Source organism: Pinus tabuliformis, chromosome 4_2 (assembly GCF_031772625.1).
Source record: "Pinus tabuliformis cultivar Carrire ecotype Pingquan chromosome 4_2, CPIR1, whole genome shotgun sequence".
Taxonomy (NCBI): Eukaryota; Viridiplantae; Streptophyta; class Pinopsida; order Pinales; family Pinaceae; genus Pinus; species Pinus tabuliformis.
In genome coordinates, this window is record NC_142304.1 from 1,115,420,425 (window position 1) to 1,115,564,603 (window position 144,179).

Below are 144,179 nucleotides of genomic sequence, written 5' to 3' on the forward strand. Positions count from 1 at the left end.
GGCTGAAGTGCCTATCATTGAAGATAAACCATCTGGATCCATACCAGACGAAAGTCAAAAGGTCGAGGCGGCAATTGACCCGATCTTGCCTCCAGAGGTTTCATCTTCATATGATACAATCACCGAGGAGAACAAGGATGACACCGTCCAAATTCTCTTCATAAGCACAGACTCCAACGAACATGGGGGCAATTTACCCGTTCCTTTACCGCAGGAAGGAAGTTCGTCAGAGTCGTACCTAGCCATCTATTTGGTCCCACCTCCAAACAACCTAGTTGTCTCCTTCGACTGGAATCAACTAGGCAGACCCCGTTTACCAGCAAGCATACCATTCCAAATTATCGTTCAAATATATAGAATGGTTATCGCTGGTACCATCATGGATGAGGGGGCTTCTGTGAGTATCCTTTCCTCGACTGCTTGGAAAGTGCTTGGTTCGCCATCGCTTTTGCCTGAGATGAGAAATCTGACATGCTTTGATAAAGGAACCAGTCGACCTTTAGGAATCCTTCCCGATGTGCCCATAACATTGAGAGGGAAAACCGTTCACCTAAACGTAATGGTAGTTCAAGGACCCCTAGATTACAATCTACTCCTTGGACGAGACTATATTTATTGCATGGGAGCGATTGTCTCCTCACTCTTTAGAGTAATGTGTTTTCCGCACGAAGGAAGAGTGGTCAAGCTCGTGGACCAGCTTTCATTTCCCGGATCACACATAGCAAATAGTCATATACCATCCCTAAATGGTCTTTTCACGCAAGAAATGTCTCAATCTCCAGTCCGTCCTCCCGATGAGCGCGAGTAATTCAGAGGGATATGATTGAAACCCAGGGGGCATGCATCCTGGTCTGCTTCGGCAGGAAAACTTCGGGTATAGGGTAGGTTTCCGCGGGAGAATATGACTAGTCTATACCCCGTCCGTGATTGGAAGAGGGTTATTCTAGAACAAGATTCTCTTGTCAAAGTTATGTGAGTTGGCGGGCATCGTCGCTCACCTTTGTTTGTTTCGATAGACATCACCGAAGAAGTGTTTTGTTTGCGCCGCGAATAGAACAATCTTTGGATAACCTGTAAGAGGTAGGCCTCTCTCGTCAAAACAAGTGTTTTGACGGAGAGAAGTAGAGGTAACCTTGAAACTCTGTTTTATACCTGGGGGCATGCAAACCTTTTGGAGTGCAAGCAAAGAGCGACTATTTATTTTTTTAAATTTTTAGGACCTCTAACCCTTTAAACTCGTAGGATTGGTCATCTCCTAACTTGCATAAAGAAAGGATGTGGGGCAAAACTCTAAAAATTGCCGTTTTTATATGAGAAATTCTTATCATATGACTGGATTAATCGAGCAGTGTTACCACGAGGTTCAAGCTCGTTAAAAAATAAACCCGGATCGAGCAAATGTTTCCACCCGCGTTTAAGCTCGTTAAAAAATGAACTATTCCCTGGTAAATAACCACCGTGAATGTAGTACTTCAGCCATTAAAGCCTTGGTCGTGTTTGCACCGTGATTTCACTAGCCATCCTTGTGACACTGCCGTGATTGGAAAATTCACTAGCCATCCTTGTGACACTGCCGTGATTGGAAAATTCCAAACCTTACCTGGAATCAACTGCTACCCATTTTATCACTCGTTCCTCAAAAGACGAGTCTCTTTTAAGCTCTTTTCAACTGACTCGTCAAATATGAAAAGATTGTCGAAACATTGGCCTCTCCAGCTCGTTAAAGTGACAGGAAGTGCTATCCCTCCGCTAGATTTTAATCTTTTTGGACCTGAGGGATTATTACACAAAAAGATCGAGTGCTTGTTTTGTTCCGCTCGTTAAAACTATCGAAAATTCATCCCTTCTGTATTGTTTTATACTTTTTCGGACTTAAGGGATTAGATGACGAAAAAGGAATTTTGGAGTTATCTTTTCAGACTCTCTAAAAATGAAAAGTACCGAGTTATCTTTGTCGTTAAACTCGTTAAAAAGATTAATAGCGACAAACTTGTCTTTAGACGAGAACGAGTTTCACTATCGCTAGGCTCGTTAAAACATAGCGATGGATTTGCCCAAAGGGAAAATTATAGAACAAGCATATGTTATCCTCCTCAAGCTTGACAAAAATAAAGAGGTACTGGTCAGCAATGACTGGGGAAAAATTGGGAAGAAAACTCAAAGAATCTTTATTGGTAGCAAGTCGCTCTTGAACATGACACTTCCACTCCGTGTCCTAGTCGGGTTGGGTTGTTTCATTCACCAGTCACATCACCATGGTCACGCCATAACATCCACATTTGGGGTTAATGTTACCAATCCATCACATAAGTGTCGCCGACATGTTCAAGAGAAGTCATTTAGAGAAGTCACCTGTGTCCCACCCACTACCATACATTATACTTCATTCTTTCATGACTGCCATCCTGAACCGTATATCATCAGATTGTTTTCACCTCCATCAAAATCATTTGCTCCGTTCCGTGTCATTGATGTGGGATTCATTAAGGCCCTCCTTTGACGGATCACTTCTTGTCGACATCAGCTCATTATCCAAGAAGTTGGTCTAGGAACACCCTGTTCAGTACTTTGAAGCTTGCATGCCTTAATGGCAAGTTTCTCACTTCTAGCGAAAGGTTTACATCAATGGCCTTCGACCGAAAGATTTTGCGTGGTGTTCGATGCCAAGTCCTTTATTCACACCACGTGAATTGTACTATAGTACCTTGAGGGTCATTATCATTATCGGTGATTCCTCTCGCGCTTGTTAACAGTTTACATCATTGACTGGTAATCAAGCGATGTCTTTCCATGTTCGACTTCAGAACATTTCTCACATGGATCGACTTGTACTTCGAGTGAAGATCGGACGATATTGAAGACCCTGGATCTAGTTTCATCCATCCGGGCTGTGATATATATTCAGGAAAATAAAGACATTAAAATGTACAACATTGCAGCACAGATAATCATCCTACCAAAAGGATGATGGCTCTATCAGAATCATTAGTCTACACTCAGACGATTGTATGTCCTATGTACATGAAAATGAATTTATAAAGTTGAGCATGGTAATGCCCGCCTCATCTAGATCATGAAAAACAGTATGAAGATAATGTATTGTATTGTATCTTATTACAGGTCTCCTCCCAGCATTGAAAGAACTTCGGATCCTCATAATAAAGCATTTCACCCGATTAACGGCTTCATACTTTAGGGGGCAACTATTATAAACATTTTTGTTCCTTGCAGCTCCAAGCATGAAATGTCCATAAACCAAGGGCTCCTAAGTCCCTAAAAGTGTTGTTCCAACCCCTAAAGGAACAAGGTCAACAAATTACAGCTTCTCCCAAAAGTTCTCCACCAGAAATTGCTCAGAATAAGTCAAAACAGGATCATTTCAGCTGCTCCACTGGCTAGCTACGTTGCATAGCACCTAAATACACTAGCTGGGTGCATTGCAACGCACCTAAATGCACTATCAGGGTGCGTTGAGTGGGAAATGACAAATGGCAGTGCCATTCCGCGAGGTGGAAAGACAATGGAAGCTTCCAGAATCTTCTCCTATGACACTTGCCTCACTAAATTCAACCAAGGATGAGTAAGAGGCTCTCAGTCTCCAAGTGGAAGCAAGAACTGACAGAGAGAAGACACTAATCAAATCATAAGCTGACTCATCCTCCTTGCATACATCTATATATGGATCCCTCATCCCAGAGATCTAGAGGCTAGAATTTTGTACATTGCAAGGAATTGTTGTTGGTTTTGAGATAGATATCAGAGTATTGGGTGATTTATGCTTTGTTGGAGGTGAAGAAGGGGCTTCTTTGCTGGTAGGTTGATGCTGGGTTAGGAATCATCAGTTGTAACTCCTCCTGGATCTTCTTGTATATCAATAAAAACTATTTGAGTTTCTCCTACATGCTTGTGTATCATTGATGCTTGTTACATTTTTATGTTTAGCTTAAATCTGATCCTAAGCTGTTTATGAATATAGATCCATGTCTTTGTATAGTTTTCTTCTTCTGTGATCTTACAGGAACTTGGTGAAGCTAGGCAAGTAAGGGAGCAGGTAGCTGGAAGCTGTCAAAGAAGAGAGGGATTGGATCAAAGGATTAGCGCAAGACACAGGTCGGTTCTTTCTATCCCCCTCTATCGTTAATTCATAAAGGAAATACAAAAGTAGTTTTCTTTGTTTGTTTCTAAGGTAGGTGTCACACCTTAGTGGGATAGAGCAGTTCTAAATAGACACTTTTCCCGGTAACAAAATGGCGACTCCACTGGGGACGATTGTCTAATTAGTTTGTTTGTGTATCTTTTTGTTGTTTCTTTCATAAACTTATAAGTAGCATTCGAACTGCATTTGCCATAGCGAATGCAAAGTATACATCTGCTGCTTCAATCCATTCACTGGATCTATTTATGATTTGAGCAGCTGATTCACAAATGATCTGATTTCCCTTTGTGATAGCTCTTAGACCCTCCATAGATCTACCCCCTGATTGTGCATTACTGATTGCTTTTACTCGGCCAAAAAACCAAAGACTTAACTGCAACCGTGACCCAGAACTCAGACAGATTCTTGTTTCTGGCCCAGCGTAGGTACTGTTAAGAGTTCCTGCATTTCAGCGCAGTTCCCGAAAGGGCAACCTGTGCTGCAATCCAGTTTCTCTGTGCTACAGGTGCGCTGATTAGACTAGCCCTGTGCAGCTGAGGTTCTTGTGCTTCATTCTTTCCAGTTTTGTCTCTAATTTTTGCAGCCTGTGATCAGTATATGTGTCTGTTTAAAAACCCCTTTTCCTTGCTGTTATTCCGCCTCCTTTGTACAAAAGAACTATAGATGTTTTTGTGTGTTTGTTGAGTTGTTTACAGTTTTCCATTGCAAAAGTAGAATAGTCGTACTGTCGTCCTTTGTTTTAGATCTGTCGCAAGTGTCGATTTCGATCATAGGATAAAGTTTGATTGCTATCGAAGGTCGATTATACTTGTACTTTTGCCTTTGGTCTGAATTTGTGACCTTCTAGTGTCAAAAATGAGTATTTATTTCAAAATCTTAAAGTGTAGTAATTGTCCCTATCTTTTGATTTCGAAAAGAAGCTTGTTTGTGTTTGTCGCTTGAAAGCAAATTCAGATTTGTACATCAACTTTGTTTTTAGCATCAATACTAAGAAAGTCAAAAACAAATACATGCACATGTGCATTTGCATATTGACAGTTTGTTTGGCTTGATTTAGGAAAGTGCATTTACAATGTGCTCTTTGTTCTTTGTGAAAAGATTGTGTCTTTCTTTTCCCCTAGTAGCTAGGATTTTCATTGCTGAAAAGAGATAAAAGTTTGCTTATCATCTTTAGATTGCATTTTAGGAATTACATCTACATCTCGTGGTGAACCCAAAAGGCAAACTTCATAAGAAAGATCAACTTAAAATAAATTCAATGAATCTAACAATGCTTTGGAACTTAACGCACAACATTTAGAGGTCTAGGCTAGAGACGTATTCCGGCGTCGTAAAGACTGGTAACTGTTTTCCTCACTGATGGTTGGGTGATTCCTCCACTTTGAGACGATAAGTGCCAGTACGGACTTGTGCTCCCACGTACCGTCGAGTATATTTTGGGAGACCCCTATAGGCTTAAATCCTTTATCCATAGGAAGCCGTGTCTGCCACCCTATCGATGGCAAGGCACTGAACACAGCATTCGGGAAGATTGACTGTCGTACCGTAAAAAGTATTCTGCAGTTTTGTGATTTGTTTGGTACTCCCTCTGCCTAGATCTTCAGAGCAGTCCATTTCGTTCCTTTTCAAACTCTTTAACGGAAAAGGTCCATCTGAGCACTTGTCACTTCAGGCTCATTAAAAGTCGAAGGAGACTACAGTCATCTTTTGTTTTTTCTCGACTCTTTAAAACTGAAAAAACAAGTTGTGTCAAAGCGTTTAAAAATTTATTTTAAATGGAATATTCATTACCCCTGTTATCACAAAATCAGTACTAAGGGCTGCTACCTAGCAAGATTTCATGTAACTATTTCAACCAGACTTTAGACTAAGGATTAGCCTCCTTAGTCAGAGAGGGCTCTCTCACAGACTTCTGATAAGAATCAATTACAAAAACAGATGGCTAACTCTTTACACATTTTATGAAAATAAAGCTGGTTGGAAAAACAAAACAACACTTCTTCCATTGGGCTCATGGAGTCATACACTTCAGCAGTAGACTTTTAATCACTCAATCATAGAAGCCAAGGCATATAATGTTTAACACTCAAAACATTTCTCAAAAAGAACCACAACTCATAAATATACACAGGAAGTCTGAGCACTAGGTGAATTCAGAGTGATTGCACATTTAGTGAGCTGTAAAATATATAAAGGATAATGACAAAACTTCACACATTCTGAGCATTTAAACACTTGATGAATCTTGGGAAGAAAAAGTAATTCTTATATTACTGTCAAAAGTCTTCTTACACAAGCTGATAAAAACTCCGTTTTTTCATAAATCTCCAACCCCTCTTACATCAGAGTTTCTCCTATATATAGGAAAACAAAACTCAAACTACTTGAGTCTCCTCCTCCAGCATGAGGGGAGCTCGATGGCCTATCATTAACTAACCCTATCTATTTTTAAACAAACTTATTAAATACATAAAGCATTGTGCTGTAAATACATAGAGTCCTAATTACATTGAAACTTTAACTCCATCTCCTCGTGTGCATGTTGCCTTTCTTGAGCTTTGACACCTGTACATTTTCTGTAGTGGCCGAAATATATTGGAGAGGGATTCACTGAACGAGCTGCCTTGGATTCTAGCTGTGCAGATGACTCATTAGTTGGTGAAGATGTGTGCCCTGTTTTCACGGTCCCTGTCTTCCAACATTCTCCGAAAATGTAGCAGCATGTTCCCAATTCTTTAATAACTCAAAGTATGGAACGCTGCTACCAAACACCATGTCTCCAGATGAGCTGTAGGCTGTATTGATGTACAAGTGTCTCTCTTCTAACATTCCCGGTCAAACTGTTTATTCTGCATTGAAAAACATCACTTACAGCAGTTTCGTAGCGCGCTACGAAACTGCTGTGTGATTCAAAAAAAACACAGTCTTCCTCTAAATTCCTCACAAGATTGAATAGCTGCTGTTTTCTAGGCTTCACGGTTCACCATTTGAAGGATACTGCCATCGTAGACAAACCCACTGGTTGCAGCTGTTGCTATTGGTCATTATGGAAAAATTACCCTGTTGGTGGCTTCCTTTAGATTCTTGTCAAAATATGGGTATGGATTTGGATCACAGTATGCTGGAAGCTTTTCAAACTTCAAGAGAAGATGACGGAAACGTGATTCAAACCACCCTCTCCAACTCTGAAAATCATCTTCATCTGAGGCTGTAACATGGATTTGAATGAAAAAATCATAACTAGAGCAGAAAGGAAACCGTTCAAAGAGTACATTCCAGTCACCACTATTTGGCAAGGTGCTCCAATTTAACTTCATTTTCATTATTGCATCCCAGTCACATGAAAATTCTGACTTGAGTCTTTATAGGGCGCTTTTTGTAACATTGTAACTGCAGCAACTAAGAATCATCAGTGCTCTCACTAAAGAGCCTGATACAATCATCGGATGCTCCACTAGAAATAAGGCCGCTCCTTGACCAGTGAACTGAGAATCTTGTTCGATCATGATATCCAGAAATGGTACAAAGATGTTTCCAGGGCCCACCATTTCCACTTCTCTCCGCTGGGTTTATGCTTGTATCCCAAACCATCAACGTTAAGTCATCGCTGCAGGAGACCATTCTGTCTCCGGAAGAATTAAAAGATACCACCCACACTGTTGATGTATGGCCACTGACAGAATTTCCCAATGTTTGCATGCATGCCCAGTCATCACCATCTCCATCCTCTGCCCAAACCTTGATAGAATTATCATAACTAGCAGAGACCAAAATGTCACGATTAGGGTGCCACTGGACCATCTTGACATCCTGTGTATGACCTTGCAGTACTGAAACACACTCAAACTCATTCCCTGGTTGAACATCCCAAATCCAGACAGACTTATCACGACCACATGTGGCAAGTAGCATACCAGACGCGCTCCAAGAAACACTTTTGACTTCATTCTCATGGCCCTCCAAGGAGGCAATGCATTCAAATTCACCACCAACATTTTCCAGATTGCAGTAGTTGCATCAAAACTTGCTGGTGCAGTTTTCTGGGCACGGTCCAAACGAATGTGGCCCCTGCCTTGTTTTTTTTATTTTTGCAAGGTATATTGCACATTTCTGCCAATCCCGTTTTCCCCATGCATACTTTCTGTCAACAATATCAATCTCCTCTGATTCTGAAATGAATTTAGCATTTCTCATATTGCCATGCACTGTGTTATGCGAACCAGGGTGATCGATCAGAAGTCGGCAAAATTAGCCACAAGAATGACATCTTGTCTCACAATAATGTACAGCAACTTCATTAGTTGTATGAACATGGGGTCCTTCATGGCTCCTCTTGAATGCTGGTACCGGGACATAACAATCCTTTCGTAGACTGTCCTGCTCTGATACATGCTCATACTTGAAAAATCCTCTGCGCCCTTGGAATTTCCTTGTTTGGCGAACTAACTCCGTAAAAATCTCACATATTCCAGGCAACCCGCATTTTTCAGGGTAAACGTGCTCATTCCACCAAGCATCAATTTCGCCCTCTGTCCCCAATATAACAGGCATTCAATCATGAAGCCACGCCAACGCCTTAGAGGAACGTGTAGTCAAAATAGTAAATGTAAAGAATATTCCTCCTTCAGAAACTTGCCATGTGTCATAAAGAGCTGCAGGTAGGCAAAGAAAAGCTACGAGGGATGAAACTTCATGAGGCTCAGCAAGACGCTTTAAAGGAGTACGATCAAGTAACACAAACTCTTTGTCTTCCAAGAGCTTCTCCACGGGTGATGTCTTGGTATGCCATGGTGCCACACAGTTAACACGTATGTTGTCACTTGTCCACTCACATGCAAGATTTTTTGTGAGTTGGCTCATTGCTCCTTTGCTAGCTGCATATATGGTACCAGAGAATAGCTACAACACCAACAATCGATGAAATGAAAACAATGCTTCCCCTTTTTTGATGCTTTTAGTAGAGGATGTGATAGCTGAGATATATGATAAGCTGATTCAAAGTTGGTAGACATAAGAAATGAGAAATCCTCATATTTGTACCGACATTATTAATCAACATATTGAGTTTCCCATTGCAAAACAAAAAACATCTTTCAATCAGCTCCTCTTGTGCTGAACGAGATGATAAAACACAGACTGTACCATCAAACTGCAGCCCAGATTCCTTCCACTGAGTCAAAAATTCATTAAAATCCTTCTCTGTACGCGAACATGTCATTAACAGTGGAAATCCTTTGTTCATTTATCTTGAAAATGTATATAGAATGGTTGCTTCTTCGCTCCATCCTTTTTCCACTCGTAAAACCCTTCAACTGACACAAGGCAATGATAGCTTGAAATAACAGAAGCCTTCTCATAACCGATTCTGATCGAGCATTGATTTCAAAAAGGACCACGGTTTTGAGACTTGAGTATGAAACAGAGTTTTGATGGACCTTCGTTGGTGATCATGAGAACCTGCCACAACAGCTGTGAGCGCAAAGCAAAATTACCACTGGAATGTTCCCCTTTAATGGAGTACAAGCCCACATATAACTGCTTGACAAACCTCGTTTCCTACAGTGTTTCCATCAATTCACTTTAAATATCTGTCATTTCCCAATTTCGCAGCGCAGCCAGTGCAAGGTCAGTGTTTTCGCTACGAAATCACTAAAACAGATGGTGCTACGAAACTGCTAACGGATTTATGCGCTGCGAAAACACCCTGACTTTAAGCTAGGCTAAAAATTTTTTGGCAACAGACTTTTCAGTGATAACAGTGGCTCCACTTGGGATAGTGTGCCCTTGTGGTGCACTAAGAACATGCAGCTCCAGTGCCTTATCCATTTGTGACAAATAGAAACTTGCTTGACAAGCATGACTGTAGGAGAAAGAAAACTACATCTACTAAAAAAAAAACATGCTCAGTTAACCTTGAGCTTATTTGCATTTACCTCTACCTACCTACCCTAACCATTTCAACTTCCTTCTGCTCAATCAATATGAAATTTCCAATGTAGCCAATCCTTTGTTTTATCTGATACTTGGTTCCTTTGACTGCATCGGAAATCAGAGCCAATATGATAGTATGATGACCACTGCCACTGAATTTGTCTCTGATCTTTATAGGAAAACTGAAAAACTTGAGAGTAAAACTCTTCCATGTAATCAGCTACAGGATCCCAGAATACATGATCAGCTTGATTTTTCTTGTAACTTTCTGGCTGTGCAAACTGACCTTCAACAACAGTGTGCATTTCCTCAAGTGTAAAAGAGAAAGGAAACAAGACTCTCTCCTTATGTTCTTCCATAGAGAGCTGCTGAAAATAATGATCATGGTTATGAAAACTATATGCCTGAATTTGTCCTTCTAAACCTTCAATTTCTTTTTCAAGGTCCTCAGCAAATTCATCAAAAAATCTCATCCTATCTTCTGTCTTGCAGTCAAGGGATTTTAGATATGAGGACAAAGACAAAGAAAAATTTTCAATTGTTTCTCCATTACTACGATCATTATTCCATTGTTTAAAACTTTCAACTGAGGGAGAGTCTACCACCACCTCTGACCTATCTATCCATTCCTCCAGAAACATAAGCCATAAGTCTTGAAATGACTTAACGGATTTGATAGGAAAACTTTCAATCCATTGTTTGCATTTCCCTTGAAGTGAATCATAGAATAACATAATGCAAACATCCTCATGTTTAACTCTAAGAAGCTCAGTAAAATGACAAAATTCTGTTATATGCTTCAAGGTTAAACTCAAATCTTCTCCGTTGAATTTTGGACCATTCCTTAGAAAATATGCATCCTTGGGAAAATGATTTGGGAAACCATGAATTCCTGAAAAATCTATGCATGCATACCTTGAAGTAAGAATGGTAGCATCTGGGTCCTTCATACCTCCAGTGGAATCACCATGAATGTATGCCTTTCGAATTCTTCAACAATGGAGTCACCAAGGTAGTTTTGCAGCCTCGAAAACCTTCTGAGCTCCTGCTACCTTCAGAAGTTCAGCTTCAAACTTTCGGGAATGAGTAATCATCAGACTCCCGGCAGACGCACCAAAATGTTATCACAAAATCAGTACTAAGGGCTGCTACCTAGCAAGATTTCATGTAACTATTTCAACCAGACTTTAGACTAAGGATTAGCCTCCTTAGTCAGAGAGGGCTCTCTCACAGACTTCTGATAAGAATCAATTACAAAAACAGATGGCTAACTCTTTACACATTTTATGAAAATAAAGCTGGTTGGAAAAACAAAACAACACTTCTTCCATTGGGCTCATGGAGTCATACACTTCAGCAGTAGACTTTTAATCACTCAATCATAGAAGCCAAGGCATATAATGTTTAACACTCAAAACATTTCTCAAAAAAAACCACAACTCATAAATATACATAGGAAGTCTGAGCACTAGGTGAATTCAGAGTGATTGCACATTTAGTGAGCTGTAAAATATATAAAGGATAATGACAAAACTTCACACATTCTGAGCATTTAAACACTTGATGAATCTTGGGAAGAAAAAGTAATTCTTATATTACTGTCAAAAGTCTTCTTACACAAGCTGATAAAAACTCCGTTTTTTCATAAATCTCCAACCCCTCTTACATCAGAGTTTCTCCTATATATAGGAAAACAAAACTCAAACTACTTGAGTCTCCTCCTCCAGCATGAGGGGAGCTCGATGCCTATCATTAACTAACCCTATCTATTTTTAAACAAACTTATTAAATACATAAAGCATTGTGCTGTAAATACATAGAGTCCTAATTACATTGAAACTTTAACTCCATCTCCTCGTGTGCATGTTGCCTTTCTTGAGCTTTGACACCTGTACATTTTCTGTAGTGGCCGAAATATATTGGAGAGGGATTCACTGAACGAGCTGCCTTGGATTCTAGCTATGCAGATGACTCATTAGTTGGTGAAGATGTGTGCCCTGTTTTCACGGTCCCTGTCTTCCAACATTCTCCGAAAATGTAGCAGCATGTTCCCAATTCTTTAATAACTCAAAGTATGGAACGCTACTACCAAACACCATGTCTCCAGATGAGCTGTAGGCTGTATTGATGTACAAGTGTCTCTCTTCTAACATACCCGGTCAAACTGTTTATTCTGCATTGAAAAACATCACTTACAGCAGTTTCGTAGCGCGCTACGAAACTGCTGTGTGATTTAAAAAAAACACAGTCTTCCTCTAAATTCCTCACAAGATTGAATAGCTTTTGTTTGCTAGGCTTCACGGTTCACCATTTGAAGGATACTGCCATCGTAGACAAACCCACTGGTTGCAGCTGTTGCTATTGGTCATTATGGAAAAATTACCCTGTTGGTGGCTTCCTTTAGATTCTTGTCAAAATATGGGTATGGATTTGGATCACAGTATGCTGGAAGCTTTTCAAACTTCAAGAGAAGATGACGGAAACGTGATTCAAACCACCCTCTCCAACTCTGAAAATCATCTTCATCTGAAGCTGTAACATGGATTTGAATGAAAAAATCATAACTAGAGCAGAAAGGAAACCGTTCAAAGAGTACATTCCAGTCACCACTATTTGGCAAGGTGCTCCAATTTAACTTCATTTTCATTATTGCATCCCAGTCACATGAAAATTCTGACTTGAGTCTTTATAGGGTGCTTTTTGTAACATTGTAACTGCAGCAACTAAGAATCATCAGTGCTCTCACTAAAGAGCCTGATACAATCATCGGATGCTCCACTAGCAATAAGACCGCTCCTTGACCAGTGAACTGAGAATATTGTTCGATCATGATATCCAGAAATGGTACAAAGATGTTTCCAGGGCCCACCATTTCCACTTCTCTCCGCTGGGTTTATGCTTGTATCCCAAACCATCAACGTTAAGTCATCGCTGCAGGAGACCATTCTGTCTCCGGAAGAATTAAAAGATACCGCCCACACTGTTGATGTATGGCCACTGACAGAATTTCCCAATGTTTGCATGCATGCCCAGTCATCACCATCTCCATCCTCTGCCCAAACCTTGATAGAATTATCATAACTAGCAGAGACCAAAATGTCACGATTAGGGTGCCACTGGACCATCTTGACATCCTGTGTATGACCTTGCAGTACTGAAACACACTCAAACTCATTCCCTGGTTGAACATCCCAAATCCAGACAGACTTATCACGACCACATGTGGCAAGTAGCATACCAGACGCGCTCCAAGAAACACTTTTGACTTCATTCTCATGGCCCTCTAAGGAGGCAATGCATTCAAATTCACCACCAACATTTTCCAGATTGCAGTAGTTGCATCAAAACTTGCTGGTGCAGTTTTCTGGGCACGGTCCAAACGAATGTGGCCCCTGCCTTGTTTTTTTTTATTTTTGCAATGTATATTGCACATTTCTGCCAATCCCGTTTTCCCCATGCATACTTTCTGTCAACAATATCAATCTCCTCTGATTCTGAAATGAATTTAGCATTTCTCATATTGCCATGCACTGTGTTATGCGAACCAGGGTGATCGATCAGAAGTCGGCAAAATTAGCCACAAGAATGACATCTTGTCTCACAATAATGTACAGCAACTTCATAGTTGTATGAACATGGGGTCCTTCATGGCTCCTCTTGAATGCTGGTACCGGGACACAACAATCCTTTCGTAGACTGTCCTGCTCTGATACATGCTCATACTCGAAAAATCCTCTGCGCCCTTGGAATTTCCTTGTTTGGCGAACTAACTCCGTAAAAATCTCACATATTCCAGGCAACCCGCATTTTTCAGGGTAAACGTGCTCATTCCACCAAGCATCAATTTCGCCCTCTGTCCCCAATATAACAGGCATTCAATCATGAAGCCACGCCAACGCCTTAGAGGAACGTGTAGTCAAAATAGTAAATGTAAAGAATATTCCTCCTTCAGAAACTTGCCATGTGTCATAAAGAGCTGCAGGTAGGCAAAGAAAAGCTACGAGGGATGAAACTTCATGAGGCTCAGCAAGACGCTTTAAAGGAGTACGATCAAGTAACACAAACTCTTTGTCTTCCAAGAGCTTCTCCACGAGTGATGTCTTGGTATGCCATGGTGCCACACAGTTAACACGTATGTTGTCACTTGTCCACTCACATGCAAGATTTTTTGTGAGTTGGCTCATTGCTCCTTTGCTGGCTGCATATATGGTACCAGAGAATAGCTACAACACCAACAACCGATGAAATGAAAACAATGCTTCCCCTTTTTTGATGCTTTTAGTAGAGGATGTGACAGCTGAGATATATGATAAGCTGATTCAAAGTTGGTAGACATAAGAAATGAGAAATCCTCATATTTGTACCGACATTATTAATCAACATATTGAGTTTCCCATTGCAAAACGAAAAACATCTTTCAATCAGCTCCTCTTGTGCTGAACGAGATGATAAAACACAGACTGTACCATCAAACTGCAGCCCAGATTCCTTCCACTGAGTCAAACATTCATTAAAATCCTTCTCTGTACGCGAACATGTCATTAACAGTGGAAATCCTTTGTTCATTTATCTTGAAAATGTATATAGAATGGTTGCTTCTTCGCTCCATCCTTTTTCCACTCGTAAAACCCTTCAACTGACACAAGGCAATGATAGCTTGAAATAACAGAAGCCTTCTCATAACCGATTCTGATCGAGCATTGATTTCAAAAAGGACCATGGTTTTGAGACTTGAGTATGAAACAGAGTTTTGATGGACCTTCGTTGGTGATCATGAGAACCTGCCACAACAGCTGTGAGCGCAAAGCAAAATTACCACTGGAATGTTCCCCTTTAATGGAGTACAAGCCCACATATAACAACTTGACAAACCTCGTTTCCTGCAGTGTTTCCATCAATTCACTTTAAATATCTGTCATTTCCCAATTTCGCAGCGCAGCCAGTGCAAGGTCAGTGTTTTCGCTACGAAATCACTAAAACAGATGGCGCTGCGAAACTGCTAACGGATTTATGCGCTGCGAAAACACCCTGACTTTAAGCTAGGCTAAAATTTTTTTGGCAACAGACTTTTCAGTGATAACAGCGGCTCCACTTGGGATAGTGTGCCCTTGTGGTGCACTAAGAACATGCAGCTCCAGTGCCTTATCCATTTGTGACAAACAGAAATTTGCTTGACAAGCATGACTGTAGGAGAAAGAAAACTACATCTACTAAAAAAAAAACATGCTCAGTTAACCTTGAGCTTATTTGCATTTACCTCTACCTACCTACCCTAACCATTTCAACTTCCTTCTGCTCAATCAATATGAAATTTCCAATGTAGCCAATCCTCTGTTTTATCTGATACTTGGTTCCTTTGACTGCATCGGAAATCAGAGCCAATATGATAGTATGATGACCGCTGCCACTGAATTTGTCTCTGATCTTTATAGGAAAACTGAAAAACTTGAGAGTAAAACTCTTCCATGTAATCAGCTACAGGATCCCAGAATACATGATCAGCTTGATTTTTCTTGTAACTTTCTGGCTGTGCAAACTGACCTTCAACAGCAGTGTGCATTTCCTCAAGTGTAAAAGAGAAAGGAAACAAGACTCTCTCCTTATGTTCTTCCATAGAGAGCTGCTGAAAATAATGATCATGGTTATGAAAACTATATGCCTGAATTTGTCCTTCTAAACCTTCAATTTCTTTTTCAAGGTCCTCAGCAAATTCATCAAAAAATCTCATCCTATCTTCTGTCTTGCAGTCAAGGGATTTTAGATATGAGGACAAAGACAAAGAAAAATTTTCAACTGTTTCTCCATTACTACGATCATTATTCCATTGTTTAAAACTTTCAACTGAGGGAGAGTCTACCACCACCTCTGACCTATCTATCCATTCCTCCAAAAACATAAGCCATAAGTCTTGAAATGACTTAACGGATTTGATAGGAAAACTTTCAATCCATTGTTTGCATTTCCCTTGAAGTGAATCATAGAATAACATAATGCAAACATCCTCATGTTTAACTCTAAGAAGCTCAGTAAAATGACAAAATTCTGTTATATGCTTCAAGGTTAAACTCAAATCTTCTCCGTTGAATTTTGGACCATTCCTTAGAAAATATGCATCCTTGGGAAAATGATTTGGGAAACCATGAATTCCTGAAAAATCTATGCATGCATACCTTGAAGTAAGAATGGTAGCATCTGGGTCCTTCATACCTCCAGTGGAATCACCATGAATGTATGACTTTCGAATTCTTCAACAATGGAGTCGCCAAGGTAGTTTTGCAGCCTCGAAAACCTTCTGAGCTCCTGCTACCTTCAGAAGTTCAGCTTCAAACTTTCGGGAATGAGTAATCATCAGACTCCGGCAGACGCACCAAAATGTTATCACAAAATCGGTACTAAGGGCTGCTACTTAGCAAGATTTCATGTAACTATTTCAACCAGGCTTTAGACTAAGGATTAGCCTCCTTAGTCTGAGAGGGCTCTCTCACAGATTTTTGATAAGAATCAATTACAAAAAAGATGGCTAACTCTTTACACATTTTATGAAAATAAAGCTGGTTGGAAAAACAAAACAACACTTCTTCCATTGGGCTCATGGAGTCATACACTTCAGCAGTAGACTTTTAATCACTCAATCATAGAAGCCAAGGCATATAATGTTTAACACTCAAAACATTTCTCAAAAAGAACCACAACTCAAAAATATACACAGGAAGTCTGAGCACTAGGTGAATTCAGAGTGATTGCACATTTAGTGAACTGTAAAATATATAAAGGATAATGACAAAACTTCACACATTCTGAGCATTTAAACACAAGATGAATCTTGGGAAGAAAAAGTAATTCTTATATTACTGTCAAAGTCTTTTACATGAGCTGATAAAAACTCTGTTTTTTCATAAATCTCCAACACCTCTTACATCAGAGTTTTTCCTATATATAGGAAAACAAAACTAAAACTACTTGAGTCTCCTCCTCCAGCATGAGGGGAGCTCGATGGCCTATCATTAACTAACCCTATCTATTTTTAAACAAACTTATTAAATACATAAAGCATTGTGCTGTAAATACATAGAGTCCTAATTACATTGAAACTTTAACTCCATCTCCTCGTGTGCATGTTGCCTTTCTTGAGCTTTGACACCTGTACACTTTCTGTAGTGGCCGAAATATATTGGAGAGGGATTCACTGAACGAGCTGCCTTGGATTCTAGCTGTGCAGATGACTCATTAGTTGGTGAAGATGTGTGCCCTGCTTTCACGGTCCCTGTCTTCCAACATTCTCCGAAAATGTAGCAGCATGTTCCCAATTCTTTAATAACTCAAAGTATGGAACGCTGCTACCAAACACCATGTCTCCAGATGAGCTGTAGGCTGTATTGATGTACAGGTGTCTCTCTTCTAACATTCCCGGTCAAACTGTTTATTCTGCATTGAAAACATCACCTACAGCAGTTTCGTAGCGCGCTACGAAACTGCTGTGTGATTTAAAAAAAAACACAGTCTTCCTCTAAATTCCTCACAAGATTGAATAGCTGCTGTTTGCTAGGCTTCACGGTTCACCATTTGAAGGATACTGCCATCGTAGACAAACCCACTGGTTGCAGCTGTTGCTATTGGTCATTATGGAAAAATTACCCTGTTGGTGGCTTCCTTTAGATTCTTGTCAAAATATGGGTATGGATTTGGATCACAGTATGCTGGAAGCTTTTCAAACTTCAAGAGAAGATGACGGAAACGTGATTCAAACCACCCTCTCCAACTCTGAAAATCATCTTCATCTGAAGCTGTAACATGGATTTGAATGAAAAAATCATAACTAGAGCAGAAAGGAAACCGTTCAAAGAGTACATTCCAGTCACCACTATTTGGCAAGGTGCTCCAATTTAACTTCATTTTCATTATTGCATCCCAGTCACATGAAAATTCTGACTTGAGTCTTTATAGGGTGCTTTTTGTAACATTGTAACTGCAGCAACTAAGAATCATCAGTGCTCTCACTAAAGAGCCTGATACAATCATCTGATGCTCCACTAGCAATAAGGCCGCTCCTTGACCAGTGAACTGAGAATATTGTTCGATCATGATATCCAGAAATGGTACAAAGATGTTTCCAGGGCCCACCATTTCCACTTCTCTCCGCTGGGTTTATGCTTGTATCCCAAACCATCAACGTTAAGTCATCGCTGCAGGAGACCATTCTGTCTCCGGAAGAATTAAAAGATACCGCCCACACTGTTGATGTATGGCCACTGACAGAATTTCCCAATGTTTGCATGCATGCCCAGTCATCACCATCTCCATCCTCTGCCCAAACCTTGATAGAATTATCATAACTAGCAGAGACCAAAATGTCACGATTAGGGTGCCACTGGACCATCTTGACATCCTGTGTATGACCTTGCAGTACTGAAACACACTCAAACTCATTCCCTGGTTGAACATCCCAAATCCAGACAGACTTATCACGACCACATGTGGCAAGTAGCATACCAGACGCGCTCCAAGAAACACTTTTGACTTCATTCTCATGGCCCTCTAAGGAGGCAATGCATTCAAATTCACCACCAACATTTTCCAGATTGCAGTAGTTGCATCAAAACTTGCTGGTGCAGTTTTCTGGGCACGGTCCAAACGAATGTGGCCCCTGCCTTGTTTTTTTTATTTTTGCAATGTATATTGCACATTTCTGCCAATCCCGTTTTCCCCATGCATACTTTCTGTCAACAATATCAATCTCCTCTGATTCTGAAATGAATTTAGCATTTCTCATATTGCCATGCACTGTGTTATGCGAACCAGGGTGATCGATCAGAAGTCGGCAAAATTAGCCACAAGAATGACATCTTGTCTCACAATAATGTACAGCAACTTCATTAGTTGTATGAACATGGGGTCCTTCATGGCTCCTCTTGAATGCTGGTACCGGGACATAACAATCCTTTCGTAGACTGTCCTGCTCTGATACATGCTCATACTCGAAAAATCCTCTGCGCCCTTGGAATTTCCTTGTTTGGCGAACTAACTCCGTAAAAATCTCACATATTCCAGGCAACCCGCATTTTTCAGGGTAAACGTGCTCATTCCACCAAGCATCAATTTCGCCCTCTGTCCCCAATATAACAGGCATTCAATCATGAAGCCACGCCAACGCCTTAGAGGAACGTGTAGTCAAAATAGTAAATGTAAAGAATATTCCTCCTTCAGAAACTTGCCATGTGTCATAAAGAGCTGCAGGTAGGCAAAGAAAAGCTACGAGGGATGAAACTTCATGAGGCTCAGCAAGACGCTTTAAAGGAGTACGATCAAGTAACACAAACTCTTTGTCTTCCAAGAGCTTCTCCACGAGTGATGTCTTGGTATGCCATGGTGCCACACAGTTAACACGTATGTTGTCACTTGTCCACTCACATGCAAGATTTTTTGTGAGTTGGCTCATTGCTCCTTTGCTGGCTGCATATATGGTACCAGAGAATAGCTACAACACCAACAACCGATGAAATGAAAACAATGCTTCCCCTTTTTTGATGCTTTTAGTAGAGGATGTGACAGCTGAGATATATGATAAGCTGATTCAAAGTTGGTAGACATAAGAAATGAGAAATCCTCATATTTGTACCGACATTATTAATCAACATATTGAGTTTCCCATTGCAAAACGAAAAACATCTTTCAATCAGCTCCTCTTGTGCTGAACGAGATGATAAAACACAGACTGTACCATCAAACTGCAGCCCAGATTCCTTCCACTGAGTCAAACATTCATTAAAATCCTTCTCTGTACGCGAACATGTCATTAACAGTGGAAATCCTTTGTTCATTTATCTTGAAAATGTATATAGAATGGTTGCTTCTTCGCTCCATCCTTTTTCCACTCGTAAAACCCTTCAACTGACACAAGGCAATGATAACTTGGAATAACAGAAGCCTTCTCATAACCGATTCTGATCGAGCATTGATTTCAAAAAGGACCACGGTTTTGAGACTTGAGTATGAAACAGAGTTTTGATGGACCTTCGTTGGTGATCATGAGAACCTGCCACAACAGCTGTGAGCGCAAAGCAAAATTACCACTGGAATGTTCCCCTTCAATGGAGTACAAGCCCACATATAACAGCTTGACAAACCTCGTTTCCTGCAGTGTTTCCATCAATTCACTTTAAATATCTGTCATTTCCCAATTTCGCAGCGCAGCCAGTGCAAGGTCAGTGTTTTCGCTACGAAATCACTAAAACAGATGGCGCTGCGAAACTGCTAACGGATTTATGCGCTGCGAAAACACCCTGACTTTAAGCTAGGCTAAAATTTTTTTGGCAACAGACTTTTCAGTGATAACAGCGGCTCCACTTGGGATAGTGTGCCCTTGTGGTGCACTAAGAACATGCAGCTCCAGTGCCTTATCCATTTGTGACAAACAGAAATTTGCTTGACAAGCATGACTGTAGGAGAAAGAAAACTACATCTACTAAAAAAAAAAACATGCTCAGTTAACCTTGAGCTTATTTGCATTTACCTCTACCTACCTACCCTAACCATTTCAACTTCCTTCTGCTCAATCAATATGAAATTTCCAATGTAGCCAATCCTCTGTTTTATCTGATACTTGGTTCCTTTGACTGCATCGGAAATCAGAGCCAATATGATAGTATGATGACCGTTGCCACTGAATTTGTCTCTGATCTTTATAGGAAAACTGAAAAACTTGAGAGTAAAACTCTTCCATGTAATCAGCTACACGATCCCAGAATACATGATCAGCTTGATTTTTCTTGTAACTTTCTGGCTGTGCAAACTGACCTTCAACAGCAGTGTGCATTTCCTCAAGTGTAAAAGAGAAAGGAAACAAGACTCTCTCCTTATGTTCTTCCATAGAGAGCTGCTGAAAATAATGATCATGGTTATGAAAACTATATGCCTGAATTTGTCCTTCTAAACCTTCAATTTCTTTTTCAAGGTCCTCAGCAAATTCATCAAAAAATCTCATCCTATCTTCTGTCTTGCAGTCAAGGGATTTTAGATATGAGGACAAAGACAAAGAAAAATTTTCAATTGTTTCTCCATTACTACGATCATTATTCCATTGTTTAAAACTTTCAACTGAGGGAGAGTCTACCACCACCTCTGACCTATCTATCCATTCCTCCAAAAACATAAGCCATAAGTCTTGAAATGACTTAACGGATTTGATAGGAAAACTTTCAATCCATTGTTTGCATTTCCCTTGAAGTGAATCATAGAATAACATAATGCAAACATCCTCATGTTTAACTCTAAGAAGCTCAGTAAAATGACAAAATTCTGTTATATGCTTCAAGGTTAAACTCAAATCTTCTCCGTTGAATTTTGGACCATTCCTTAGAAAATATGCATCCTTGGGAAAATGATTTGGGAAACCATGAATTCCTGAAAAATCTATGCATGCATACCTTGAAGTAAGAATGGTAGCATCTGGGTCCTTCATACCTCCAGTGGAATCACCATGAATGTATGACTTTCGAATTCTTCAACAATGGAGTCACCAAGGTAGTTTTGCAGCCTCGAAAACCTTCTGAGCTCCTGCTACCTTCAGAAGTTCAGCTTCAAACTTTCGGGAATGAGTAATCATCAGACTCCCGGCAGACGCACCAAAATGTTATCACAAAATCAGTACTAAGGGCTGCTACCTAGCAAGATTTCATGTAACTATTTCAAACCAGACTTTAGACTAAGGATTAGCCTCCTTAGTCAGAGAGGGCTCTCTCACAGACTTCTGATAAGAATCAATTACAAAAACAGATGGCTAACTCTTTACACATTTTATGAAAATAAAGCTGGTTGGAAAAACAAAACAACACTTCTTCCATTGGGCTCATGGAGTCATACACTTCAGCAGTAGACTTTTAATCACTCAATCATAGAAGCCAAGGCATATAATGTTTAACACTCAAAACATTTCTCAAAAAGAACCACAACTCATAAATATACATAGGAAGTCTGAGCACTAGGTGAATTCAGAGTGATTGCACATTTAGTGAGCTGTAAAATATATAAAGGATAATGACAAAACTTCACACATTCTGAGCATTTAAACACTTGATGAATCTTGGGAAGAAAAAGTAATTCTTATATTACTGTCAAAAGTCTTCTTACACAAGCTGATAAAAACTCCGTTTTTTCATAAATCTCCAACCCCTCTTACATCAGAGTTTCTCCTATATATAGGAAAACAAAACTCAAACTACTTGAGTCTCCTCCTCCAGCATGAGGGGAGCTCGATGGCCTATCATTAACTAACCCTATCTATTTTTAAACAAACTTATTAAATACATAAAGCATTGTGTTGTAAATACATAGAGTCCTAATTACATTGAAACTTTAACTCCATCTCCTCGTGTGCATGTTGCCTTTCTTGAGCTTTGACACCTGTACATTTTCTGTAGTGGCCGAAATATATTGGAGAGGGATTCACTGAACGAGCTGCCTTGGATTCTAGCTATGCAGATGACTCATTAGTTGGTGAAGATGTGTGCCCTGTTTTCACGGTCCCTGTCTTCCAACATTCTCCGAAAATGTAGCAGCATGTTCCCAATTCTTTAATAACTCAAAGTATGGAACGCTGCTACCAAACACCATGTCTCCAGATGAGCTGTAGGCTGTATTGATGTACAAGTGTCTCTCTTCTAACATACCCGGTCAAACTGTTTATTCTGCATTGAAAAACATCACTTACAGCAGTTTCGTAGCGCGCTACGAAACTGCTGTGTGATTTAAAAAAAACACAGTCTTCCTCTAAATTCCTCACAAGATTGAATAACTGCTGTTTGCTAGGCTTCACGGTTCACCATTTGAAGGATACTGCCATCGTAGACAAACCCACTGGTTGCAGCTGTTGCTATTGGTCATTATGGAAAAACTACCCTGTTGGTGGCTTCCTTTAGATTCTTGTCAAAATATGGGTATGGATTTGGATCACAGTATGCTGGAAGCTTTTCAAACTTCAAGAGAAGATGACAGAAACGTGATTCAAACCACCCTCTCCAACTCTGAAAATCATCTTCATCTGAAGCTGTAACATGGATTTGAATGAAAAAATCATAACTAGAGCAGAAAGGAAACCGTTCAAAGAGTACATTCCAGTCACCACTATTTGGCAAGGTGCTCCAATTTAACTTCATTTTCATTATTGCATCCCAGTCACATGAAAATTCTGACTTGAGTCTTTATAGGGTGCTTTTTGTAACATTGTAACTGCAGCAACTAAGAATCATCAGTGCTCTCACTAAAGAGCCTGATACAATCATCGGATGCTCCACTAGCAATAAGGCCGCTCCTTGACCAGTGAACTGAGAATATTGTTCGATCATGATATCCAGAAATGGTACAAAGATGTTTCCAGGGCCCACCATTTCCACTTCTCTCCGCGGGTTTATGCTTGTATCCCAAACCATCAACGTTAAGTCATCGCTGCAGGAGACCATTCTGTCTCCGGAAGAATTAAAAGATACCGCCCACACTGTTGATGTATGGCCACTGACAGAATTTCCCAATGTTTGCATGCATGCCCAGTCATCACCATCTCCATCCTCTGCCCAAACCTTGATAGAATTATCATAACTAGCAGAGACCAAAATGTCACGATTAGGGTGCCACTGGACCATCTTGACATCCTGTGTATGACCTTGCAGTACTGAAACACACTCAAACTCATTCCCTGGTTGAACATCCCAAATCCAGACAGACTTATCACGACCACATGTGGCAAGTAGCATACCAGACGCGCTCCAAGAAACACTTTTTACTTCATTCTCATGGCCCTCTAAGGAGGCAATGCATTCAAATTCACCACCAACATTTTCCAGATTGCAGTAGTTGCATCAAAACTTGCTGGTGCAGTTTTCTGGGCACGGTCCAAACGAATGTGGCCCCTGCCTTGTTTTTTTTATTTTTGCAATGTATATTGCACATTTCTGCCAATCCCGTTTTCCCCATGCATACTTTCTGTCAACAATATCAATCTCCTCTGATTCTGAAATGAATTTAGCATTTCTCATATTGCCATGCACTGTGTTATGCGAACCAGGGTGATCGATCAGAAGTCGGCAAAATTAGCCACAAGAATGACATCTTGTCTCACAATAATGTACAGCAACTTCATTAGTTGTATGAACATGGGGTCCTTCATGGCTCCTCTTGAATGCTGGTACCGGGACATAACAATCCTTTCGTAGACTGTCCTGCTCTGATACATGCTCATACTCGAAAAATCCTCTGCGCCCTTGGAATTTCCTTGTTTGGCGAACTAACTCCGTAAAAATCTCACATATTCCAGGCAACCTGAATTTTTCAGGGTAAACGTGCTCATTCCACCAAGCATCAATTTCGCCCTCTGTCCCCAATATAACAGGCATTCAATCATGAAGCCACACCAACGCCTTAGAGGAACGTGTAGTCAAAATAGTAAATGTAAAGAATATTCCTCCTTCAGAAACTTGCCATGTGTCATAAAGAGCTGCAGGTAGGCAAAGAAAAGCTACGAGGGATGAAACTTCATGAGGCTCAGCAAGACGCTTTAAAGGAGTACGATCAAGTAACACAAACTCTTTGTCTTCCAAGAGCTTCTCCACGGGTGATGTCTTGGTATGCCATGGTGCCACACAGATAACATGTATGTTGTCACTTGTCCACTCACATGCAAGATTTTTTGTGAGTTGGCTCATTGCTCCTTTGCTGGCTGCATATATGGTACCAGAGAATAGCTACAACACCAACAATCGATGAAATGAAAACAATGCTTCCCCTTTTTTGATGCTTTTAGTAGAGGATGTGACAGCTGAGATATATGATAAGCTGATTCAAAGTTGGTAGACATAAGAAATGAGAAATCCTCATATTTGTACCGACATTATTAATCAACATATTGAGTTTCCCATTGCAAAACGAAAAACATCTTTCAATCAGCTCCTCTTGTGCTGAACGAGATGATAAAACATAGACTGTACCATCAAACTGCAGCCCAGATTCCTTCCACTGAGTCAAACATTCATTAAAATCCTTCTCTGTACGCGAACATGTCATTAACAGTGGAAATCCTTTGTTCATTTATCTTGAAAATGTATATAGAATGGTTGCTTCTTCGCTCCATCCTTTTTCCACTCGTAAAACCCTTCAACTGACACAAGGCAATGATAGCTTGAAATAACAGAAGCCTTCTCATAACCGATTCTGATCGAGCATTGATTTCAAAAAGGACCATGGTTTTGAGACTTGAGTATGAAACAGAGTTTTGATGGACCTTCGTTGGTGATCATGAGAACCTGTCACAATAGCTGTGAGCGCAAAGCAAAATTACCACTGGAATGTTCCCCTTTAATGGAGTACAAGCCCACATATAACAACTTGACAAACCTCGTTTCCTGCAGTGTTTCCATCAATTCACTTTAAATATCTGTCATTTCCCAATTTCGCAGCGCAGCCAGTGCAAGGTCAGTGTTTTCGCTACGAAATCACTAAAACAGATGGCGCTGCGAAACTGCTAACGGATTTATGCGCCGCGAAAACACCCTGACTTTAAGCTAGGCTAAAATTTTTTTGGCAACAGACTTTTCAGTGATAACAGCGGCTCCACTTGGGATAGTGTGCCCTTGTGGTGCACTAAGAACATGCAGCTCCAGTGCCTTATCCATTTGTGACAAACAGAAATTTGCTTGACAAGCATGACTGTAGGAGAAAGAAAACTACATCTACTAAAAAAAAAACATGCTCAGTTAACCTTGAGCTTATTTGCATTTACCTCTACCTACCTACCCTAACCATTTCAACTTCCTTCTGCTCAATCAATATGAAATTTCCAATGTAGCCAATCCTCTGTTTTATCTGATACTTGGTTCCTTTGACTGCATCGGAAATCAGAGCCAATATGATAGTATGATGACCGCTGCCACTGAATTTGTCTCTGATCTTTATAGGAAAACTGAAAAACTTGAGAGTAAAACTCTTCCATGTAATCAGCTACAGGATCCCAGAATACATGATCAGCTTGATTTTTCTTGTAACTTTCTGGCTGTGCAAACTGACCTTCAACAATAGTGTGCATTTCCTCAAGTGTAAAAGAGAAAGGAAACAAGACTCTCTCCTTATGTTCTTCCATAGAGAGCTACTGAAAATAATGATCATGGTTATGAAAACTATATGCCTGAATTTGTCCTTCTAAACCTTCAATTTCTTTTTCAAGGTCCTCAGCAAATTCATCAAAAAATCTCATCCTATCTTCTGTCTTGCAGTCAAGGGATTTTAGATATGAGGACAAAGACAAAGAAAAATTTTCAACTGTTTCTCCATTACTACGATCATTATTCCATTGTTTAAAACTTTCAACTGAGGGAGAGTCTACCACCACCTCTGACCTATCTATCCATTCCTCCAAAAACATAAGCCATAAGACTTGAAATGACTTAACGGATTTGATAGGAAAACTTTCAATCCATTGTTTGCATTTCCCTTGAAGTGAATCATAGAATAACATAATGCAAACATCCTCATGTTTAACTCTAAGAAGCTCAGTAAAATGACAAAATTCTGTTATATGCTTCAAGGTTAAACTCAAATCTTCTCCATTGAATTTTGGACCATTCCTTAGAAAATATGCATCCTTGGGAAAATGATTTGGGAAACCATGAATTCATGAAAAATCTATGCATGCATACCTTGAAGTAAGAATGGTAGCATCTGGGTCCTTCATACCTCCAGTGGAATCACCATGAATGTATGACTTTCGAATTCTTCAACAATGGAGTTACCAAGGTAGTTTTGCAGCCTCGAAAACCTTCTGAGCTCCTGCTACCTTCAGAAGTTCAGCTTCAAACTTTCGGGAATGAGTAATCATCAGACTCTCGGCAGACGCACCAAAATGTTATCACAAAATCGGTACTAAGGGCTGCTACCTAGCAAGATTTCATGTAACTATTTCAACCAGACTTTAGACTAAGGATTAGCCTCCTTAGTCAGAGAGGGCTCTCTCACAGACTTCTGATAAGAATCAATTACAAAAACAGATGGCTAACTCTTTACACATTTTATGAAAATAAAGTTGGTTGGAAAAACAAAACAACACTTCTTCCATTGGGCTCATGGAGTCATACACTTCAGCAGTAGACTTTTAATCACTCAATCATAGAAGCCAAGGCATATAATGTTTAACACTCAAAACATTTCTCAAAAAGAACCACAACTCATAAATATACACAGGAAGTCTGAGCACTAGGTGAATTCAGAGTGATTGCACATTTAGTGAGCTGTAAAATATATAAAGGATAATGACAAAACTTCACACATTCTGAGCATTTAAACACTTGATGAATCTTGGGAAGAAAAAGTAATTCTTATATTACTGTCAAAAGTCTTCTTACACAAGCTGATAAAAACTCTGTTTTTTCATAAATCTCCAACCCCTCTTACATCAGAGTTTCTCCTATATATAGGAAAACAAAACTCAAACTACTTGAGTCTCCTCCTCCAGCATGAGGGGAGCTCGATGGCCTATCATTAACTAACCCTATCTATTTTTAAACAAACTTATTAAATACATAAAGCATTGTGCTGTAAATACATAGAGTCCTAATTACATTGAAACTTTAACTCCATCTCCTCGTGTGCATGTTGCCTTTCTTGAGCTTTGACACCTGTACATTTTCTGTAGTGGCCGAAATATATTGGAGAGGGATTCACTGAACGAGCTGCCTTGGATTCTAGCTGTGCAGATGACTCATTAGTTGGTGAAGATGTGTGCCCTGCTTTCACGGTCCCTGTCTTCCAACATTCTCCGAAAATTTAGCAGCATGTTCCCAATTCTTTAATAACTCAAAGTATGGAACGCTGCTACCAAACACCATGTCTCCAGATGAGTTGTAGGCTGTATTGATGTACAAGTGTCTCTCTTCTAACATTCCCGGTCAAACTGTTTATTCTGCATTGAAAAACATCACTTACAGCAGTTTCGTAGCGCGCTACGAAACTGCTGTGTGATTTAAAAAAAACACAGTCTTCCTCTAAATTCCTCACAAGATTGAATAGCTGCTGTTGGCTAGGCTTCACGGTTCACCATTTGAAGGATACTGCCATCGTAGACAAACCCACTAGTTGCAGCTGTTGCTATTGGTCATTATGGAAAAATTACCCTGTTGGTGGCTTCCTTTAGATTCTTGTCAAAATATGGGTATGGATTTGGATCACAGTATGCTGGAAGCTTTTCAAACTTCAAGAGAAGATGACGGAAACGTGATTCAAACCACCCTCTCCAACTCTGAAAATCATCTTCATCTGAAGCTGTAACATGGATTTGAATGAAAAAATCATAACTAGAGCAGAAAGGAAACCGTTCAAAGAGTACATTCCAGTCACCACTATTTGGCAAGGTGCTCCAATTTAACTTCATTTTCATTATTGCATCCCAGTCACATGAAAATTCTGACTTGAGTCTTTATAGGGTGCTTTTTGTAACATTGTAACTGCAGCAACTAAGAATCATCAGTGCTCTCACTAAAGAGCCTGATACAATCATCTGATGCTCCACTAGCAATAAGGCCGCTCCTTGACCAACGAACTGAGAATATTGTTCGATCATGATATCCAGAAATGGTACAAAGATGTTTCCAGGGCCCACCATTTCCACTTCTCTCCGCTGGGTTTATGCTTGTATCCCAAACCATCAACGTTAAGTCATCGCTGCAGGAGACCATTCTGTCTCCAGAAGAATTAAAAGATACCGCCCACACTGTTGATGTATGGCCACTGACAGAATTTCCCAATGTTTGCATGCATGCCCAGTCATCACCATCTCCATCCTCTGCCCAAACCTTGATAGAATTATCATAACTAGCAGAGACCAAAACGTCACGATTAGGGTGCCACTGGACCATCTTGACATCCTGTGTATGACCTTGCAGTACTGAAACACACTCAAACTCATTCCCTGGTTGAACATCCCAAATCCAGACAGACTTATCACGACCACATGTGGCAAGTAGCATACCAGACGCGCTCCAAGAAACACTTTTGACTTCATTCTCATGGCCCTCTAAGGAGGCAATGCATTCAAATTCACCACCAACATTTTCCAGATTGCAGTAGTTGCATCAAAACTTGCTGGTGTAGTTTTCTGGGCACGGTCCAAACGAATGTGGCCCCTGGCTTGTTTTTTTTATTTTTGCAATGTATATTGCACATTTCTGCCAATCCCGTTTTCCTCATGCATACTTTATGTCAAAAATATCAATCTCCTCTGATTCTGAAATGAATTTAGCATTTCTCATATTGCCATGCACTGTGTTATGCGAACCAGGTTGATCGATCAGAAGTCGGCAAAATTAGCCACAAGAATGACATCTTGTCTCACAATAATGTACAACAACTTCATTAGTTGTATGAACATGGGGTCCTTCATGGCTCCTCTTGAATGCTGGTACCGGGACATAACAATCCTTTCGTAGACTGTCCTGCTCTGATACATGCTCATACTCGAAAAATCCTCTGCGCCCTTGGAATTTCCTTGTTTGGCGAACTAACTCCGTAAAAATCTCACATATTCTAGGCAACCCGCATTTTTCAGGGTAAACGTGCTCATTCCACCAAGCATCAATTTCGCCCTCTGTCCCCAATATAACAGGCATTCAATCATGAAGCCACGCCAACGCCTTAGAGGAACGTGTAGTCAAAATAGTAAATGTAAAGAATATTCCTCCTTCAGAAACTTGCCATGTGTCATAAAGAGCTGCAGGTAGGCAAAGAAAAGCTACGAGGGATGAAACTTCATGAGGCTCAGCAAGACGCTTTAAAGGAGTACGATCAAGTAACACAAACTCTTTGTCTTCCAAGAGCTTCTCCACGAGTGATGTCTTGGTATGCCATGGTGCCACACAGTTAACACGTATGTTGTCACTTGTCCACTCACATGCAAGATTTTTTGTGAGTTGGCTCATTGCTCCTTTGCTGGCTGCATATATGGTACTAGAGAATAGATACAACACCAACAACCGATGAAATGAAAACAATGCTTCCCCTTTTTTGATGCTTTTAGTAGAGGATGTGACAGCTGAGATATATGATAAGCTGATTCAAAGTTGGTAGACATAAGAAATGAGAAATCCTCATATTTGTACCGACATTATTAATCAACATATTGAGTTTCCCATTGCAAAACGAAAAACATCTTTCAATCAGCTCCTCTTGTGCTGAATGAGATGATAAAACACAGACTGTACCATCAAACTGCAGCCCAGATTCCTTCCACTGAGTCAAACATTCATTAAAATCCTTCTCTGTACGCGAACATGTCATTAACAGTGGAAATCCTTTGTTCATTTATCTTGAAAATGTATATAGAATGGTTGCTTCTTCGCTCCATCCTTTTTCCACTCGTAAAACCCTTCAACTGACACAAGGCAATGATAGCTTGAAATAACAGAAGCCTTCTCATAACCGATTCTGATCGAGCATTGATTTCAAAAAGGACCACAGTTTTGAGACTTGAGTATGAAACAGAGTTTTGATGGACCTTCGTTGGTGATCATGAGAACCTGCCACAACAGCTGTGAGCGCAAAGCAAAATTACCACTGGAATGTTCCCCTTCAATGGAGTACAAGCCCACATATAACAGCTTGACAAACCTCGTTTCCTGCAGTGTTTCCATCAATTCACTTTAAATATCTATCATTTCCCAATTTCGCAGCGCAGCCAGTGCAAGGTCAGTGTTTTCGCTACGAAATCACTAAAACAGATGGCGCTGCAAAACTGCTAACGGATTTATGCGCTGCGAAAACACCTTGACTTTAAGCTAGGCTAAAAATTTTTTGGCAACAGACTTTTCAGTGATAACAACCCCTTTCCTACGTTGATCTTGGGTTGAGAAAATGGAGTCTACCAACCAAGGAATTCCCCTTGGAGGAAATCCTAGTCCCTTCTCCTCTTGTGGAGATGTTGGTGCACCCCATATGGCCACATTGTCACTTCCAGGACTGACAATTGGTTTGCCTGTATGGCTCTTCTCAACCTCTATCGTTCAAAACACCACCATTCCTGAACAATCGAATCAGTAATTAGATGAGTCCAGAGTTGCCCACCAACCTTCTCCTTCATCTAATTATTCCTCTCTTCCTTCCTCTTCACTTGATGGGGCTGGTAAAGCCAAAAGTCAGGTTCCTAAGGAGAAGAAGGAAAAGAAGAAGAAAGAGAAGAAGGAGAAGGAGCCAAAGGTGAATGGGGGAAAACGAGTGTCGTCTAACGAAAATCCACACACTGCACTGACCAGGCCTAAATCGCCATGTGTCATTTGCAAAGGAGACCACTTTCACAGAGATTGTCCTTGCATCCCTCAGATATTAAGGGACTGGTCTCCTAGATTGCACAACCCGGTGTTGTCAACCTCTGATGATCATGTTGAAAGCACACCGTCAACTAGTGAAAGTGAAGTCCCAGGACAAAAAGGAAAATATAGATTTCCTTGTAGGCTGTGCGAAGGCGATCATGTCGTACACCGTTGTCCCTTCTTAGACGAAGCCAAAAGAGTTTTGGATGATCGTCCGGTTTCACCGTTACGACTTCCTCCTGGATATAAAAAAACTCTTTCTGAGTCCGTCACTAGTTGAAAATCCGGCTGGCCCGCTGTTATAGACATTTTTGTTCCTTACAGCATTGAGCATGAAATGTCCATAATCTAAGGGATCTAAAGTCCCTAAACATGTTGTTCCTACCCCTAGAGGAACAAGGCTAACAAAGCACAGCAATTCACAAAAGTTCTCCACCAGAAACTGCTCAAAAACAAGTCAATTCAGGATCAATTCAGTGGCTCCACTAGCTGTCTGCGCTAAATGTCAAAGCCAACACTGGCTACCTGCACTGAATGTCAAAGCCAACACTGGCTACCTGCGCTGAGCAAGAGTTGACATGTGGCAAGTTCATTCCACGAGGTGTCAAAACCCAGGAAGCTTCCAAAATCTTCCTCAATGACACTTGCCTCAGGGAATTCGACTGGTGATGAGTAAGAGGTTCCAAATCTCCAAGTGGAAGCAAGAACCTCCAAGTGGAATCAAGAACTAACAGAGGGAGAGGACACTAGTCAGATCTCAAGCTGACTCATCCTCTCTCCAAACATCTATATATGGATCTCGCCTCCATGAGATCTAGAGGCTGGAATTTTGTTATTGCAAAGAATTGTTGTTGGTTTGAGATTGGAATCATTGGGTGCTTAATGCTTTGAAGGGGGTGAAGATAGGAATTCCATTTGCTGGGAAGGAGATGCTGGATTGGAGCCCTCTGGGTTGTATCTCTTCCTGAACCTTGTTATTCATCAATAAAGCTATCTTGGTTTCTCCTATATACTGATGTATCTTTGATGTATGATTGCATTAGTATGTTTGGTTTATTTCTAATCCTGAACTAGTTATGAATATGAATCCATGTCTTGTGTAGTGTTCTCTTCTTGTGATCTTGCAGAAACCTCTTGAAGCTGGGCGAGCGAGAAAGCAAGTAGCTGGGAACTCTCCAAGAGAAGAGAAACCGGATCGAGGGACAAACGGAAGACACCGGTTAGTCCATCCATCTCTCTTCATTCTTAATTCATAAAGGAAGAATACTAGAATAGCTGTCTCTGTTTGTTGCTAAGGCACTGTCACACCTTAGGTGGATAGGATCGTCCTGCATAGGCATTTTTCCCCACAACAAATTGGCGACTCCGCTGAGGAGATCTGTTTAGTCATTTTATTTGTGTTTCTATCATTGTTTGTTTCATAGACTCGATAGCAACAATCGAACTACATCTGCTATTCTCAGATGCAAAGTAGACAGTTGCTGCTTTGATCCAATCACTGGACTTGTCTATGATCTGAACAAATGGACTCACAAATGATTTGATGATCCTTTGTGATAGATCTTAGTACTCCCTCAAAGCATCCCTTTGATTGCACCTTGCTTGTTGCCTTGATTTGGCCTTAAACAGTAGATTAAATAGCAATCTGTGACCCAGAACCAGTGAGAAACAAGAGTTTCTCCTTCAGCGCAGACCCTGTGAAGGGATTCTACATTTCAACGCAGGTCCCGTGAAGGCTACCTGCGCTGAATGTCAAAACCCCTGTGTTGAGGTTGAGCTGAACCAGTTAGGCCTTGTGCAGCTGGGGTTCTCTGCTCTGTTTTGCCTTGTTTTGATCTCTGATTTTTGCAGCCTGTAACCAGCATAGGTACCAGTCTGATAACTCTTTTTCTCTGCTTAAATTCTGCCTCTTTTTGTACAAAAAGACTGTGAGTGTTTTTATGTGTTTGTGGCATCATTTGCAGTTTTCCTTTGCATGAGTGAAATAATCATCCTGTAGCCCTTGATTCAGATCTGTTGATTGTGGTCTTAGGAGAGAGTTTATTGGCTGTTTGCAGTTAATTATACATTTACTCTTGCTTATTGGTTTGAGTTTGTCCTTTTTAAGTGTCAAAACAAGTATTCATTTCGAAAATCGTTAAGTGTTGTAATCTCTTCTACCCTCTCTGATTTCGAAAAAGTAAACTTGTTTGTATTTGTCATTTAAAAGCGAATTCAAAGTTGTACGAAAAGCTTTCTTTGTAGGCATCAATACTAAGAAAGCGGAAAACAAACACCTGCATTGTGCATTTGCATCTTGATAGTTTGCATGTTTGATTTAGGAAAAGTGCATTAGAGTGTGCTGATTGCTCTTTGAGAAAAGATGGTGTCTTTCTTTTCCCTTAGTAGCTAGGATTTTCAAAGTTGAAAAGATATAAAGCTTGCTTATCATCTTTAGACTGCATTTAGGAATTCTATCATACATCTCGTGGTGAACCTCAAAAGGCAAACTTCTAAAAAGATCAACCTAAAATAAATTGAATGAACTTAACAACGCTTTGCAACATAACGCACAACATAGAGGTCTAGGCTAGAGACGTGTTCCGGCGTCGTAAAGCCTGGTGACTGTCGATCTCGTGGATGGTGGGTGATTCCTCCTGAGGGATGATAGCGCCAGTACGGATTGTGCTCCCACGTACCATCGCGTATATATTGGGAGACCCATATAGGCATAAAACCTTTATCCTTAGGAAGCCGTGTCGGTCGCCCTACTAATCGCAATGCACTGAACACAGCATTCAGGAAGATCGACCGCCCATACCCTAAAAAGTATTCTGCGGTTTTGCGAAAAGTTTGGCACACCCTCTGCCTATAACTCCAGATCAGTTCCTTTTGGTCTTTTTCAGACTCTATAACGGAAAAAGTCCATCCGAGCATTTGTCACTTCGGGCTCGTTAAAACATCGAAGGAGACTAGAGTCATCTTTAGCTTTTTCTCGACTCTTTAAAATTGAAAAAGCAAGTTGTGTCTAAAGCATCGTTAAAATTTATTATAAACGGAACAATCACCCCTATTCCCGCGTTGATCTTTAGGTTGAAAAAAAAAATGGAGCACACCAACCAAGGAATTCCCCTTGGTGGAAATCCTAGTCCCTTCTCCTCTTGGGGAGATGTTGGTGTGCCCCATATGGCCACATTGTCGCTTCCAGGACTGACAATTGGCCTGCCGGTCTCACTCCTTTCAACCAATGTCATTAAGAACACCACCATTCCTGAATAGTCGAGTCAACAGTTAGACCAGACCAGAGTTGCCCATCAGCCTTCTACTTCATCTAATTCTTCCTCTCCTCCTTCCTCTTCGCTTGACGGAACTGGTAAAACAAAAAACCAAGTTCCTAAGGAGAAGAAGGAAAAGAAGAAGAAAGAGAAAAAGAAGAAGGAGCCAAAAGCGACTGGGGGCAAACAAGTGTCGTCTGAGAAAAATCCACACACAGCACTGACTAGGCCTAAATCGCCATGTGTCATATGCAAGGGAGACCACTTCCACAGAGATTGTCCCTGCATCCCTCGGATACTAAGGGACTGGTCTCCCCGTTTGCACAATTCGGTAGCGTCAACCTCTGATAGCCATGTTGACTGCTCACCGTCAACTAGTGAAAGTGAAGCCACAGGACAGAGAGGGAAAGCTAGATTTCCCTGCAAACTGTGTGAAGGCGACCATGCCATCCACCATTGTCCCTTATTAGACGAAGCTAAAAGAGTTTTGGAAGATCGCCCGATTTTACGAGCGCAACTTCCTCCTGGATATCAAAAACTCCTGCCAAGTCCTTCACTAGTTGAGAACCCAGCTGGCCCGCCCAAGTGGTCAGCCGAAGCACCTATCATTGAAGATGAACTGTCTGAATCCATACCTGACGAAAGTCAAAAGGTTAAGGCGGCAGTTGACCCAGTTTTGCCTTCAGAGGCTCTATCTTCGAATGATACCATCACAGAAGAGAATAAAGATGACACCATCCAAATTCTCTTCATCAACACAGACTCCGACGAACAAGGGGGCAAGTCGCCCATTCCTTTATCGCAGGAAGGAACTTCGTCAGAGTCATACCCGGCCGTCTATTCGGTCCCACCACCAAGCAACCTAGTTGTCTCGTTCGACTGGAACCAACTAGGCAGACCCCGTTTGCCAGCAAGCATACCATTCAGAATTATCGTTCAAATATACAGAATGGTAATGGCTGGAACTATCATTGATAAGGGGGCATATGTGAGTATCCTTTCCTCTATTGCTTGGAAAGCGCTTGGTTCGCCAACGCTTTTGCCTAAAATGAGAAATCTGACAGGATTTGATAAAGGAACCAGTTGACCTTTAGGGATCCTCCCCAATGTGCCCATAACATTGAAAGGGAAGACCGTTCAAATGAACGTGATGGTCGTTCAAGGACCCTTGGATTATAACCTACTCCTTGGACGAGACTATATATATTGCATGGGAGCCATCGTCTCCTCACTCTTTAGAGTAATGTGTTTTCCGCATGAAGGAAGAGTGGTCAAGCTCGTGGACCAACTTTCATTCCCCGGATCACGCATCGCAAATAGTCATGTACCATCCCTAAATGGTCTCTTCATGGAAGAAATGTCTCAACCCACGGTCCGTCCTCCTGATGAGCGTGAGTAATCCGGGAGGATATGACTGGACCCCAGGGGGCATGCGTCCTGGTCTGCTTCGGCAAGAAAACTTTGGGTATAGGGTAGGTTTCCGCAGGAGAATATGACTAGTCCGTACCCCTTCTGTGGTTGTAAGAGGGGTTGTTCTAGAATAAGATTCTTTTGTCAAAGTTATGTGAGAGGGCGGGCATCGTCACTCACCTTTGTTTATCTTGGTAGACACCGCCGAAGAAGTGTTTTGTTGAAATAATAACAGAACAATCTTTGGGTAGCCTGAAAGAGGTAGGCCTCTCCCGGTAAAACAAATGTTTTATTGGACATAAGAAGGGGTAACCTTGAAATCATACTTTATTCCTGGGGGCATGCAAACCTTTTGGAGTGCAAGCAAGGGGCAACTATTTATTTTTTAAATTTTTAGGTCCTCCCTTTAAACCTGTAGGTCTAACCCTTTAAACTCGTAGGATTAGTCGTTTCCGAACTTGCATGAAGAAAGGATCCGGAGCAAAGCTTTGTGAGATGAAGCTCCATAAAAAATAGAATCTTAATGAGACATTCTTATCATATGACTGGATTAATCGAGAAGTTTTAGCACACAGTTCATGCTCGTTAAAAAATAAACGCAAGATCCGAGCAGTTTTAGCGCATAGTTCATGCTTGTTAAAAAATAAACATAAGACCGAGCAAATGTTTCCACCTGTGTTTAACCTCGTTAAAAAATGAACTATCCCGGTAAATAACCACTGTGAATGTAATATCATCATCCATTAAATCCTTGGTCGTGTTTGCACCGTCACCTACACTTTTCCATTGGCCGATCGTTCACCTCCATATGTTTGTTTACCCATTTTGAGGAACAACTGCGAAGAGTGATTTCACCTAGCCATCCTTGTGACACTGCCGTGATTGGAAAATTCCAACCCGTACCTGGAATCAGCTGCTAACCCGTTTTATCACTCGTTCCTCAAAAGATGAGTCTTCTTTAAGCTCTTTTCATCTGACTCGTAAAATATGAAAAGATTGCCGAGTTTTGGCCTTCCAGCTCGTTAAAGCGATCGGAAGTGCTATCCCTCCTCTAGATTTTAATCTTTTTGGACCTGAGGGATTATTGCACAAAAAGATCGAGCGCTTGTTTTGTTCGGCTCGTTAAAACTATCGAAAACTCATCCCTTCTGTATTGTTTTATAATTTTTTGGACTTAAGGGATTAATGACGAAAAAGGACTTTTGGAGTTAACTTTATGTACCTTTTTAGACTCTCTAAAAATGAAAAGGACCGAGTTATCTTTGTCGTTAGACTCGTTAAAATCATTAAATAGCGACAAACTTGTCTTTAGACGAGAACGAGTTTCACTATCGCTAGGCTCGTTAAAACATAGCGATGGGCTTGCCCGAAGGGCAGGTTATAGAACAAGCATATGTTATCCTCCTCAAGCTTGACAAAAATAAAGAGGTACTGGTCAGCAATGACTGGGGAAAAATGGGAGAAACTCAAGAAAACTTTGATGGTAGCAAGTCGCTCTTGAACATGACACTTTTCCTCCGTACCACAATCGGGTTGGGTTGTTTCATTCACCGGTCACATCACCATGGTCTCGCCATACCATCCATATTTGGGGTAATGCTACCAATCCATCACATCAGTGTCGCCATATGTTAAAGAGAAGTCGTTCGGAAAAGTCAACCGTGTCCCATCCACTGCCATACATTATCCTTCATCCTTTCATGACCGCCACCCTGAATCATATGTCACAGATCGTTTTCACCTCCATCAAAATCATTAGCTCCATTCCGTGTCATTGATGTGGGATTCATTAAGGCCCTCCTTTGATGGATCACTTCTTGTCGACATCAGCTCATTATCCAAGAAGTTGATCTAGGAACAACCCCTTCAGTACTTTGAAGCTTGCATGCCTCAATGGCAAGTTTCTCACTTCCGGCGACAGGTATACATCAATGACCTTTGACCGAAATATTTTGCGTGGTGTTCGACGTCAAGTCCTTTATTCACACCACGTGAATTGTACTGCAGTACCTTGAGGGTCATTATCATTATCGGTGATTCCTCTCGCGCTTGTTAACGGTTTACCTCATTGACTGGTAATCAAGCGATGTCTTTCCATGTTCGACTTCAGAACATTTCTCACATGTATCAACTTGTACTTAGAGTGAAGATCGAATGAGTTTGAAGACCCCGGATCTAGTTTCATCCATCCGGGCTGCGATATATATTCAGGAAAGATAAAGACATTGACATGTACATCATTGCAGTAGATAATCATCCTACTCAAAGGATGATAATTTCATCAAAATTATTAGTCTACCATCAGACGATTGTCTGTTCTATGTACAGAAAAATGAATTTATAAAGCTGAGCATGGGAATGCCGACCACAACTAGATCATGAAAGCAGTATGAAAAATAATGTATTGTATTGTATCTCGTTACAGGTCTCCTCCCAGCATTGGATGAACTTCGGATCCTCCTGATAAAGCATTTCACCCGAAAAACGGCCTCATACTTTAGGGGGCAACTGTTATAGACATTTTTGTGCCTTACAGCATTGAGGATGAAATGTCCATAATCTAAGGGATCCAAAGTCCCTAAACATGTTTGTTATAGACATTTTTGTGCCTTACAGCATGAAGCATGAAATGTCAATAATCTAAGGGATCTAAAGTCCCTAAACATGTTGTTCCTCCCCCTACAGGAACAAGGTCAGAAAACCACAGCACTAAATATCAGTTCTCCACCTGAAAACACTCAAAAACAAGCAAATTCTGGATCATGTCGACTGCTACACTGGCTACCTGCACTGAATGTCAACTGCTACACTGGCTACCTGCACTGAATGTCAACTGCTACACTAGCTACCTGCGCTGAATGTCAACTCCAACACTAGCTACCTGCGCTGAACGTGTTTGGACATGTGGCAGACTCATTCCTCAAGGTGTCAGAGCCTAGGAAGCTTCCAAAGTGACACTTGCATCAAGAAATTCGACTGGTGATGAGTAAGAGGGTCTATATCTCCAAGTGGAAGCAAGAACCTCCAAGTGGACTCAAGAACTGAAGATTAACTGAAGTGGGAGAGGACACTAGTCAGCTTCATGCCAGCTACAAGCTGACTCATCCTTTCTCCAAATCTCCTATATATAGAGCTCTCTCATGAGGTCTAAAGAGGCGGGAATTTTGTGAATGTAAGGAAGTGTTATTGGTTTGTGCATAGAACTATTGGGTGATTGCTTTGAAGGAGGTGAAGAGGAGATTTCTTTCTGTTGGGAGGTGTTGCTGGATTGGGCCTCTTATGGTTGTAACACTCTCAGAATTTTACTTCTTCCATTAATAAAGTATTTGAGGTTCTTCTATATTCATGTATCTTTGTGGCGTATTGACGCTTGTATATTTGATTTATTCTAATCCTTGAATCAATTATGGATGTATGCTTCTTGTAGTTTCCATTTCTTGTGCTTTTGCAGGATCTTTGTGTAGCTGGGCCAGTGAAAGAGCAAGGAGCTGGGAGCAAGCAGCAAAGAGGGAAGATTGGATCAACCATTAGCGGAAGACAACAGTTAGTGGATCCCTTTCTCCTCTCTCTTACATCTCATAAAGAAGTAATCTTGAATAGCTTTGTATTCAGTTGTTGCTGAGGTACTATCACCCTTAGAGTGGGATAGGGTCATTCCATATTGGATACTTTTCCCAACAACAAATTGGCGACTCCACTGGGGATCGTATCTTGTTGGTTGTTTTTGTTTTTGCTATTCATTTCATAAACAAAGGGAGTACCGAATCGAACTGCATTTGGATCTTTCAAATGCAAAGTAGAGGGCAGCTACTCTAGCTCAGTTTCTGGGTAAGTTTATGATTTGAAAGAGCTGATCCACAAGGACTCTAATAAGCTCTTAGTGATAGCTTTTCATCGTCCTGGTCATCCCTTAGTGTGTCCTTGACTGATAGCTTCTGATTTGGCCAAAAACTGTGAATTTTTTAGCAATCTGTGACCCGGAAACTGAGAAAAACGAAAGTTTGAATCTTCAGTGCAGGTGCTGTGAAGGCAGTCTGCATTTCAACGCAGTTCCCGAAGGGGCTACCTGCGCTGAATGTCAAACTGACAGTGTACCACCTGCGCTGAACCAGTTTTGCCTAGTGCTACTGGGGTTCCCTGCTGTTCATTGCCCTATTTTCACCCTTGTTTTTGCAGCCTGTTACCAGTCAATGTACCTATCTGAAACCAACTTTCCTTGCCACTATTCCGCCTCGGTTGTATAAAGAAACTGTGTTTGTTCTTTGTGTATTCCTTGTATCATTTGCAGTTTCCCATAACGAAAGTGAACTAGTCTTGCTGTGGCCTCTTAGGTCTAGACCTGTGATTAAGTGTCGTTTTGATCTTAAGAGTTAGTTTATTTGCTGTTCATAGTTGATTGAGCTTTTGCTTTCGTCATATGGTTTGAATTTATATATTTCTAGTGTCGAAACAAGTAAATATTAAGGTGTCTTTTGATTTTGGACAAGCTTGTTTGCTTTCACTTGAAATTGAATTCCAAATTATACAACATCTTTCTTTTTGTATCGCACCAACATTAAGAAAGAGAAAAGAAATACCTGCATTTTTCATTTTGCATATAAGTTTGTATGTTGATTTAGGGAAAAAGTGCATTAGTGTATGCTCTTTGATCTGTGTGAAAAGATGTTGTCTTTATTTTCCCTCAGTAGTTAAGATTTTCATAAGTCGAAAAGATTGAAAAAGCTTGCTTCTCATCTTAGACTGCATTTAGGAATTTGTATCAAACATCTCGTGGTGAACCTTGAAAGGCAAACTTTAAAAAGATCAACTTAAAATATATTGAATGAACCTAACAACGCTTTGAAACATAACGCAAACACATAGAGGTCTAAGTTAGAGACGTGTTCTGGCGTCGTTAAACGTAGTGACTGTCGATCTCGACAAAGGTGGGTGATTCCTCCTGAGAGTCGATGGCACTAATACGGACTTGTGCTCCCACGTACCGTCGCGTATATATTGGGAGACCCCTATAGGCATATATCTTTTATCCATAGGAAGCCGTATCGGCCGCCCTACTGATCGCAATGCAGTGAACACAGCATTCACGAAGATCGACCACCCGTACCGTAAAACGTATTATGTGGTTTTGCGAAAGGTTTGGCACACCCTCTGCCTAGATCTCCAGAGCAGTTTCTTTTGGCCTTTTTCAAACTCTATAACTGAAAAATTCCATCCGAGCATTTCTCACTTCGGGCTCGTTAAAACATCGAAGGAGACTAGAGTCATCTTTAGCTTTTTCTCGACTCTTTAAAACTGAAAAAGCAAGTTGTGTCTAAAGCGTCGTTATAAAATTTATTTTAAGCGGAATAATCATCACCTTTCCCTCGTTGATCTTCGAAGTTAGTCCACCACAAGTGGAAGTTCCTGTAGAATCGCTAAGAAATCTTTTGGATAGACTAGATATGTCTGAACAACCGTCGACATCTAGGACTGTGTCGTCCGACACAACAGCAGCAGAGCCTCCTGCTGCTACTCCAACGATGTTCGCTGGTATACCATCTGTTCCGGCAAATTGTCAACAACAAGCCGGAGTCCAATCAGGGAAAACGACATGGTTAGCTCCTATTTCTTCATCTGGATTATCATCTGGTATTTCTTATGTTGAAACTCAACAAATTGATCCAATGTGTCTTCAAAGGCCAATTTACCCTTTAAGTACTGGATTTCCACCATATGGAGGGCAGTATGCTCTTTCATTGTTCCCTCCCAGAGAACAACCATATGGGAGTTTACAACAAAGTTCAGGTCAAACTGGAATTACACCCAGCAGTTGGGTACCAATACTGCCTCAACAACCAGGGGTTGTATATTCAATGCAACCAGTACACCCTGTGTCAAATATTCCCACCATACCTGCTATAGTGAATGTGTCGCAAGTACAAGCTCCACCTGTTGTATTTCAACCCCAAGTTTCTCAAGTTGCAATACAACAACCTCTTGTCTCAACGACTCAATCACAATCTCAGGGTAGTGCCTTCTTATCTGGAGTGACTCAGGCTCAAACACATACTGTGACTCTTCATCCCGGTCAATCATCTAGTATTGGTCAACAGCAAATGGTCCAACAACCAGAGCTGGTTCAATCTCAACAACCGCCATTCCAGCAATCATATCAAAGACCTGAGCAACAAGTCTTTGTAAGTAATGGGCAACCATACTATAATGGTTATGCCCATCAACCTTGTCAAAGTTGCCAGCATTATGCTGGTCTGCAAAGACCCATTGCTCAGGCGATACCATCTTATCCTGGATATGCTTCGCCTAACCTGAACCAACAGTTGCCCTTTGTAGCAACTCTAAAATTACCAGATCTAAACCGGCTGACGAATGATCCAATTGCTTATGCCCCTTGGTGGCCAGCGATTCCGCATAAACTTCCGTCAGATATTCCTAGATTTAATGGAAATCCGGGTGAAGATCCGTCGAATCATGTGATGACATTCCATCTATGGTGTTCATCGAACACTCTGAATGATGATTCGATAAGACTTCGCCTCTTTCAGAGGACGTTAACGGGTCCAGCGGAAAAATGGTACATTGAATTGCCTAGAGCTTCGTTCGACAACTTCAGTACCTTAGCCACAACCTTTTTAACCCATTTTCAATTACCGATAAGGTATGAAACGGGAACAGAACTCCTTACCAACTTCAAACAGATGACTGCCACCCACATATCTGATCATATACATGAGTGGCGACGTCGTCGTAGGATGGTAAAAACGTACATTCCCGATAAGCTATTAGCTGAATGGTTTATCAAGTCATTACTTCCTGCCATCACGGAAGATGTGGCAAAGGGGGGGTCATAACGGAAGAGCAGGTTATCGCTCGTGCGCAATATCTGGACTTGGTCTATACTCAGTCCGGCACGCTCTACGACAAAATACCTGACGCCCCTAGACCGGAATTCTCAATTCCTCCTCCTCCTAAATCAAACAATGACTCTCACGCCGGCGATGGCGTGATTGGCAAGCACAAAATTTATAGTCAAAATGCAAATGAAGAACTTCTTGCCTCAGAAGTAAATGCCATGTCGACCGACAAGGACAAACAACTGAAGCAACCAGGGGGTAAGAAGAAAAAGAAAGGGAGAAAAAGGAAACCCCCAGCAGGGTGTCATATATGCGATGAGGATCATTGGACGAAAGATTGTCCACATATAGCTGAAGTTAAGAAACTCTTTAAGAGTTTAAAAACCCCAGCAGTATTGACTGATCCGTTTCCTAATCCAGGTCAAAATCTGGTTGCTAATCAAAATGCTTCCCGATCCCAAGTGCTTATGTTGTCTACCTCGAAGCATCAAAATAATGCTTTGACGAGGAATAAGGATTACAGGAATCCAAAGCTGTCGGACAACAAGGCTAATGAACAACCTAGTAGTTCGACAACAACTTTGACCGAAGTTGTGCCACCCATCATCTCTGAGCCAATAATAAAGTCGCAAAAGGGAGCAGTACACAAATCGACATTTAATCCTTGTGCGAAAATAGCACAGATAGAGGACCTGGCCCAATCGCCGTCCGTTATGTCGACACTTGAGGTACCACAAAATTGCTTCTCCCAAGAACAAGATTTATTATCAGCAATAGGTGGAATTGACCCAATGGATTCCAATCTTGTCGCCTTTGATCATAAAGGATATGACCCTCAGTTACCAGCTCAACTAGCTTTCCTTATTCAAGTGAAAGCCCTCAACAAAACTATTCATCGAACAATTATTGATGAGGGGGCATCTACATGTCTTATGTCGATGAGTTGCTGGAAAGATTTAGGCTCACCACCCTTGTCGAAATCGTCAACGACGTTAAAAGCATTTGATGGACGATCATACACTCCATACGGGATTTTAAGTAACTTGCAAGTTGAACTGGGGGGCAAAACAGTAGGAATTGATGTTGAAGTAATTGATGGAAACCTCGATTACAACATCCTACTCGGAAGACCATGGATCTATGCCATGGCCGCAGTTGTGTCGACCTACTTCAGGAAGATTGCATTTCCCTTCCAAGGAGGAATTACAATCGTCGACCAACAAACTTTTCTCCACAACAGTTCACAAGTTACGGGAAGCATTCCAATGATCCATGGAAGGAATCATTTGCTCCAAAATATCGGAGTAGGTCTCCTAAAAGACCCTGCCTTAATGGGTACTTTTGCCCTACCGCCCCCAAGTAATCTGGCGGAAGTGGCCACAGTGGAATATGAAACCTTCTATGTCTGATGGATTTGGACTCTGAGGACGGTTCTAATCTTGTGTCAACCTCATTAAAAAATGAAACAAATCCCCGAGGAAAACCTTCATTCCAACCACCGAGTTGAATGCAATGAAGCTTGGGGGGCGTGCACCTCGATTTGCATTATTATGCTGGGGGCATGCAAACTTATCTCCGAGCAGTTTTAGCACATAGTTCATGCTCGTTAAAAAATAAACATAAGATTGAGCATTCAAGCTCATTAAAAAATGAACATACCCCGGTAAATAATCTCTGTGATCGTAAATTTATTAGCCATAAAAATCCTTGGTCGTGTTTGCACCTGCCACCTCCATTCCATTTGGCCGATCGTTCACCCCCATATGATTGTTTACCCATTTTAAGGAACAGCTGCGAAGAGTGATTTCACCTAGCCATCCTTGTGACACTGCCGTGATTGGAAAATTCCAACCTGTACCTGGAATCTGCTGCTATCCCTGTTTATCACTTGTTCCTCAAAAGACGAGTCTTCTTTGATCTCTTTTCTTCTGACTCGTAAAATATGAAAAGTTTGCCGAGTTTTGGCCTTCTAGCTCGTTAAAGTGAATGGAAGAGCTATCCCTCCTCTAGATTTTAATCTTTTTGGACCTGAGGGATTATTACACAAAAAGGTCGAGCGCTTGTTTTTTTCGGCTCGTTAAAGTTATCGAAAACTCATCCCTTCTGTATTGTTTTATACCTTTTCGGACTTAAGGGATTAGATGACGAAAAAGGAATTTTGGAGTTAACTTTTTGTACCTTTTCAGACTCTCTAAAAATGAAAAGGACCGAGTTTTCCTTGTCGTTAGACTCGTTAAAATGGTTAAATAGCGACAAACTTGTCTTTAGACGAGAACGAGTTTCCCTATCGCTAGGCTCGTTAAAACATAGCGATGGGCTTGCCCGAAGGGCAGGTTATAGAAAAAGCATATGTTATCCTCCTCAAGCTTGACAAAAATAAAGAGGTACTGGTAAGAAATGACTGGGGAAAAATTGGAAGAACCTCAAAGCTTTAATGGTAGCAAGTCGCTCTTGAACATGACACTTTGTCCTCCGTATCACATCAAGTTGGGTTGTTTCATTCACCGGTCTCATCACCATGGTCCTCGCCAAACCATCCGCATTTTGGGTAATGCTACCGATCCATCACATCAGTGTCGTTATATGTTCAAGAGATGTTGTTCAGAAAGAGTCAACCGTGTCCCATCCACTGCCATACATTATCCTTCATCCACCCATGATCGCCACCCTGAATCATATTTCACAGATTGTTTTCACCTCCACTAAAATCATTAGCTCCGTTCCGTGTCACTGATGTGGGATTCATTAAGGCCCTCCTTTGACGGATCGCTTCTTGTCGACTTCAGCTCATTATCCAAGAAGTTGATCTAGGAACAAACCCCCCAATACTTTGAAGCTTGCATGCCTCAATGGCAAGTTTCTCACTTCCGGCGACAGGTATACATTAATGACCTTCGACCAGAAGATTTTGCGTGGTGTTCGACACCAAGTCCTTTATTCACACCACGTGAATTGTACTGCAGTCCCTTGAGGGTCATTATCATTATTGGTGATTCCTCTCGCGCTTGTTAACGGTTTACATTATTGACCGGTAATCAAGCGATGTCTTTCCATGTTCGACTTCAGCGCAATTCTCACATGGATCGACTTGTACTTAGAGTGAAGATCGAACGAGTTTTGAAGACCCTGGATCTAGTTTCATCCATCCAGGCTACGATATATATTCAGGAAATATAAAGACATTTGATATGTACATCATTGCAGCAGATGATCATCCTACTCAAAGGATGATAATTTCAGCAGAGAATTATCAGTCTACCATCAGACGATCGTCTGTTCTATGTACCAAAATGAATTTATAAAGCTGAGCATGGGAATGCCCGCCTCAGCTAGTTCATGAAAGCAGAATGAAAAATAATGTATTGTATTGTATTTTATTACAGGGCACCTCTCAGCGATTGAATGAACTTCGGATCCTCCTGATAAAGCATTTCACCCGCTAAACGACCTCATACTTTAAGGGGCAACTGTTATAGACATTTTTGTGCCTTACAGCATGAAGCATGAAATGTCAATAATCTAAGGGATCCAAAGTCCCTAAACATGTTGTTCCTCCCCCTAGAGGAACAAGGTCAGAAAACCACAGCACTAAATATCAGTTCTCCACCTGAAAACACTCAAAAACAAGCAAATTCTGGATCATGTCGACTGCTACACTGGCTACCTGCACTGAATGTCAACTGCTACACTGCCTACCTGCACTGAATGTCAACTACTACACTGGCTACCTGCGCTGAATGTCAACTCCAACACTAGCTACCTGCGTTGAACGTGTTTGGACATGTGGCAGACTCATTCCTCAAGGTGTCAGAGCCCAGGAAGCTTCCAAAGTGACACTTGCATCAAGAAATTCGACTAGTGATGAGTAAGAGGGTCTATATCTCCAAGTGGAAGCAAGAACCTCCAAGTGGACTCAAGAACTGAAGAATAACTGAAGTGGGAGAGGACACTAGTCAGCTTCATGCCAGCTACAAGCTGACTCATCCTTTCTCCAAATCTCCTATATATAGAGCTCTCTCATGAGGTCTAAAGAGGCGGGAATTTTGTGAATGTAAGGAAGTGCTGTTGGTTTGTGCATAGAACTATTGGGTGATTGCTTTGAAGGAGGTGAAGAGGAGATTTCTTTCTACTGGGAGGTGTTGCTGGATTGGGCCTCTTATGGTTGTAACACTCTCAGAATTTTACTTCTTCCATTAATAAAGTATTTGAGGTTATTCTATATGCATGTATCTTTGTGGCGTATTGACGCTTGTATATTTGATTTATTCTAATCCTTGAATCAATTATGGATGTATGCTTCTTGTAGTTTCCATTTCTTGTGCTTTTGCAGGATCTTTGTGTAGCTGGGCCAGTGAAAGAGCAAGGAGCTGGGAGCAAGCAGCAAAGAGGGAAGATTGGATCAACCATTAGCGGAAGACAACGGTTAGTGGATCCCTTTCTCCTCTCTCTTACATCTCATAAAGAAGTAATCTTGAATAGCTTTGTATTCAGTTGTTGCTGAGGTACTATCACCCTTAGAGTGGGATAGGGTCATTCCGTATTGGATACTTTTCCCAACAACAATGTTGTTCCTACCCCTAGAGGAACAAGGCTAACAAACCACAACAATTCACAAAAGTTCTCCACCAGAAACTACTCAAAAACAAGTCAATTCAGGATCAATTCAGTGGCTCCACTAGCTGTCTGCACTGAATGTCAAAGCCAACACTGGTTACCTTCGCTGAATGTCAAAGCCAACACTGGCTACCTGCGTTGAGCGAGAGTTGACATGTGGCAAGTTCATTCCACGAGGTGTCAAAACCCAGGAAGCTTCCAAAATCTTCCTCAATGACACTTGCCTCAGGGAATTTGACTGGTGATGAGTAAGAGGTTCCAAATCTCCAAGTGGAAGCAAGAACCTCCAAGCGGAATCAAGAACTGACAGAGGGAGAGGACACTAGTCAGATCTCAAGCTGACTCATCCTCTCTCCAAACATCTATATATGGATCTCTCCTCCATGAGATCTAGAGGCTGGAATTTTGTTATTGCAAAGAATTACTGTTGGTTTGAGATTGGAATCATTGGGTGCTTAATGCTTTGAAGGGTGTGAAGATAGGAATTCCATTTGCTGGGAAGGAGATGCTGGATTGGAGCCCTCTAGGTTGTATCTCTTCCTGAACCTTGTTATTCATCAATAAAGCTATCTTGGTTTCTCCTATATACTGATGTATCTTTAATGTATGATTGCATTAGTATGTTTGGTTTATTTCTAATCCTGAACTAGTTATGAATATGAATCCATGTCTTGTGTAGTGTTATCTTCTTGTGATCTTGCAGAAACCTCTTGAAGCTGGGCGAGAGAGAAAGTAAGTAGTTGGGAACTCTCCAAGAGAAGAGAAACCGGATCGAGGGACAAACAGAAGACACCGGTTAGTCCATCCATCTCTCTTCATTCTTAATTCATAAAGGAAGAATACTAGAATAGCTGTCTCTGTTTGTTGCTAAGGCACTGTCACACCTTAGGTGGATAGGATCGTCCTGCATAGGTATTTTTCCCCACAACACCCGCTCAAGTGGTCGGTTGAAGTGCCTATCATTGAAGATAAACCATCTGGATCCATACCAGACTAAAGTCAAAAGGTCGAGGCGGCAGTTGACCCGGTCTTGCCTCCAGAGGTTTCATCTTCAGATGATACAATCACTGAGGAGAACAAGGATGACACCATCCAAATTCTCTTCATAAGCACAGACTCCAATGAACATGGGGGCAATTTACCCATTCCTTTACCGCAGGAAGGAAGTTCATCAGAGTCGTACAAGGCCGTCTATTTGGTCCCACCTCCAAGCAACCTAGTAGTCTCCTTCGACTGGAATCAACTAGGCAGACCCCGTTTACCAGCAAGCATACCATTCCGAATTATCGTTCAAATATATAGAATGGTTATGGCTGGTACCATCATAGATGAGGGGCATTCTGTGAGTATCCTTTCCTCCACTGCTTGGAAAGTGCTTGGTTCGCCATCGCTTTTCCCTGAGATGAGAAATCTGACATGCTTTGATAAAGGAACCAGTCGACCTTTAGGAATCCTTCCCGATGTGCCCATAACATTGAGAGGGAAAACCTTTCACCTGAACGTAACGGTAGTTCAAGGACCCCTAGATTACAATCTACTCCTTGGACAAGACTATATTTATTGCATGCGAGCGATTGTCTCCTCACTCTTTAGAGTAATGCGTTTTCCGCACGAAGGAAGAGTGGTCAAGCTCGTGGACCAGCTTTCATTTCCCGGATCACACATAGAAAATAGTCATATACCATCCCTAAATGGTCTTTTCACGCAAGAAATGTCTCAATCTCTAGTCCGTCCTCTCGATGAGCGCGAGTAATTTCGAGGGATATGACTGAAACCCAGGGGGCATGCATCCTGGTCTGCTTCGGCAGGAAAACTTCGGGTATAGGGTAGCTTTCCGCGGGAGAATATGACTAGTCTGTACCCCGTCTGTGATTGGAAGAGGGGTTATTCTAGAAAAAGATTCTCTTGTCAAAGTTATGTGAGTTGTCGGGCATCGTCGCCCACCTTTGTTTGTTTCGATAGACATCGCTGAAGAAGTGTTTTGTTTGCACTGCGAATAGAACAATCTTTGGGTAACCTGTAAGAGGTAGGCCTCTCTCGTCAAAACAAGTGTTTTGATGGAGAGAAGTAGAGGTAACCTTAAAACTCTGTTTTATACCTGGGGGTATGCAAACCTTTTGGAGTGCAAGCAAAGAGCGACTATTTATTTTTTTAAATTTTTAGGACCTCTGACCCTTTAAACTCGTAGGATTGGTCGTCTCCTAACTTGCATAAAGAAAGGATGTCGGGCAAAACTCTAAAAATTGCCGTTTTTATATGAGAAATTCTTATCATATGACTGAATTAATCGAGCAGTGTTACCGCGAGGTTCAAGCTCGTTAAAAAATAAACCTAGACCGAGCAAATGTTTCCACCCGCGTTTAAGCTCGTTAAAAAATGAACTATTCCCTGCTAAATAACCACCGTGAATGTAGTACTTCAGCCATTAAAGCCTTGGTCGTGTTTGCACCGTCACCTCCACTTTTCCATTGGCCGATCATTCACCTCCATTTGATTGTTTACCCATTTTGAGGAACAGCTGCGAATAGTGATTTCACTAGCCATCCTTGTGACACTGCCGTGATTGGAAAATTCCAAACCTTACCTGGAATCAACCGCTACCCATTTTATCACTCGTTCCTCAAAAGTCGAGTCTCCTTTAAGCTCTTTTCAACTGACTCGTAAAATATGAAAAGATTGTCGAGCCATTGGCCTCTCCAGCTCGTTAAAGGGATAGGAAGTGCTATCCCTCCACTAGATTTTAATCTTTTTGGACCTGAGGGATTATTACACAAAAAGATCGACCGCTTGTTTTGTTCCGCTCGTTAAAACTATCGAAAATTCATCCCTTTTGTATTGTTTTATACTTTTTCGGACTTAAGGGATTAGATGACGAAAAAGGAATTTTGGAGTTACCTTTACATACCTTTTCAGACTCTCTAAAAATGAAAAGGACCGAGTTATCTTTGTCGTTAAACTCGTTAAAAAGATTAATAGTGACAAACTTGTCTTTAGACGAGAACGAGTTTCACTATCGCTAGGCTCGTTAAAACATAGCGATGGGTTTGCCCGAAGGGAAAATTATAGAAAAAGCATATGATATCCTCCTCAAGCTTGACAAAAATAAAGAGGTACTGGTCAGCAATGACTGGGGAAAAATTGGGAAGAAAACTCAAAGAATCTTTATTGGTAGCAAGTCGCTCTTGAACATGACACTTCCACTCCGTGTCCTAGTCGGGTTGGGTTGTTTCATTCACTGGTCACATCACCATGGTCACGCCATACCATACACATTTGGGGTTAATGCTACCAATCCATCACATAAGTGTCGCCGACATGTTCAAGAGAAGTCATTTAGAGAAGTCACCTGTGTCCCACCCACTACCATACATTATACTTTATTCTTTCATGACCGCCATCTTGAACCGTATATCATCAGATTGTTTTCACCTCCATCAAAATCATTTGCTCCGTTCCGTGTCATTGATGTGGGATTCATTAAGGCCCTCCTTTGACGGATCACTTCTTGTCGATATCAGCTCATTATCCAAGAAGTTGGTCTAGGAACACCACGTTCAGTACTTTGAAGCTTGCATTCCTTAATGGCAAGTTTCTCACTTCCAGCGACAAGTTTACATCAATGGCCTTCGACCGAAAGATTTTGCGTGGTGTAAGACGCCAAGTCCTTTATTCACACCACGTGAATTGTACTGTAGTACCTTGAGGGTCATTATCATTATCGGTGATTCCTCTCACGCTTGTTAACAGTTTACATCATTGACTGGTAATCAAGCGATGTCTTTCCATGTTCGACTTCAGAACATTTCTCACATGGATCGACTTGTACTTCGGGTGAAGATCGGATGAGATTGAAGACCCCGGATCTAGTTTCATCCATCCGGGCTGCGATATATATTCAGGAAAATAAAGACATTAAAATGTACAACATTGCAGCACAGATAATCATCGTACCAAAAGGATGATGGCTCTATCAGAATCATCAGTCTACACTCAGACGATTGTCTGTCCTATGTACATGAAAATGAATTTATAAAGCTGAGCATGGGAATGCTCGCCTCAGCTAGATCATGAAAAACAGTGTGAAGATAATGTATTGTATTGTATCTTATTACAGGTCTCCTCCCAGCATTGAAAGAACTTCGGATCCTCATAATAAAGCATTTCACCCGATTAACAGCTTCATACTTTAGGGGGCAACGGTTATAGACATTTTTGTGCCTTGAAGCTCCAAGCATGAAATGTCCATAAACCAAGGGCTCCTAAGTCCCTAAAAGTGTTGTTCCAACCCCTAAAGGAACAAGGTCAACAAATTACAGCTTCTCCCAGAAGTTCTCCACCAGAAATTTCTCAGAATAAGTCAAAACAGGATCATTTCAGCTGCTCCACTGGCTAGCTGCGTTGCATAGCACCTAAATACACTAGCTGGGTGTGTTGCAATGCACCTAAATGCACTATCAAGGTGCGTTGAGTGGGAAATGACAAATGGCAGTGCCATTCCACGAGGTGGAAAGACAATGGAAGCTTCCAGAATCTTCTCCTATGACACTTGCCTCACTGAATTCGACCAAGGATGAGTAAGAGGCTCTCAGTATCCAAGTGGAAGCAAGAACTGATGGAGAGATGACACTAATCAAATCATAAGATGACTCATCCTCCTTGCATACATCTATATATGGATCCCTCATCCTAGAGATCTAGAGGCTGGAATTTTGTACATTGCAAGGAATTGCTGTTGGTTTTGAGATAGATATCAGAGTATTGGGTGATTTATGCTTTGTTGGAGGTGAAGAAGGGGCTTCTTTGCTGGGAGGTTGATGCTGGGTCAGGAATCATCGGTTGTAACTGCTCCTGGATCTTCTTGTATATCAATAAAAACTATTTTATTTTCTCCTACATGCTTGTGTATCATTGATGCTTGTTACATTTGTATGTTTAGCTTAAATATGATCCTAAGCTGTTTATGAATATAGATCCATGTCTTTGTATATTTTTCTTCTTCTGTGATCTTACAAGAACTTGGTGAAGCTGGGCAAGTAAGGGAGCAGGAAGCTGGAAGCTGTCAAAGAAGAGAGGGATTGGATCAAAGGATTAGCGCAAGACATAGGTCGGTTCTTTCTATCCCCCTTTATCTTTAATTCATAAAGGAAATACAAAAGTAGTTTTCTCTGTTTGTTTCTAAGGCAGCTGTCACACCTTAGTGGGATAGAGCAGTTCTAAATAGACACTTTTCCCGGTAACAAATTGGCGACTCCACTGGGGACGATTGTCTAATTAGTTTGTTTGTGTATCTTTTTGTTGTTTCTTTCATAAACTTATAAGTAGCATTCGAACTGCATTTTCCATAACGAATGCAAAGTAGACATCTGCTGCTTCAATCCATTCACTGGATCTATTTATGATTTGAGCAGCTGACTCACAAATGATCTGATTGCCCTTTGTGATAGCTCTTAGACCCTCCATAGATCTACCCCCTGATTGTGCATTACTGATTTCTTTTACTCGGCCAAAAAACCAAAGACTAAACTGCAACTGTGACCCAAAACCTGGAAAGATTCTTGTTTCTGGCCCAGCGCAGGTACTGTTAAGAGTTCCTGCATTTCAGCGCAGTTCCTGAAAGGGCAACTTGCGCTGCAATCCAGTTTCTCTGTGCTACAAGTGCGCTGATCAGACTATCCCTTTGCAGCTGAGGTTCTTGTGCTTCATTCTTTCCAGTTTTGTCTCTGATTTTTGCAGCCTGTGATCAGTATATGTGTCTGTTTAAAAACCCCTTTTCCTTGTTGTTATTCTACCTCCTTTGTACAAAAGAACTGTAGATGTTTTTGTGTGGTTGTTGAGTCATTTACAGTTTTCCATTGCAAAAGTAGAATAGTCGTACTGTCGTCCTTTGATTTAGATCTGTCGCAAGTGTCGATTTCAATCATAGGATAAAGTTTCATTGCTGTTGATGGTCGATTATACTTGTACTTTTGCCTTTGGTCTGAATTTGTGACTTTCTAGTGTCAAAAGCGAGTATTTATTTCAAAATCTTAAAGTGTAGTAATCGTCTCTATCTTTTGATTTCGAAAAGAAGCTTGTTTGTGTTTGTCGCTTGAAAGCAAATTCAGATTTGTACATCAACTTTCTTTTTAGCATCAATACTAAGAAAGTCGAAAACAAATACATGCACATGTGCATTTGAATATTGACAGTCTGTTTGGCTTGATTTAGGAAAGTGCATTTACAGTGTGCTCTTTTCTCTTTGTGAAAAGATTGTGTCTTTCTTTTCCCCTAGTAGCTAGGATTTTCATTGCTGAAAAGAGATAAAAGTTTGCTTATCATCTTTAGATTGCATTTTAGGAATTACGTCTACATCTCGTGGTGAACCCAAAAGCCAAACTTCATAAGAAAGATCAACTTAAAATAAATTCAATGAATCTAACAACGCTTTGGAACTTAACGCACAACATTTAGAGGTCTAGGCTAGAGACGTATTCCGGCGTCGTAAAACCTGGTAACTGTTGTCCTCACTGATGGTTGGGTGATTCCTCCACTTTGAGACGATAAGTGCCAGTACGGACTTGTGCTCCCACGTACCGTCGAGTATATTTTGGGAGACCCCTATAGGCTTAAATCCTTTATCCATAGGAAGCCGTGTCTGCCGCCCTATCGATCGCAATGCACTGAACACAGCATTCAGGAAGATTGACTGCCGTACCGTAAAAAGTATTCTGCAGTTTTGCGATTGGTTTGGTACTCCCTCTACCTAGATCTCCAGAGCAGTCCCTTTCGTTCCTTTTCAGACTCTTTAACGGAAAAGGTCCATCTGAGCACTTGTCACTTCAGGCTCATTAAAAGTCGAAGGAGACTAGAGTCATCTTTTGTTTTTTCTCGACTCTTTAAAACTGAAAAAAAAAAAAAAAGTTGTGTCAAAGCATCTAAAAATTTATTTCAAATGGAATATTCATTACCCCTTTCCTACGTTGATCTTGGGTTAAGAAAATGGAGTCTACCAACCAAGGAATTCCCCTTGGAGGAAATCCTATTCCCTTCTCCTCTTGGGGAGATGTTGGTGCACCCCATATGGCCACATTGTCGCTTCCAGTACTGACAATTGGTTTGCCTGTATGGCTCTTCTCAACCTCTATCGTTCAAAACACCACTATTCCTGAACAATCGAATCAGCAATTAGATGAGCCCAGAGTTGCCCACCAACCTTCTACTTCATCTAATTCTTCCTCTCTTCCTTCCTCTTCACTTGATGGGGCTGGTAAAGCCAAAAGTCAGGTTCCTAAAGAGAATAAGGAAAAGAAGAAGAAAGAGAAGAAGGAGAAGGAGCCAAAGGCGAATGGGGGAAAACAAGTGTCATCTAACGAAAATCTACACACTGCACCGACCAGGCCTAAATCACCATGTGTCATTTGCAAAGGAGACCACTTTCACAGAGATTGTCCTTGCATCCCTCAGATATTAAGGGACTGGTCTCGTAGATTGCACAACCCGGTGTTGTCAACCTCTGATGATCATGTTGAAAGCACACCGTCAATTAGTGAAAGTGAAGTCCCAGGACAAAAAGGAAAATATAGATTTCCTTGTAGGCTGTGCGAAGGCGATCATGCCGTACACCGTTGTCCCTTCTTAGAGGAAGCCAAAAGAGTTTTGGATGATCGTCCTGTTTCACCGTTACAACTTCCTCCTGGATATAAAAAAAATCTTTCCGAGTTCGTCACTAGTTGAAAATCCGGCTGGCCCGCTCAAGTGGTCGGCTGAAGCGCCTATCATTGAAGATAAACCATCTGAATCCATACCAAATGAAAGTCAAAAGGTCGAGGCGGCAGTTGACCCGGTCTTGCCTCCAGAGGTTTCATCTTCAGATGATACAATCACTCCGGAAAACAAGGATGACACCGTCCAAATTCTCTTCATAAGCACAGACTCCAACGAACATGGGGGCAATTTACCCGTTCCTTTATAGCAGGAAGGAAGTTCGTCAGAGTCGTACCCAGCCGTCTATTCGGTCCCACCTCCAAGCAACCTAGTTGTCTCCTTCGACTGGAATCAACTAGGCAGACCCTGTTTACCAGCAACCATACCATTCCGAATTATCGTTCAAATATATAGAATGGTTATGGCTGGTACCATCATAGATGAGGGGGCTTCTGTGAGTATCCTTTCCTCGACTGCTTGGAAAGTGCTTGGTTCGCCATCGCTTTTGCCTGAGATGAGAAATCTGACATGCTTTGATAAACGAACCCATCGAGCTTTAGGAATCCTTCCCGATGTGCCCATAACATTGAGAGGGAAAACCTTTCACCTGAACGTAATGGTAGTTCAAGGACCCCTAGATTATAATCTACTCCTTGGACGAGACTATATTTATTGCATGGGAGCGATTGTCTCCTCACTCTTTAGAGTAATGTGTTTTCCACACGAAGGAAGAGTGGTCAAGCTCGTGGACCAGCTTTCATTTCCTGGATCACGCATAGCAAATAGTCATATACCATCCCTAAATGGTCTTTTCACGCAAGAAATGTCTCAATCTCCAGTCCGTCCTCCCGATGAGTGCAACTAATTTGGAGGGATATGACTAAAACCCAGGGGGCATGCATCCTGGTCTGCTTCGGCAGGAAAACTTCGGGTATAGGGTAGGTTTCCGTGGGAGAATATGACTAGTCTGTACCCCGTCCGTGATTGGAAGAGGGGTTATTCTAAAACAAGATTCTTTTGTCAAAGTTATGTGAGTTGGCGAGCATCGTCGCTCACCTTTGCTTGTTTCGATAGACATCGCCGAAGAAGTGTTTTGTTTGCGCCGCGAATAGAACAATCTTTGGGTAACCTGTAAGAGGTAGACCTCTCTCGTCAAAACAAGTGTTTTGACGGAGAGAAGTAGAGGTAACCTTGAAACTCTGTTTTATACCTGGGGGCATGCAAACCTTTTGGAGTGCAAGCAAAGAGCGACTATTTATTTTTTTAAATTTTTAGGACCTCTAACCCTTTAAACTCGTAGGATTGGTCGTCTCCTAACTTGCATAAAGAAAGGATGTGGGGCAAAACTCTAAAAATTGCCGTTTTTATATGAGAAATTCTTATCATATGACTGGATTAATCGAGCAGTGTTACCACGAGGTTCAAGCTCGTTAAAAAATAAACCCGGACAGAGCAAATGTTTCCAGCCGCATTTAAGCTCGTTAAAAAATGAACTATTCCCTCGTAAATAACCACCGTGAATGTAGTACTTCAGCCATTAAAGCCTTGGTCGTGTTTGCACCGTCACCTCCACTTTTCCATTGCCCGATCATTCACCTCCATTTGATTGTTTACCCGTTTTGAGGAACAGCTGCGAAGAGTGATTTCACTAGCCATCCTTGTGACACTGCCGTGATTGGAAAATTCCAAACCTTACCTGGAATCAACTGCTACCCATTTTATCACTCGTTCCTCAAAAGACGAGTCTCCTTTAAGCTCTTTTCAACTGACTCGTAAAATATGAAAAGATTGTCGAGCCATTGGCCTCTCCAGCTCGTTAAAGGGACAGGAAGTGCTATCCCTCCGCTAGATTTTAATATTTTTGGACCTGAGGGATTATTACACAAAAATATCGAGCTCTTGTTTTGTTCCGCTCGTTAAAACTATAAAAAATTCATCCCTTTTGTATTGTTTTATACTTTTTCGGACTTAAGGGATTAGATGACGAAAAAGGAATTTTGGAGTTACCTTTACGTACCTTTTCAGACTCTCTAAAAACGAAAAGGACCGAGTTATCTTTGTCTAAACTCGTTAAAAAGATTAATAGCGACAAACTTGTCCTTAAACGAGAACGAGTTTCACTATCGCTAGGCTCGTTAAAACATAGCGATGGGTTTGCCCGAAGGGCAAATTATAGAACAAACATATGTTATCCTCCTCAAGCTTGAAAAAAATAAAGAGGTACTGGTCAGCAATGACTGGGGAAAAATTGGGAAGAAAACTCAAAGAATCTTTATTGGTAGCAAGTCGCTCTTGAACATGACACTTCCACTCCGTGTCCTAGTCGGGTTGGGTTGTTTCATTCACCGGTCACATCACCATGGTCACGCCATACCATCCACATTTGGGGTTAATGCTACCAATCCATCACATAAGTGTCGCCGACATGTTCAAGAGAAGTCATTTAGAGAAGTCACCTGTGTCCCACCCACTACCATACATTATACTTCATTCTTTCATGACCGCCATCCTGAACCGTATATCATCAGATTGTTTTCAACTCCATCAAAATCATTTGCTTCGTTCCGTGTCTTTGATGTGGGATTCATTAAGGCCCTCCTTTGACGGATCACTTCTTGTCGACATCAGCTCATTATCCATGAAGTTGGTCTAGGAACACCCCGTTCAGTACTTTGAAGCTTGCATGCCTTAATGGCAAGTTTCTCACTTCCAGCGACAGGTTTACATCAATGGCCTTCGACCAAAAGATTTTGCGTGGTGTTCGACGCCAAGTCCTTTATTCACACCACGTGAATTGTACTGTAGTACCTTGAGGGTCATTATCATTATCGGTGATTCCTCTCGCGCTTGTTAACAGTTTACATCATTGACTGGTAATCAAGCGATGTCTTTCCATGTTCGACTTCAGAACATTTCTCACATGGATCGACTTGTACTTCGAGTGAAGATCGGACGAGATTGAAGACCCCGAATCTAGTTTCGTCCATCTGGGCTGCGATATATATTCAGGAAAATAAAGACATTAAAATGTACAGCATTGCAGCACAGATAATCATGCTACCAAAAGGATGATAGCTCTATCAGAATCATCAGTCTACACTCAGACGATTGTCTGTCCTATGTACATGAAAATGAATTTATAAAGCTGAGCATGGGAATGCCCGCCTCAGCTAGATCTTGAGAAACAGTGTGAAGATAATGTATTGTATTGTATCTTATTACAGGTCTCCTCCCAGCATTGAAAGAACTTCAGATCCTCATAATAAAGCATTTCACCCGATTAACGGCTTCATACTTTAGGGGGCAACTGTTATAGACATTTTTGTGCCTTGCAGCTCCAAGCATGAAATGTCCATAAACCAAGGGCTCCGAAGTGCCTAAAAGTATTTTTCCAACCCCTATAGGAACAAGGTCAACAAATTACAGCTTCTCCCAGAAGTTCTCCACCAGAAATTGCTCAGAATAAGTCAAAACAAGATCATTTCAGCTGCTCCACTGTCTAGCTGCGTTGCATAGCACCTAAATACACTAGCTGGGTGCGTTGTAACGCACCTAAATGCACTATCAGGGTGCGTTGAGTGGGAAATGACAAATGGCAGTGCCATTCCACGAGGTGGAAAGACAATGGAAGCTTGCAAAATCTTCTCCTATGACACTTGCCTCACTGAATTCAACCAAGGATGAGTAAGACGCTCTCAGTCTCCAAGTGGAAGCAAGAACTGACAGAGAGAAGACACTAATCAAATCATAAGCTGACTCATCCTCCTTGCATACATATATATATGGATCCCTCATCCCAGAGATCTAGAGGCTGGAATTTTGTACATTGCAAGGAATTGCTGTTGGTTTTGAGATAGATATCAGAGTATTGGGTGATTTATGCTTTGTTGGAGGTGAAGAAGGGGCTTCTTTGCTGGGAGGTTGATGCTGGGACAAGAATCATCGGTTGTAACTCCTCCTGGATCTTCTTGTATATCAATAAAAACTATTTTAGTTTCTCCTACATGCTTGTGTATCATTGATGCTTGTTACATTTGTATGTTTAGCTTAAATCTGATCCTAAGTTGTTTATGAATATAGATCCATGTCTTTGTATAGTTTTCTTCTTCTGTGATCTTACAGGAACTTGGTGAAGCTGGGAAAGTAAGGGAGCAGGTAGCTGGAAGCTGTCAAAGAAGAGAGGGATTGGATCAAAGGATTAGCGCAAGACACAGGTCGGTTCTTTCTATCCCCCTCTATCTTTAATTCATAAAGGAAATACAAAAGTAGTTTTCTCTGTTTGTTTCTAAGGCAGCTGTCACACCTTAGTGGGATAGAGCAGTTCTAAATAGACACTTTTCCCGGTAACAAAATGGCGACTCCACTGGGGACGATTGTCTAATTAGTTTGTTTGTGTATCTTTTTGTTGTTTCTTTCATAAACTTATAAGTAGCATTCGAACTGCATTTGCAATAACGAATGCAAAGTAGACATCTGCTGCTTCAATCCATTCACTGGATCTGTTTATGATTTGAGCAGCTGATTCACAAATGATCTGATTGCCCTTTGTGATAGCTCTTAGACCCTCCATAGATCTACCCCCTGATTTTGCATTACTGATTGCTTTTACTCGGCCAAAAAACCAAAGACTAAACTGCAACCGTGACCCAGAACCCGGACAAATTCTTATTTCTGGCCCAGCGCAGGTATTGTTAAGAGTTCCTGCATTTCAGCGCAGTTCCCGAAAGGGCAACCTGCACTGCAATCCAGTTTCTTTGTGCTACAGGTGCGCTGATCAGACTAGCCCAGTGCAGCTGAGGTTCTTGTGCTTCATTCTTTCCAGTTTTGTCTCTGATTTTTGCAGCCTGTGATCAGTATATGTGCCTGTTTAAAAACCCCTTTTCCTTGCTGTTATTCCGCCTCCTTTGTACAAAAGAACTCTAGATGTTTGTATGTGTTTGTTGAGTCGTTTACAGTTTTCCATTGCAAAAGTAGAATAGTCGTACTGTCATCCTTTGTTTTGGATCTGTCGCAAGTGCGATTTCGATCATAGGATAAAGTTTGATTGCTGTTGATGGTCGATTATACTTGTACTTTTGCCTTTGGTTTGAATTTGTGACTTTCTAGTGTCAAAAACAAGTATTTATTTCAAAATCTTAAAGTGTAGTAATCGTCTCTATCATTTGATTTTGAAAAGAAGCTTGTTTGTGTTTGTCGCTTGAAAGCAAATTCAGATTTGTACATCAACTTTCTTTTTAGCATCAATACTAAGAAAGTCGAAAACAAATACATGCACATGTGCATTTGCATATTGACAGTCTGTTTGGCTTGATTTAGGAAAGTGCATTTACAGTGTGGTCTTTGCTCTTTGTGAAAAGATTGTGTCTTTCTTTTCCCCTAGTAGCTAGGATTTTCATTGCTGAAAAGAGATAAAATTTTGCTTATCATCTTTAGATTGCATTTTAGGAATTACATCTACATCTCGTGGTGAACCAAAAGGCAAACTTCATAAGAAAGATCAACTTAAAATAAATTCAATGAATCTAACAACGCTTTGGAACTTAACACACAACATTTAGAGGTCTAGGCTAGAGACGTATTCCGGCGTCGTAAAGCCTGGTAACTGTTTTCCTCACTGATGGTTGGGTGATTCCCCCACTTTGAGACGATAAGTGCCAGTACGGACTTGTGCTCCCACGTACCGTCGAGTATATTTTGGGAGACCCCTATAGGCTTAAATCCTTTATCCATAGGAAGCCATGTCTGCCGCCCTATCGATCGCAATGCACTGAACACAGCATTCGGGAAGAGTGACTGCCGTACCGTAAAAAGTATTCTGCAGTTTTGCGATTGGTTTGGTACTCCCTCTACCTAGATCTCCAGAGCAGTCCCTTTCGTTCCTTTTCAGACTCTTTAACAGAAAAGGTCCATCTGAGCACTTGTCACTTCAGGCCCATTAAAAGTCGAAGGAGACTAGAGTCATCTTTTGTTTTTTCTCGACTCTTTAAAACTGAAAAAAAAAAAAAAAAAAATGTGTCAAAGCATCTAAAAATTTATTTTAAATGGAATATTCATTACCCCTTTCCTACGTTGATCTTGGGTTGAGAAAATGGAGTCTACCAACCAAGGAATTCCCCTTGGAGGAAATCCTATTCCCTTCTCCTCTTGGGGAGATGTTGGTGCACCCCATATGGCCACATTGTCGCTTCCAGTACTGACAATTGGTTTGCCTGTATGGCTCTTCTCAACCTCTATCGTTCAAAACACCACTATTCCTGAACAATCGAATCAGCAATTAGATGAGCCCAGAGTTGCCCACCAACCTTCTACTTCATCTAATTCTTCCTCTCTCCCTTCCTCTTCACTTGATGGGGCTGGTAAAGCCAAAATTCAGGTTCCTAAGGAGAAGAAGGAAAAGAAGAAGAAAGAGAAGAAGGAGAAGGAGCCAAAGGCAAATGGGGGAAAACGAGTGTCGTCTAACGAAAATCCACACACTGCATCGACCAGGACTAAATCGCCATGTGTCATTTACAAAGGAGACTGCTTTCACAAAGATTGTCCTTGCATCCCTCGGATATTAAGGGACTGGTCTCCTAGATTGCACAACCCGGTGTTGTCAACCTCTGATGATCATGTTGAAATCACACCGTCAACTAGTGAAAGTGAAGTCCCAAGACAAAAAGGAAAATATAGATTTCCTTGTAGGCTGTGCAAAGGCGACCATGCCGTACACCGTTGTCCCTTCTTAGACGAAGCCAAAAGAGTTTTGGATGATCGTCCGGTTTCACCGTTACGACTTCCTCCTGGATATAAAAAAACTCTTTCCGAGTCCGTCACTAGTTGAAAATCCGGCTGGCCCGCTCAAGTGGTCAGCTGAAGCGCATATCATTCAAGATAAACCATCTTGATCCATACCAGACAAAATTCAAAAGGTCGAGGCGGCAGTTGACCCGGTCTTGCCTCCAGAGGTTTCATCTTCAGATGATACAATCACTGAGGAGAACAAGAATGACACCGTCCAAATTCTCTTCATAAGCACAGACTCCAACGAATATGGGGGCAATTTACCCATTCCTTTACCACAGGAAGGAAGTTCGTCAGGGTCGTACCCGGCCGTCTATTCGGTGCCACCTCCAAGCAACCTAGTTGTCTCCTTCGAATGGAATCAACTAGGCAGACCCCGTTTACCAGCAAGCATACCATTCTGAATTATCATTCAAATATATAGAATGATTATGGCTGGTACCATCATAGATGAGGGGGCTTCTGTGAGTATCCTTTCCTCGACTGCTTGGAAAGTGCTTGGTTCGCCATCGCTTTTGCCTGAGATGAGAAATCTGACATGCTTTGATAAAGGAACCAGTCGACCTTTAGGAATCCTTCCCGATGTGCCCATAACATTGAGAGGGAAAAGCGTTCACCTGAACGTATTGGTAGCTCAAGGACCCCTAGATTACAATCTCCTCACTCTTTAGAGTAATGTTTTTTCCGCACGAAGGAAGAGTGGTCAAGCTCGTGGACCAGTTTTCATTTCCCAGATCACGCATAGCAAATAGTCATATACCATCCCTAAATGGTCTTTTCACGCAAGAAATGTCTCAATCTCCATTCCGTCCTCCCGATGAGTGCGAGTAATTTGGAGGGATATGACTGAAACTCAAGGGGCATGCATCCTGGTCTGCTTCGGCAGGAAAACTTTGGGCATAGGGTAGGTTTCCGCGGGAGAATATGACTAGTCCTTACCCCGTCTGTGATTGGAAGAGGGGTTATTCTAGAACAAGATTCTCTTGTCAAAGTTATGTGAGTTGGCGGGCATAGTCGCTCACCTTTGTTTGTTTCGATAGACATCGCCGAAGAAGTGTTTTGTTTGCGCCGCGAATAGAACAATCTTTGGGTAACCTGTAAGAGGTAGGCCTCTCTCGTCAAAACAAGTGTTTTGATGGAGAGAAGTAGAGGTAACCATGAAACTCTGTTTTATACCTGGGGGCATGCAAACCTTTTGGAGTGCAAGCAAAGAGCGACTATTTATTTTTTTAAATTTTTAGGACCTCTAACCCTTTAACCTCGTAGGATTGGTCGTCTCCTAACTTGCATAAAGAAAGGATGTGGGGCAAAACTCTAAAAATTGCCGTTTTTATATGAGAAATTCTTATCATATGACTGGATTAATGAAGCATTGTTACCGCGAGGTTCAAGCTCGTTAAAAAATAAACTAGTACTGTGCAAATGTTTCCACCCGCATTTAAGCTCATTAAAAAATGAACTATTCCCTCGTAAATAACCACCGTGAATGTAGTACTTCAGCCATTAAAGCCTTGGTCGTGTTTTCACCGTCACCTCCACTTTTCCATTGGCCGATCATTCACCTCCATTTGATTGTTTACCCATTTTGAGGAACAGCTGCGAAGAGTGATTTCACTAGCCATCCTTGTGACACTGTCGTGATTGGAAAATTCCAAAACTTACCTGGAATCAACTGCTACCCATTTTATCACTCGTTCCTCAAAAGACGAGTCTCCTTTAAGCTCTTTTCAACTGACTCGTAAAATATGAAAAGATCGTCGAGCCATTGGCCTCTCCAGCTCGTTAAAGGGACAGGAAGTGCTATCCCTCCGCTAGATTTTAATCTTTTTAGACCTGAGGGATTATTACACAAAAAGATCGAACGCTTGTTTTGTTCCGCTCGTTAAAACTATCAAAAATTCATCCCTTCTGTATTGTTTTATACTTTTTCGGACTTAAGCGATTAGATGACGAAAAAGGAATTTTGGAGTTACCTTTACGTACCTTTTCAGACTCTCTAAAAATGAAAATGACCGAATTATCTTTGTCGTTAAACTCGTTAAAAATATTAATAGCGACAAACTTGTCTTTAGATGAGAACGAGTTTCACTATCTCTAGGCTCGTTAAAACATGGCGACGGGTTTGCCCGAAGGGAAAATTATAGAACAAGCATATGTTATCCTCCTCAAGCTTGAAAAAAATAAAGAGGTACTGGTCAGCAATGACTAGGGAAAAATTGGGAAGAAAACTCAAAGAATCTTTATTGGTAGCAAGTCGCTCTTGAACATGACACTTCCACTCCGTGTCCTAGTCGGGTTGGGTTGTTTCATTCACCGGTCACATCACCATGGTCACGCCATACCATCCACATTTGGGGTTAATGCTACCAATCCATCACATAAGTGTCGCCGACATGTTCAAGAGAAGTCATTTAGAGAAGCCACCTGTGTCCCACCCACTACCATACATTATACTTCATTCTTTCATGACCGCCATCCTGAACCGTATATCATCATATTGTTTTCACCTCCATCAAAATCATTTGCTCCGTTCCGTGTCATTGATGTGGGATTCATTAAGGCCCTCCTTTGACGGATCACTTCTTGTCGACATCAGCTCATTATCCAAGAAGTTGGTCTAGGAATACCCCGTTCAGTACTTTGAAGCTTACATGCCTTAATGGCAAGTTTCTCACTTCCAGCGACAGGTTTACATCAATGGCCTTCGACCGAAAGATTTTGCGTGGTGTTCGACGCCAAGTCCTTTATTCACACCACGTGAACTGTACTGTAGTACCTTGAGGGTCATTATCATTATCGGTGATTCCTCTCGCGCTTGTTAACAGTTTACATCATTGACTGGTAATCAAGCGATGTATTTCCATGTTTGACTTCAGAACATTTCTCACATGGATCGACTTGTACTTCGAGTGAAGATCGGACGAGATTGAAGACCCCGGATCTAGTTTCATCCATCCGGGCTGCGATATATATTCAGGAAAATAAAGACATTAAAATGTACAGCATTGCAGCACAGATAATCATCCTACCAAAAGGATGATGGCTCTATCAGAATCATTAGTCTACACTCAGACGATTGTCTGTCCTATGTACATGAAAATGAATTTATAAAGCTGAGCATGGGAATGCCCGCCTCAGCTAGATCATGAAAAACAATATGAAGATAATGTATTGTATTGTATCTTATTACAGGTCTCCTCCCAGCATTGAAAGAACTTCGGATCCTCATAATAAAGCATTTCACCTGATTAACAGCTTCATACTTTAGGGGGAAACTGTTATAGACATTTTTGTGCCTTGCAGCTCCAAGCATGAAATGTCCATAAACCAAGGGCTCCTAAGTCCCTAAAAGTGTTGTTCCAACCCCTAAAGGAACAAGGTCAACAAATTACAGCTTCTCCCAGAAGTTCTCCACCAGAAATTGCTCAGAATAAGTCAAAACAGGATCATTTGAGCTGCTCCACTGGCCTGCTGCGTTGCATAGCACCTAAATACACTAGCTGGGTGCGTTGCAACGCACCTAAATGCACTATCAGGGTGCGTTGAGTGGGAAATGACAAATGGCAATGCCATTCCGCGAGGTGGAAAGACAATGGAAGCTTCCAGAATCTTCTCCTATGACACTTGCCTCGCTGAATTCGACCAAGGATAAGTAAGAGGCTCTCAGTCTCCAAGTGGAAGCAAGAACTGAGAGAGAGAAGACACTAATCAAATCATAAGCTGACTCATCCTCCTTGCATACATCTATATATGGATCCCTCATCCCAGAGATCTAGAGGCTGGAATTTTGTACATTGCAAGGAATTGCTGTTGGTTTTGAGATAGATATCAGAGTATTGGGTGATTTATGCTTTGTTGGAGGTGAAGAAGGGGCTTCTTTGCTGGGAGGTTGATGCTAGGTCAGGAATCATCGGTTGTAACTCCTCCTGGATCTTCTTGTATATCAATAAAAACTATTTTAGTTTCTCCTACATGCTTGTGTATCATTGATGCTTGTTACATTTGTATGTTTAGCTTAAATCTGATCCTAAGTTGTTTATGAATATAGATCCATGTCTTTGTATAGTTTTCTTCTTCTGTGATCTTACAGGAACTTGGTGAAGCTGGGAAAGTAAGGGAGGAGGTAGCTAGAAGCTGTCAAAGAAGAGAGGGATTGGATCAAAGGATTAGCGCAAGACACAGGTCGGTTCTTTCTATCCCCCTCTATCTTTAATTCATAAAGGAAATACAAAAGTAGTTTTCTCTGTTTGTTTCTAAGGCAGCTGTCAGACCTTAGTGGGATAGAGCAGTTCTAAATAGACACTTTTCCTGGTAACAAAATGGAAACTCCACTGGGGACGATTGTCTAATTAGTTTGTTTGTGTATCTTTTTGTTGTTTCTTTCATAAACTTATAAGTAGCATTCGAACTGCATTTGCCATAACGAATGCAAAGTAGACATCTGCTGCTTCAATCCATTCACTAGATCTGTTTATGATTTGAGCAGCTGATTCACAAATGATCTGATTGCCCTTTGTGATAGCTCTTAGACCCTCCATAGATCTACCCCCTGATTGTGCATGACTGATTGCTTTTACTCGGCCAAAAAACCAAAGACTAAACTGCAACCGTGACCTAGAACCCAGACATATTCTTGTTTCTGGCCCAGCGCAGGTACTGTTAAGAGTTCTTGCATTTCAACGCAGTTCCCGAAAGGGCAACCTGCGCTGCAATCCAGTTTCTCTGTGCTACAGGTGCGCTGATCAGACTAGCCCTGTGCAGCTGAGGTTCTTGTGCTTCATTCTTTCTAGTTTTGTCTCTGATTTTTGCAGGCTGTGATCAATATATGTGTCTGTTTAAAAACCCCTTTTCGTTGCTGTTATTCCGCCTCCTTTGTACAAAAGAACTGTAGATGTTTTTGTGTGTTTTTTGAGTCGTTTACAGTTTTCCATTGCAAAAGTAGAATAGTCGTACTGTCGTCCTTTGTTTTAGATCTGTCGCAAGTGTCGATTTCGATCATAGGATAAATTTTGATTGCTGTTGATGATCGATTATACTTGTACTTTTGCCTTTGGTCTGAATTTGTGACTTTCTAGTGTCAAAAACGAGTATTTATTTCAAAATCTTAAAGTGTAGTAATCGTCTCTATCATTTGATTTGGAAAAGAAGCTTGTTTGTGTTTGTTGCTTGAAAGCAAATTCAGATTTGTACATCAACTTTCTTTTTAGCATCAATACTAAGAAAGTCGAAAACAAATACATGCACATGTGCATTTGCAATTGACAGTCTGTTTGGCTTGATTTAGGAAAGTGCATTTACAATGTGCTCTTTGCTCTTTGTGAAAAGATTGTGTCTTTCTTTTCCCCTAGTAGCTAGGATTTTCATTGCTGAAAAGAGATAAAAGTTTGCTTATCATCTTTAGATTGCATTTTAGGAATTAAATCTACATCTCGGGGTGAACCCAAAAGGCAAACTTCATAAGGAAGATCAACTTAAAATAAATTCAATGAATCTAACAATGCTTTGGAACTTAATGCACAACATTTAGAGGTCTAGGCTAGAGACGTATTCTGGCGTCGTAAAGCCTGGTAACTGTTGTTCTCACTGATCGTTGGGTGATTCCTCAACTTTGAGACGATAAGTGCCAGTACGGACTTGTGCTCCCACGTACCGTCAAGTATATTTTGGGAGACCCCTATAGGCTTAAATCCTTTATCCATAGGAAGCCGTGTCTACTGCCCTATCGATCGCAATGCACTGAACACAGCATTCGGGAAGATTGACTGCCGTACCGTAAAATGTATTCTGTAGTTTTGCGATTGGTTTGGTACTCCCTCTACCTAGATCTCTAGAGAAGTCCCTTTCGTTCCTTTTCAGACTCTTTAACGGAAAAGGTCCATCTGAGCACTTGTCACTTCAGGCTCATTAAAAGTCGAAGGAGACTACAGTCATCTTTTGTTTTTTCTCGACTCTTTAAAACTGAAAAAAAAAGTTGTGTCAAAGTGTCTAAAAATTTATTTTAAACGGAATGTTCATTACCCCTTTCCTACGTTGATCTTGGGTTGAGAAAATGGAGTCTACCAACCAAGGAATTCCCCTTGGAGGAAATCCTATTCCCTTCTCCTCTTGGGGAGATGTTGGTGCACCCCATATGGCCACATTGTCGCTTCCAGGACTGACAATTGGTTTGCCTATATGGCTCTTCTCAACCTCTATCGTTCAAAACACCACTATTCCTGAACAATCGAATCAACAATTAGATGAGTCCAGAGTTGCCCACCAACCTTCTACTTCATCTAATTCTTCCTCTCTTCCTTCCTCTTCACTTGATGGGGCTGGTAAAGCCAAAAGTCAGGTTCCTAAGGAGAATAAGGAAAAGAAGAAGAAAGAGAAGAAGGAGAAGGATCCAAAGGCGAATGGGGGAAAACGAGTGTCCTCTAACGAAAATCCACACACTGCACTGACCAGGCCTAAATCGCCATGTGTCATTTGCAAAGGAGACCACTTTCACAGAGATTGTTCTTGCATCCTTCGGGTATTAAGGGACTGGTCTCCTAGATTGCACAACTCGGTGTTGTCAACCTCTGATGATCATGTTGAAAGCACACCATCAACTAGTGAAAGTGAAGTCCCAGGACAAAAAGGAAAATATAGATTTCCTTATAGGCTGTGCGAAGGCGATCATGCCGTACACCATTGTCCCTTCTTAGACGAAGCCAAAAGAGTTTTGGATGATCATCTGGTTTCACCGTTACGACTTCCTCTTGGATATAAAAAAACTCCTTCCGATTCCGTCACTAGTTGAAAATCTGGCTGGCCCGCTCAAGTGGTTGGCTGAAGCGCCTATCATTGAAGATAAACCATCTGGATCCATACCAGACGAAAGTCAAAAGGTCGAGGCGGCAGTTGACCCGGTCTTGCCTCCAGAGGTTTCATCTTCAGATGATACAATCACTGAGGAGAACAAGGATGACACCGTCCAAATTCTCTTCATAAGCACAGACTCCAATGAACATGGGGGCAATTTACCCGTTCCTTTACCGCAGGAAGGAAGTTCGTCAGAGTCGTACCCGGCCGTCTATTCAGTCCCACCTCCAAGCAACCTAGTTGTCTCCTTCGACTGGAATCAACTAGGCAGACCCCGTTTACCAGCAAGCATACCATTCTGAATTATCGTTCAAATATATAGAATGGTTATGGCTAGTACCATCATAGATGAGGGGGCTTCTGTGAGTATCCTTTCCTCGACTGCTTGGAAAGTGCTTGGTTTGCCATCGCTTTTGCCTGAGATGAGAAACCTGACATGCTTTGATAAAGGAACCAGTCGACCTTTAGGAATCCTTCCCGATGTGCCCATAACATTGAGAGGGAAAAGAGTTCACCTGAACGTAATGGTAGTTCAAGGACCCCTAGATTACAATCTACTCCTTGGACGAGACTATATTTATTGCATGGAAGTGATTGTCTCCTCACTCTTTAGAGTAATGTGTTTTCCTCACGAAGGAAGAGTGGTCAAGCTCGTGGACCAGCTTTCATTTCCCGGATCACGCATAGCAAATAGTCATATACCATCCCTAAATGGTCTTTTCACGCAAGAAATGTCTCAATCTCCAGTCCGTCCTCCCGATGAGCGCGAGTAATTCGGAGGGATATGACTGAAACCAAGGGGGCATGCATCCTGCTCTGCTTCGGCAGGAAAACCTCGGGTATAGGGTAGGTTTCCGAGTGAGAATATGACTAGTCTGTACCTCGTCCGTGATTGGAAGAGGGGTTATTCTAGAACAATATTCTCTTGTCAAAGTTATGTAAGTTGGCAGGCATCGTCGCTCACCTTTGTTTGTTTCAATAGACATCGTCGAAGAAGTGTTTTGTTTGCGCCACGAATAGAACAATCTTTGGGTAACCTGTAAGAGGTAGGCCTCTCTCGTCAAAACAAGTGTTTTGATGGAGAGAAGTAGAGGTAACCTAGAAACTCTGTTTTATACCTGGGGGCATGCAAACTTTTTGGAGTGCAAGCAAAGAGCGACTATTTATTTTTTTAAATTTTTAGGACCTCTAACCCTTTAAACTCGTAGGATTGGTCGTCTCCTAACTTGCATAAAGAAAGGATGTGGGGCAAAACTCTAAATATTGTCGTTTTTATATGAGAAATTCTTATCATATGACTGGATTAATCGATCAGTGTTACCACGAGGTTCAAGCTCGTTAAAAAATAAACCCGGACCGAGCAAATGTTTCCAGCCGCATTTAAGCTCGTTAAAAAATGAACTATTCCCTGGTAAATAACCACCGTGAATGTAGTACTTCAGCCATTAAAGCCTTGGTCGTGTTTGCACCGTCACCTCCACTTTTCCATTGGCCAATCATTCACCTCCATTTGATTGTTTACCCATTTTGAGGAACAGCTGCGAAGAGTGATTTCACTAGCCATCCTTGTGACACTGCCATGATTGGAAAATTCCAAACCTTACCTGGAATCAACTGCTACCCATTTTATCACTCGTTCCTCAAAAGTCGAGTCTCCTTTAAGCTCTTTTCAACTGACTCGTAAAATATGAAAAGATTGTCCAGCCATTGGCCTCTCCAGCTCGTTAAAGGGACAGGAAGTGTTATCCCTCCGCTAGATTTTAATCTTTTTGGACCTGAGGGATTATTACACAAAAAGATCGAGCGCTTGTTTTGTTCCGCTCGTTAAAACTATCGAAAATTCATCCCTTCTATATTGTTTTATACTTTTTCGGACTTAAGGGATTAGATGATGAGAAAGGAATTTTGGAGTTACCTTTACGTACCTTTTCAGACTCTCTAAAAATGAAAACGACCGAGTTATCTTTGTCGTTAAACTTGTTAAAAATATTAATAGTGACAAACTTGTCTTTAGATGAGAACGAGTTTCACTATCGCTAGGCTCGTTAAAACATAGCGATGGGTTTTCCCGAACGGAAAATTATAGAACAAGCATATGTTATACTCCTCAAGCTTGACAAAAATAAAGAGGTAGTGGTCAGCATTGATTGGGGAAAAATTGGGAAGAAAACTCAAAGAATCTTTATTGGTAGCAAGTCGCTCTTGAACATGACACTTCCACTCCGTGTCCTAGTCGGGTTGGGTTGTTTCATTCACCTGTCACATCACCATGGCCACGCCATACCATCCACATTTGGGGTTAGTGCTACCAATCCATCACATAAGTTTCGCCGACATGTTCAAGAGAAGTCATTTAGAGAAGTCACCTGTGTCCCACCCACTACCATACATTATACTTCATTCTTTCATGACCGCCATCCTGAACCGTATATCATCAGATTGTTTTCACCTCCATCAAAATCATTTGCTCCGTTCCTTGTCTTTGATGTGGGATTCATTAAGGCCCTCCTTTGACGGATCACTTCTTGTCGACATCAGCTCATTATCCAAGAAGTTGGTCTAGGAACACCCCGTTCAGTACTTTGAAGCTTGCATGCCTTAATGGCAAGTTTCTCACTTCCAGCGACAGGTTTACATCATTGGCCTTCGACCGAAAGATTTTGCGTGGTGTTCGACGCCAAGTCCTTTATTCACACCACGTGAATTGTACTGTAGTACCTTGAGGGTCATTATCATTATCGGTGATTCCTCTCTCGCTTGTTAACAGTTTACATCATTGACTGGTAATCAAGCAATGTCTTTCCATGTTTGACTTCAGAACATTTCTCACATGGATCGACTTGTACTTCGAGTGAAGATCGGACGAGATTGAAGACCCCGGATCTAGTTTCATCCATCCGGGCTGCGATATATATTCAGGAAAATAAAGACATTAAAATGTACAGCATTGCAGCACAGATAATCATCCTACCAAAAGGATGATGGCTCTATCAGAATCATCAGTCTACACTCAGACGATTGTCTATCCTATGTACATGAAAATGAATTTATAAAGCTGAGCATGGGAATGCCCTCCTCAGCTAGATCATGAAAAACAGTATGAAGATAATGTATTGTATTGTATCTTATTACAGGTCTCCTCCCAGCATTGAAGGAACTTCAGATCCTCATAATAAATCATTTCACCCGATTAACGACTTCATACTTTAGGGGGCAACTGTTATAGACATTTTTGTGCCTTGCAGCTCCAAGCATGAAATGTCCATAAACCAAGGGCTCCTAAGTCCCTAAAAGTGTTGTTCCAACCCCTAAAGGAACAAGGTCAACAAATTACAGCTTCTCCCAGAAGTTCTCCACCAGAAATTGCTCAGAATAAGTCAAAACAGGATCATTTGAGCTGCTCCACTAGCTAGCTACGTTGCATAGCACCTAAATACACTAGCTGGGTGCGTTGCAACGCACCTAAATGCACTATTAGGGTGCGTTGAGTGGGAAATGACAAATGGCAGTGCCATTCCACGAGGTGGAAAGACAATGGAAGCTTCCAAAATATTCTCCTATGACACTTGCCTCACTGAATTCGACCAAGGATGAGTAAGAGGCTCTCAGTCTCCAAGTGGAAGCAAGAACTGACAGAGAGAAGACACTAATCAAATCATAAGCTGAATCATCCTCCTTGCATACATCTATATATGGATCCCTCATCCCAGAGATCTAGAGGCTAGAATTTTGTACATTGTAAGGAATTGCTGTTGGTTTTGAGATAGATATCAGAGTATTGGGTGATTTATGCTTTGTTGGAGGTGAAGAAGGGGCTTCTTTGCTGGGAGGTTGATGCTAGCTCAGGAATCATCGGTTGTAACTCCTCCTGGATCTTCTTGTATATCAATAAAAACTATTTTAGTTTCTCCTACATGCTTATGTATCATTGATGCTTGTTACATTTGTATGTTTAGCTTAAATCTGATCCTAAGTTGTTTATGAATATAGATCCATGTATTTGTATAGTTTTCTTCTTCTGTGATCTTACAGGAACTTGGTGAAGCTGGGCAAGTAAGGGAGCAGGTAGCTGGAAGCTGTCAAAGAAGAGAGGGATTCGATCAAAGGATTAGTGCAAGACATAGGTCGGTTCTTTCTATCCCCCTCTATCTTTAATTCATAAAGGAAATACAAAAGTAGTTTTCTCTGTTTGTTTCTAAGGAAGCTGTCACATCTTAGTGGGATAGAGCAGTTCTAAATAGACACTTTTCCCGGTAACAAAATGGTGACTCCACTGGGGACGATTGTCTAATTAGTTTGTTTGTGTATCTTTTTGTTGTTTCTTTCATAAACTTATAAGTAGCATTCGAACTGCATTTGCCATAACGAATGCAAAGTAGACATCTGTTGCTTCAATCCATTCACTAGATCTGTTTATGATTTGATCAGCTGATTCACAAATGATCTGATTGCCCTTTGTGATATCTCTTAGACCCTCCATAGATCTACCCCCTGATTGTGCATTACTGATTTCTTTTACTCGGCCAAAAAACCAAAGACTAAACTGAAACCGTGACCCAGAACCCGGAGAGATTCTTGTTTCTGGCCCAGCGTAGGTACTGTTAAGAGTTCCTGCATTTCAGCGTAGTTCCCGAAAGGGAAACCTGCGCTGCAATCCAGTTTCTCTGTGCTACAGGTGCGCTGAGCAGACTAGCCCTGTGTTGTTGAGGTTCTTGTGCTTCATTCTTTCCAGTTTTGTCTCTGATTTTTGCAGCCTGTGATCAGTATATGTGTCTGTTTAAAAACCCCTTTTCCTTGTTGTTATTCTGCCTCCTTTGTACAAAAGAACTGTAGATGTTTTTGTGTGTTTGTTGAGTCGTTTACAGTTTTCCATTGCAAAAGTAGAATAGTCGTACTATCGTCCTTTGTTTTAGATCTGTCACAAGTGTCGATTTCGATCATAGGATAAAGTTTGATTGCTGTTGATGGTCGATTATACTTGTACTTTTGCCTTTGGTCTAAATTTGTGACTTTCTAGTGTCAAAAACGAGTATTTATTTCAAAATCTTAAAGTGTAGTAATCGTCTCTATCTTTTGATTTCGAAAAGAAGCTTGTTTGTGTTTGTCGCTTGAAAGCAAATTCAGATTTGTACATCAACTTTCTTTTTAGCATCAATACTAAGAAAGTCAAAAACAAATACATGCACATGTGCATTTGCATATTGACAGTCTGTTTGGCTTGATTTAGGAAAGTGCATTTACAGTGTGCTCTTTACTCTTTGTGAAAAGATTTTGTCTTTCGTTTCCCCTAGTAGCTAGGATTTTCATTGCTAAAAAGAGATAAAAGTTTGCTTATCATCCTTAGATTGCATTTTAGGAATTACACCTACATCGCGTGGTGAACCCAAAAGGAAAACTTCATAAGAAAGATCAACTTAAAATAAATTCAATGAATCTAACAACGCTTTGGAACTTAACGCACAACATTTAGAGTTCTAGGCTAGAGACGTATTTCGGCGTTGTAAAACCTGGTAACTGTTGTCCTCACTGATGGTTGGGTGATTCCTCCACTTTGAGATGATAAGTGCCAGTACGGACTTGTGCTCCCACGTACCGTCGAGTATTTTTTGGGAGACCCCTATAGGCTTAAATCCGTTATCCATAGGAAGCCGTGTCTGCCGCCCTATCGATCGCAATGCACTGAACACAGCATTCGGGAAGATTGACTGTCGTACCGTAAAAGGTATTCTGCAGTTTTATGATTGGTTTGGTACTCACTATACCTAGATCTCCAGAGTAGTCCCTTTCATTCCTTTTCAGACTCTTTAATGGAAAAGGTCCATCTGAGCACTTGTCACTTCAGGCTCATTAAAAGTCGAAGGAGACTAGAGTCATCTTTTGTTTTTTCTCGACTATTTAAAACTGAAAAAAAAAGTTGTGTCAAAGCGTCTAAAAATTTATTTTAAACGGAATATTCATTACCCCTTTCCTGCGTTGATCTTGGGTTGAGAAAATGGAGTCTACCAACCAAGGAATTCCCCTTGGAGGAAATCCTAGTCCCTTCTCCTCTTGGGGAGATGTTGGTGCACCCCATATGGCCATATTGTCGCTTCCAGGACTGACAATTGGTTTTCCTGTATGGCTCTTCTCAACCTCTATCGTTCAAAACACCACTATTCCTGAACAATCGAATCAGCAATTAGATGAGTCCAGAGTTGCCCACCAACCTTCTACTTCATCTAATTCTTCCTCTCTTCCTTCCTCTTCACTTGATGGGGCTGGTAAAGCCAAAAGTTAGGTTCCTAAGGAGAAGAAGGAAAAGAAGAAGAAAGAGAAGAAGGAGAAGGAGCCAAAGGCGAATGCGGGAAAACGAGTGTCGTCTAACGAAAATCCACACACTGCACCGACCAGGCCTAAATCGCCATGTGTCATTTGCAAAGGAGACCACTTTCACAGAGATTGTCCTTGCATCCCTCGGATATTAAGGGACTGGTCTCCTAGATTGCACAACCCGGTGTTGTCAACCTTTGATGATCATGTTGAAAGCACACCGTCAACTAGTGAAAGTGAAGTCCCAGGACAAAAAGGAAAATATAGATTTCCTTGTAGGTTGTGGGAAGGCGATCATGCCGTACACCATTGTCCTTTCTTAGACAAAGCCAAAATAGTTTTGGATTATCGTTCGGTTTCACCGTTACGACTTCCTCCTGGATATAAAAAAAACTCTTTCTGAGTCCGTCACTAGTTGAAAATCTGGCTGGCCCGCTCAAGTGGTCGGCTGAAGCGCCTATCATTGAAGATAAACCATCTGGATCCATACCAGACGAAAGTCAAAAGGTCGAGGCAGCAGTTGACTAGGTCTTGCCTCCAGAGGTTTCATCTTCAGATGATACAATCACTGAGGAGAACAAGGATGACACCATCCAAATTCTCTTCATAAGCACAGACTCCAATGAACATGGGGGAAATTTACCCGTTCCTTTACTGCAGGAAGGAAGTTCGTCAGAGTCGTACCCAGCCGTCTATTCGGTCCCACCTCCAAGCAACCTAGTTGTCTCCTTCGACTGGAATCAACTAGGCAGACCCCGTTTACCAGCAAGCATATCATTCTGAATTATCGTTCAAATATATAGAATGGTTATGGCTGGTACCATCATAGATGAGGGGGCTTCTGTGAATATCCTTTCCTCGACTGCTTGGAAAGTGCTTGGTTCGCCATCGCTTTTTCCTGAGATGAGAAATCTGACATTCTTTGATAAAGGAACCAGTCGACCTTTAGGAATCCTTCCCGAGGTGCCCATAACATTGAGAGGGAAAACCGTTCACCTGAACGTAATGGTAGTTCAAGGACCCCTAGATTACAATCTACTCCTTGCACGAGACTATATTTATTGCATGGGAGCGATTGTCTCCTCACTCTTTAGAGTAATGTGTTTTCTGCACGAAGGAAGAGTGGTCAAGCTCATGGACCAGCTTTCATTTCCCGGATCACGCATAGTAAATAGCCATATACCATCCCTAAATGGTCTTTTCACGCAAGAAATGTCTCAATCTCTAGTCTGTCCTCCCGATGAGCGCGAGTTATTCGGAGGGATATGACTGAAACCTAGGGGGCATGCATCCTGGTCTGCTTCGGCAAGAAAACTTCGGGTATAGGGTAGGTTTCCGCGAGAGAATATGACAAGTCTGTACCCCGTCCGTGATTGGAAGAGGGGTTATTGTAGAACAAGATTCTCTTGTCAAAGTTATGTGACTTGGCGGGCATCGTCGCTCACCTTTGTTTGTTTCGATAGACATCGCCAAAGAAGTGTTTTGTTTGCGCCGCGAATAGAAAAATCTTTGGGTAACCTGTAAGAGGTAGGCCTCTCTCGTCAAAACAAGTGTTTTGACGGAGAGAAGTAGAGATAACCTTGAAACTCTGTTTTATACCTGGGGGCATGCAAACCTTTTGGAGTGCAAGCAAAGAGCGACTATTTATTTTTTTTAATTTTTAGGACCTCTAACCCTTTAAACTCGTAGGGTTGGTCGTCTCCTAACTTGCATAAAGAAAGGATGTGGGGCAAAACTCTAAAAATTGCCATTTTTATATGAGAAATTCTTATTATATGACTGGATTAATCGAGCAGTGTTACCGCGAGGTTCAAGCTCGTTAAAAAATAAACCCGGACCGAGCAAATGTTTCCACCCACGTTTAAGCTCGTTAAAAAATGAACTATTCCCTGGTAAATAACCACCGTGAATGTAGTACTTCAGCCATTAAAGCCTTGGTCGTGTTTGCACCGTCACCTCCACTTTTTCATTGGCCGATCATTCACCTCCATTTGATTGTTTACCCATTTTGAGGAACAGCTGCGAAGAGTGATTTCACTAGCCATCCTTGTGACAATTCTGTGATTGGAAAATTCCAAACCTTACCTGGAATCAACTACTACCCATTTTATCACTCGTTCCTCAAAAGGCGAGTCTCCTTTAAGCTCTTTTCAATTGAATCGTAAAATATGAAAAGATTGTCGAGCCATTGGCCTCTCCAGCTCGTTAAAGGGACAGGAAGTGCTATCCCTCCGCTAGATTTTAATCTTTTTGGACCTGAGGGATTATTACACAAAAAGATCGAGCGCGTGTTTTGTTCCGCTCGTTAAAACTATCAAAAATTCATCCCTTCTGTATTGTTTTATACTTTTTCGGACTTAAGGGATTAGATGACGAAAAAGGAATTTTGGAGTTATCTTTACGTACCTTTTCAGACTCTCTAAAAATGAAAAGGACTGAGTTATCTTTGTCGTTAAACTCGTTAAAAATATTAATAGCGACAAACTTGTCTTTAGACGAGAACGAGTTTCACTATCGCTAGGCTCGTTAAAACATAGCGATGGGTTTGCCCGAAGGGAAAATTATAGAACAAGCATATGTTATCCTCCTCAAGCTTGACAAAAATAAAGAGGTACTGGTCAGCAATGACTGGGGAAAAATTGGGAAGAAAACTCAAAGAATCTTTATTGGTAGCAAGTCGCTCTTGAACATGACACTTCCACTCCATGTGCTAGTTGGGTTGGGTTGTTTCATTCACCGGTCACATCACCATGGTCACGCCGTACCATCCACATTTGGGGTTAATGCTATCTATCCATCACATAAGTGTCGCCGACATGTTCAAGAGAAGTCATTTAGAGAAGTCACCTGTGTCCCACCCACTACCATACATTATACTTCATTCTTTCATGACCGCCATCCTGAACCGTATATCATCAGATTGTTTTCACCTCCATCAAAGTCATTTGCTCCGTTCCGTGTCATTGATGTGGGATTCATTAAGGCCATCCTTTGACGGATCACTTCTTGTCAACATCAGCTCATTATCCAAGAAGTTGGTCTAGGAACACCCCATTCAGTACTTTGAAGCTTGCATGCCTTAATGGCAAGTTTCTCACTTCCAGCGACAGGTTTACATCAATGGCCTTAGACCGAAAGATTTTGCGTGGTGTTCGACACCAACTCCTGTATTCACACCACGTGAATTGTACTGTAGTACCTTGAGGGTCATTATCATTATCGGTGATTCCTCTCACGCTTGTTAACAGTTTCCTTCATTGACTAGTAATCAAGCGATGTCTTTCCATGTTCGACTTCAGAACATTTCTCACATGGATCGACTTGTACTTCGAGTGAAGATCAGACAAGATTGAAGACCCCGGATCTAGTTTTATCCATCCGGGTTGCGATATATATTCAGGAAAATAAAGACACTAAAATGTACAGCATTGCAACACAGATAATCATCCTACCAAAAGGATGATGGCTCTATCAGAATCATCAGTCTACACTCAGACGATTGTCTGTCCTATGTACATGAAAATGAATTTATAAAGCTGAGCATGGGAATGCCCGCCTCAGCTAGATCATTAAAAATAGTATGAAGATAATGTATTGTATTGTATCTTATTACAAGTCTCCTCCCAGCATTGAAAGAACTTTGGATCCTCATAATAAAGCATTTCACCCGATTAACGGCTTCATACTTTAGGGGGCAACTGTTATAGACATTTTTGTGCCTTGCAGCTCCAAGCATGAAATGTCCATAAACCAAGGACTCCTAAGTCCCTAAAAGTGTTGTTCCAACCCCTAAAGGAACAAGGTCAACAAATTATATCTTCTCCCAGAAGTTCTCCACCAGAAATTTCTCAGAATATGTCAAAACAGGATCATTTCAACTGCTCCATTGGCTAGCTGCGTTGCATAGCACCTAAATACACTAGCTGGGTGCGTTGAAGTGCACCTAAATGCACTATCAGGGTGAGTTGAGCGGGAAATGACAAATGGCAGTGCCATTCCGCGAGGTGTAAAGACAATGGAAGCTTCCAGAATCTTCTCCTATGACACTTGCCTCACTGAATTCGACCAAGGATGAGTAAGAGGCTCTCAGTCTCCAAGTGGAAGCAAGAACTGACAGAGAGAAGACACTAATCAAATCATAAGATGACTCATCCTCCTTGCATACATCTATATATGGATCCCTCATCCTAGAGATCCAGAGGCTGGAATTTTGTACATTGCAAGGAATTGCTGTTGGTTTTGAGATAGATATCAGAGTATTGGGTGATTTATGCTTTGTTGGAGGTGAAGAAGGGGCTTCTTTGCTGGGAGGTTGATGCCAGGTCAGGAATCATCGGTTGTAACTCCTCCTGAATCTTCTTGTATATCAATAAAAACTATTTGAGTTTCTCCTACATGCTTGTGTATCATTGATGCTTGTTACATTTGTATGTTTAGCTTAAATCTGATCCTAAGATGTTTATGAACATAGATCCATGTCTTTGTATAGTTTTCTTCTTCTGTGATCTTACAGGAACTTGGTGAAGCTGGGCAAGTAAGGGAGCAGGTAGCTGGAAGCTGTCAAAGAAGAGAGGGATTGGATCAAAGGATTAGCGCAAGACACAGGTCAGTTCTTTCTATCCCCCTCTATCTTTAATTCATAAAGGAAATACAAAAGTATTTTTCTCTTTTGTTTCTAAGGCAGCTATCACACCTTAGTGGGATAGAGAAGTTCTAAATAGACACTTTTCCCGGTAACAGTAGGGTCCAGAGGTATGACTACGTGCAGAGACCTTTTCTAAAAAACCATCTTGCGCTTCTTCAGACTTATCACCCCGTTCATGTTGGTGGCCCAATCTATTCCTAATAGCGCGAGGTAGGTATTGCTTTCATCAACAATCTCTATCATTCAAAATCTGCTAGCACACTTGCTCCTTCAATATCCACTGTAATTCCCTGCAGTCTCCCCATAGGTATGATCTTTTGCTGGTTCGCGATTCGTAGATGGATAGGAGACCATTGTAGCATAGGCATTCCCATGTGCTCCCATGTCTACTTCAGCATAACGTTCGCATCTGATCCTAGGTCCAGAATTACTTGGTCCATCTCATATTCTCCAATCTACGTGGTCAACCTCATCTCTCTTCCTATCCTCGCCACCTGCTTTCCAATCTTTTGAACTACATGTGGTTCTCCTAACACAGTACCTGCACATCTATTTATGAGTTCCTTCAATCCATTTCCAGCCTTACTATCACACAATAGCTTCATGAATGTTTCTACAAATGTTGTGACCATTGATGGGTCCATTTTTGGCTCTGGTCTATCTTTGCTTCCTGAAGTGGAGGCATCGGCGAAGCTCTTCCTAATTTCCATGAAGGTTTCCTTAGCACGCTCCAAATCAAACTTTGGTTCTTTTGTTGGAGCCTTGTGAACCCAAGTACTATCTTCAGGTTGCTTGCCTTTATCATCCCCTGTCTTAATTCCACTTCGAAGCACAATGTTCACATTAGGGTCTTCCTCACGTGGCTCGGACCTTATCATTTACAAGTTCTAAGTCAAGGGAGGTTGGAGTGCTCCCTTGTCCCGCAGCCTCACTATTAGTGTGGGATAATCCTCTGTCTCATGATCAAAAAAGGTACAATATAGACATGATGGACATGTTGGATTTGTACAATCATAGGCATAGTGTCTTGCCCCCCCCCCCGCAATTCTAACATATCAGTTGTCTGCAACCCCTTCCAAGTCTTCCTCCACCTCGGCCTCATCCGCGTCCCTAAAAGCTAGTTCGTGCCACTCCTGCATTTTGGTCAAGGGGCCGCATTTTGGCCTGAACTCTGTAGGTGGGAGTCCTATCCATCATCAACTCATAGCTTCTATAGGTGAACTCGTCATCTCCCACTGATCTATAGAAATTACAAAATAACTGTTGTGAATTCTGCGTGTACTTCTGCAACAAATGGCAGTCGTTCATAGCATGCTTTCCTCCTGTTTGACAAATTGTGCACCACAACGCAAGCATCACAGTAGGTCCCTCTTAGGTCTCTGGTCTTAACAACATCAGTCCTCCTCCCATGAGGTAATTCTCGAACACTAGGCAGTGGTCCTTGTCATGACCATAACCCTTACATTTAACACATCATACCTCTTCGTGCACTTCCAGGCAAGCTATCATGTCCTATTTCAGAATCTGCATCTCAAGGCATAAGTTTCTCAACTGCGCATAGATCTGCTAAACTCCTAGGTTAAGATCCTATATCGAGGTCTCATGTAGCCTCATTGTGATCTCCAAGGAATCTGCCTGAGTTCTTAACCTTTGTTGTGACAGCGCGTTCCTCAAATGTGGCGTTAGCGATGCTACAAACCATTCGCAGTGTTGTCCATTCGTCAAAGTCATATTAGCTTTGTGAATCATGCACTTTAGTCTCTGATCTAATTCCCAGGGGGTCTCACCTGGTGGCATCGCGATCTCCTTGAACCCAATGATTGACTGTGCCTTTGTCTTCGGCCTGCTAAATTCTCTGTTCAGCACAATTTGGATGTCTGCGATCCCCACATTTAGATTGTCATTAGAATGCTTAATATACTAGGTCTGCGCATGATCCTATAGAGTGCTGACCAACATCACATTATTGTTGGAAATAATACTGAGAGGGGGGGTGAATCAGTATTATCAAGCAATTTAATAAATCTTCCTTATTTGATCTTTGAATTATTTTTGCATGTCAGTACCATAAAATAATGAGCATGAAAAACAGATAATCACACCAAAGAACACAAGATGTAAGGTGGAAACCCAATGTGGGTGAAAACCACCTGCTGCAATATGTCTCTATCTTCTTTCAATTTAGAAACTTCTTTTACAATGATTTTGTACTGGTGCAGTCCTTTACCAGTACGCAGGCTGCAACCTGCAGAGAGCTACAACTCTCCCTCTTTCTCGTTTTCCAGTCTACTCCTGGAAGGGAGCAACAACCCCCTACTTCTTTTCATAAAGCATCAGATGATCAACAAGTACATAATAGATATAGACCACTACAGATATCAGATCAGCAATAACAGAACCAACCCAGAACACCTTATCAACAGAGAAATTCAATCAACAGAACATCTTAAAACAAAGACGCAGTTTTTCTTTCTGTGGCCTGCAACCAGACGCAGTTAACCTTCTGCTACTCTGCGTCCACACGCAGATATCCTTCTGCTCCGCTGCGTGCCCACGCACTGTTCCTGTGACTGCTCTGCGTTATGTTGCTTCAGGGACGCACCCAAAGATACTATCGCGCCACGTCTTTTGCTACAGAGACGCACCTGAAAACATTATCGCGCCGCGTCCTTCTGCTTCAGAGACGCACCTGAACCTTTATCGCCCTGCGTCCCCATGCAGGTCTTTCTCTACTGTACTGCGTCTCGGCGCACCTACCCTTTACAGTATCAGCGTCCCGGCGCACTTGCCCTTTACAGTATCAGCATCCCGGCGCACTTGCCCTTTACAGTATCAGCGTCCCGGCGCGCTTGCCCTTTACAGTATCAGCATCCCGGCGCACTTTCCCTTCACTGAACCTGTGACCCTTCAGATTTAAATGATATGAAGACTTCAGAACAGACCCAAACAGTCAGATCTACAGATCTGATCATGCGCCATAGAGATCACAGTCCATTAGAAGATTCGCCTTCTTAGATCTGGACTAGATCTCACCAAATAAGATATTCAACCCAAGACTCTTGCCCAATCCAAATGAACACCTTTGCTTTATATAGGCAAGCTCCTCCCCAAAACATGGAACAATACCACGAGCCGACACTATAGAAACACAAAACCGTCGGCTAGATACCACACAAGAAACCCCCACGTGTTTTTCTCTGCCTTGAAATGTGTGCACTGGGTGGACGCACCCCCTGAACGGCTGGCCGGCGTCCCTGGACGCGGGTTCTGCATGGTATACCTGCGGGGACGCACTTTCTGAACCGATTGCCTGCGTCCTTCTTAATTTTCAACAAACTGAGAGCCTTACCACTGGAGTTGCCATCAAGTACAACATCTGTAACATTCAGTCATACTAGAAAACATAATGCCAACAATCTCCCCCTTTGGACTTGATGGCAACCTCACAAACTTCAGCTTCATTCTCCCCCTTTGACATCAAGGGCAAAGGGTATGCTCCCCCTAAGCTCATGCTCCCCCTGAATATGAACCAGATCTGCAGCAACGCACCACCATGAAAGAGATAGAGACATATTGCAGCTATTTCCAAGATCTCCTTCTCCATAATGCCAACAATGCATTATGTGCTCCCCCTGAGCCTGTACCACCAATAAGAAGAGGTTCAACAAGATGATGCATCAACAACCCCCAGCTTTTGCCTAAGGTATTCAAACGTGTCCCTGGGCAATGGTTTGGTAAGAATATCAGCAACTTGTTCCTTGGAAGGAACATACTCCAACTTGACTTTCTGTTCAAGCACTTGTTCCCAGAGAAAATGATACTTGATTGGTATGTGCTTGGTTTTTGAATGCATAACCGGATTCTTTGAGATGCTGATTGCACTTGTGTTATCACATAAGATGGGGATAGGTGGTGTACAAGTGATTTGAAAATCCTGCAAAGTCTGCATCATCCAAAGGAGTTGAGTGCAACAAGATGCAGCAGCAACATATTCTGCTTCAGCTGTAGACAAGGCAATCGAACTCTGTTTCTTGCTGAACCAAGATACCAGTCTGGAACCCATAAAGAACGCACCACCACTTGTGCTTTTCCTGTCATCCACGCTTCCGGCCCAATCTGCATCTGTATAAGCATGAAGAGTAAGATATGTATCTCTAGGATACCATAAGCCATAATTTTGAGTCCCTTGAAGATATTTGAAAATTCTCTTTACTGCCTGAAGATGAGTCTCCTTCGGATTTGCCTGAAATCTTCCAACTATTCCAACTGCATGCATGATGTCCGGTCGGGTACCTGTCAAATATAGTAAACTTCCAATCATAGATCTGTAGGTTGGTTGATGTACTGCTGCAGATTCATCATTTGCACTGAGACTACATCCTGTGACCATGGGTGTACATACTGGTTTTGCATCTTCCATGCCATATTTCTTCAAAATCTGCTTGAGATACTTGGTTTGAGATAAAAAGATTCCTCCTTCCTTTTGTTGGATTTGCAAACCAAGGAAATATGTCAGTTCTCCTAGCAAGGACATTTCAAATTCTTTCTGCATGACCGAGGCAAAGCTTTGACTCATAGCTTCTTCATTGCTGCAAAAAATAATGTCATCTACATACACAACAAGTATTAGTAATTTGTCATTTTCAATTTTTACATACAGATTGCTATCTGCTGAACCTTTTGAGAAGCCTTGTTGATGAAGATATTTGTCCAACCGGTAGTACCAAGCCCTTGGAGCTTGTTTGAGACCATAGAGAGCCTTTTTCAATCGGCATACAAGATTTGGATCATTTCCAAGAATGAACCCATCTGGCTGTTCAATGTACACTTCTTCTTCCAAGTCTCCATTCAGAAAGGCTGATTTCACGTCCATTTGAAATACTTTGAAGTTTTGAAAACTTGAGAGAGCAAGGAACATTCGGATGGCCTCAAGTCTTGCAACAGGAGCAAAAGTTTCTTCAAAGTCTATTCCTTCTTGCTGCGCATACCCTTTACAAACAAGTCGGGCTTTGTTTCTAATTACTTCTCCATTTTCATTCAATTTATTTTTGAAGACCCATTTTGTTCCGATAACATTCTTATCCTTTGGTCTAGGAACCAGCTCCCAAGTGTTGTTCTTTTCGATTTGCTCAAGTTCTTCATCCATTGCTTTCACCCAACATTCATCTTTGCATGCTTCTTTCACATTTTGTGGTTCAGTAGAGGAGAGTAATGCCAAATAGCTTGAGGCTTCTGCAACAGTTCTTCTTGTTTGTACACCTGCTTCTTTCTGCCCCACAATCTGAGATTCTGGATGATTCTTCTGAACATATCTGGATGGAGTTTTCTCTTCTATTCTTGTCTGCTCCTCTGGTTCTTCTTGAGGTTCTCCTTGGGGTTCTTCTTCTTCATTATTCTGTCTTTGAGGGTAGCCTTCATCTTCTTCTATATCTTCATGATGTACTTGCCTAGGAATATATCCCTTCTCATCAACCACTACATCAATGCTGTCAACAATTCTGCCAAGCCTTTTATTGTAGCATTTGTATGCTTTGCTATGTGGAGAATAGCCAAGAAGAATGCCTTCATCTGCTCTAGGTTCAAGTTTGCCAAGCTGCTCATCAGTATTCTTGATATAGCATTTGCTCCCAAAGATTTTGAAGTGCTTTACCGAAGGAGTTTTACCACTCCAGAGCTCATGAGGAGTTTGAGTGCTGTTCACCCGGACATTTGTCTTGTTGAGAATAATAACCGCAGCATGTGCAGCTTCACCCCAGAAAGTTGCGAGAGTTCCTGATTCATCAAGCATAGCACGAGCCATTTGTTGGATTGTTCTGTTCATTCTTTCAACAACTCCATTTTGCTGAGGAGTTCTAGCTGTAGAGAATTCTCTCCTTATCCCATGTTCATCACAGAAATCGAAAAATTCATTTGAAGTAAATTCCCCACCTCTGTCGGATCTGAGGCACTTAATTTTGTGACCTGATTCATTTTCAACCAAGGCTTTGAAGGTCTTGAATTTTTCGAATGCTTCATCTTTGTGCTTCATAAGTCCTAACCAGACAAACCTGGAGAAATCGTCAATAAATAATATCAAGTATTCCTCTCCTCTAGGTGTTCTTTTCCTGAATGGGCCACATGTATCTGTATTTACTAGCTCAAGAGGCATGCTAGCTGATCCCTCTTTCTCTGGAAAGTTAGTCCTGGTTTGTTTTCCAAACTGACATGATCTGCATATGGTGTTGTCAGGAATTTTGATATCTGGAAGATCGCGAACTGCCTGATATTTGCATGCTTTCCTTATTTGTGAGAAGCTTAGATGTCCCAACCTTCGATGCCATAACCAGTGCTCTTCATCCTTGCTAAGATAGCATTGTTGTTGTCCTTCTTCAAATATGTACAGATTATTTGGAGTTCTTTTGCCTTTGAGTACTGTTTTACCTGTATCAAGATCACGAACAAGACATCCATTCGATCTGAAAATAACCTCGGTTTTTTGATCACACATCTGGCTAACACTTAGTAGATTATGCTTCAATCCATCAACATACAAAACATTTCCAGCCTTGACCTTTTCTTTCAAAGGAGCAATACCTTTTCCTTTTATAGTTGCAGGAGTATCATTTCCAAAAGAAACTTTCTTTCCCTTTTCTAAAGTAGAATAAGATTCAAGTTTTTCTTTATCACCTGTCATATGTTTCGAACATCCACTGTCAATGTACCATAGATTTTCCTGTCCTTCTGCATAAAATGCTATCCCACATCTTTCTGTTTGAGGTTCCTTTATTCTCCATGTTTTGGTGCTTGTGGCTTGTTCCTTTTTCTCCTGAAACCTGCTCCTGCATTCAAAGTCTTCATGACCAAAATTATTGCAAATAGAACATTCAACTTCATTTTCAAGAACCGAAAAGTTGTTATAGGTCCTTTTTGTAATCCCTGTCATACTTCTTTGTTTTTGAGCTTCCCTAGTCATGATTGTTTTATATGCAACACATTGGGCTGCTTTGTGACCAAAGTTATGGCAAGAAAAACATTGTCCATTGAAGAAGCTTCTGCGGTTATTGAATCTACCAGCCAACTGATTGTAATTTCTATTTTCATCTATTCTTGAACCAAACTGAGAAGATTTTACCTGTGGCTGGTTGTAGCTTTTGTTCACCCTTAAGATGGATTGTCCCTGATAGTTTCTGTTTGTAATTCGTCCCTGCTTTACCTGATTATCTTCATTGTTCTTCTGCTCATTTCTTCTTGCTGCATCAAGATAACTTTTTGAGGTGGATGCTTGAGAGGTTTCTCCATTATAGCCCAAACCTGTCTTGTTTAGAGGAGACCGCTGCACATTGATAATCTCATCCAAAGTTTCAGATCCTTTGACAAACTTAAGATTAATAGCTTTTGTTTTCTCAATTTCTTTTCTGAGACCAACAATTTCACCTTCTAGTTTTTCAAGATGTTTTTCCTTTTCATCAATTTGAAATTGCAAAGTATCAATGATCACATTCTTTTCTTCTATGCATCTCTTGAGTCTAGTAATTTCATCATAGAGATTATCCACATCTACAACATCCTCATAATCATCATCTTCAAATGCCATTAACAGCTTATATTTATTACCTTGTCCATCTTCATCACTGTTTGATAATCCATCACTATCTTCATGGGTGTAGTAGCTTTTCTTATTTGCACTTTGTTTCTTGTTCCATTTAGCAGGTTCTTTTCCTTTATCCTTATAAGGACATTTTGCAGCATAATGACCTACTCTTCCACAAGCAAAGCATTTGAAAGGTAGCTTACCTCTGAACCTTCCAGAACCCCTTTGAAGATTTCTGACAATTTGATTCTTCTTCCTCTTCTTCTGGAACATGGCTTGCTTCATAGTAATCTTCTTTGCCTGATGCCTTAAAAGCAGCTTCCCTTCTGTCTGATGGACCTCCCTTTCTCATTTCATAAGCAGTTAGAATTCCATGTAGCTGAGACATAGTGAGAACACGGAGATTTTCCTTTTCTTCTATTGCAGATACTTTAGATTCAAACTTGGGTGATAATGATCTTAGTATCTTTTGAACTACTATAGTCTCTTTTATTTCTTCACCCAAATTTTTCATACAATTAACAATCTCATCTACCCGAAGAAAATAATTAGCCACACTTTCATCATTATACATCTTGAGAGTCTCATATTGAATCCTGAGAGTTTGAAGTTTAGCTTGTTTTACCTGTTCATCTCCTTCATAGCTAGTGATCATTTTGTCCCATATCTCTTTTGCTGATTTGAAGTGCATGACCTTCATGAATTCTGTTTGGGATATACTTCCTAATAGAGTACTGACTGCCTTTGCATTTGTTTCATACTTCTTTTTCTCAACTGGATCTGTAGGAGAAGCTGAAGGAAAAGCATAGCCTGTTTCTACAATGTTCCAAACTTCTGTACCAAGAGATTGAAGATATGCAGTAACTCTTACCTTCCAATAATTGAAATTTGTCCCATCAAAAATCGGTGGCCTGATTGATGCTTCTTTCTCGTAGTTGCTCATGATGAACGATCTACCTTCAAGCGATCAAGCTTCTCTGAAGGACCTGCTCTGATACCAATTGTTGGAAATAATACTGAGAGGGGGGGTGAATCAGTATTATCAAGCAATTTAATAAATCTTCCTTATTTGATCTTTGAATTATTTTTGCATGTCAGTACCATAAAATAATGAGCATGAAAAACAGATAATCACACCAAAGAACACAAGATGTAAGGTGGAAACCCAATGTGGGTGAAAACCACCTGCTGCAATATGTCTCTATCTTCTTTCAATTTAGAAACTTCTTTTACAATGATTTTGTACTGGTGCAGTCCTTTACCAGTACGCAGGCTGCAACCTGAAGAGAGCTACAACTCTCCCTCTTTCTCGTTTTCCAGTCTACTCCTGGAAGGGAGCAACAACCCCCTACTTCTTTTCATAAAGCATCAGATGATCAACAAGTACATAACAGATATAGACCACTACAGATATCAGATCAGCAATAACAGAACCAACCCAGAACACCTTATCAACAGAGAAATTCAATCAACAGAACATCTTAAAACAAAGATGCAGTTTTTCTTTCTGTGGCCTGCGACCAGACGCAGTTAACCTTCTGCTACTCTGCGTCCACACGCAGATATCCTTCTGCTCCGCTGCGTGCCCACGCACTGTTCCTGTGACTGCTCTGCGTTCTGTTGCTTCAGGGACGCACCCAAAGATACTATCGCGCCGCGTCTTTTGCTACAGAGACGCACCTGAAAACATTATCGCGCCGCGTCCTTCTGCTTCAGAGACGCACCTGAACCTTTATCGCCCTGCGTCCCCACGCAGGTCTTTCTCTACTGTACTGCGTCTCGGCGCACCTACCCTTTACAGTATTAGCGTCCCGGCGCACTTGCCCTTTACAGTATCAGCGTCCCGGCGCACTTGCCCTTTACAGTATCAGCGTCCCGGCACGTTTGCCCTTTACAGTATCAGCGTCCCGGCGCACTTTCCCTTCACTGAACCTGCGACCCTTCAGATTTAAATGATATGAAGACTTCAGAACAGACCCAAACAGTCAGATCTACAGATCTGATCATGCGCCATAGAGATCACAGTCCATTAGAAGATTCGCCTTCTTAGATCTGGACTAGATCTCACCAAATAAGATATTCAACCCAAGACTCTTGCCCAATCCAAATGAACACCTTTGCTTTATATAGGCAAGCTCCTCCCCAAAACATGGAACAATACCACGAGCCGACACTATAGAAACACAAAACCGTCGGCTAGATACCACACAAGAAACCCCCACGTGTTTTTCTCTGCCTTGAAATGTGTGCACTGGGTGGACGCACCCCCTGAACGGCTGGCCGGCGTCCCTGGACGCGGGTTTTGCATGGTATACCTGCGGGGACGCACTTTCTGAACCGATTGCCTGCGTCCTTCTTAATTTTCAACAAACTGAGAGCCTTACCACAGGAGTTGCCATCAAGTACAACATCTGTAACATTCAGTCATACCAGAAAACATAATGCCAACAATTATTTATATTGTCATCCGTAACTCCCTATGCTTCCCATACATCTTTTATCACAAACCAAAACTAGTCTGGATCTTCATTTCCTACTCCCTTGAACACCGAAAACTTTATCGTGCTTGCCATATTGACTTGCGGTGGTGGCGGAGGTTGTATCGATGAAGATGGGGGTGAAGGAAATGAAGCTGGTGGTGGTGTGGGTGGAGGTGGTATGCACAGAATCCTCTACCTTATCAAATTTATCGCACTTCTTGGTGAGACCTTCGTGAGCTCTTCCTCGTCCCCTCGCGGAGGTGAAATAAAGGGGTTAGTTTAGAGTTCTGCACTACCTTCGTTTTTGTAAATTTTCCCACTTCGCATAGCCCCAAACATCAATGTATTTGTATAATCGTCTTTTCCCACAGTAGCATTTTAATCCAAGTGTTAAAAACTTAATGCACTTACCTCGCTGTCCTTTGAGGAAGCATCACTCTGCCTTGCTATAACTGACTGAAGTATCTACCGCGAACTCAATAATGAATCCTCCTATAATTCGACCGAGCCACTGATCAACAGTGCACGTGATCTTATCCTCTGATGCTTCCAATCTGCACACCACCTCTAGGGTCCACACAATAGGACTGTCAAGCATGCACCTTCCTTGGCTATCTACTAACTTCACGATCCACTCGTAAAGCTCAGTAGGGAAATATGCAAAGAAAATTTCGTGGATCTCTATGTACAGGTAGTAGTCTAACCACTCTTCTTTTGATAGTCACCGATTCTTGTTCTCCTATGTCGCGAACTCGTGAATTCTCCTGTCCAACCAACCTTCAATTTCTTTCTTAGCTTGATTCCAATGATATGACATCAGACATCTCTATGTAGATTTCAGTCCTGACAACGGAACCATTTGTTGGCCTGTTGGGGCCTAACCTAGGTTCGAAGTTAATTAGCCAAAAAAATCCTTGTACTACTAGCCCTTTCGAAAATATTCCGTGGAGAGTGGACTGAGGTCTCACCCGACGCAGTATGGGGGGATGCTAGAACCAGGTTTCTGTACCCTTGAGATGTCTGAGGGGTTTATTTTGTCCAACTGTGAATACCTTCATGTCAGTTACTTCGCACACTTCCTTGACTAGTAGGGCCTTCATGCCTTATTATATTTGCCTTTGTGCAACCCTAACCAGGGGCTGTGGGGATTTCATGGTGTTGGAGCAATGATATATACTATGGAGCTTACTTATCTTGTTATAATAATTAGTTATCTTCACATAAACAAGTACCTTATATTATATTCACTTAAAGTTCACACAGTAAAGAAACAATAAACTTGCAATTCATACCCAATATACGTTAATGCATAAAATAGGAAAAGATACATAGAAATATGGTAAAACTTCTTTTTATTAATGCTTCCAATGGTTACAGACTCAACATGCCCTGCGCACTTAGCTGCATGGATCCGCGCACTCAGCTGCGGACTACTAGGCCTCTGCACACTCAACTGCAGAGCCTTCTCCTACTCTACGAACCAAAGGCACAACTCTACACTTAAACTCAATGCTTCATGGATTGATTTCCTTCTATCCTTGTCCAGATGTCTCTTTACACTTAGAGCCTTGCTCTATTTATACAATCCCATGGTCTGCGGACCATGGGTAGATCTCTCAAACCGACACTACATTTACAAAAGTAAGGGTGGACAACCCTATGACTCTATTACAACTTCGTGCTCTGCGCCCACAAATCGCAGAGTCTTTATAATGGACTTAGTCAAAATTTGGGCTTTAAGCCCCAAAACGTGCCTTGGGGGATCCCACGCCCGACATCTTTTACAGCTGGCTTTACTTTACAAAACTAAGGGCAGACAAACCTTTATGACTTATGACACCTTCATGCTCTCCAACCACAAAATGTGGAGACTTTACTATTTTATTACAAAATTTGACCCAAAACATGGGCTTTTAGCCCGAAAACTATCCTTTGGGGGATCTCATTCCCAAGACCAACAGTCGTCGCAATCTAGTGCAAACCCCTATAGTGTGTCTCTGGTACCGCAATGGCACCTCATTTATTGAGGCATACTTTGGAATTCCCCTGGTTAAATCTTCCATGTTACGCTCTACCGCTATAATAGGATCTTCTCTCTCCTCATAAGGAGCCTCCTCAAACTTGCCTACCACTCGAATGGCTATCAAGGAAACCCTTGGAGGTATCTCTGGTCCCACATCTACAAAACATCATAATTTAAATCTTAGTACATATACAAAAATAAAAAATTAAAAGCTTTAAGAACTTTAAAAATATTTTTACCTTCATCAGTCCACTGTGCACCTGGTGGAAGTGGAAGATTTGGATCTCCTAGGGAATTTGTGCCTTCATATGCCCAATCATCAACCATGATTAGCTAATAATGCAGCCACCCAAAAAATGTTGGAGGGAATGAAATTTTTTGGCCGCCTCCATGTCGAGACATCAACTCACCCCATCTGAGTAATTGTTGATATTTGGGTGTTGGTGCATCCACTTCTATCCACTGATAAAAATGCAATGGCACATATTCTAGGAAGAATGTCACCAAAATGGATCCGAAACCAAATTTTTTTAGACTTCTTGTCTTGCACTTGGTATGTTGGTGCTTCATGTAGACTAATAAACCCTCACTCCAATTGAATACCATGGGATTTAGACACTAGATTGCATACTAGAAATGAGACTTGGTTACCTCATGAAACGCTTGAGCCCAAACTATTCAGGCTACAATGTGTAGGATTGTTTGTAGAGGGAGATTTGTGATGGTATTTATGTTGATGGACAATACCTTGCAATCATCATATTCATGCTTTCTCCTCCAATGCACAAACCATACAACTAAATTTGTTGTCCCTTTCTAGACAAGCTAGTAATGAAATAAATGTTTGCGACACCTATTTCGAGTTCTTGGTCGCCAATCATGTATAGTTGGCGATCCACATCCCACCAACTAATCAAATGCTACAATAACTCGGGCTGGGATCTAATCCTAGGAATTCGAAGAACTTGAGAAATCCGCAAGCTCGTAGGGCATCAATACAATCTTGATCCTGAGCTGCTTGATGGTCTTTAGCTTCATGTCCCCTTTCTTTCCATTCAACCACCATTTTGGACTAATTATCCTGTGAAAAATCAATTAAACAACATTTCATGAGCTTCCATGGAAGAAAAATTCAAGAAAAACCATTTAACATGGAGGATTTTACACAAAACATTTTACCTTGGCTCCAGTGCAACTGTGTGTGAATTCTCACGCAATGGTAGCATGATGGCCTAGTTGACTAGAGGGTAAGTAGTGTGGTTCTAATGGGCAAAACCCACACTGATCACCCTCAACATAAAATTTATACAAATCCTCTTTTCAACCTAATATATGGATGAAAATACATGAAATGAGTACTAAAATGAAAGGAAGGGACAGATCTCTTACCTGCAGAAAATGGCTCGGTGAATGGTGTCCAGGATTGGTCATACTCCTTTCTTGAAAATCGAGGTAAAATGAGGTAAAATGCTCTCAGATTTGAAAATTGGTGAAATTGTAAAATTTATAATTTACTTTTGAGCATTTTATAAGTTTTAAATAATATTTTTTACCAAATTTGGGCATATTTCACTCATTTTTTAATATTTTTCCTCAAAATTGGTAATGTGTGTTTCCTTGTGCAATGCTAGGTCATGCATTCTTGGTGACGATGATTTATTTTGATTGATTCAATGAATTTCATTTTATCACTTTTTCATACTTGTAAAAAAAAAAAAAGACCCCTTGGAGTCATCTTTAAGCTTTTTTCCGACTCTCGAAAAATGAAAAGATTGCCAAGTACTTGTCGTTTCAAACTCGTTAAAATAAATGAAATGATGTCTACTCAGTATAAGTTTAACCCTCTTCTAGACTAAGATAGACTATTGTATGAAAAAGGAATACCTAGTCAAACATGGCTAAGAGGTTCTCTTGGATATTGTTTTCTACCTTTTCGGGTTCAAGAGATGATTTACGAAAACGTGCCTTTGGATTTTTCTTTTCCACTTCTTTTTTAAACTCTATAAACATGAAAAAGATGTTAATCTTGCCCTTCGTTGGACTCATAAAACTTAAACGACGCAAGACTTGTCACCATCACAAGACTGAGTTTCTCCTTCCTAGGAGTCGTAAAACTTACTAGGATGGATTCATTTGAAGGATGAACTTATATGGAAAGCATATGTCATCCCCTTAAAGATTGCGATAAAAAATAATGGGGTACTCACTAGAAATGGTGGGGGCGTGAATTGAAAGTGATCATACCTTGTATTTTGTAAAGGAAACATGTAGCTATTGAACATGACACTCATTTGTTGCTTGTGTCAGGTTTGGGACATCCTCATGTAGTCACTTACCTTCCTAGGTTTTGGAAATCCATTTTTTCTCTCATCTGATTGTACCACTTCATCATCATAACCTCTGATCCTATGTTGATTCAAATGTTGCCAAAATATGGATTCATGTTGCCGATATGTTCAATAGAAGTCTTATTTGTAGTTCTTTACCACTTATACATTGTCTGACTTTCTGCCACAGTCCTCGATCACACTTATCTACTCTTCTACATCCTTTGTTTCGTGTCGATGATGTGGAATTCATTATGGCCCTGCTTCGATGGATTGCTTCCTCTTGACTTCAGCTCATTATCTAGGAAGATGATCTAGAAATTCCCTTCCAGTACCTTAGAGCTTGCATGCCTCAATGGAAAGTTCTTTGCATTCAACGATGGGTTTACATCATTGACCTTCAGTCATATCATTCCATGGGTGTTCGACTTCAACTTCATTATTCACATTTGTGGATTGTGCTAATTGTACCTAGAGATATATTGTCATTATTGGTGGTTTCTCTCATACTAGTTAACAATTTACATCATTGACCAGTAATTAGGTGGTTTTCTATCATGTTCAACTTCGATACATCTATTCACATGTTTGAATTCATACATTGATCAGGTCAAGATAGAGCGAAAGACCCTGGTTTTTTCCTAATAGAATTCAGGTTGCATGGAGTTATGACTTGTTCATGGTTGTACACATGTTTCCTCTAGATGGATGGTTGTGACCATATTGTCGGTCCATATTCATGATCCTTTCTAATTGGATGCTTGGGACCATACCATGGATCCATATACATGATACCTTCTATTTTGGATGGTTGCATCCATACCATAGAAACATGTATTATTATATTCCTATTCATGTATATTAGGCATGATCATCAGATATGTCAAATATGTATATCTATATGTATATGTATATGTGTTATCAGGAAATCTAGTGTCTATGCAGAGCTGCTAGTCCCACTAAGACTGGTAGCTATCTTAGAAACAAAAAAACTAAAACTACTTTCATTTCCCTTTATGAGACGTAGATAAGAGGGGAACAAAGGAGACCAACCTTTGTCTTGCGCTTGGTTCCTTGCTTGATTCCTCTCCCTTCTGATAGATCTTTGCCACTCGCTTCCTTGTCTACCCAGCTTCAAAGAGCACCTGTGGAATCAAAGCAGCATAACACTATCCAAGAACAGAGATCTACTATCACAAACAATATAGGACCAGATATATATTGACCACACAAATGCATCTATAATCAATCATACAAGAATGTGGAGGAAAACTTGAATAGCTTTATTAATATCAGGAATAGCAAAGAGTATTACAACCAATTGTTCTGACCTAGTGTCATCCTCTCAGCAAGAAATCCCTTCTTCACCTCATGAAAAGCTTAGATCACCCAACACTATGATGTTACACCAAGAAACTAGTAGCACTTCCTTACAAGATACAAAATTCCATCCTCTGGATCTCTGCGATGAGGGATCCATATATAGATGATTGCAGGGAGGTGTGTCAGCTTAGATTTGATTAGTGTCCTCTCTCTTATAGTTCTTGATTCCACTTGGAGATTGATGATCTCTTACTCATCCCTGGGCGAATGTAGAGAGGCAAGTGTCACAGGAGAAGCTTCTGGAAGATTCCATGATCCTCCACCTCGCAAATTGACTCTACCATTTGTCCACTCTCACCCATCGCACCCCATAGAAGGGATTTTTAGTATGCATTGCACCTCTAGTGTGCATTTAGGTGGGATGCAGCGCACTTTGACCATGTAGCAGGTGAGATGGTCCAGCTTTGACCAGTTCTGAGTAGTTTTTCATGGAGAACTTCTGGGATATGATGTAATCAGCTAGCCTTGTTCTTTTAGGGGATGGAACAACACTTTTATGGACTTAGGAGTCCTTGGTTTATGGACATGTTTGATTGGGGTTGCAGAGCCCAAAAATGTCTATAATAGTTGCCCCCTAAAGCATGAGGTCGTTAATCTTTTGATGTTGGGTGAAATGCTTTATCATGAGGATCCGAAGTTTTTTCGAGCTGGAAGGCGACCTGTAATAAGATACAATACAATACATCATCTTCATAATATTTTCATGATCTAGCTGAGGCGGGCATTCCCATGCTCAGCTTTATAAATTCATTTTCACGTAAATAAGACAGACAATCGTCTGAGTGCAGACCGATGATTCTCGTAGAGCCATCATCCCTTAGATTGGATGATTATCTGTGCAGCAATGATGTACATTTGATGTCTTTATTTTCCTGAATATATATCACAGCCTGGATGGATGAAACTAGATACGGTGTCTTAAATCTCGTTCGATCTTCATTCAAAGTACAAGTCGATCCATGTGAGAAATGTTCTGGAGTCGAACATGGAAAGACATCGCCTGATTACCAGCCAGTGATGTAAGTTGTTAACAGGCGCAAGAGGAATCACCGATAATGATGATGACCCTCAAGGTAGGATAGTAAAATTCACGTGGTGTGAAAAAGGGACTTGGTGTCAAACACCACGCAAAATCTTTCGGTCGAAGGCCATTGATGTAAACTTGTCGTTGGAAGTGAGAAACTTGCCATTGAGGCATGCAAGCTTCAAAGTACTGAAAGGGTTGTTCCTAGATCGACTTCCTGGATAATGAGCTAATGTCAACAAGAAGCGATCCATCATAGGAGGCCTTGAATGAATCCCACATCTATGATACGGAATGGAGCAAATGATTTTAATGGAGGTGAAAACAATCTGATGATGTAAGGTTCAGGGTGGTGGTCATGAAAGAATGGAGCATAAATGTATTGCAGTGGATGAGACACAGGTGAATTCTCTGAGCGACTTCTCTTGAACATATCGGCGACACTGACATGATGGATTGGTAGCGTTAACCCCAAATGTGGATGGTGTGATGGACCAATGGTGATATGACCAGTGAACGGAACAACCCAACCCGACTCGGATGCGGAGTGAAAGTGTCATGTTCAAGAGCGACTTGCTACTAATAAAGTTTCTTCAAGTTTTCTTCCCAATTTTTCCCCAGTCATTGCTGACCAGTACCTCTTTATTTTTGTCAAGCTTAAGGAGGATAACATATGCTTGTTCTATAATTTTCCCTTCGGGCAAACCCGTCGCTATGTTTTAGCGAGCCTAGTGTTAGTGAAACTCATTCTTGTCTATATGGACAAGTTTGTCGCTATTCGGTTTTAACGAGTTTAACGACAAAGATAACTTGGTCCTTTTCAATTTTAGAGAGTCTGAAAGGGACGTAAAGAAAACTCTAACAATCCTTTTTCGTCATATAATCCCTTAAGTCCAAAAAAGTATAAAATAATACAAAAGGGATGAATTTTCGGTAATTTTAATGAGCCGAACAAGACAAGCGCTCGATCTTTTTGTCTAATAATCCCTCAGGTCCAAAAAGATTAAAATATAAAGGATGGATAGCACTTCCGGTCACTTTAACAAGCTGGAGAGGCCAATTACTCAGCAATCTTTTCATATTTTACGAGTCAGATGAAAAGAGCTTAATTGTTTTTCGAGGAACGAGTGATAAATTCGGGTAGCAGCTAATTCCAGGTAAGGTTTGGAGTTTTCCAATCACAGCAGTGTCACAAGGATGGCTAAGAGGATCACTCTTCGCAGCTGTTCCTCAAAAAGGGTAAACAATCAAATGGAGGTGAATGATCGGCCAATACAGAATGGAGGTGATGATGAGAACATGACCAAGGTTTCAAAGGCTAATGATAATGCATTCACGATGGTTATTTACCAGAAATTGGTTCATTTTTTAATGAATGAGCTTAAAATCTGGGGTAAACATTTGCTCACTGCTTATGTTTAATTTTTAACGAGCTTGAACTCCACATAAAAACTGCTCGATCCAGTCGTATAATAAGGATGTCTCATCTAAGATGTCATTTTTTATGGAGCTTTCTCCTTACAAAGCTTTTCCCCACATCCTTTCTTTATGCAAGTTAGGAAATGACCAATCCTACGAGTTTAAAGGGTTAGAGGACCTACAAATTTAAAAAATAAATGGTTGCTCTTCGCTTGCATGCCAAAAGGTTTGCATGCCCTCAGGTATAGTGAAGTAGAGTTTCCCAAGTTACCCCTCAATTTGCAGACAAAACATTTGTTTTATCGGGAAAGGCCTACCTTTTCCAGGTTACCCCTCAATTTGCAGACAAAACATTTGTTTTATCGGGAAAGGCCTACCTTTTCCAGGTTACCCCTCAATTTGTAGACAAAACATTTGTTCTATCAAGAAAGGCCTACCTTCTGATAGAGGTATCTTATTCTGGTCTAATCCCATATCAGACCAGTCATATATCCTTTGTGGGAACCTACCCTATGCCCAAGGTTTTCCTACCGAAACAGACCAGGGTGCATGCCCCCTGGGTTTCTGTCATGTCCTCTCGAATCACTCGCGCTCATCAGGTGGATAGACTGGGGATTGATGAGATATTCCTTGTGTGAGAAGACCATTCAGGGATGGTATTTGACTATTTGCTATGTGTGAGCCGGGGAATGAAAGTTGTTCTACGAGCTTGACCACTCTTCCTTCATGCGGAAAACACATTACTCCAAAGAGCGAGGAGACAATGGCTCCCATGCAATAAATATAGTCGCATCCAAGGAGTAGATTATAATCTAGGGGTCCTTGGACTACCATTACATTCATGTGAACGGTTTTCCTTCTCAATGTTATCGGCACATTGGGAAGGATCCCTAACGGTTGATTGGTTCCTTTGTCAAAGCCTGTTATATTTCTCATTTCAGGCAAAAGCCATGGCGAACCAAGCACTTTCCAAGCAGTTGAGGAAAGGATACTCATATAATCCCCTTCATCTATAATGGCACAGGCCATGACCATTCTGTATATTTGTGCAATGATTCGAAATGGTACACTAGCCGGTAAACGGGGTCTGCCTAGTAGATTCCAATCAAAGGAAACAACTAGGTTTCTTGGAGGTGGGACCGAATAGACGGCCGGATATGACTCTGATGAACTTCCTTCCTGCGGTAAAGGAACGGGTAGACTGCCCCCATGTTCATCGGAGTCTGTGTTTACGAAGAGAATTTGAACGGTGTCATTCTTGTTCTCTCCGGTGACTATATCATCTGAAGATGGACCTTCTGAAGGCAAGACCGGGTGAACCGTCGCCTCGACCTTTTGACTTTCGTCTGGTGTGAATTCAGATGGTTTATCTTCAATGATAGATGCTTCGACCGACCACAATGGCGTGTCAGTCGGATTTTCAACTAGTGATGGACTTGGCAAGAGTTTCTTATATCCAGGAGGAAGCCATAACGGTGAAACCGGATGGTCATCCAAAACTATTTTAGCCTCGTCTAGGAAGGGACAACGGTGGACGGCATGATCACCTTCACACAGTTTACGAGGGAATTTACTTTTCCTTTTCTATCCCGACGTTTCGCTTTCACTAGTTGACAGTGTACTTTCAACATGATCATCAGAGGTTGTTGACACCAGATTGTGCAAACGAGGAGACCAGTCCCTTAAAATCCGAGGGATGTAGGGACAATCTCAATGATAGTGATCTCCTTTGCAAATGGCACATGGAGATTTAGGCTTTCACACTGCAGTGTGTGGATTTTCACTAGATGATGCCTGGTTGCCCCATTTCGCCTTTGGCTCCTTCTTCTTCTTCTCTTTCTTCTCCTTCCCCTTCTTCTTAGTTACTTGATTTTTGGCTTTACCAGCTTCATCAAGCGAAGAGGAAGGAGGAGAGGGAGAATCGGACGAAGTAGAAGGTTGGGGGGTAGCTTTGGTATTGTCTAGTTGCTGACTTGATTGCTCAGGAATCACGGTGTTCTGAACGACAGAGGTCAAGAAGAGCCATACGGGCAGGCCGATTGTCAATCCTGGAAGTGACAATGTGGCCATATGGGGTGCACCAACATCTCCCCAAGAGGAGAAAGGACTAGGATTTCTTCCAAGGGGAAATCCTTGGTTGGTGGACTCCATTTTTCTCAACATAAGACCAAAGTAGGAAAGGTGATGTTTATTTCGATTAAAATAAATTTTAGACGCTTTGACACAACTTGTTTTTTCAATTTTTAAGAGTCGAGAAAAAACAAAAGATGACTCTAGGTGCCTTCGATTTTTAATGAGCTTGAAGTGACAAGTGCTCAGATTGACCTTTTCCTTTAAGGAGTTTGAAAAGGAGCGAAAGAGACTACTCTGGAAATCTAGACAGAGGGATTACCAAACCAATCGCAAAACTGCAGAATACTTTTTACAGTATGGCAGTCAATCTTCCCAAATGTTGTGTTCAATGCATTGCGATCAATGGGGCGGTAGACACGGCTTCCTATGGATAAAGGATATAGCCTATTGTGGTCTCCCAATATATACTTGACGGTACATGGGAGCACAAGTCTGTACTGGCACTTTTCGTCTCAAAGTGGAGGAATCACCCAACCAGCAATGAAAACAACAGTTACCAGGCTTTACGATGCCGGAATACGTCTCTAGCCTAGACTTCTAAATGTTGTGTGTTAGGTTCCAAAGCATTTTTAGATTCATTAAATTTATTTTACAATTGATCTTGTTTAAGAAATTTTCCTTTCAGGTTCACTGCGTGATGTAGATATACAATTTTTAAAATGCAATCTAAGATGATAAACAATCGTTTAATTTTATTTTTGCAATGAAAATCCTAGCTACTAAATAAAGACAGATGATATTCTTTCAAAATAGAACAGAGAGCACACACTATATGCATCATCCTAAATCAAACCAACAAACAGTATAAATGCAAATTCACATGCATGTATTTGTTTTCAGCCTTCCTAATGTGTGAATGATAAAAAGAAAGCTAAGCACAAATCTGAAATATTTTTCAAAGCGACATTACTAACAAGCTTCTTTTCAAGACAAAATGAAGACAATGACGACACTTTGCGATTTGGAATTGAAAACTTGCTTTCAACACTTGAAAAAATACTAATTCAAATAAAATACAAGAGTAACATTGTAATCGACTATCAAGAACAATCGAATTCTCTTCTATGACTGAAAGCGACACTTGCGACACTTCCAAATCAAGAAACGATAGTTCGATTACGCTACTTCTTTGTAAAAGAGAACTGAAAATGGCTCACAATACATAAAAACATTTACAGTTATTTTCACAATGGAGGAAGAATAATGGGAAGGAAGGGGGTTTCCACAGAGGTATACTAACTACAGACAGCAAAACTCCTGAATAGAGCTGAAAAGAGTGAAGAAAAACCAAAGTCTGGAGGCAAAATTAGCCTTCTCTCATCAGCGCACCTGTTACACAGGGATTCTAGTATGCATCCCACCTATAGCACACAAGAAGTACGATGTATACTGATATCCTTGAAGAGAGTGTTACACAAAAATATCGTCACCATGATTATTTGCAGTCAGTATGGGTCTATCATCACTTGTACTGTCCTCCTAAGCAAGTCTCAGACCTCAGCTCTTCAAATCAAGCTTTGGAAATGAGAGAAATACATTAAAAATCAATGTAACTATGGTTCCGCACTTCCTCTCATGGTCACCTATGGTCCCACACCTTCTGTGTACAAAAACTGCGGACCTGCCCGCTCTGTCCCTAATGGTGTAGGTGCGGACCCCTGTGAAAGTCAAAAGGCGCAAGTTTTATCTTAAAAAACTCACTTTGGGTTAATTCTAGAGGTTTCTAGAAGGAATTTTAACGTGGATTGTTCGCTCTGAGGTGGTTCATGCATCCCAAAAGAGAAGGAGCTAATCCCTTGATGAGAGGATCTATCCCTTTGAAGGAGGGCTTTATCCCTTTGAAGGAGGACCTAGTAACCTCCCTTCATTGCACTATAAATACAGGAATTGGGTTGGTTGCTAGAGAGGTTAGAAGCTGAACATTTTTGAGGGTAAATGCTGGTGAAATCAAGACTTCCTAGTTGACCTTAAGAGGAGAGATCACACATCTTTTTGGCTTCATTGGGGAGTGAGTGAAACTTGTCAAAGTAGAGGAGACTTCTTGCTGGACCCTGGGAGGAGCTTGTACAGTGTCAAGGCAAAGGTTGTAAAGTTCTTGTTCTTTTGAATTAGTACAATCAAACTCATTTTTCTCAACAAGTATCTTATGTTATTTGTTTCATGGACTCCTTGACTTTCATGTTAAATATGTTTTATGCAATTGGCTTTTCAGGTGCTATTTAATTTGTTTTCCTTGTTTGTGTTTGCAGATTCACGAAAAGGAGCTCATTTGGATCGAAGGAGCGAGGGCATCCAGAGCTAGCGTTGGACCTAAGGTAGGCCCTAAAAACACTTGTTTGCTATTGTTTATTAAAGCATATTTAGAGAAATATAGTGTCTGGTTGGTTTGCTTGTCATTAGGTCTTCTTTAGATTCTAGGAAGGTCTATCTTGTCCGCAAGATCGACTTATTCTGTGTGACAAAATGGCGACTCCACTGGGGACTTGATTGTTTTCCTTGTTTTTACTTTGACCTGAGAAACTCTATTTTTGTTTCTGTTTTTGGCTTGTTGTGTGTAAAATTCGGTAGAGTTTGTAGATCCAGGGTTATTTTTCATTTTTCATAGCTTTGGGAGAGGACCGCACCCTAGCCGTTTGACACAGTGCGTACTTACCCGCAGCTTGGATTTTAGCACAGAGTGGGACCACACCTGTGCCAACTGTGGGCCTGCGGACCCTGTCGAAATTTTGAAAACCCTAAAATTTCCTCTGTCAGTCAGCTTAGTTTGTCTTTAGAAATTGTTATCCACTGCCTAGACCTGCATATAACTTGTCAGAAGCTTTCCTTGGATTGATTTCCTTAGTGTTAAGGTTTTAGGTGAAATTCCTAGGAGTTTTGCTTGTTGGGTTTGTTTTTCGTTTTGGTTGTGTAGTGGCTCTGAGCTTATAGGCTGTAGGGACTTCAGATCACCGTAGTGTCTACCAGCTTTCTTATGAGTCTGACCATTAACGAAATCTCCCCTTGTTTGAGGAATCCGCTTTGAGTTTTCTCTTTACAAAACTTCGAAAAGCTTGTGTTTGAGAGTTTGGATTTTCATTTCCAAAAACAAAACGAAATTGGTTGTTCTTGACTGATTTGTGATTCTGAATAAATTAGTCCTTAGCTTGCATCTAGCTGAGTAAAACATCCTTAAAAAAGACTTTTAGTAGGCTTTGACTTCAAATAGGTTTTTATAATTTGTAGTTCTCAAAGTTAGTCATTTGCATAGTTTTGAGTGTTTTATTTACAAAATATAAAAAAAATCTCTTTTGAAAAAAGTTTGCTTTTTGTAGTGATTGAATGCTTTGAAATGAAAAAGGGAAATTTTTGTGAAATAATTAGTTGTCTCGTTTTGAGTGCTTTGGAAAGGAAAAGCTCTTCTTTTAATTTGTTTAATTGAGAAAGATTTGTGTTTACAAAGTATTTGCATTCTCAAACTCTTTCTTAGTTTAGAAGTTCATCGAAGAGAAAAAGATTGTTTAGATCATTGTAGGTGCTTTTTTAGTGATTTTGAGTCGAGTCTTCATACCACGAGTTCATTTCCGCACCTTTGGACTTAAACAAAAACCACTAAAATTAACGCTTAAAGTAAAATTCACCTAGTAACATTTTTATTTCTAGGGCTCTGATACACCAACTTAGCTTAGGCTAGTGTCTTGGAGTAGGAGAGTAATTAACTCTCCAAGATAGTAAAAACAAACAAGTAACTGTATCTTGTGGTAGGGAAGAAATCCAATTGTTGCATTTATGCTCTGGGAAAGCTCCTCTTAAAGGAGAAGCACAAGATCGTGTTCGAACCAGTGTGGGAATCAATCCTTCCTGATTGGGAACGATGCCAAATATTCACGTATTAAAAACGGTAAACCTCGAATTAACCATTGTCGAGGAGCCTGGGGTCACTTGTTGGTAAACCTTGGATTATGTCAAGGAGCCTTCAAGGGGATTGAGCTTGCTACTCTGCCCTTGCATGCGTATCGGATCGTAGACTGTTCCCCCAGGTGTATTTGTCTCAGTTGGTAACCTTAGTGGCCATATTCTTTAGGACTCTTCCTGAGGTGACAGTGGTGGGAAGATCCCACTGTACCTGGAGCAGACGTCGGCTAGACTCACTTGGATTTTCTGGGGGTTCACTTCACTTGAGACGGTTAAGTGGAGGAACTTGTGCCAATCTATTCATTAAGCAGGTTGTCAGGGTAACTGTTCCAACCGCCATTTCTGTATTGAACTCTGTGATGTTGGATTTCATCACCAACTAGTGTTTTTAGTCTGGAAAGTTACTGTTTGTGTGTGTTTGATCTCCTAGATTCTTTAGGCGTGTGATTCAAATTTGTTTGGTTCTTTAGAGACCTTAGGTGATTTTTATTGAGATTTTACTTTGTTTGCGTGTGAAGTAGTTAAAAGTCTTTAACTGTGGTTGAATTACCAAGACAGTCTCGTAGACTTCGGGGCTAGTCTCCTGAGATTATAAACGTCGTTGAGTTACTGAGGAAGTCCCATAGACTTTGGGGCCAACCTCCTAAGGAAGTACCAAGCCAACTTGAAGGCCTAAAAGTCCTCGTAACTTCTAGAGACAGTAGATTTGGGTCACCGGAAGAAGGAGAATCTTCTCTGATAGTACATCCTGATTTTCAAACGCCAGTAGCAGAATATAATCCACAGTCAGTGTCTGTCTCCGAAATCACTGGTAGCTTTTCATGTACTAGTGATATAGGTGAAGAACCCGAAATATTCGAGCCTAAAAGTGAATTTGCTGCTACTCCGACATCGGGGTTTGTTTCTCCAACTTTTAGTGGTCCTGGTTCACCTAGGGTAGAAAGAGTAATCACTCAAGATCTTCCTTCTGGACTTATTTCTATTGAAGAAATTGCTCCGGAAGAAGAAGAAGTAGGCATCCCTATCCCTGAAAATCAACCTGTCATTGAACTAAGGGAGCGTGAATCAATTTTTTACAGTCCACCTAGGAGCAGTTCTTGGTATCTTTCTTTGACTAATTATTTAGAAAACTCAGGGTCCAGTTTTTCACCACCTCGTGCTCCTTATCACTCAACACCTAGAGGTTTTTATACTCCCATAAATATGTCAGGACAGTCATCCATGTTTACTCAATCGCCCGAATCCTTTTTGTATGGTGGTCCATCTGTTCCATCTGGGTATCAGTCTCTTTCTGGTACTTTTTTGGAAGCATCTCCTCAACCCATTGAGCAAGGGTTATTAACAGGAAGCAATGGTAATAAACCGTTGAGCGTAGAAGACATTCTTATGATGTCAGGTTCTATTACCAATCCTCAACCTCAAGGTATTCAGTTACCGCCTGGGGGGCAACCTCAATTAACGCCTGGGGGGCAACCTCAAGGTACACAATTTGCATCTGGGGGGCAACGTCAAGGACAGTACATACCTACGGGATAGTACGTTCCTCAAGGTCAACCCCAGACTCAATATGTACCCTAAGGTTAACCCCAGTATCAATTTATACCTCAAGGTCAACCCCAGTATCAATTTATACCTCAAGGTAAACCCCAGTATAAGTATGTGCCTCAAGGGTGTCAACCCCAAGGTCAATACTCGAACCAAGGTTTCCAACCACCCCAAGGTCAAACGTTTGTTCAAGGAACGGGAAATGTACCTTTCAATTATCAATCCTACCCTCAACCCGATTATGGTCCTCAATATTCTCAACCAGTTATGGGTCAGTACCCCAGAATGAATATAGTGTGGGATCCATCGCAAACCCAACAGGTGTTGCAGCCAAGTGTACAGTTGTCATCTCAAACTAGACAACCCTTAGTTTCTGGTACACCCCAGCAACCAGTCCAGTCTAACATTCAAACTTCTATACCTTCGGTAGTTTCTCAGCCTGGGCCTAGTACACCTCGTACTCTGCCTCAAACGACTGCTACAACTATCGCAACATCTGTTCAATCTACCCCACCTACTTCTGGAGTTTCGACAGCTCCGGTTTCTACTATTCATGTATCTACTCCTCAGACATCTTTACCACCGTCTGGATCTACGATTCAAACTTCGGTTTAGATTCCTATAGGACAACCTGGTTTAAGTACGGTTGTCACAAGTCAACCACAATTCACCTATCAACCGTACCAGGGACAATGCCAATTTGGTCCTGCTGTCCAGCAGCCAGTTTATCAGTATCAATTGTATCCTGGGTACACTTATCAACAACCTCAACAACCCCAGTACGGTCTGGTTAATCCTGGTTTTCCGGGAGGATACAATATCTCGAATGCGACCCCTATTCCTAGTTATCCTGGATATCCTCCTCTTGGGGCTAGTCTCATGACCCTGAGTTTTAGGGATCCTAATCGGCAGTTACCGTTTATCGCAACTTTGGATTTACCTGACTTGTCGCGCCTAACAAACGATCCCATTAATTATCTTCTGTTTTGGCCGCCAATGCCGAATAAGTTGCCCAGTGACATTCCCAAGTTCGAAGGTAAATCAGGAGAGGACACGTCGAACCATGTGATGACTTACCACCTCTGGTGTGCGTCTAACTCCATCACAGATGATTCAATCCATATTAGACTTTTCCAGCACACTCTAATTGGTCTCGCGACCAAGTGGTACATTGAGTTACTGCGAGGCACTTTTTATAATTTTAGTCAGTTAGCTACCTCGTTTTTAACTCATTTCCAGTTGCCAGTCCGATATGACAATGGCACGGAATTGTTAACTTCGCTAAAACAATCGACATCCACTTACATTTCAGATCATATTCATGAGTGGAGATGTCGACGTCGTTTAGTGAAGGTATTTATTCCGGATCAAATCTTGGTTGAGTGGTTTGTAAAATCTTTGTTGCCAAAGATCACTGAAGTTGTTGCTAAAGCCGAAGTTGTTACTGAGGAGCAAGTCATTGCTCAAGCACAGTACCTTGACTTGGTCTATACTCAGTCGGGTACATTACATGAAAAAATCCCCGATCTTCCCAAGAGAAATCAAATCGCTACAGCTCCTTCAGGATCTCATGCCGCTGATGGTATGATTGGCATGGTTAACACTAAAAGTAAGAAGAAGTCTTCCAAGAATTCTTCCCCTATCATAACCTTTCCTGACTCCCCAATAGGAGATTCTTCTGCAGAGATTTCCGTCGATATTCACGTTGTAGAGTCATCTACAGCCAAATTAAAATCCGGTGGGAAGAAGAAAGCAAAGAAGAAGAATAAAATAGACAAAAATTTAAAGGAGAAACCTGAAAAGGCAGAATCCAATGATGAAAAGCACAAACCTTGTTATCCATGTCTCATTTGTGACGATGAACATTTTACAAGAGACTGCCCTCATTGTGCAGAGGTTGCAAAGATTGTCAAGGGTTCCCAAACTCCTGCTGTTTTGAAGGATCCTTTTCCGGCTCAAGAGAGTAAGATGATAGGTTCATCCTCGAGTGCCAATGAAGAACCCATACTGATGATGTCCCATGTTAGGATTGCGACTTGATCGCAAGATTATGGTAGTAAGAGTCTTGTTGATGGTAAAGAAGCAGAATCTTCTCATTCTAATCCATCAACCTCAGCTCCTGGTTCCGATCCACTACAGATCGAGAAACCTAATCCAGACTTGGTAATCAAACCGCCCGCCAAGGGTATACTTCAAAAGTCAGCTTTCAATCCACATGCGAGAGCAGCTCAGAATTATAACATTGTTGAGGATTTAGCTGTTTCACCCTCAGCAATGTCAGCTTTGGAAGTGCTGCAATCATGTCCAGCACAACGTAAATTACTTTTGTCGGCTATAGGAGCTGTTGATGTTCAGGACCCGAACCTAATAATTTTCGATCTAGAAAATAGTACACCGTGTTTGCCTCATCAAATGGCTTTCCAGATTCCAGTGATAGTAAAAAACAGGCCTATTCATCGGACTGTAATTGATGAGGGAGCCTCAACGTGTATTATGTCGATACAGTGTTGGAGATCACTTGGTTCTCCTTCACTAAATCATTCCCTGACGATTATAAAGGCCTTTGATGGCCGTGGGTTTCATCCTTTTGGCATTTTACAGGATTTTCCTATAGGGGTTGAAGGAAAAACCGTTAGTCTAGATGTGGAGGTGGTTGATGCCCCTCTAGACTACAACCTTCTATTGGGTCGAAGTTGGTCTTACGCTATGACAACGTTCATTTCATCGTTCTTTCGAGTAATAAAGTTTCCACATAATGGAAAGATCCTAACAATAGACCAGCTGGCTTACTTTTCATCCGACCCAGCCTCTTCGGAGAGTATTCAGCATGTTGGTAAAACGAATATCCCATACAAAGATGTTGGAGTAGGATTAGTTAAAGATGTCGGTTTACTGGGAACTTTTCCTTTTCTTCCAATCAACGCATCATCTTCATTTGCAACCATTCATATGATTACATCAGAAACAATTATTTATGATGATCCTTGGATCGTCCCTTCTGAATCTGAGATAGACTCATTTGGCAATTCCATGCCTTTGATCCCATATGAAATTGCCTATGAAGCCGTGTAGTCGTTTGCCGACCCGTGTTCAACCGAAAATGACTTAATGAATGTGGTCCGTGAGGAATCACTTTTCACATCAACCTTGGATTTAACTACATTTTTTGAACTTGTTCACTCTGATGAGCAAATTCGTGAAATCCTATGTGTAGATGATTTACCATGGGAAGATCTCCATAACAGATCTTCATTTTTACCTGAGGATGATCGTTTTGAAAATGATTTCTCATCAATTTTTACAACTAAATATGTCAAGGAACCTCAGAATCCAATGAAACATCCCGATTCAGAGTTAAATTTGGGAAACATCTCTCGAACTATTCCTATTGACAATTCGGTTAAGCCCAAAATTGTTGAGAACATTCATATAGGTGCCTCGTGTACAAATGACGAAATTCAATTATATAAGGCCCTATTTCAAGAATTCCGCGACGTGTTTGCCTGGTCCTATGAGGAAATGCTAGGAATTGATCCCGCGATTGTTGCTCATGAGATCAAGACCTACTCGGACGCTAAACCCGTTCAGCAATGTTTGCGTCAGATTCACCCATGAAAAGCTGCTGCAATTAAAGCAGAAGTTGAAAAATTGTTGAAAGCAGGTTTCATTTATCCAATCCCGTTAATGGATTGGGTATCGAATATTGTTCCGGTTAACAAAAAGCAGGGAACAATAAGAATGTGCATCGATTATAGGGACATTAATCGAGCTTGTCCAAAGGACAATTACCCAACTCCCTATATCGATCAAATCATTGATGATTGTGCCAGCAGCGAAATATTCTCCTTTATGGACGGTTTTTCCGGATACAATCAAATCAACATTCTACCTGCCGATCAACCAAAAACGGCTTTCATTTGTCCATGGGGGACATTTTCTTATTGCAAATTACCTTTTGGACTTAAGAATTCTGAATCAACTTTTCAAAGGGCGATGTCTTATGCGTTTCATGACATCAAGCACATTGTGCAACCCTATCTCGATGACTTGCCTGCTCATTCCTTACATCGAGCTGATCACCTCGTCCATTTACGAGCAATCTTTATGAGGTGTAGGCATTATCGTATTCAGTTGAACCCACACAAATGTCTCTTCTATATAGAAACGGGTCGATTGCTGGGGTTTGTAGTTTCAAAAGCCGGCATTCGTGTTGATCCCTCGAAGGTCGAAGCTATCATCAAATTGCCTCCTCCTTCGAGTCTTCGCCAACTCCAAAGTTTGCAGGGGAAAGCAAACTTTTTACGACGATTCATTCCTAACTACGCCGAGGTTACAAAGGGTTTTACCTGGTTGTTAAAGAAAAACACTCAATTCTATTGGGATGAGATAGCTCAGAAATCTTTTGATGCACTCAAACACGCGTTGACCCATGCACCGTTGTTGCATCCTCCCAACTACAACCAGGATTACTTCTTGTATCTCGCCACCTCTCATTCCACCATTGGAATGGTCTTAGTTCAGGAAGATCAATCAGGAACTGCACATGTGATATATTACCTTAGTCGAACGTTAAATCCAACTGAGCTAAAATACTCACATGTGGAGAAATTGGCATTGGCAACCGTTCAAGTTGTCCAATGTTTTCGTCACTACATTCTACTACGTAAAACTACGGTAATTCCAGATTGCAACCCTATGATCTACATTTTGACCAAGAAATTTCTAGGGGGCAAGTACTCTAAATGGATCATTATCCTGCAAGAGTTCGACTTGGAATTTGAGAAATCTAAGTCTAAGAAATCTTTAGTTTTTGCGGAGTTAATGTGTGACTTCCCGCATGCTGACACGGAAACTATGGCGGAGGAGCCCATTACGGATGAATCCTTGTTTCTAATCAGCACTTTAGATCCATGGTATGGGGATATCATCATTTATCTCCAGACCCAATCCTTTCGGCCAGAAATTTCAAGGTCAGAACGTCGGAAAATTCGATTCCAGTCCCAACAATTCAGAATTATTGGAGATACTCTTTATCGCCGTGGGGAAGGCTCTGTTTTTCGACATTGCTTAACTCACGAGGAAGCTGAAAGGGTTCTAAATGACTGCCACTCTGGAGCGTGTGGCGGTCATATGTCTGGGTTTGCCACAGCACAAAAGATATTGCGCGCTAGCTACTTCTGGCCGTCTTTATTTAAAGATTGTATTACGGCGGTCCGAAAATGCCACAACTGCTCCACCTGCTCCTCTCCACCCTATAATTACCGTTGGTCCTTTTTCCAAATGGGGTATCGATTTTATTACATGTAACCCTCACTCGGCTGGGTGGCATGCGTATAGCATCCTTGCGGTAGATTATTTTACTAAGTGGGATGAAGCGATGCCTACATTCGAGGCAGATGGCAAGACAGCTACAATTTTCGTGTTCAATCATATAATTGCTAGGTTTGGTGTCCCGCAAGCAATAATCACTGATCATGGGCGTCATTCTCGAAACGTTATGATGACCGAACTTACAGGCCAGCTTGGTTTACGTCACGATAGTTCAACCCCTTATTATCCACAAGCGAATGGTCTGGTTGAGTCCATCAACAAAGTTTTAGTTATCATGATCCGACGAATCATTGGAATTCATCGGTCGAATTGGCACAACATGCTATTTTCAGCGCTTTGGGCGTACCGAACTTCAGTAAAAACATCAACAGTGTTCACTCCTTTCCAACTAGTCTATGGTTTGGAAGCCGTGTTACCCATTGAATGCGAAATCTCGTCACTGCAAATGGCCATCGAGTTACTTCCAGCCACTTCCGAAGAGGAAAAGCGTTTATTATACTTGGCTCAATTAGATGAGAATCGACGTGATGCTGCATTGGAAATCGAGACTCACACAAAACGAATGAAAGCTCAGTATAATCGAAATGTGACCCCTCGAAATTTTTCGGAAGGAGATCTAGTCTTAGTTTATGATCAAGCTAATGATAAATTAGGCGCTAGAAAATTCGTTCCTATGTGGCATGGTCCCTATGTTGTCAAGTGAAAGCTAGCCAAAGGGGCTTATGAATTGGTAGACTTTGATGGGGACTCTTTGGGTAAACCCAGAAATGGCCTTTACTTGAAGAGGTATTATGCTTAAAAGAATGGGTATGGAGGTTTTTAGTTAGGATAGTTTTTCTTTCTAGCTGATTGGTTTGGTACTCCCTCTACCTAGATCTCTAGAGAAGTCCCTTTCGTTCATTTTCAGACTCTTTAACGGAAAAGGTCCATCTGAGCACTTGTCACTTCAGGCTCATTAAAAGTCGAAGGAGACTACAGTCATCTTTTGTTTTTTCTCGACTCTTTAAAACTGAAAAAAAAGGTTGTGTCAAAGTGTCTAAAAATTTATTTTAAACGGAATATTCATTACCCCTTTCCTACGTTGATCTTGGGTTGAGAAAATGGAGTCTACCAACCAAGGAATTCCCCTTGGAGGAAATCCTAGTCCCTTCTCCTCTTGGGGAGATGTTGGTGCACCCCATATGGCCACATTGTCGCTTCCAGGACTGACAATTGGTTTGCCTATATGGCTCTTCTCAACCTCTATCGTTCAAAACACCACTATTCCTGAACAATCGAATCAGCAATTAGATGAGTCCAGAGTTGCCCACCAACCTTCTACTTCATCTAATTCTTCCTCTCTTCCTTCCTCTTCACTTGATGGGGCTGGTAAAGCCAAAAGTCAGGTTCCTAAGGAGAATAAGGAAAAGAAGAAGAAAGAGAAGAAGGAGAAGGATCCAAAGGCGAATGGGGGAAAACGATTGTCCTCTAACGAAAATCCACACACTGCACTGACCAGGCCTAAATTGCCATGTGTCATTTGCAAAGGAGACCACTTTCACAGAGATTGTTCTTGCATCCTTCGGGTATTAAGGGACTGGTCTCCTAGATTGCACAACTCGGTGTTGTCAACCTCTGATGATCATGTTGAAAGCACACCATCAACTAGTGAAAGTGAAGTCCCAGGACAAAAAGGAAAATATAGATTTCCTTGTAGGCTGTGCGAAGGCGATCATGCCGTACACCATTGTCCCTTCTTAGACGAAGCCAAAAGAGTTTTGGATGATCATCTGGTTTCACCGTTACGACTTCCTCCTGGATATAAAAAAACTCTTTCCGATTCCATCACTAGTTGAAAATCTGGCTGGCCCGCTCAAGTGGTCGGCTGAAGTGCCTATCATTGAAGATAAACCATCTGGATCCATACCAGACGAAAGTCAAAAGGTCGAGGCGGCAGTTGACCCGGTCTTGCCTCCAGAGGTTTCATCTTCAGATGATACAATCACTGAGGAGAACAAGGATGACACCGTCGAAATTCTCTTCATAAGCACAGACTCCAACGAATATGGGGGCAATTTACCCGTTCCTTTACCGCAGGAAGGAAGTTCGTCAGAGTCGTACCCGGCCGTCTATTCGGTCCCACCTCCAAGCAACCTAGTTGTCTCCTTCGACTGGAATCAACTAGGCAGACCCCGTTTACCAGCAACCATACCATTCTGAATTATCGTTCAAATATATAGAATGGTTATGGCTGGTACCATCATAGATGAGGGGGCTTCTGTGAGTATCCTTTCCTCGACTGCTTGGAAAGTGCTTGGTTTGCCATCGCTTTTGCCTGAGATGAGAAATCTGACATGCTTTGATAAAGGAACCAGTCGACATTTAGGAATCCTTCCCGATGTGCCCATAACATTGAGAGGGAAAAGAGTTCACCTGAATGTAATGGTAGTTCAAGGACCCCTAGATTACAATCTACTCCTTGGACGAGACTATATTTATTGCATGGAAGTGATTGTCTCCTCACTCTTTAGAGTAATGTGTTTTCCTCACGAAGGAAGAGTGGTCAAGCTCGTGGACCAGCTTTCATTTCCCGGATCACGCATAGCAAATAGTCATATACCATCCCTAAATGGTCTTTTCACGCAAGAAATGTCTCAATCTCCAGTCCGTCCTCCCGATGAGCGCGAGTAATTCGGAGGGATATGACTGAAACCCAGGGGGCATGCATCCTGGTCTGCTTCGGCAGGAAAACTTCGGGTATAGGGTAGGTTTCTGAGTGAGAATATGACTAGTCTGTACCTCGTCCGTGATTGAAAGAGGGGTTATTCTAGAACAATATTCTCTTGTCAAAGTTATGTAAGTTGGCAGGCATCGTCGCTCACCTTTGTTTGTTTCAATAGACATCGCCGAAGAAGTGTTTTGTTTGCGCCACGAATAGAACAATCTTTGGGTAACCTGTAAGAGGTAGGCCTCTCTCGTCAAAACAAGTGTTTTGACGGAGAGAAGTAGAGGTAACCTGGAAACTCTGTTTTATACCTGGGGGCATGCAAACCTTTTGGAGTGCAAGCAAAGAGCGACTATTTATTTTTTTAAATTTTTAGGACCTCTAACCCTTTAAACTCGTAGGATTGGTCGTCTCCTAACTTGCATAAAGAAAGGATGTGGGGCAAAACTCTAAACATTGTCATTTTTATATGAGAAATTCTTATCATATGACTGGATTAATCGAGCAATGTTACCGCGAGGTTCAAGCTCGTTAAAAAATAAACCCGGACCGAGGAAATGTTTCCAGCCGCATTTAAGCTCGTTAAAAAATGAACTATTCCCTAGTAAATAACCACCGTGAATGTAGTACTTCAGCCATTAAAGCCTTGGTCGTGTTTGCACCGTCACCTCCACTTTTCCATTGGCCAATCATTCACCTCCATTTGATTGTTTACCCATTTTGAGGAACAGCTGCGAAGAGTGATTTCACTAGCCATCCTTGTGACACTACCATGATTGGAAAATTCCAAACCTTACCTGGAATCAACTGCTACCCATTTTATCACTCGTTCCTCAAAAGTCGAGTCTCCTTTAAGCTCTTTTCAACTGACCCGTAAAATATGAAAAGATTGTCCAGCCATTGGCCTCTCCATCTCGTTAAAGGGACAGGAAGTGCTATCCCTCCACTAGATTTTAATCTTTTTGGACCTGAGGGATTATTACACAAAAAGATCGAGTGCTTGTTTTGTTCCGCTCGTTAAAACTGTCAAAAATTCATCCCTTCTATATTGTTTTATACTTTTTCGGACTTAAGGGATTAGATGACGAGAAAGGAATTTTGGAGTTACCTTTACGTACCTTTTCAGACTCTCTAAAAATGAAAACGACCGAGTTATCTTTGTCGTTAAACTTGTTAAAAATATTAATAGTGACAAACTTGTCTTTAGATGAGAACGAGTTTCACTATCGCTAGGCTCGTTAAAACATAGCGATGGGTTTTCCCAAAGGGCAAATTATAGAACAAGCATATGTTATACTCCTCAAGCTTGACAAAAATAAAGAGGTAGTGGTCAGCATTGATTGGGGAAAAATTGGGAAGAAAACTCAAAGAATCTTTATTGGTAGCAAGTCGCTCTTGAACATGACACTTCCACTCCGTGTCCTAGTCGGGTTGGGTTGTTTCATTCACCGGTCACATCACCATGGCCACGCCATACCATCCACATTTGGGGTTAGTGCTACCAATCCATCACATAAGTGTCGCCGACATGTTCAAGAGAAGTCATTTAGAGAAGTCACCTGTGTCCCACCCACTACCATACATTATACTTCATTCTTTCATGAACGCCATCCTGAACCGTATATCATCAGATTGTTTTCATCTCCATCAAAATCATTTGCTCCGTTCCTTGTCTTTGATGTGGGATTCATTAAGGCCCTCCTTTGACGAATCACTTCTTGTCGACATCAGCTCATTATCCAAGAAGTTGGTCTAGGAACACCCCGTTCGGTACTTTGAAGCTTGCATGCCTTAATGGCAAGTTTCTCACTTCCAGCGACAGGTTTACATCAATGGCCTTCGACCGAAAGATTTTGCGTCGTGTTCGACGCCAAGTCCTTTATTCACACCACGTGAATTGTACTGTAGTACCTTGAGGGTCATTATCATTATCGGTGATTCCTCTCGCGCTTGTTAACAGTTTACATCATTGACTGGTAATCAAGCAATGTCTTTCCATGTTTGACTTCAGAACATTTCTCACATGGATCGACTTGTACTTCGAGTGAAGATCGAACGAGATTGAAGACCCCGGATCTAGTTTCATCCATCCAGGCTGCGATATATATTCAGGAAAATAAAGACATTAAAATGTACAGCATTGCAGCACAGATAATCATCCTACCAAAAGGATGATGGCTCTATCAGAATCATCAGTCTACACTCAGACGATTGTCTGTCCTATGTACATGAAAATGAATTTATAAAGCTGAGCATGGGAATGCCCGCCTCAGCTAGATCATGAAAAACAATATGAAGATAATGTATTGTATTGTATCTTATTACAGGTCTCCTCCCAGCATTGAAGGAACTTCAGATCCTCATAATAAATCATTTCACCCGATTAACGGCTTCATACTTTAGGGGGCAACTGTTATAGACATTTTTGTGCCTTGCAGCTCCAAGCATGAAATGTCCATAAACCAAGGGCTCCTAAGTCCCTAAAAGTGTTGTTCCAACCCCTAAAGGAACAAGGTCAACAAATTACAGCTTCTCCCAGAAGTTCTCCACCAGAAATTGCTCAGAATAAGTCAAAACAGGATCATTTGAGCTGCTCCACTAGCTAGCTACGTTGCATAGCACCTAAATACACTAGCTGGGTGCGTTGCAACGCACCTAAATGCACTATCAGGGTGCGTTGAGTGGGAAATGACAAATGGCAGTGCCATTCCGCGAGGTGGAAAGACAATGGAAGCTTCCAAAATATTCTCCTATGACACTTGCCTCACTGAATTTGACCAAGGATGAGTAAGAGGCTCTCAGTCTCCAAGTGGAAGCAAGAACTGACAGAGAGAAGACACTAATCAAATCATAAGCTGAATCATCCTCCTTGCATACATCTATATATGGATCCCTCATCCCAGAGATCTAGAGGCTAGAATTTTGTACATTGTAAGGAATTGTTGTTGGTTTTGAGATAGATATCAGAGTATTGGGTGATTTATGCTTTGTTGGAGGTGAAGAAGGGGCTTCTTTGCTGGGAGGTTGATGCTGGGTCAGGAATCATCGGTTGTAACTCCTCCTGGATCTTCTTGTATATCAATAAAAACTATTTTAGTTTCTCCTACATGCTTGTGTATCATTGATGCTTGTTACATTTGTATGTTTAGCTTAAATCTGATCCTAAGCTGTTTATGAATATAGATCCATGTATTTGTATAGTTTTCTTCTTCTGTGATCTTACAGGAACTTGGTGAAGCTGGGCAAGTAAGGGAGCAGGTAGCTGGAAGCTGTCAAAGAAGAGAGGGATTGGATCAAAGGATTAGCGCAAGACATAGGTCGGTTCTTTCTATCCCCCTCTATCTTTAATTCATAAAGGAAATACAAAAGTAGTTTTCTCTGTTTGTTTCTAAGGAAGCTGTCACATCTTAGTGGGATAGAGCAGTTCTAAATAGACACTTTTCCCGGTAACAAAATGGTGACTCCACTGGGGACGATTGTCTAATTATTTTGTTTGTGTATCTTTTTGTTGTTTCTTTCATAAACTTATAAGTAGCATTCGAACTGCATTTGCCATAACGAATGCAAAGTAGACATCTGTTGCTTCAATCCATTCACTAGATCTGTTTATGATTTGAGTAGCTGATTCACAAATGATCTGATTGCCCTTTGTGATATCTCTTAGACCCTCCATAGATCTACCCCCTGATTGTGCATTACTGATTGCTTTTACTCGGCCAAAAAACCAAAGACTAAACTGAAACCGTGACCCAGAACCCGGACAGATTCTTGTTTCTGGCCCAGCGTAGGTACTGTTAAGAGTTCCTGCATTTCAGCGTAGTTCCCGAAAGGGAAACCTGCGTTGCAATCCAGTTTCTCTGTGCTACAGGTGCGCTGAGCAGACTAGCCCTGTGCTGTTGAGGTTCTTGTGCTTCATTCTTTCCAGTTTTGTCTCTGATTTTTGCAGCCTATGATCAGTATATGTGTCTGTTTAAAAACCCCTTTTCCTTGTTGTTATTCTGCCTCGTTTGTACAAAAGAACTGTAGATGTTTTTGTGTGTTTGTTGAGTCGTTTACAGTTTTCCATTGCAAAAGTAGAATAGTCGTACTGTCGTCCTTTGTTTTAGATCTGTCGCAAGTGTCGATTTCGATCATAGGATAAAGTTTGATTGCTGTTGATGGTCGATTATACTTGTACTTTTGCCTTTGGTCTGAATTTGTGACTTTCTAGTGTCAAAAACGAGTATTTATTTCAAAATCTTAAAGTGTAGTAATCGTCTCTATCTTTTGATTTCGAAAAGAAGCTTGTTTGTGTTTGTCGCTTGAAAGCAAATTCAGATTTGTACATCAACTTTCTTTTTAGCATCAATACTAAGAAAGTCAAAAACAAATACATGCACATGTGCATTTGCATATTGACAGTCTGTTTGGCTTGATTTAGGAAAGTGCATTTACAGTGTGCTCTTTACTCTTTGTGAAAAGATTTTGTCTTTCGTTTCCCCTAGTAGCTAGGATTTTCATTGCTAAAAAGAGATAAAAGTTTGCTTATCATCCTTAGATTGCATTTTAGGAATTACATCTACATCGTGTGGTGAACCCAAAAGGCAAACTTCATAAGAAAGATCAACTTAAAATAAATTCAATGAATCTAACAACGCTTTGGAACTTAACGCACAACATTTAGAGTTCTAGGCTAGATACGTATTTCGGCGTCGTAAAACCTGGTAACTGTTGTCCTCACTGATGGTTGGGTGATTCCTCCACTTTGAGATGATAAGTGCCAGTACGGACTTGTGCTCCCACGTACCGTCGAGTATATTTTGGGAGACCCCTATAGGCTTAAATCCGTTATCCATAGGAATCCGTGTCTGTCGCCCTATCGATCGCAATGCACTGAACACAGCATTCGGGAAGATTGACTGCCGTACCGTAAAAGGTATTCTGCAGTTTTGTGATTGGTTTGGTACTCACTATACCTAGATCTCCAGAGTAGTCCCTTTCATTCCTTTTCAGACTCTTTAACGGAAAATGTCCATCTGAGCACTTGTCACTTCAGGCTCATTAAAAGTCGAAGGAGACTAGAGTCATCTTTTGTTTTTTCTCGACTCTTTAAAACTGAAAAAAAAAGTTGTGTCAAAGCGTCTAAAAATTTATTTTAAACGGAATATTCATTACCCCTTTCCTACGTTGATCTTGGGTTGAGAAAATGGAGTCTACCAACCAAGGAATTCCCCTTGGAGGAAATCCTAGTCCCTTCTCCTCTTGGGGAGATGTTGGTGCACCCCATATGGCCATATTGTCGCTTCCAGGACTGACAATTGGTTTGCCTATATGGCTCTTCTCAACCTCTATCGTTCAAAACACCACTATTCTTGAACAATCGAATCAGCAATTAGATGAGTCCAGAGTTGCCCACCAACCTTCTACTTCATCTAATTCTTCCTCTCTTCCTTCCTCTTCACTTGATGGGGCTGGTAAAGCCAAAAGTCAGGTTCCTAAGGAGAAGAAGGAAAAGAAGAAGAAAGAGAAGAAGGAGAAGGAGCCAAAGGCGAATGCGGGAAAACGAGTGTCGTCTAACGAAAATCCACACACTGCACCGACCAGGCCTAAATCGCCATGTGTCATTTGCAAAGGAGACCACTTTCACAGAGATTGTCCTTGCATCCCTCGGATATTAAGGGACTGGTCTCCTAGATTGCACAACCCGGTGTTGTCAACCTTTGATGATCATGTTGAAAGCACACCGTCAACTAGTGAAAGTGAAGTCCTAGGACAAAAAGGAAAATATAGATTTCCTTGTAGGTTGTGGGAAGGCGATCATGCCGTACACCGTTGTCCTTTCTTAGACAAAACCAAAATAGTTTTGGATTATCGTTCGGTTTCACCGTTACGACTTCCTCCTGGATATAAAAAAAACTCTTTCTGAGTCCGTCACTAGTTGAAAATCCGGCTGGCCCGCTCAAGTGGTCGGCTAAAGCGCCTATCATTGAAGATAAACCATCTGGATCCATAATAGACGAAAGTCAAAAGGTCGAGGCGGCAGTTGACCCGGTCTTGCCTCCAGAGGTTTCATCTTCAGATGATACAATCACTGAGGAGAACAAGGATGACACCATCCAAATTCTCTTCATAAGCACAGACTCCAATGAACATGGGGGAAATTTACCCGTTCCTTTACCGCAGGAAGGAAGTTCGTCAGAGTCGTACCCAGCCATCTATTCGGTCCCACCTCCAAGCAACCTAGTTGTCTCCTTCGACTGGAATCAACTAGGCAGACCTCGTTTACCAGCAAGCATATCATTCTGAATTATCGTTCAAATATATAGAATGGTTATGGCTGGTACCATCATAGATGAGGGAGCTTCTGTGAATATCCTTTCCTCGACTGCTTGGAAAGTGCTTGGTTCGCCATCGCTTTTGCCTGAGATGAGAAATCTGACATTCTTTGATAAAGGAACCAGTCGACCTTTAGGAATCCTTCTCGATGTGCCCATAACATTGAGAGGGAAAACCGTTCACCTGAACGTAATGGTAGTTCAAGGACCCCTAGATTACAATCTACTCCTTGCACGAGACTATATTTATTGCAAGGGAGCGATTGTCTCCTCACTCTTTAGAGTAATGTGTTTTCCGCACGAAGGAAGAGTGGTCAAGCTCGTGGACCAGCTTTCATTTCCCGAATCACGCATAGTAAATAGCCATATACCATCCCTAAATGGTCTTTTCACGCAAGAAATGTCTCAATCTCCAGTCCGTCCTCCCGATGAGCGCGAGTAATTCGGAGGGATATGATTGAAACCTAGGGGGCATGCATCCTGGTCTGCTTCGGCAGGAAAACTTCGGGTATAGGGTAGGTTTCCGCGAGAGAATATGACAAGTCTGTACCCCGTCCGTGATTGGAAGAGGGGTTATTGTAGAACAAGATTCTCTTGTCAAAGTTATGTGACTTGGCGGGCATCGTCGCTCACCTTTGTTTGTTTCGATAGACATCGCCGAAGAACTGTTTTGTTTGCGCCGCGAATAGAACAATCTTTGGGTAACCTGTAAGAGGTAGGCCTCTCTCGTCAAAACAAGTGTTTTGACAGAGAGAAGTAGAGATAACCTTGAAACTCTGTTTTATACCTGGGGGCATGCAAACCTTTTGGAGTGCAAGCAAAGAGAGACTATTTATTTTTTTTAATTTTTAGGACCTCTAACCCTTTAAACTCGTAGGGTTGGTCGTCTCCTAACTTGCATAAAGAAAGGATGTGGGGCAAAACTCTAAAAATTTCCATTTTTATATGAGAAATTCTTATCATATGACTGGATTAATCGAGCAGTGTTACCGCGAGGTTCAAGCTCGTTAAAAATAAACCCGGACCGAGCAAATGTTTCCACCCACGTTTAAGCTCGTTAAAAAATGAACTATTCCCTGGTAAATAACCACCGTGAATGTAGTACTTCAGCCATTAAAGCCTTGGTCGTGTTTGCACCGTCACCTCCACTTTTTCATTGGCCGATCATTCACCTCCATTTGATTGTTTACCCATTTTGAGGAACAGCTGCGAAGAGTGATTTCACTAGCCATCCTTGTGACACTTCTGTGATTGGAAAATTCCAAACCTTACCTGGAATCAACTACTACCCATTTTATCACTCGTTCCTCAAAAGGCGAGTCTCCTTTAAGCTCTTTTCAACTGAATCGTAAAATATGAAAAGATTGTCGAGCCATTGGCCTCTCCAGCTCGTTAAAGGGACAGGAAGTGCTATCCCTCCGCTAGATTTTAATCTTTTTGGACCTGAGGGATTATTACACAAAAAGATTGAGCGCTTGTTTTGTTCCGCTCGTTAAAACTATCAAAAATTCATCCCTTTTGTATTGTTTTATACTTTTTCGGACTTAAGGGATTAGATGACGAAAAAGGAATTTTGGAGTTATCTTTACGTACCTTTTCAGACTCTCTAAAAATGAAAAGGACTGAGTTATCTTTGTCATTAAACTCGTTAAAAATATTAATAGCGACAAACTTGTCTTTAGACGAGAACGAGTTTCACTATCGCTAGGCTCGTTAAAACATAGCGATGGGTTTGCCCGAAGGGAAAATTATAGAACAAGCATATGTTATCCTCCTCAAGCTTGACAAAAATAAAGAGGTACTGGTCAGCAATGACTGGGGAAAAATTGGGAAGAAAACTCAAAGAATCTTTATTGGTAGCAAGTCGCTCTTGAACATGACACTTCCACTCCATGTGCTAGTTGGGTTGGGTTGTTTCATTCACCGGTCACATCACCATGGTCACGCCGTACCATCCACATTTGGGGTTAATGCTACCTATCCATCACATAAGTGTCGCCGACATGTTCAAGAGAAGTCATTTAGAGAAGTCACCTGTGTCCCACCCACTACCATACATTATACTTCATTCTTTCATGACCGCCATCCTGAACCGTATATCATCAGATTGTTTTCACCTCCATCAAAATCATTTGCTCCGTTCCGTGTCATTGATGTGGGATTCATTAAGGCCCTCCTTTGACGGATCACTTCTTGTCAACATCAGCTCATTATCCAAGAAGTTGGTCTAGGAACACCCCGTTCAGTACTTTGAAGCTTGCATGCCTTAATGGCAAGTTTCTCACTTCCAGCGACAGGTTTACATCAATGGCCTTAAACCGAAAGATTTTGCGTGGTGTTCGACGCCAACTCCTGTATTCACACCACGTGAATTGTACTGTAGTACCTTGAGGGTCATTATCATTATCGGTGATTCCTCTCACGCTTGTTAACAGTTTCCTTCATTGACTGGTAATCAAGCGATGTCTTTCCATGTTCGACTTCAGAACATTTCTCACATGGATCGACTTGTACTTCGAGTGAAGATCGGACAAGATTGAAGACCCCGGATCTAGTTTTATCCATCCGGGTTGCGATATATATTCAGGAAAATAAAGACATTAAAATGTACAGCATTGCAACACAGATAATCATCCTACCAAAAGGATGATGGCTCTATCAGAATCATCAGTCTACACTCAGACGATTGTCTGTCCTATGTACATGAAAATGAATTTATAAAGCTGAGCATGGGAATGCCCGCCTCAGCTAGATCATTAAAAATAGTATGAAGATAATGTATTGTATTGTATCTTATTACAAGTCTCCTCCCAGCATTGAAAGAACTTCGGATCCTCATAATAAAGCATTTCACCCGATTAACGGCTTCATACTTTAGGGGGCAACTGTTATAGACATTTTTGTGCCTTGCAGCTCCAAGCATGAAATGTCCATAAACCAAGGACTCCTAAGTCCCTAAAAGTGTTGTTCCAACCCCTAAAGGAACAAGGTCAACAAATTATATCTTCTCCCAGAAGTTCTCCACCAGAAATTTCTCAAAATAAGTCAAAACAGGATCATTTCAACTGCTCCACTGGCTAGCTGCGTTGCATAGCACCTAAATACACTAGTTGGGTGCGTTGAAGTGCACCTAAATGCACTATCAGGGTGAGTTGAGCGGGAAATGACAAATGGCAGTGCCATTCCGCGAGGTGGAAAGACAATGGAAGCTTCCAGAATCTTCTCCTATGACACTTGCCTCACTGAATTCGACCAAGGATGAGTAAGAGGCTCTCAGTCTCCAAGTGGAAGCAAGAACTGATAGAGAGAAGACACTAATCAAATCATAAGATGACTCATCCTCCTTGCATACATCTATATATGGATCCCTCATCCTAGAGATCCAGAGGCTGGAATTTTGTACATTGCAAGGAATTGCTGTTGGTTTTGAGATAGATATCAGAGTATTGGGTGATTTATGCTTTGTTGGAGGTGAAGAAGGGGCTTCTTTGCTGGGAGGTTGATGCCAGGTCAGGAATCATCGGTTGTAACTCCTCCTGAATCTTCTTGTATATCAATAAAAACTATTTGAGTTTCTCCTACATGCTTGTGTATCATTGATGCTTGTTACATTTGTATGTTTAGCTTAAATCTGATCCTAAGATGTTTATGAACATAGATCCATGTCTTTGTATAGTTTTCTTCTTCTGTGATCTTACAGGAACTTGGTGAAGCTGGGCAAGTAAGGGAGCAGGTAGCTGGAAGCTGTCAAAGAAGAGAGGGATTGGATCAAAGGATTAGCGCAAGACACAGGTCGGTTCTTTCTATCCCCCTCTATCTTTAATTCATAAAGGAAATACAAAAGTAGTTTTCTCTTTTGTTTCTAAGGCAGCTATCACACCTTAGTGGGATAGAGAAGTTCTAAATAGACACTTTTCCCGGTAACAGTAGGGTCCAGAGGTATGACTACGTGCAGAGACCTTTTCTAAAAAACCATCTTGCACTTCTTCAGATTTATCACCCTGTTCATGTTGGTGGCCCAATCTATTCCTAATAGCGCGAGGTAGGTATTGCTTTCATCAACAATCTCTATCATTCAAAGTCTGCTAGCACACTTGCTCCTTCAATATCCACTGTAATTCCCTGCAGTCTCCCCATAGGTATGATCTTTTGCTGGTTCGCGATTCGTAGATGGATAGGAGACCATTGTAGCATAGGCCTTCCCATGTGCTCCCATGTCTACTTCAGCATAACATTCGCATCTGATCCTAGGTCCAGAATTACTTGGTCCATCTCATATTCTCCAATCTACGTGGTCAACCTCATCTCTCTTCCTATCCTCGCCACCTGCTTTCCAATCTTTTGAAATACATGTGGTTCTCCTAACACAATACCTGCACATCTATTTATGAGTTCCTTCAATCCATTTCCAGCCTTACTGTCACACAATAGCTTCATGAATGTTTCTACAAATGTTGTGACCATTGATGGGTCCATTTTTGGCTCTGGTCTATCTTTGCTTCCTGAAGTGGAGGCATCGGCGAAGCTCTTCCTAACTTCCATGAAGGTTTCCTTAGCACGCTCCAAATCAAACTTTGGTTCTTTTGTTGGAGCCTTGTGAACCCAAGTACTATCTTCAGGTTGCTTGCCTTTATCATCCCCTGTCTTAATTCCACTTCGAAGCACAATGTTCACATTAGGGTCTTCCTCACGTGGCTCGGACCTTATCATTTACAAGTTCTAAGTCAAGGGAGGTTGGAGTGCTCCCTTGTCCCGCAGCCTCACTATTAGTGTGGGATAATCCTCTGTCTCATGATCAAAAAAGGTACAATATAGACATGATGGACATGTTGGATTTGTACAATCATAGGCATAGTGTCTTGCCCCCCCCCCCCCCCCCCCCCCGCAATTCTAACATATCAGTTGTCTGCAACCCCTTCCAAGTCTTCCTCCACCTCGGCCTCATCCACGTCCCTAAAAGCTAGTTCGTGCCACTCCTGCATTTTGGTCAAGGGGCCGCATTTTGGCCTGAACTCTGTAGGTGGGAGTCCTATCCATCATCAACTCATAGCTTCTACAGGTGAACTCATCATCTCCCACTGATCTATAGAAATTACAAAATAACTGTTGTGAATTCTGCGTGTACTTCTGCAACAAATGGCAGTCGTTCATAGCGTGCTTTCCTCCTGTTTGACAAATTGTGCACCACAACGCAAGCATCACAGTAGGTCCTTCTTAGGTCTCTGGTCTTAACGACATCAGTCCTCCTCCCATGAGGTAATTCTCGAACACTAGGCAATGGTCCTTGTCATGACCATAACCCTTACATTTAACACATCATACCTCTTCGTGCACTTCCAGGCAAGCTATCATGTCCTATTTCAGAATCTGCATCTCAAGGCATAAGTTTCTCAACTGCGCATAGATCTGCTAAACTCCTAGGTTAAGATCCTATATCGAGGTCTCATGTAGCCTCATCGTGATCTCCAAGGCATCTGCCTGAGTTCTTAACCTTTGTTGTGACAGCGCGTTCCTCAAATGTGGCGTTAGCGATGCTACAAACCATTCGCAGTGTTGTCCATTCGTCAAAGTCATATTAGCTTCGTGAATCATGCACTTTAGTCTCTGATCTAATTCCCAGGGGGTCTCACCTGGTAGCATCGTGATCTCCTTGAACCCAATGATTGACTGTGCCTTTGACTTCGGCCTGCTAAATTCTCTGTTCAGCACAATTTGGATGTCTGCGATCCCCACATTTAGATTGTCATTAGAATTCTTAATATACTAGGTCTGCGCATGATCCTATAGAGCGCTGACCAACATCACATTATTTATATTGTCATCCGTAACTCCCTATGCTTCGCATACATCTTTTATCACAAACCAAAACTGGTATGGATCTTCATTTCCTACTCCCTTGAACACCGAAAACTTTATCGTGCTTGCCATATTGACTTGCAGTGGTGGCGAAGGTTGTATCGATGAAGATGGGGGTGAAGGAAATGAAGCTGGTGGTGGTGTGGGTGGAGGTGGTATGCACAGAATCCTCTACCTTATCAAATTTATCGCACTTCTTGGTGAGACCTTCGTGAGCTCTTCCTCGTCCCCTCGCGGAGGTGAAATAAAGGGGTTAGTTTAGAGTTCTGCACTACCTTCGTTTTTGTAAATTTTCCCACTTCGCATAGCCCCAAACATCAATGTATTTGTATAATCGTCTTTTCCCACAGTAGATTTTTAATCCAAGTGTTAAAAACTTAATGCACTTACCTCGCGATCCTTTGAGGAAGCATCACTCTGCCTTGCTATAACTGACTGAAGTATCTACCGCGAACTCAATAATGAATCCTCCTATAATTCGACCGAGCCACTGATCAACAGTGCACGTGATCTTATCCTCTGATGCTTCCAATCTGCACACCACCTCTAGGGTCCACACAATAGGACTGTCAAGCATGCACCTTCCTTGGCTATCTACTAACTTCACGATCCACTCGTAAAGCTCAGTAGGGAAATATGCAAAGAAAATTTCGTGGATCTCTGTGTACAGGTAGTAGTCTAACCACTCTTCTTTTGATAGTCACCAATTCTTGTTCTCCTATGTCGCGAACTCGTGAATTCTCCTGTCCAACCAACCTTCAATTTCTTTCTTAGCTTGATTCCAATGATATGACATCAGACATCTCTATGCAGATTTCAGTCCTGACAACGGAACCATTTGTTGGCCTGTTGGGGCCTGACCTAGGTTCGAAGTTAATTAGCCAAAAAAATCCTTGTACTACTAGCCCTTTCGAAAATATTCCGTGGAGAGTGGACTGAGGTCTCACCCGACGCAGTATGGGGGGATGCTAGAACCAAGTTTCTGCACCCTTGAGATGTCTGAGGGGTTGATTTTGTCCAACTGTGAATACCTTCATGTCAGTTACTTCGCACACTTCCTTGACTAGTAGGGCCTTCATGCCTTATTATATTTGCCTTTGTGCAACCCTAACCAGGGGCTGTGGGGCTTTCATGGTGTTGGAGCAGTGATATATACTATGGAGCTTACTTATCTTGTTATAATAATTAGTTATCTTCACATAAACAAGTACCTTATATTATATTCACTTAAAGTTCACACAGTAAAGAAACAGTAAACTTGCAATTCATACCCAATATACGTTAATGCATAAAATAGGAAAAGATACATAGAAATATGGTAAAACTTCTTTTTATTAATGCTTCCAATGGTTACAGACTCAACATGCCCTGCGCACTTAGCTGCATGGATCCGCGCACTCAGCTGCGGACTACTAGGCCTCTGCACACTCAACTGCAGAGCCTTCTCCTACTCTACGAACCAAAGGCACAACTCTACACTTAAACTCAATGCTTCATGGATTGATTTCCTTCTATCCTTGTCCAGAGTCTCTTTACACCTAGAGCCTTGCTCTATTTATATAATCCCATGGTCTGCGGACTATGGGTAGATCTCTCAAACCGACACTACATTTACAAAAGTAAGGGTGGACAACCCTATGACTCTATTACAACTTTGTGCTCTGCGCCCACAAATCGTAGAGTCTTTATAATGGACTTAGTCAAAACTTGGGCTTTAAGCCCCAAAACGTGCCTTGGGGGGATCCCACGCCCGACATCTTTTACAGCTGGCTTTACTTTACAAAACTAAGGGCAGACAAACCTTTATGACTTATGACACCTTCATGCTCTCCAACCACAAAATGTGGAGACTTTACTATTTTATTACAAAATTTGACCCAAAACATGGGCTTTTAGCCCGAAAACTATCCTTTGGGGGATCTCATTCCCAAGACCAACAGTCGTCGCAATCTAGTGCAAACCCCTATAGTGTGTCTCTGGTACCGCAATGGCACCTCATTTATTGAGGCATACTTTGGAATTCCCCTGGTTAAATCTTCCATGTTACGCTGTTACGCTCTATCGCTATAATAGGATCTTCTCTCTCCTCATAAGGAGCCTCCTCAAACTTGCCTACCACTCGAATGGCTATCAAGGAAACCCTTGGAGGTATCTCTGGTCCCACATCTACAAAACATCATAATTTAAATCTTAGTACATATACAAAAATAAAAAATTAAAAGCTTTAAGAACTTTAAAAATATTTTTACCTTCATCAGTCCACTGTGCACCTGGTGGAAGTGGAAGATTTGGATCTCCTAGGGAATTTGTGCCTTCATATGCCCAATCATCAACCATGATTAGCTACTAATGCAGCCACCCAAAAAATGTTGGAGGGAATGAAATTTTTTGGCCGCCTCCATGTCGAGACATCAACTCACCCCATCTGAGTAATTGTTGATATTTGGGTGTTGGTGCATCCACTTCTATCCACTGATAAAAATACAATGGCACATATTCTAGGAAGAATGTCACCAAAATGGATCTGAAACCAAATTTTTTTAGACTTCTTGTCTTGCACTTGGTATGTTGGTGCTTCATGTAGACTAATAAACCCTCACTCCAATTGAATACCATGGGATTTAGACACTAGATTACATACTAGAAATGAGACTTGGTTACCTCATGAAACGCTTGAGCCCAAACTATTCAGGCTACAGTGTGCAGGATTGTTTGTAGAGGGAGATTTGTGATGGTATTTATGTTGATGGACAATACCTTGCAATCATCATATTCATGCTTTCTCCTCCAATGCACAAACCATACAACTAAATTTGTTGTCCCTTTCTAGACAAGCTAGTAATGAAATAAATGTTTGCGACACCTATTTCGAGTTCTTGGTCGCCAATCATGTATAGTTGGCGATCCACATCCCACCAACTAATCAAATGCTACAATAACTCGGGCTGGGATCTAATCCTAGGAATTCGAAGAACTTGAGAAATCCGCAAGCTCGTAGGGCATCAATACAATCTTGATCCTGAGCTGCTTGATGGTCTTTAGCTTCATGTCCCCTTTCTTTCCATTCAACCACCATTTTGGACTAATTATCCTGTGAAAAATCAATTAAACAACATTTCATGAGCTTCCATGGAAGAAAAATTCAAGAAAAACCATTTAACATGGAGGATTTTACACAAAACATTTTACCTTGGCTCCAGTGCAACTGTGTGTGAATTCTCACGCAATGGTAGCATGATGGCCTAGTTGACTAGAGGGTAAGTAGTGTGGTTCTAATGGGCAAAACCCGCACTGATCACCCTCAACATAAAATTTAACAAATCAACCTAATTATATGAAAATGCAATGAGTCTAAAATGAAAGGAAGGGACAGATCTTTTGCAGAAAATGGCTCAGTGAATGGTGTAATCATACTCCTTTCTTGAAAATCGAGGAAAATGAGGTAAAATTCTCTCAGATTTGAAAATTGGTGAAATTGTAAAATTTATAATTTACTTTTGAATTTTATAAGTTTTAAATAATATTTTTTACCAAAGTATTTTTCCTCGAAATTGGTAATGTGTGTTTCCTTGTGCAATGCTAGGTCATGCATTCTTGGTGAAGATTTATTTTGATTGATTCATGAATTTCATTTTATCACTTTTTCATACTCTTTCATCTTTAAGCTTTTTTGACTCTCGAAAAATGAAAAGATTGCCAAGTACTTGTCGTTTCAGTTAAAATAAATGAAATGGTCTACTCAATATAAGTTTAACCCTCTTCTCCTATTGTATGAAAAAGGAATACCTAGTCAAACATGGCTAAGAGGTTCTCATTGTTTTCTACCTTTTCCAAGAGATGATTTTGCCTTTGGATTTTTCTTTTCCACTTCTTTTTTAAACTCTATAAACATGAAAAAGATGTTAATCTTGCCCTTCTCTCATAAAACTTGATTCACAAGACCGAGTTTCTCCTTCCTAGGAGTCGTAAAACTTACTAGGATGGATTCATCTGAAGGATGAACTTATATGGAAAGCATATGTCACCTTAAAGATTGCGATAAAAAATAATGGGGTATCACTATGAATTGAAAGTGATCAACCTTGTATTTTGTAAAGGAAACATTAGCTATTGAACATGACACTCATTTGTTGCTTGTGTCAGGTTTGGGACATCCTCATGTAGTCACCTTCCTAGGTTTTGAAATCCATTTTTTCTCTCATCTGATTATACCACTTCATCATCATGACCTCTTCTATGTTGATTCAAATGTTGCCAAAAATGGATTCATGTTGCCGATATTCAATGTCTTATTTGTAGTTCTTTACCACTTATACATTGTCTGACTTTCTGCCACAGTCCTTGATCACACTTATCTACTCTTCTACATCCTTTGTTTCGTGTCGATGATGTGGGATTCATTATGGCCCTGCTTCGATGGATTTCTTCCTCTTGACTTCAGCTCATTATCTAGGAAGATGATCTAGAAATTCCCTTCCAGTACCTTAGAGCTTGCATGCCTCAATGGCAAGTTCTTTGCATTCAACGATGGGTTTACATCATTGACCTTCGGTCGTATCATTCCATGGGTGTTCGACTTCAACTTCATTATTCACATTTGTGGATTGTGCTAATTGTACCTAGAGATATATTGTCATTATTGGTGGTTTCTCTCATACTAGTTAACAATTTACATCATTGACCAGTAATTAGGTGGTTTTCTATCATGTTCAACTTCGATACATCTATTCACATGTTTGAATTCATACATTGATCAGGTCGAGATAGAGCGAAAGACCCTGGTTTTTTCCTAATAGAATTCAGGTTGCATGGAGTTATGACTTGTTCATGGTTGTACACATGTTTCCTCTAGATGGATGGTTGTGACCATATTGTCGGTCCATATTCATGATCCTTTCTAATTGGATGCTTGGGACCATACCATGGATCCATATACATGATACCTTCTATTTTGGATGGTTGCATCCATACCATAGAAACATGTATTATTATATTCCTATTCATGTATATTAGGCATGATCATCAGATATGTCAAATATGTATATCTATATGTATATGTATATGTGTTATCGGGAAATCTAGTGTCTATGCAGAGCTGCTAGTCCCACTAAGACTGGTAGCTATCTTAGAAACAAACAAACTAAAACTACTTTCATTTCCCTTTATGAGACGTAGATAAGAGGGGAACAAAGGAGACCAACCTTTGTCTTGCGCTTGGTTCCTTGCTTGATTCCTCTCCCTTCTGATAGATCTTTGCCACTCGCTTCCTTGTCTACCCAGCTTCAAAGAGCACCTGTGGAATCAAAGCAGCATAACACTATCCAAGAACAGAGATCTACTATCACAAACAATATAGGACCAGATATATATTGACCACACAAATGCATCTATAATCAATCATACAAGAATGTGGAGGAAAACTTGAATAGCTTTATTAATATCAGGAATAGCAAAGAGTATTACAACCAATTGTTCTGACCCAGTGTCATCCTCTCAGCAAGAAATCCCTTCTTCACCTCATGAAAAGCTTAGATCACCCAACATTATGATGTTACACCAAGAAACTAGTAGCACTTCCTTACAAGATACAAAATTCCATCCTCTGGATCTCTGCGATGAGGGATCCATATATAGATGATTGCAGGGAGGTGTGTCAGCTTAGATTTGATTAGTGTCCTCTCTCTGATAGTTCTTGATTCCACTTGGAGATTGATGATCTCTTACTCATCCCTGGGCGAATGCAGAGAGGCAAGTGTCACAGGAGAAGCTTCTGGAAGATTCCATGATCCTCCACCTCGCAAATTAACTCTACCATTTGTCCACTCTCACCCATCTCACCCCATAGAAGGGATTTTTAGTATGCATCGCACCTCTAGTGTGCATTTAGGTGGGATGCAGCGCACTTTGACCATGTAGCAGGTGAGATGGTCCAGCTTTGACCAGTTCTGAGTAGTTTTTCATGGAGAACTTCTGGGATATGATGTAATCAGCTAGCCTTGTTCTTTTAGGGGATGGAACAACACTTTTATGGACTTAGGAGTCCTTGGTTTATGGACATGTTTGATTGGGGTTGCAGAGCCCAAAAACGTCTATAATAGTTGCCCCCTAAAGCATGAGGTCGTTAATCTTTTGATGTTGGGTGAAATGCTTTATCATGAGGATCCAAAGTTTTTTCGAGCTGGAAGGCGACCTGTAATAAGATACAATACAATACATCATCTTCATAATATTTTCATGATCTAGCTGAGGCGGGCATTCCCATGCTCAGCTTTACAAATTCATTTTCACGTAAATAAGACAGACAATCGTCTGAGTGCAGACCGATGATTCTCGTAGAGCCATCATCCCTTAGATTGGATGATTATCTGTGCAGCAATGATGTACATTTGATGTCTTTATTTTCCTGAATATATATCACAGCCTGGATGGATGAAACTAGATACGGTGTCTTAAATCTCGTTCGATCTTCATTCAAAGTACAAGTCGATCCATGTGAGAAATGTTCTGGAGTCGAACATGGAAAGACATCGCCTGATTACCAGCCAGTGATGTAAGTTGTTAACAGGCGCAAGAGGAATCACCGATAATGATGATGACCCTCAAGGTAGGATAGTAAAATTCACGTGGTGTGAAAAAGGGACTTGGTGTCAAACACCATGCAAAATCTTTCGGTCGAAGGCCATTGATGTAAACTTGTCGCTGGAAGTGAGAAACTTGCCATTGAGGCATGCAAGCTTCAAAGTACTGAAAGGGTTGTTCCTAGATCGACTTCCTGGATAATGAGCTAATGTCAACAAGAAGCGATCCATCATAGGAGGCCTTGAATGAATCCCACATCTATGATACGGAATGGAGCAAATGATTTTAATGGAGGTGAAAACAATCTGATGATGTAAGGTTCAGGGTGGTGGTCATGAAAGAATGGAGCGTAAATGTATTGCAGTGGATGAGACACAGGTGAATTCTCTGAGCGACTTCTCTTGAACATATCGGCGACACTGACATGATGGATTGGTAGCGTTAACCCCAAATGTGGATGGTGTGATGGACCAATGGTGATATGACCAGTGAACGGAACAACCCAACCCGACTCGGATGCGGAGTGAAAGTGTCATGTTCAAGAGCGACTTGCTACTAATAAAGTTTCTTCAAGTTTTCTTCCCAATTTTTCCCCAGTCATTGCTGACCAGTACCTCTTTATTTTTGTCAAGCTTGAGGAGGATAACATATGCTTGTTCTATAATTTTCCCTTCGGGCAAACCCGTCGCTATGTTTTAGCGAGCCTAGTGTTAGTGAAACTCATTCTTGTCTATATGGACAAGTTTGTCGCTATTCGGTTTTAACGAGTTTAACGACAAAGATAACTTGGTCCTTTTCAATTTTAGAGAGTCTGAAAGGGACGTAAAGAAAACTCTAACAATCCTTTTTCGTCATATAATCCCTTAAGTCCAAAAAAGTATAAAATAATACAAAAGGGATGAATTTTCGGTAATTTTAATGAGCCGAACAAGACAAGCGCTCGATCTTTTTGTCTAATAATCCCTCAGGTCCAAAAAGATTAAAATATAAAGGATGGATAGCACTTCCGGTCACTTTAACAAGCTGGAGAGGCCAATTACTCGGCAATCTTTTCATATTTTACGAGTCAGATGAAAGGAGCTTAATTGTTTTTCGAGGAACGAGTGATAAATTCGGGTAGCAGCTAATTCCAGGTAAGGTTTGGAGTTTTCCAATCACAGCAGTGTCACAAGGATGGCTAAGAGGATCACTCTTCGCAGCTGTTCCTCAAAAAGGGTAAACAATCAAATGGAGGTGAATGATCGGCCAATACAGAATGGAGGTGATGATGAGAACATGACCAAGGTTTCAAAGGCTGATGATAATGCATTCACGATGGTTATTTACCAGAAATTGGTTCATTTTTTAATGAATGAGCTTAAAATCTGGGGTAAACATTTGCTCACTGCTTATGTTTAATTTTTAACGAGCTTGAACTCCACATAAAAACTGCTCGATCCAGTCGTATAATAAGGATGTCTCATCTAAGATGCCATTTTTTATGGAGCTTTCTCCTTACAAAGCTTTTCCCCACATCCTTTCTTTATGCAAGTTAGGAAACGACCAATCCTACGAGTTTAAAGGGTTAGAGGACCTACAAATTTAAAAAATAAATGGTTGCTCTTCACTTGCATGCCAAAAGGTTTGCATGCCCTCAGGTATAGTGAAGTAGAGTTTCCCAAGTTACCCCTCAATTTGCAGACAAAACATTTGTTTTATCAGGAAAGGCCTACCTTTTCCAGGTTACCCCTCAATTTGCAGACAAAACATTTGTTTTATCGGGAAAGGCCTACCTTTTCTAGGTTACCCCTCAATTTGTAGACAAAACATTTGTTCTATCAGGAAAGGCCTACCTTCTGATAGAGGTATCTTATTCCGGTCTAATCCCATATCAGACCAGTCATATATCCTTTGTGGGAACCTACCCTATGCCCAAGGTTTTCCTACCAAAACAGACGAGGGTGCATGCCCCCTGGGTTTCAGTCATGTCCTCTCGAATCACTCGCGCTCATCAGGTGGATAGACTGGGGATTGATGAGATATTCCTTGTGTGAAAAGACCATTCAGGGATGGTATTTGACTATTTGCTATGTGTGAGCCGGGGAATGAAAGTTGTTCTACGAGCTTGACCACTCTTCCTTCATGCGGAAAACACATTACTCCAAAGAGCGAGGAGACAATGGCTCCCATGCAATAAATATAGTCGCATCCAAGGAGCAGATTATAATCTAGGGGTCCTTGGACTACCATTACATTCATGTGAACGGTTTTCCTTCTCAATGTTATCGGCACATTGGGAAGGATCCCTAACGGTTGATTGGTTCCTTTGTCAAAGCCTGTTATATTTCTCATTTCAGGCAAAAGCCATGGCGAACCAAGCACTTTCCAAGCAGTTGAGGAAAGGATACTCATAGAATCCCCTTCATCTATGATGGTACAGGCCATGACCATTCTGTATATTTGTGCAATGATTCGAAATGGTACACTAGCCGGTAAACGGGGTCTGCCTAGTAGATTCCAATCAAAGGAAACAACTAGGTTTCTTGGAGGTGGGACCGAATAGACGGCCAGATATGACTCTGATGAACTTCCTTCCTGCGGTAAAGGAACGGGTAGACTGCCCCCATGTTCATCGGAGTCTGTGTTTACGAAGAGAATTTGAACGGTGTCATTCTTGTTCTCTCCGGTGACTATATCATCTAAAGATGGACCTTCTGAAGGCAAGACCGGGTGAATCGTCGCCTCGACCTTTTGACTTTCGTCTGGTGTGAATTCAGATGGCTTATCTTCAATGATAGATGCTTCGACCGACCACAATGGCCTGTCAGTTGGATTTTCAACTAGTGATGGACTTGGCAAGAGTTTCTTATATCCAGGAGGAAGCCATAACGGTGAAACCGGATGGTCATCCAAAACTATTTTAGCCTCGTCTAGGAAGGGACAACGGTGGATGGCATGATCTCCTTCACACAGTTTACGAGGTAATTTACTTTTCCTTTTCTATCCCGACGTTTCGCTTTCACTAGTTGACAGTGTACTTTCAACATGATCATCAGAGGTTGTTGACACCAGATTGTGCAAACGAGGAGACCAGTCCCTTAAAATCCGAGGGATGTAGGGACAATCTCAATGATAGTGATCTCCTTTGCAAATGTCACATGGAGATTTAGGCTTTCACACTGCAGTGTGTGGATTTTCACTAGATGATGCCTGGTTGCCCCATTTCGCCTTTGGCTCCTTCTTCTTCTTCTCTTTCTTCTCCTTCCCCTTCTTCTTAGTTACTTGATTTTTGGCTTTACCAGCTTCATCAAGCGAAGAGGAAGGAGGAGAGGGAGAATCGGACGAAGTAGAAGGTTGGGGGGTAGCTTTGGTATTGTCTAGTTGCTGACTTGATTGCTCAGGAATCACGGTGTTCTGAACGACAGAGGTCAAGAAGAAGCATACGGGCAGGCCGATTGTCAATCCTGGAAGTGACAATGTGGCCATATGGGGTGCACCAACATCTCCCCAAGAGGAGAAAGGACTAGGATTTCTTCCAAGGGGAAATCCTTGGTTGGTGGACTCCATTTTTCTCAACCTAAGACCAAAGTAGGAAAGGTGATGTTTATTTCGATTAAAATAAATTTTAGACGCTTTGACACAACTTGTTTTTTCAATTTTTAAGAGTCGAGAAAAAACAAAAGATGACTCTAGGTGCCTTCGATTTTTAATGAGCTTGAAGTGACAAGTGCTCAGATTGACCTTTTCCTTTAAGGAGTTTGAAAAGGAGCGAAAGAGACTACTCTGGAAATCTAGACAGAGGGATTACCAAACCAATCGCAAAACTGCAGAATACTTTTTACAGTATGGCAGTCAATCTTCCCAAATGTTCTATTCAATGCATTGCGATCAATGGGGCGGTAGACACGGCTTCCTATGGATAAAGGATATAGCCTATTGTGGTCTCCAAATATATACTTGACGGTACGTGGGAGCACAAGTCTGTACTGGCACTTTTCGTCTCAAAGTGGAGGAATCACCCAACCAGCAATGAAAACAACAGTTACCAGGCTTTACGATGTCGGAATACGTCTCTAGCCTAGACTTCTAAATGTTGTGCGTTAGGTTCCAAAGCATTTTTAGATTCATTAAATTTATTTTACAATTGATCTTGTTTAAGAAATTTTCCTTTCAGGTTCACTGCGTGATGTAGATATACAATTTTTAAAATGCAATCTAAGATGATAAACAATCGTTTAATTTTATTTTTGCAATGAAAATCCTAGCTACTAAATAAAGACAGATGATATTCTTTCAACATAGAACAGAGAGCACACACTATATGCATCATCCTAAATCAAACCAACAAATAGTATAAATGAAAATTCACATGCATGTATTTGTTTTCAGCCTTCCTAATGTGTGAATGATAAAAAGAAAGCTAAGCACAAATCTGAAATATTTTTCAAAGCGACATTACTAACAAGCTTCTTTTCAAGACAAAATGAAGACAATGACGACACTTTGCGATTTGGAATTGAAAACTTGCTTTCGACACTTGAAAAAATACTAATTCAAATCAACTACAAGAGTAACATTGTAATCGACTATCAAGAACAATCGAATTCTCTTCTATGACTGAAAACGACACTTGCGACACTTCCAAATCAAGAAACGATAGTTTGATTACGCTACTTCTTTGTAAAAGAGAACTGAAAATGGCTCACAATACATAAAAACATTTACAGTTATTTTCACAATGGAGGCAGAATAATGGGAAGGAAGGGGGTTTCCACAGAGGTATACTAACTACAGACAGCAAAACGCCTGAATAGAGCTGAAAAGAGTGAAGAAAAACCAAAGTCTGGAGGCAAAATTAGCCTTCTCTCATCAGCGCACCTGTTACACAGGGATTCCAGTATGCATCCCACCTATAGCACACAAGAAGTACGATGTATACTGATATCCTTGAAGAGAGTGTTACACAAAAATATCGTCACCATGATTATTTGTAGTCAGTATGGGTCTATCATCACTTGTACTGTCCTCCTAAGCAAGTCTCAGACCTCAGCTCTTCAAATCAAGCTTTGGAAATGAGAGAAATACATTAAAAATCAATGTAACTATGGTTCCGCACTTCCTCTCATGGTCACCTATGGTCCCACACCTTCTGTGTACAAAAACTGCGGACCTGCCCGCTCTGTCCCTAATGGTGTAGGTGCGGACCCCTGTGAAAGTCAAAAGGCGCAAGTTTTATCTTAAAAAACTCACTTTGGGTTAATTCTAGAGGTTTCTAGAAGGAATTTTAACGTGGATTGTTCGCTCTGAGGTGGTTCATGCATCCCAAAAGAGAAGGAGCTAATCCCTTGATGAGAGGAGCTATCCCTTTGAAGGAGGGCTTTATCCCTTTGAAGGAGGACCTAGTAACCTCCCTTCATTGCACTATAAATACAGGAATTGGGTTGGTTGCTAGAGAGGTTAGAAGCTGAACATTTTTGAGGGTAAATGCTGGTGAAATCAAGACTTCCTAGTTGACCTTAAGAGGAGAGATCACACATCTTTTTGGCTTCATTGGGGAGTGAGTGAAACTTGTCAAAGTAGAGGAGACTTCTTGCTGGACCCTGTGAGGAGCTTGTACAGCGTCAAGGCAAAGGTTGTAAAGTTCTTGTTCTTTTGAATTAGTACAATCAAACTCATTTTTCTCAACAAGTATCTTATGTTATTTGTTTCATGGACTCCTTGACTTTCATGTTAAATATGTTTTATGCAATTGGCTTTTCAGGTGCTATTTAATTTGTTTTCCTTGTTTGTGTTTGCAGATTCGCGAAAAGGAGCTCATTTGGATCGAAGGAGCGAGGGCATCCAGAGCTAGCGTTGGACCTAAGGTAGGCCCTAAAAACACTTGTTTGCTATTGTTTATTAAAGCATATTTAGAGAAAGATAGTGTCTGGTTGGTTTGCTTGTCATTAGGTCTTCTTTAGATTCTAGGAAGGTCTATCTTGTCCGCAAGATCGACTTATTCTGTGTGACAAAATGGCGACTCCACTGGGGACTTGATTGTTTTCCTTATTTTTACTTTGACCTGAGAAACTCTATTTTTGTTTCTGTTTTTGGCTTGTTGTGTGTAAAATTCGGTAGAGTTTGTAGATCCAGGGTTATTTTTCATTTTTCATAGCTTTGGGAGAGGACCGCACCCTAGCCGTTTGACACAGTGCGTACTTACCCGCAGCTTGGCTTTTAGCACAGAGCGGGACCACACCTGTGCCAACTGTGGGCCTGCGGACCCTGTCAAAATTTTGAAAACCCTAAAATTTCCTCTGTCAGTCAGCTTAGTTTGTCTTTAGAAATTGTTATCCACTGCCTAGACCTGCATATAACTTGTCAGAAGCTTTCCTTGGATTGATTTCCTTAGTGTTAAGGTTTTAGGTGAAATTCCTAGGAGTTTTGCTTGTTGGGTTTGTTTTTCGTTTCGGTTGTGTAGTGGCTCTGAGCTTATAGGCTGTAGGGACTTCAGATCACCGTAGTGTCTACCAGCTTTCTTATGAGTCTGACCATTAACGAAATCTCCCCTTGTTTGAGGAATCCGCTTTGAGTTTTCTCTTTACAAAACTTCGAAAAGCTTGTGTTTGAGAGTTTGGATTTTCATTTCCAAAAACAAAACGAAATTGGTTGTTCTTGACTGATTTGTGATTCTGCATAAATTAGTCCTTAGCTTGCATCTAGCTGAGTAAAACATCCTTAAAAAAGACTTTTAGTAGGCTTTGACTTCAAATAGGTTTTTATAATTTGTAGCTCTCAAAGTTAGTCATTTGCATAGTTTTGAGTGTTTTATTTACAAAATATAAAAAAAATCTCTTTTGAAAAAAGTTTGTTTTTTGTAGTGATTGAATGCTTTGAAATGAAAAAGGGAAATTTTTGTGAAATAATTAGTTGTCTCGTTTTGAGTGCTTTGGAAAGGAAAAGCTCTTCTTTTAATTTGTTTAATTGAGAAAGATTTGTGTTTACAAAGTATTTGCATTCTCAAACTCTTTCTTAGTTTAGAAGTTCATCGAAGAGAAAAAGATTGTTTAGATCATCGTAGGTGCTTTTTTAGTGATTTTGAGTCGAGTCTTCATACCACGAGTTCATTTCCGCACCTTTGGACTTAAACAAAAACCACTAAAATTAACGCTTAAAGTAAAATTCACCTAGTAACATTTTTATTTCTAGGGCTCTGATACACCAACTTAGCTTAGGCTAGTGTCTTGGAGTAGGAGAGTAATTAACTCTCCAAGATAGTAAAAACAAACAAGTAACTGTATCTTGTGGTAGGGAAGAAATCCAATTGTTGCATTTATGCTCTGGGAAAGCTCCTCTTAACGGAGAAGCATGAGATCGTGTCCGAACCAGTGTGGGAATCAATCCTTCCTGATTGGGAACGATGCCAAATATTCACGTATTAAAAACGGTAAACCTCGAATTAACCATTGTCGAGGAGCCTGGGGTCACTTGTTGGTAAACCTTGGATTATGTCAAGGAGCCTTCAAGGGGATTGAGCTTGCTACTCTACCCTTGCGTGCGTATCGGATCGTAGACTGTTCCCCCAGGTGTATTTGTCTCAGTTGGTAACCTTAGTGGCCATATTCTTTAGGACTCTTCCTGAGGTGACAGTGGTGGGAAGATCCCACTGTACCTGGAGCAGACGTCGGCTAGACTCACTTGGATTTTCTGGGGGGTTCACTTCACTTGAGACGGTTAAGTGGAGGAACTTGTGCCAATCTATTCATTAAGCAGGTTGTCAGGGTAACTGTTCCAACCGCCATTTCTGTATTGAACTCTGCGATGTTGGATTTCATCACCAACTAGTGTTTTTAGTCCGGAAAGTTACTGTTTGTGTGTGTTTGATCTCCTAGATTCTTTAGGCGTGTGATTCAAATTTGTTTGGTTCTTTAGAGACCTTAGGTGATTTTTATTGAGATTTTACTTTGTTTGCGTGTGAAGTAGTTAAAAGTCTTTAACTGTGGCTGAATTACCAAGACAGTCCCGTAGACTTCGGGGCTAGTCTCCTGAGATTATAAACGTGGCTGAGTTACTGAGGAAGTCCCATAGACTTTGGGGCCAACCTCCTAAGGAAGTACCAAGCCAACTTGAAGGCCTAAAAGTCCTCATAACTCCTAGAGACAGTAGATTTGGGTCACCGGAAGAAGGAGAATCTTCTCTGATAGTACATCCTGATTTTCAAACGCCAGTAGCAGAATATAATCCACAGTCAGTGTCTGTCTCCGAAATCACTGGTAGCTTTTCATGTACTAGTGATATAGGTGAAGAACCCAAAATATCCGAGCCTAAAAGTGAATTTGCTGCTACTCCGACATCGGGGTTTGTTTCTCCAACTTTTAGTGGTCCTGGTTCACCTAGGGTAGAAAGAGTAATCACTCAAGATCTTCCTTCTGGACTTATTTCTATTGAAGAAATTGCTCCGGAAGAAGAAGAAGTAGGCATCCCTATCCCTGAAAATCAACCTGTCATTGAACTAAGGGAGCGTGAATCAATTTTTTACAGTCCACCTAGGAGCAGTTCTTGGTATCTTTCTTTGACTAATTATTTAGAAAACTCAGGGTTCAGTTTTTCACCACCTCGTGCTCCTTATCACTCAACACCTAGAGGTTTTTATACTCCCATAAATATGTCAGGACAGTCATCCATGTTTACTCAATTGCCCGAATCCTTTTTGTATGGTGGTCCATCTGTTCCATCTGGGTATCAGTCTCTTTCTGGTACTTTTTTGGAAGCATCTCCTCAACCCATTGAGCAAGGGTTATTAACAGGAAGCAATGGTAATAAACCATTGAGCGTAGAAGACATTCTTATGATGTCAGGTTCTATTACCAATCCTCAACCTCAAGGTGTTCAGTTACCGCCTGGGGGGCAACCTCAATTAACGCCTGGGGGGCAACCTCAAGGTACACAATTTGCATTTGGGGGGCAACGTCAAGGACAGTACATACCTACGGGATAGTACGTTCCTCAAGGTCAACCCCAGACTCAATATGTACCCTAAGGTCAACCCCAGTATCAATTTATACCTCAAGGTCAACCCCAGTATCAATTTATACCTCAAGGTAAACCCCAGTATAAGTATGTGCCTCAAGGGTATCAACCCCAAGGTCAATACTCGAACCAAGGTTTCCAACCACCCCAAGGTCAAACGTTTGTTCAAGGAACGGGAAATGTACCTTTCAATTATCAATCCTACCCTCAACCCGGTTATGGTCCTCAATATTCTCAACCAGTTATGGGTCAGTACCCCAGAATGAATATAGTGTGGGATCCATCGCAAACCCAACAGGTGTTGCAGCCAAGTGTACAGTTGTCATCTCAAACTAGACAACCCTTAGTTTCTGGTACACCCCAGCAACCAGTCTAGTCTAACATTCAAACTTCTATACCTTCGGTAGTTTCTCAGCCTGGGCCTAGTACACCTCGTACTCTGCCTCAAACGACTGCTACAACTACTGAAACATCTATTCAATCTACCCCACCTACTTCTGGAGTTTCGACAGCTCCGGTTTCTACTATTCCTGTATCTACTCCTCAGACATCTTTACCACCGTCTGGATCTACGATTCAAACTTCGGTTTAGATTCCTGTAGGACAACCTGGTTTAAGTACGGTTGTCACAAGTCAACCACAATTCACCTATCAACCGTACCAGGGACAGTGCCAATTCGGTCCTGCTGTCCAGCAGCCAGTTTATCAGTATCAATTGTATCCTGGGTACACTTATCAACAACCTCAACAACCCCAGTACGGTCTGGTTAATCCTGGTTTTCCGGGAGGATACAATATCTCGAATGCGACCCCTATTCCTAGTTATCCTGGATATCCTCCTCTTGGGGCTAGTCTCATGACCCTGAGTTTTAGGGATCCTAATCGGCAGTTACCATTTATCGCAAATTTGGATTTACCTGACTTGTTGCGCCTAACAAACGATCCCATTAATTATCTTCTGTTTTGGCCGCCAATGCCGAATAAGTTGCCCAGTGACATTCCCAAGTTCGAAGGTAAATCAGGAGAGGACACGTCGAACCATGTGATGACTTACCACCTCTGGTGTGCATCTAACTCCATCACAGATGATTCAATCCATCTTAGACTTTTCCAGCACACTCTAATTGGTCTCACGACCAAGTGGTACATTGAGTTACTGCGAGGCACTTTTTATAATTTTAGTCAGTTAGCTACCTCGTTTTTAACTCATTTCCAGTTGCCAGTCCGATATGACAATGGCACAGAATTGTTAACTTCGCTAAAACAATCGACATCCACTTACATTTCAGATCATATTCATGAGTGGAGATGTCGACGTCGTTTAGTGAAGGTATTTATTCCGGATCAAATCTTGGTTGAGTGGTTTGTAAAATCTTTGTTGCCAAAGATCACTGAAGTTGTTGCTAAAGCCAAAGTTGTTACTGAGGAGCAAGTCATTGCTCAAGCACAGTACCTTGACTTGGTCTATACTCAGTCGGGTACGTTACACGAAAAAATCCCCGATCTTCCCAAGAAAAATCAAATCGCTACAGCTCCTTCGGGATCTCATGCCGCCGATGGTATGATTGGCATGGTTAACACTAAAAGTAAGAAGAAGTCTTCCAAGAATTCTTCCCCTATCATAACCTTTCCTGACTCCCCAACAGGAGATTCTTCTGCAGAGATTTCCGTCGATATTCACGTTGTAGAGTCATCTACAGCCAAATTAAAATCCAGTGGGAAGAAGAAAGCAAAGAAGAAGAATAAAATAGACAAAAATTTAAAGGAGAAACCTGAAAAGGCAGAATCCAATGATGAAAAGCACAAACCTTGTTATCCTTGTCTCATTTGTGACGATGAACATTTTACAAGAGACTGCCCTCATTGTGCAGAGGTTGCGAAGATTGTCAAGGGTTCCCAAACTCCTGTTGTTTTGAAGGATCCTTTTCCGGCTCAAGAGAGTAAGATGATAGGTTCATCCTCGAGTGCCAATGAAGAACCCATACTGATGATGTCCCATGTTAGGATTGCGACTCGATCGCAAGATTATGGTAGTAAGAGTCTTGTTGATGGTAAAGAAGCAGAATCTTCTCATTCTAATCCATCAACCTCAGCTCCTGGTTCCGATCCACTACAGATCGAGAAACCTAATCCAGACTTGGTAATCAAACCGCCCGCCAAGGGTATACTTCAAAAGTCAGCTTTCAATCCACATGCGAGAGCAGCTCAGAATTATAACATTGTTGAGGATTTAGCTGTTTCACCCTCAGCAATGTCAGCTTTGGAAGTGCTGCAATCATGTCCAGCACAACGTAAATTACTTTTGTCAGCTATAGGAGCTGTTGATGTTCAGGACTCGAACCTAATAATTTTCGATCTAGAAAATAGTACACCGTGTTTGCCTCATCAAATGGCTTTCCAAATTCCAGTGATAGTCAAAAACAGGCCTATTCATTGGACTGTAATTGATGAGGGAGCCTCAACGTGTATTATGTCGATACAGTGTTGGAGATCACTTGGTTCTCCTTCACTAAATCATTCCCTGACGATTATAAAGGCCTTTGATGGCCGTGGGTTTCATCCTTTTGGCATTCTACAGGATTTTCCTATAGGGGTTGAAGGAAAAACCGTTAGTCTAGATGTGGAGGTGGTTGATGCCCCTCTAGACTACAACCTTCTCTTGGGTCGAAGTTGGTCTTACGCTATGACAACGGTCGTTTCATCGTTCTTTCGAGTAATAAAGTTTCCACATAATGGAAAGATCCTAACAATAGACCAGCTGGCTTACTTTTCATCCGACCCAGCCTCTTCGGAGA

The 144,179-nt window shown here is 41.3% G+C and overlaps 1 protein-coding gene and 8 pseudogenes across 1 annotated transcript; all 9 read right to left on the bottom strand.

The window, feature by feature from the left end:
* Positions 1-7,555: 7,555 nt before the first annotated feature.
* Positions 7,556-8,707, bottom strand: LOC149173574 (protein CIA1 pseudogene; annotated as a pseudogene).
* Positions 8,708-12,489: 3,782 nt separating this feature from the next.
* LOC149173575 (tropinone reductase homolog At5g06060 pseudogene) lies at positions 12,490-14,629 on the bottom strand (annotated as a pseudogene).
* On the bottom strand, positions 12,811-13,419 carry LOC149173576 (protein CIA1 pseudogene; annotated as a pseudogene).
* Positions 14,630-17,741: 3,112 nt separating the features above from the next.
* Positions 17,742-19,881, bottom strand: LOC149173577 (tropinone reductase homolog At5g06060 pseudogene; annotated as a pseudogene).
* LOC149173578 (protein CIA1 pseudogene) lies at positions 18,063-19,214 on the bottom strand (annotated as a pseudogene).
* A 3,439-nt stretch (positions 19,882-23,320) lies between the features above and the next one.
* LOC149173579 (protein CIA1 pseudogene) lies at positions 23,321-24,471 on the bottom strand (annotated as a pseudogene).
* LOC149173580 (tropinone reductase-like) lies at positions 24,472-28,499 on the bottom strand. The gene is made up of 2 exons (XM_089426740.1): positions 28,236-28,499; positions 24,472-24,819 (listed from the first exon to the last, which is right to left on the bottom strand). The coding sequence occupies exons 1-2, from the start codon at positions 28,497-28,499 to the stop codon at positions 24,472-24,474; spliced, it is 612 nt and encodes a 203-aa protein (XP_089282866.1).
* A 76-nt stretch (positions 28,500-28,575) lies between these two features.
* Positions 28,576-29,727, bottom strand: LOC149173581 (protein CIA1 pseudogene; annotated as a pseudogene).
* LOC149173582 (tropinone reductase homolog At5g06060-like) lies at positions 29,728-92,217 on the bottom strand (annotated as a pseudogene).
* Between the last annotated feature and the right edge of the window lie 51,962 nt (positions 92,218-144,179).

What these genes read in the sequence shown, in the direction of transcription:
- LOC149173580 (XM_089426740.1), bottom strand. Translation starts at nt 28,499, where the DNA reads ATGAAAATGAAGTTAAATTGGAGCACCTTGCCAAATAGTGGTGACTGG. An exon ending in TAAAGGAAGCCACCAACAGG is followed by an intron (nt 24,820 to 28,235) that starts GTAATTTTTCCA and finishes TTGGTGTTGTAG; the next exon opens with CTATTCTCTGGTACCATATA.